The sequence below is a fragment of the Falco peregrinus genome, chromosome 3, assembly GCF_023634155.1.
Source record: "Falco peregrinus isolate bFalPer1 chromosome 3, bFalPer1.pri, whole genome shotgun sequence".
Classification (NCBI taxonomy): Eukaryota; Metazoa; Chordata; class Aves; order Falconiformes; family Falconidae; genus Falco; species Falco peregrinus.
The window spans coordinates 46,999,268-47,143,446 of record NC_073723.1 but is presented as its reverse complement, the minus strand read 5'-3'; the positions used below and the strand labels follow the sequence as shown (position 1 = coordinate 47,143,446).

At 40.3% G+C, this 144,179-nt stretch overlaps 4 protein-coding genes and 1 long non-coding RNA gene across 7 annotated transcripts in view; 2 read left to right on the top strand and 3 right to left on the bottom strand.

Moving 5' to 3' along the window:
- Positions 1 to 293, top strand: part of UBXN2B (UBX domain protein 2B) — a 16,360-nt gene extending 16,067 nt beyond the window's left edge. For both annotated transcript variants that reach the window (XM_055799726.1, XM_027787901.2), the window contains exon 9: positions 1 to 293. This exon is cut by the window's left edge and continues 1,343 nt beyond it. The gene's annotated coding sequence lies outside the window, so the exon portion shown is untranslated.
- Positions 294 to 21,072: 20,779 nt separating this feature from the next.
- Positions 21,073 to 28,241, bottom strand: LOC101912511 (cytochrome P450 7A1). The gene is made up of 6 exons (XM_005238225.3): positions 28,079 to 28,241; positions 26,543 to 26,783; positions 25,267 to 25,880; positions 23,759 to 23,889; positions 22,640 to 22,815; positions 21,073 to 22,023 (listed from the first exon to the last, which is right to left on the bottom strand). The coding sequence occupies exons 1-6, from the start codon at positions 28,156 to 28,158 to the stop codon at positions 21,724 to 21,726; spliced, it is 1,542 nt and encodes a 513-aa protein (XP_005238282.2). The 5' UTR covers positions 28,159 to 28,241; the 3' UTR covers positions 21,073 to 21,723.
- On the bottom strand, positions 24,006 to 25,260 carry LOC114012389 (uncharacterized). Its single transcript, XR_003554794.2, has 2 exons — positions 24,741 to 25,260; positions 24,006 to 24,695 (listed from the first exon to the last, which is right to left on the bottom strand). It is a non-coding gene; the product is annotated as an uncharacterized LOC114012389 (long non-coding RNA).
- Positions 28,242 to 43,551: 15,310 nt separating the features above from the next.
- On the top strand, positions 43,552 to 60,697 carry SDCBP (syndecan binding protein). The gene is made up of 9 exons (XM_055800091.1): positions 43,552 to 43,685; positions 48,202 to 48,267; positions 51,173 to 51,251; positions 54,929 to 55,038; positions 55,356 to 55,514; positions 56,936 to 57,111; positions 58,347 to 58,518; positions 59,082 to 59,173; positions 59,982 to 60,697. The coding sequence occupies exons 2-9, from the start codon at positions 48,217 to 48,219 to the stop codon at positions 60,034 to 60,036; spliced, it is 894 nt and encodes a 297-aa protein (XP_055656066.1). The 5' UTR covers positions 43,552 to 43,685; positions 48,202 to 48,216; the 3' UTR covers positions 60,037 to 60,697.
- A 4,193-nt stretch (positions 60,698 to 64,890) lies between these two features.
- NSMAF (neutral sphingomyelinase activation associated factor) lies at positions 64,891 to 104,540 on the bottom strand. Of its 2 annotated transcripts, XM_055799465.1 has the most exons (31): positions 104,376 to 104,536; positions 93,864 to 93,953; positions 93,688 to 93,766; positions 93,532 to 93,599; positions 93,397 to 93,433; positions 90,592 to 90,642; positions 88,043 to 88,114; positions 87,602 to 87,649; positions 87,452 to 87,504; positions 86,816 to 86,945; positions 85,785 to 85,856; positions 84,808 to 84,916; positions 82,161 to 82,337; positions 81,157 to 81,236; positions 79,656 to 79,746; positions 79,497 to 79,560; positions 79,328 to 79,379; positions 78,209 to 78,329; positions 77,772 to 77,903; positions 75,936 to 75,978; positions 75,316 to 75,479; positions 74,198 to 74,306; positions 72,714 to 72,772; positions 71,937 to 72,004; positions 70,201 to 70,268; positions 69,842 to 69,965; positions 69,032 to 69,115; positions 67,856 to 68,006; positions 67,351 to 67,453; positions 66,236 to 66,345; positions 64,891 to 65,249 (listed from the first exon to the last, which is right to left on the bottom strand). In XM_055799465.1, exons 1-31 carry the CDS (start codon positions 104,426 to 104,428, stop codon positions 65,155 to 65,157), a joined length of 2,757 nt encoding a protein of 918 aa, XP_055655440.1. In that variant the 5' UTR covers positions 104,429 to 104,536; the 3' UTR covers positions 64,891 to 65,154. The 2 variants fall into 2 exon arrangements, 1 of the variants encoding a protein (XP_055655440.1); XR_008746440.1 differs by lacking the exons at positions 64,891 to 65,249; positions 67,856 to 68,006 and having other exon boundaries at positions 104,376 to 104,540.
- Positions 104,541 to 144,179: the final 39,639 nt, after the last annotated feature.

Here is a 144,179-nt window from a genome sequence, read left to right as displayed (position 1 = left end):
TGGATCATGCTCTGAGGGAGGCTAAATGGGCTGTGTCTCTTGTACTGATGTATGTGTTAAAAATGCTGTTTTCACTAATTATTCTGAAAATATCAATATTTATTTATGCTAAGCTTATAATTGCTCAGTATATTTGATTAATCTTACATTTTTCCTTAAAGTAGATATTTGACTGAGTAAATTTTAAACATGCAGTTGTATTTGAAGTGTTTTGTTTTGTAATCTGAATATCTGCATGGTTTTAGTCATAATTCATTTCATGTGCGAGTAATTAAAGTTTTAAACTAAAAAGATCATGGGCAACACTTATCGTCTTTCCAGTTTATGTTGTGATGAAGCAGTGATTGTGTGGCACAACAAATATTTAAGCTTAAATGGAAAGGAACGGACACTGACTATGCATATATTCTATATACTAACACTTCTCTATATAAATGCAAGGCCAAAGTCAATATTGTGATATCTGTCTTGGGCAATCTGTGATTTAGGCATTTTGAGTTCAGAATATAGGTAGAGTTACATTGCTTATTGCTTCTGAAGACCATTATTAATTAAGTGCTGATGTACGAAGGACAGTGGTTAACTAAGTTGTGGGGGTTTTCCCTCTTGCTATGTCAAAAAACACAACTGCATATTATCACAATCTCTTTGTTTCAAGTAGCTGGTAAATTTTAGTGTTCAGTAGCAGCTGAGAGTAACTGGGGGTGCCAGTAGGTGACATTATTTTGTCAAGCACTAAGAAAATGTAGTGCTTATGTTTAAATATTCCACTGTTTCTCTGTACTTTAAAACCTCTAGAATCATCCATCTCATAATTTTATGTCATATCTTTTATTAACATTAAATTCTGACTTGTATAGCTAACATCTTGGCATTTTTGGCACAAAACAGTTGAGTACAGACCTATGTGGGTACACAGTTAAGACTGGCTGTGAGAGAGAAGGGAGACTGAGACAAGGATGAAGGAACTTGGCAAAGAATGGTGATCTTTCCTCACAGCAAGGCCACTGAGCTTCTTGGGAATTCCTCATAGCTTTCACGAAGTACAGGTAATAATCCTGTCACTTGCTCTTGTATTTAGCTTATGGAAGGCTCAGACTTCATCTATGCTGTCTTTACCAGAAATCCTTTATCACATGAAAGCCAAATAGTTCAACGCTGAATGTTTTCTCTTAAGAAAATCTCTGGACCTGAATGCTTGTGGGATTTTTTTTTTGGTTGTTTTTTTTTGGGGGGGGGGTGGTGGAGCGGGGGATACTACTCTCATCTTTGTAATCATTTATTCTGGATAAACACAATCAGGCTTGTTAGGTTTTGGGTTTTCTTTTTTTTCCAGCAACACATTGAGATGTTTGTAAACATTCTGCTTTAATCAGACTACTGGACACACTTGTACAATTAGCATATATTAACGGCTGTCTCATGCTGTTCTCTCTCTGCTGAAAATCTGTGCAATATTAAATGAACCAAGGAAGAGCACTCAGAGGTGCTATTACTAGCTTCCTACTTAGTTGCTTGCACTAAGCTAAAGCTCTCATGATCTTTAAATTTTATTATTCTGTGCAGGGAGAACAGAGATGCACCTTCCCCTTGCTCATGCTGATTAAGCCTGACAGGCCTCAGTGTAGGCATGTGCTGTTCTATGGGCAGAGGAGACAGCAGCAAGAGTCTGGAATAATGAATAGTGACTTCATGGCTTGTGTTTCTGTGGGATGGATATAGTTGGAGCGGGTTCCTGAAGAGATTGAAAGTAGGACTGGTACTATTTAGCTGCTTATCAATTATTGGAAAATAAACTCTGAAAACCCAAAGATTAGTGCAATAATAAACAACAGTAGGCAGAAACGAGGACGAACATTTAGAGACCTGTAGTAATCAGAGAAATTGATAAATTGCATCCTTAATACAGCAAAATGTCAAGTTACAAATCTGGAACTAACTGTGAAAGACGCCAATAGCGTGGAGAGCACTGGCCCTGGAAGAGAGCTGGGTGACAGTAGTAAAACAGTGCAGCAGAACTATTTACACCCCTTCAAGGTTTACAGAGTTGACTTTGTGACTGGGAGATTATTTTAATCCATGTGTTTTTACTGGTGAGTTTGATACTGTTTACAGTCCTGCTTCTTAAGAACTTTAGAGATGGGACCAAAAAAGTCAATGGAAATACTGAATTAAATACCTTCAAAGAGCTCAAAACAGGTAGCTTATCAGGAAGAAAACAGAGATGAGGTGATTTACAGCAGGCAGTTACCTCATAGAGGGGCAAAAATTATAGGACTGTTTGGTAGAGAAAAGCATTACAGGAATTAGAAGCTTGTACAAAGCTGGAAACTCAGTTTAGGTATTTTCAAAGTGAAATTAAAATGCATTTTTAAATAGTTGAACTACTGAAATGAACCAACCTTGAAAATCAGCTTCTCTATCTTCTGTTGTTTTAACTCTGATGGTTGTGTTGACTTTCTGTAAGATTTGTTTTAATTAAAACAAATTTGGGGTTTGCTACTGAGACAAGGTAGGTAAGAAGCCTTAGTTGTCAGAAAGCAATTTACTTTGCCTTTGTCCAGTCATAATTACAATTAATAAATTCTGCTGTGTGTTTCATATTTGAAGGCTGGAAATGTTAGGTACCTCACTGTAAATCTTCAATATTTTCAGACATCACAGACAGTCTAAAAAAAGTCTGCTGAACTTCAAAGAGATGATTAACAGAACTCAGATTACAGGCCAGAAGTCACCTTCTTACAGTCCTTACTTGCAACTTTCCTCCTTCAGTAATGGTCTTGTTCTGTCTGTAATTGAAGAGCTCTCTGGCAGCACATCTGAATGGTAATGGAAAGAAGCCACGTTTTAAAAGTTTATCATCTAAAACAGAAGTGGGGAGGATGTCCGGTTCTTTTCTGTTTGCTGGGAGCTATCTGCTCTTGCGTTAAATATGTAATCTATAAGCTACATATGTGGGCTCTTTTTCTGGGGTGTGAGAAGGCAGATGGATTATTCCAAACTGCATTAAGGTAAACTGAGCAAGACGTTCTTAACTGTGGAATTAAAAAAAAATCCTTTAGGGAGTTATTCTGAAAAAGCTACTATTTTACTCTATAAAGCCTACCTCAATCAAAATTAATATGGTGAACTCTTAGACCATTTAAATAATAAGGAGCAGGTACTCCCAAATGGAAATACCCAGGAGTGATTTTTCCTATATGATGCTTTGAGCTGAAGTTTGAATAGGAGGGATTACTTATGCAGGGCTGTGAAGCTGGTATTTATTTCATGGAATTTTTAAGTGTCTTACTAGGTGCTGATATAAAAATTTTAATTGTCTATTCTAGTAAAAGAAAAAGAATTCATAGTGTTTACTAGCTCTATCCTAAAAATTACCAAATAATTACACTTTGAGGAAAAAACAGATTTTCTGATTTCCAAATTAAATTTTAATTAACTTTTTTGTGTTAATACCTGTCTGCACTGTTTTGGACCAATGGAAGCCTCAGAACTTTCGTGCTGGCGTTGTGCAAACCTGAGACAAATGTTCCATTTTAGTAAACAGAATTCATTTCTGCATATCTTGCAGCTATTCATAATCAAGTTAAATTAAATCATACCTTAATCTGGTGTTCACAATGTAAATGTCCTTACAGTCTTTTGTGCCGATTTCGTTAATCCATTTTAAATTAGATTTTACAATAAAGATCTGCCTGAATGTCAAAATCTAAGTGCTATTTTTTTGGAAAGTCTGCAGTTAATAGAGAAGAACTTAGATAAGGTATTTATTTCTACTTGCAATTTGGATAATTCTTTTAGCAAGCTGGTTCTTGTTAAAAGAATTTGAGAAATATTCAAAAGAGAAGACTTTGGCTCTGAATACAGAATAGCGCTACCACTTCGTGTCCATGAATGAGTACCTTGATACATATGAATGCTTGTTTCCACTTTTTTATCTTTTTTCTTTTTCTTCTTTTGTTTTTAATGTCGTGTATGCTTTCAACTTTTAACTATAAAATTATATTCCTGCCTATTTTTATTAATGCAGTGCTATTTCCCGTAGCAGTGCCTAAATCCTCTAGTCTAAAAGGAATAATTAAAAGCAGGCAGAAGAGGGAGCGTAAGTGGATATAGGCAGATGATTATGTTAAAATGTGTTTCACTGTTTACGTCTGTTCTTTATAGCCTAATAATTCTTTTGGTTTTCTAAGGAGTATTCCCAAATGCTGTTTTTCCTGGAAACAGACACAGATCTTAGACCCACTTGGAACTGCTTGGTAACCTTGGCCATCACTCAAAATATTATAAGCCAGAATTTGGACTGCGTGAAAGGAGTGAATGCTTCATTTGGAGAGATCAGATGATTAAACCTTAAAAGGATTTGTTCAGAGGGAAAAAAAAAAAAAAAGTGAACCTAAATCATATCTTAAATCCCAACGCTGGGAAAGTTCAGATGTACCACTGAGTTGTATATGCATATTTAAGTTTTGTCTTTTCATCCACAAAAAGGGAAAGTGGCCGTTCTAATTTGATTGTGACTATTTTGAAGGTGGTCTTCCCTCTGCTCTTTGTGAAATGGTAAAAATAAACTGTGCAGTTGGTTTGCAAGGGCAGAGCTAACTGTTCCTGACCTCACTGTACTCAAAGTTGGTTTTCAGATAGACGCTAACGATCCACCATGGCAGAACCAAAAATAAAACACAAAGGCCTGGAAACATTCTAGGTTTCACCTAGACTTAACAGATAGGTCTGGCATCAGTCCTAACCACCGTTACTGGAAGGCTAAGCCCTATTATTGGGGATATGCCTGAGGGAGATTCCCCTAACGTTTCTATCCTGCCCACTGTACATTAAACATGTCTGTCAGTTGGACAAGGGAAAATCGGAAACGAAAGATTCTTTGCATTATGGTTATTTAAGGTGTTGATTTTAGCAGAGTAATCTTTCAAAGGGTATGGTTGGGTTTTTTTCTTTCAAATGTAGTGCAACTCAGCTTCCAGGTTTCTGTCTGGATCTCCATCATCCATAATTTCCCCTCTCTAAAGCAATTACTTAAATGAACGGAGCAAAATAAACAAAGGAGAGGGGACAGATGGATGTGTCAGTCTGGCAAACCTCAAGGCAATTTGGGCTTAGGAGGCAGAACAGCCACTCTCAGCAAACGTAGGCAGGAGAGGATGCTTGTTTAGTCGGGACTTTTAACACATCCCAGCCGAAATAGTCGCTGCTCTGTGAGAGGCCGTTAGCAGGATCAACGGTGGCACTCCGGGCTGCTGGGCTTCTGACACCTGCTTTCCTTCATTCCTGTCTGCTAGTTATTGTCTCTGATGGTCAGTTCAGGAGAATAGTGCCTGCATTATGTCAGGTTTTGCAGACAATTATTGTGGTTTGCAAGAGCCTGTTACAAAAGGCAAACAAAGTCTTCCGCTTTCCTTCAATACCTCTCTTCGTTCAGTGTCTTCAGCATAAGGCCCCAAGATACACAGAACTAACACTTAACCTGGGTATGTTAAGCAAGTTTGGATTGTCTTGTCTTCTCACCATGTCATTTACATATATTGTGTTTGCCCTGCTTCTATTTCATATGGTTTAATACATGTGCCACAAACAAAACAAATTAGACAATCAATGTTTTGGTGTATTCCCTGTATCCCTTCTGGGAAGCTTATGGTGTTGGCAGATAATTTCTAGCCAAGGATTCCAGCCCTGTGGAGTTCTCCTGAGGGCAGCTTTCCTTCCTTAGGTCAAAACGTCACTATGGCAAGAATTTTACTTGTTTAATTATTATTATTTGCTTAGTTTATTAGCAAATAAAGTGTGGTTAGTCATTGTGTGTTCCAGGCTGCACAGAGTTCTCCAGTGTTTTGATGTTTTACATCTAAATCTGACAATTCTTTTGACAACCCCCCAAGGGACTTCCAATAATATATGAGGTTTACTTTGCTTGTGCTTTTTGTAATCCTGTTGTTACAGAGCTCAGCCTTCAGAATATAGTTCTGTCTGAGTTTTGTGGATTTTTATAGTATCTCATGGCCCAAATTAAGAAATAAAACTTAGGTTGCACATGTGGTAAAAGATGTAGAGTAGGTCAGGTGAGAAAACTAGAACCTTGAAATTATTTTGGAACAACTTTGATTCTCCATGTGTCTCCTCTAATCTGCACTGACCTCTTCCACACAGAAGTTTTTACTTGTTATTTGCTCAGATAAACATGATCTCATATGTGTACAGAAAATCTCTTTAAGTTCTGTGTCAGAGGCTTGAGCCTGCAATACTTAATACCTGCCTTCTTCCGAAGCAACTCCCTGGAGGAGACTTGGCCTGCCTGTAGGTACACATGAGAATAATTAACTTTTAATGCTCAAATCCTAAGCTTTTTGTGGCTGGTTCCATGTCTCAATGTGTCTGCAACCCCTAAAAATATGGCTGCCTAGTTCTAGTTGCAATCTTCAGGCCGTACTGCAGTAAAACTTCGAAGCTACATTATTGGTTTCTCCAATTCTAGCTCCTAGTACCCGAACAAATCTTAGTTCCTAGTTCCTTGGATGATATTGTAGTATCATTCCCATGGATCTCCAAGTTGATGCACTGATGGATATAATGTGTAGCTTTGGTGTAGAGAAACTGTACGGAAGAAAAATTATTTGTTTTCTCTTTCTTTCTCTTTTGAAGTAGCAGTTTAGCTGAACCCATAAAAAGTCAGAACATGTCAACCTGGCAAGGTCTGTTTGCCTTAGTTGTCTGTATAGGTTTTATTACCCAATCGACTGCGCAAGCAGAGAAGGTAGAGGTGACCTGGAGCTGGTGATTTCCAAATAGCCTTTAGTCATGGCCAAGGCCACCAACAAACACGCATTTGATTTTATGAATTTTCTTAGAATAGTAGCATATGCAAGCTCAGATAGCACTGCTGTCTTGTTACAAGCACAGTAACTAATGTTAAATGCTGTTACAATAGTGAGATATCTTTATTATAGAGAAAAGCTACATTCTGCTAATAGACTTAAGTCTACTCTTCTATGAACAGGTCAGTCTCTTTTCCATAGAGTAACGATATGATAGTCGATAATACAGATTTTTGTAATATATTCAGAAGAACTTGAAATTTTGTGTAGTAGCAGTAGCATTGTTATAGAGAACTTGTCTACAGTTATAAGGATATTTTAATTCTTGCAAGACAAGATAAAAAAACCAAACAACCTGTAACTATACTATCAGATAGGAAAAATTTATTTGGATTAAGATTTTATAGATAAAACAAAGCAGGGGTTGCCAGAGCTGATGGTCTGATGAAATCGGACCAATCTTCAAGAACGAACTATAGTATGGTTTGTTCAGGATGTGGTGTTTTGTCTAAATTCCTGGAGTGAAAAATGGATGTAGATTCTGCCAATAAATGTATAACAAAAGGAAAGTGTTAGGCTTCAAAAAGTAGCCTGAGTACACTGGAGGTTTGAAGGACAGGTTTGAATGCTTGTTAAGCAATTGAGAAGCAGCTGCTAATACCACTAGAGCCCAGTTCTCCCTTCTGGTTTGCCTTTACGTAGAGCAGTGGATTACAAACTGTGTAAGTTGGTCACAGCAAATGATTAGGGGGAGATTTTTTCTCCTTTATCATGTTATTCTGAGGGAGGAACAGATTGTAATCTGTATCAAGTGTTTCTGCTAGAAAAGCTTCAATAGATGTGACAAAAGAAGACACTGCCGCCTTACTCCAGCTATCGTAGCACTTGCAGAGCTTGCATCTACAGTTCCCATGCCAGTGGGTGCCCGTCTTTCATAAATGCCACGCTTTTTTTTGTATTCTTGCCTACTTGAGTATGTCACTGAAGCCAAGCGAGTCTTCTAACAACATATTTTCATTCTGTACTCTCAGGTTCTCATCTATTATGTTGTACCTCATCCATTTTATTTGGTCTTCTGCAGCTAATGATTCTGCTTGAGTAGGGAGTTTCTTGGGTGGCTAATTATGCTGATCATGTAGCAGTTTCTTTTCTGCTGAAAAATTACTTTCTTGAGGATAGATCATAATAGTTTGTATCCCAACGATTCACCTTCTTTCTGAGACCCAGATTTTTGTGCATCTTCAGGAAATTGTTTGGAAGATGTATAAAAGTGGAAGAAAGAAAAACCACTCTTTTTCAACTCAGTGGAATATTGTCACGTTTGATGCAAACGTCACTAATGAGTTCTTCTTTCTACACACTCTTTGCACTTCCTCTTTTTGCCATAGCTAAGCTTGATTTTTCATATTAAAGACCTTGAATCTCTTTTGTGTTGCTTCTCTGTTGCTGCTACTCTGAAGGTATTGGTGTCTGGATGTTTCTCTGCCCTGCTCTGCTCAGAGTGAAGTCCTTTAATCCATAGATAGAGGAAAAAGGCAAGATTTGCACTGGAAGCATGCACCTATTCCCTTACTCAGTGAGCTAAAAAACTGAACACAGTGTAGTGGACATAAGAAGTGAATGGTAACAACAGAGGACCTTGGTTAGCATGAGAGGCATGGTGGCTGCTTCTTACAGCAATATGTTATTATGGACTTCTTTTTTCCCCATTGCTCTTCTGTCTTTTGCATGCTAGAATGTGCCTCTCTCCTCAACATTTTTTACTAAGTGGATGATTACCACCTTCAACCTAAGTTCTAAAGCACTTTAGCAGTATCGTCAGCTCCCATAGTTTCGTCCCAGTAATGGGATTTTAGCTGTCATTGCAGCAAATCTATCAACCCGTGACATGCCAAAGACTGAGCATGTTGCAACGTAGCTGTGGGAGAACTTCCCCTTTCCATTGCTGCTTCTATTTTTTTCATGTTTTTCTGTTTCCTAAAGCAGAACAGACGATTGCTGCAGAAGTCAGCAGGAGTTTGTTCTCATTCTGTGAGCCGATAGCATTTTCCAGATGAGGAAGTTAAAAGGAAAACAATCAAAAATAAGCTCCAGCAGCAAGAAGTGACTCTGCTTATGAACCTCTTCCTATGAGCACTGCACCAGTCCCTTGAAGCTCTCACTTCCCTGCTGCAGTACCAAGACTGGGATAAAAGAGGAGGGATGAATTGTGGCATAATTTAGGTTGAAAGCTACATCTGTAGGGTTCATCTGTACCCTGGGGTTCTTTTGCCCTGCTCTCCAGACTTAGTAAGGGATAAATGGATCAGTTTGCATTTAAACCCATGGCAGTACAGGAAATCTGTGGAGTTGCAGGTGGGAAACATGGAGTATGAGGTAACGAATTCAGCTTCACTAAGGGCAAGTCTTGCCTGACCAACCCAATGTTGGAATGTGTTGGAATGACTACATCAGTGGACAAGGGAAGAGCTACAGATGTCATCTATCTAGACTTCTGTGAGGCCTTTGACACAGTCCCCCATATTGTTTTCTTTAAATTGGAGACATACGGATTTCATGAGTGGACTTTAGGTTCATAAGGTATTGGCTGGATTTTCTCATCCAGAAAGCAGTGGACAGCAGCTCAATGTGCAGATGGGTATCAGTGCCAAGTGGTGTCCCTCAGGGGTCCATACTGGGACCAGCATTGTTTAATATCTTCATCAATGACATAGTGGGATCGAGTGCACCCTCAGCAAGTTTGCAGATGACACCAAGCTGAGTGGTGCAGTTGACATGCCTGAGGGACAGGATGCCATCCGGAGGGACCTGGACAAGCTCAGGAAGTGGGCCCATGTGAACCTCCTGAAGTTCAGCAAGGCCAAGTGCAAGGTCCTGCACCTGGGTCAGGGCAGCCCCTGGTATCAGCAGAGGCTGTGGGATGAAGGGGTTGAGAGCAGCCCTGAGGAGAAGGACTTGGGGTACTGGTGGGTGCAAAGCTGGACGTGAGCCGCGAATGTGCGCTCACAGCCCGGAAGGCCAAACGGTGTGAACAAGAAGGTATTTCACAAGAAGCATGGCCAGCAGGTTGAGGGAGGTGATTGTCCCCCTCTGCTCAGCTCTGGTGAGACCCCACCTGGAGTGCTGCATCCAGCTCTGGAGCCCTCAGCACAGGAAAGATATGGACTTGTGGGAGCGGGTCCAGGGGAGAGCTACAAAAATGATCAGAGGGCTGGAACACCTCTCCTGTGAGGACAGGCTGAGAGAGCTGGGGTTGTTTAGCCTGGAGAAGAGAAGGTATTTGTGTATATAGCAATAGATAAAAAATAATTCTTGGAATCTGCCCTGATATGTCTCCTCTGTGATTTCAAGTTAATAGAAATATACAAAGCCACTTTCTGTCCATATAGTACAAGTTATAGAGGAGACTTTCAAGAGCAGTACACGTTGGTTTCTCTGCTTATGGTGGAAGTTTTAGATTAAGTTCCTACTGATGTTAACAAAACGGGAAGCAAACCAATGCCAAGTGTCTTGGGGAATTTTCACTACGTAAGAATTCCAGAGTAGTGGCTGGTAAATGTTTTCAGAAGAAAATGCTATATAATTCTACATAGATTTCAATATATTAATGCATGGTAGGAGAAAGTTAACAGTTCTATATTTAAAATGGGAAAAACAGAAGTTTTAGTTAGTAGGGAAGCTATGAAAATAATTCAGAAAGAGTTGGATAGCCATTTAGCAGATCTGGCCTAAGTTAAATATATCAGAATCTTCAGCAAACCAAAACATTTTGACAGCCAGTATAGATCAAATGAAGCAAAGTGCTATGCTTTCCATCTTTTGAGCCTTTAACTTGAAGTAATTTTGAAATGAAAGAATTTTTTAAATGGGAAGAAAACCAGGAATGTGTCATTTTGAATACAATGAAAGGAAAGAATTCATTTGCTTATTTCCAATCCAAGCAATTCAGGAAATACAAACCCTATATAATTGTTGTGATTGACTACAGTTCGTGGTTTTTTCCACAAAACTTGTTGGCCAAAGTGTTTTTCCAGATCTGTGCAGTCTTGACTCCCTTGGCTTATCCATAAATTACATGATACAGTGCCTAAACCAAGACATTGTCTGTCCAGGATCTCCTTTCAGAAGGTAATTGAGAGCAAAAGTCTCTATGATGGGTTTATTATTTTATATGATTGATAGCTGTCTGGTTCTGGTAGAACTCAAAATCTGCTCTAAAAGCCAATAACCAAAACTGAATCCAACGCCTGCATTTCTTTGGCAGTCATCAAATCCCTGATAATGGGATTCAGTTCAAAGATTAGGACACTTAGATGTTAGTACCTACCTGTACAGATTTACATGTGAGCAAGATGCCCAGCTCCCGTGCAGTCTGGTGGAGGTTTAGGGTGTGATCAGGCTATTCTACAGTCACATCCCAGAAGCTTTTCAATTTCTGCAGACTCCATGAAGTCGAGAGATTTGACACTTGATTTATGGGATCCACATGCCTGTGTGAAGGGAGCCTAGAGATTACATAGGATACCACAGGGCATCTCAAATGGCTCTAGACACCTGTGTGGGGACAAATGAGTCAAACCACTTCTTCATGCCATCATTTCAATTTAGAAATTTATTTGGTTTACCCTAAAGTAGTCATGCATGCTTTGGCAGCTGCTGGTGTTCTGCTGTCGACACATGCTGACCAGATCTCCACTGGCTATATGAGGATTTTTGAAACCTAGTTCACCTATCGACACCTACAGATAGGCTTCTAAATCTGTGAACTGACTTTCACTCTGGCTCTCTGTCACTCTTAAAATAGGACTTTAAACTTTTTTTAAATTTTGTTTTCATATAGTCTTTGGTGGTACAATTTAATATTTTATTTTTCAGACTGTGACATGAATTATTTTCATCTATATATGTGGCACCCAATTTTTCCTTTCTTTTTTGTATGCTTACCATATATTCATTACAAAACAATCTGGTTTACACTGAAGCTAGGAACTTGAAGAAAAGGCTGTTAACTTGTGAAAAACACCTGCTTCAAAAATATTGCAATTATCCCCCAGATAAGCATAACAAGGAGTGAAAATTCTATATTTCCTCAGCTACTACTTCTTGCCCAGCATGTTTTGACAATACATATATTGTAATAATGGTTCTAAGGTGCTGGTGATAGTTGCACACGTGTTTTATTTGCCATGCTCCAGATACATTATTTTCTGTATGTTCTTACCGGTAGTCCTCTGCGCAAAGGTTCAAGGTTGATTGCCAGCGCAGTTTGGTGTACTGGTCTTTAGCAATAGCTGTAGTAGTGGAACACCTTAATAAATGCTGTTCAAGGCCAGTTCGCATGGCCGAACATTATCACCTAATAACTTTGATCAGAGTGGTAGCAAATATTTGCATAAGTACATGCATGTGGATCCAGTCTGCTGTATTTTATTTACAGCAGTAACTGTCTGGAATAGGGTCTGTCTGAGGTCTACTCTGGAAATTGAGGTTCGTGGTTTCCACGAAATCAGCACTCTTACTGGGCTGTACTTTTCTTCTGACTCCATCCTGTCGTATCTCCTGAGAGTCACCTTGTCTGTCACTCCTCCCCTTAACATTTTGTTCTCCCTCACTCTTTTGTTACCTAATACAAGCTTACTTCAGTGGCGATGGTGCTGTGTTCCTTTCTTGCTTCATAGCTTGCTGAATGCACCATTTAAAATCATGTTATGGAGTACTGCTTTTAAATGGTGTTCTGGCTTTCCATCAACTGAATTTATACCTGCTTCACTCAAGTGACGCTACTTCCCGATGTCTTTCATCAGGTTAAGTCTCAAAAATGGTACCTTATCCTTGCCCTTGGTTACCCATCAGTGGTCTCAGCGGTACTCCTCTACTTAAAATATTATGTCTTGGCTTCTGCGTAACTGCTGATAAGATACAGCCTTTCCTAGCCATTCTCCTAACAAAGCATTCATCCAAGTGCTCCCTTCTTGCACTGTAGCAATTTTCCAGTGCTTTTCTGTCCTACTACATCCACTCATATTTTTACGGTAAAGGTCATTTATCTACACTGTGATTCCTCCTCCCTTGCTGCCTTCTCTGCATCTTTTATAGCACCAAAGCTAAGCCACTCTGGTTTTACTTTCAAGGAGCTTCAAAGCTTAATACTAACCTATCTGTTGTATGGTATTAACTGTCTTATTCTTATGTTTTCGATCTGACCAGATCAAGATGCTTTAGTGTCAGTGATAACCTTGACATTAACCAACCTGTTGGTCTCTTCAGCTGGCGTGCTGGCAACGCTGCCTTGTTGTTTCCTCGCCCTCCTCTAGATGGATGGCTTTCGCCTTGTCTTTTCCTTAGACTGTGACATCCTTGGGAGAAGCATGGTGCTGTTTTTTTCTGTGTTTGTATAATTCTTATAACAAAATCCTGATCTGTATGGAAATAATACCGATAATAAGTAACAATAGTAAAAATGTTCTTAGCAGGGAGGCCAAGGAATAAGCATGTAGCTTATGCCATCATTTAGCTTTAAAAACCACTTGTGGGGCAAGATGGGGCTGGTCCTTCAGCTCTCATCTCTGCCCTGCCTGCACCAGGAGCCTGAGCAGTTAGCTTAGGTCTTCTGAATTGCAACCGGGTGTCTACCTTCAGGCATTGCAATGCCTCCACTAGAAGCCTAATGTCAGCCATCTGCAGATAGGTCTGCAGTGTAGCTTATCTCTGTGGCTGTATCCAGCACCCATAGCACCTGGCTATGGTTTCTGTAGATTCTGCACAATTCGTAATGCTTTATCATATCACCAGATTTCAGGAAAAGTCCTTTGGCTGTAGTCTCTTTACAAACGTAGGAAAATCTCTTCTAACTCCAGACATGCAACTTCAATGGACAGCAACTCTTTCAGTCTGTTTACGTAGGTTTGCTGTGTCTACGTAATACCTATAAGGAACTCATGTACCAAGACTATGAGGCACAGTTAGCAGAACTCATAGAATCAGCAGTTGCTTCTGTCATTGATGGTTTCCCCTGTCATTTTTAACAACATCTTCAAATGCTTATGTGTATATTAATCCTTGTTCCAAGTTCTTACGTCTAGGAAATAAAACAGCCATGAAATGACTCAGTTCAATGTGGAGGATGTATTTTTAGAAAGCCTCTCCTTGCTTGCCTTTCCTGAGGCTTCGCTTACTTGGGCAGAGCAGTCGAGCTGAAATGCCGCATAAAGCAGAGAAGAAGTCTTTCCCTCAGCGTAGGGAGCACTTATCGTTAGAGGAGGGAGCAGAGCTGAGGTCACCATAGGGCAGCAAGGCCCAGTTCTCCTCTTGCCCACTGATTTAACCCTTCAGGCAGCATTCCCCACCCTGTGCTTCAGCTGTGCAAGCTCACCGTGGTGAATGAGAAAACTTTTTGCAGGCACCGAGTGCTTGTATCAGTCCACGTTTCTCTTGCAGTCTCAGATTTACCTTCTGAGGTGCTCTGTGCAATATAGGCCAGATATCCATATGGAGCACGGTCTGACGAGAGCCAGGGGGGCTGGCACTGCTCTCTTTATAAACTGAATCTACTGGAAGGTGGGACTGGCCATGGCACAGCTGGGTCAAGTGTGTCCCAGGGGTGGCAAGGACTAGCCCCACACGCCTGCCCGCCAGTACTTCACGCAGGGCTTTTGCCAGCAGCTAGCAAAAGGACAGAGGCCTCCCAAAGCCCTCCAGAACCTGACAGAAAACCAGTTTTTTCTTGGAAAGAGCTGAGCACTTGTAGGTTGAGCATCTCTGAGAGCAAGTTCATTATGTAGGAGCCTTATACAGATCCTGAGGAAGCTCCACTCACGCTTGCCATACTCTTGGGCAAAGCAAACCTCTTGCCACACCTAGGGTGAAGTGGACCTCCAACCTGACCTTTTCCAGCTTATGGTCTTTAATGATGTTCTTGTGGATGTTTGTATGTCTGCCGTTACTGGCGACCATGAGTCATCTAATCCCCTTCCAATCAACTGTTACACAAATGTTACCAAGAAATAATGACATGGCTCCTCACACTGAAGAGATCTCAACACAAGTGTGATTCAGTCAGCCAAGGTGTTTTAATCTTTCAAAATCTCTATGGGATCCTTCTATCTGATAAGGTGAATTTCAGAAATTACTTGTTATTCTTAAAATGATCAGTGGGATCTGCAGGATCTTATTTATTGGTGAATTATGTAAAATGAGCTTTCCATTTTAAAAATCTGTGGCTCTCCAGTGAATTGCTCTGAAGTGACCTCTCTCTCCTTTCATGACACGTGGACCACTGAAGATCGTTTGATTTGAAGTCTGTCCCACAGAGTTGTCTGTCTTGGCAGAAAACAAAGTCAACAACAGTTAGCAAGCTGGGTATTTGCACTGACAGCAGTCCATTTAATAGTATGTAACCTTTTTATTGTTTAATTCTAAGGTTATTATGAGGCAATGACTGCTTTTACCACCAAAGCTCCTGTATGCAGCTAACTAAAGAGGGACAGGTTGTAGGCAGAATTATGATCAAGCCCCCTGTGTGTGCTGTTTAACTGTGTTGACCTTATGGTGGTGTAAATGAGAGCAGATCTTGGCCCTATCTTCAGGCTGCTGACATGCCACCTTAGCACTGTGCAGTTCATAAATGGCAGATACCAATTTATGCTTCTACAGTTACCCATTTACACTAAGACCATGAACAGTATCTTTTGAAGCACCCTATTGGCAACCAAGCTATAGTTATCACTAAAATTTATTTTATGCTTTCAGAAAAAATATCTCATGACTTTTCCTCCTTTTGCTTCCTCATTTGTTATTCGTCAGAAACTTGCATGAGAAGTCATATAAACAACAGTTTATCCTGATATTTCAACAGTAAAATACAAAATAAATTTAAGACCTTTAGGTAGGGTCTGAAAGTCTTTGTTCAAAACCACAGTGACCAAAACCACTGTTGACAAGTTGAAGAGTGGCTGCCTGAACTTATTGGCAGCTCTGTTGCTAGGTGCCTACAGTTCTGCTTCTCTTTAAGCAGGGAAGTGCTGTAATTTTGACTGAGAAGAGCAGCACTTTGCACACAGCTTTGACCTTCAGTCCATCAGGACCCACAGAGCAGAAGGTCTTCTCCCTCTGCTGTTGGGGAGCCCCTAAAAGCAAGCCTCACACAATGTGTCCCTACACAATGCAGTGGCAGCTTCTTCCTTTCAAAATTTGGCTAGGATGCTTTTAGCTTCATCCTGTAAAGCAGTTCCAGGCTGAACCTTAACCTTGAGAAAATCACCAGTGTGCTGCAGCTCACAAGGGCCAGGTCCCAACCACTGAGAGCTCCCTCCATGCTGCACCTTACTGCATCCCAATACATCCCTGCATACTGCATCCCAAGCCTGCCACTGCTGCCACCGAGTGTGGCTGCTGCTGCTTCATGCTCACATTGCCGGGAAGGAGCTGGTTCAGCCTGCTGGAGACAGATGACTGCGCAGGGTGGGTTTACATTACCCTTTACAGACAGCAAAGGCTTATCCGGGGTAGTTTCTCCATGGATGAATCCCAGCTGGTGAACAGCTATGGCCAGCATGGTTTTAGAAATGTAAAACTGTCTTGTTTTCTGATAAGGTGTCTTATTTTATTAGTAAGGTCATTGTGTCACCTCCAAGAACTCCGTGATGAGGTAAAGTTTTCTTTTATCCTGAAAAGTGTAGATTTTCACTGCCTAGATTCCATCTGCTTAGCTGAAATGCCTCCTTCTGCTGGGTTATGAGCCACCGGCTCTGACCCAGCTGCCTGTGTCATGCTCCTAATTTCAAGATCACTGTGCAGGGGCACCTGGTTAGCCTGATGCAGAGCTTGTCTGGGTCCAAAAAAAGCTCGAGTGCTTAAACTCCTGACTAATCTATAATATGCTTGTGCCTCCTTCAGAAGGTACCTCTCACTCTTACTCACCCTTAACAGGACAGCCGCAAGGTTAGCGTCATCCTGTGAGGTGTGGGAGAGACTGGACTGGGTACCCTCCTCTACCTCAGGGACTTCAATCCCGTGTTGAAATTGAATCTTTTCTCAGCCAAGAGAGCACTTTAGCTGTAAGGGTACCATCAGGGGGTCATGCAAATCATCCTGTTGAAACCATTCAGTTTTTCAGAGAAAACAGGCCACAGATTACCTGAGAAATGGAATGAATGCCTGAGCTAACCTAATGGTTAGGTTCCTCACCTGAGGGATGGGGTCTTTACCACACTTTTGCCCTTATCTCTTTACGTATTTTACCTAGTAAGTATGTAATGTGATATACATACACAACCCATGGCAGAGGTTGCCTCCTTCTCACCAGCCTGGATTTGCCCAGTATTTTTCTAATTGCTCTTATGGTCTTTAGCCTTCCTTTTTTTGGTCTCCTTATGTTAAGAAAAGTACTGCTGTTAGGAGAGATAGCAAAGAGGATTGCCCTGTTATAACCTCGTGGTGTCCATGACTCTGGCAAGGCAGATGACTATCGATTGCTGAAGTATTTGATTTCATTAGCTGAGGCATAGCTGCCACAGACTTTGTACTCTTTTCTGCCCTCACTTGCATCTGTGTGACCACAGTAACGGGGGTTTAACTGAGGTTAGAAAACTAGCAGCCATGGCAGCAAACCAAAATACTTGTATATAGCCTGATATAAAAAAAAGAAATCCCTATCAAAACTGTTCAAACTGTTCATCTGTATGTCTTTTGTCACAAAGTGGAAGCGTACTGGGGGGGTTATACTGGATCTTTTCAGCTGCATATCATCAGGTCAACATTAAAAAGTGGCATTGCTTTGCACAGTCCCCTGAAGACATGCTGATATACTCCTCGCGTTCCTGTTCAGAACCGGGCAGAAAGCACTGGTCATCTCTGTTGTTTCATACACTGAATACCAATCCACAGGCTGTGGGTCCAGCTGCCAATGGAGAATTTCTACACCAGCGACAGGCAAGTGATGGGAGGCCTGGGTGGTGAGGGCCGCGCCGCTGCAGGAGTGTCAGCAGGAGCACCTGAGCCACCCCGGCAGGACCCTGTGTATGGTCTGGCAACAGTGCTGCGTTCTGCCAATTCATGATGGCTCTGCAGTTAAGACATTGGACTTTGGTGGGATAGATCCGGACCCTCATGCCTGCCTCTGCTGTGTTTTGTGACCTGGGAATGGTCTCACTGCCCTGGTTAGGAAATCTTTGAATTCGCTCTCTAGGAGAGCAATGTGAGGGGTACTAAAGCTGGCCATTTTAAAGTTAAGCAGATCTGTATTACTACTATAAGATAGTTGTAATGCATAAACATTTGGGTGTTCTGGCCATTCGTTAGTCATATCTGCCCTAGCAGAAGTATATCTCTTTTCCATTGGACTTGAATTTCTTAAGTTTTCTTTGAAAACAAAGCTTTGTACTTTCCATATTGGAGTAAATAATTTTTAAAGCAAAGTTGTTTATCATGTGCATAAATACGTATCACAAAATAAAAAAAAATATTATAGTTATTTTAATTGCAAATAGACCTTTAAGACCATCAGTTTAGATTATTTCCATTAGAAATCCGTAGGGATTTATGCAAGTTGCAATGAGGCACTTTTTGTTTTAGAATGTCAACAATTTTAGAACTGACTTCAAACATAAATTTGTAAATAGCAGTCCAGCCTGACAGAACTTCACAGTTTTTATTTGCTTGCTCTTCATCTTCTTGGTGCAAAATTGGCTGAAGGCTGTAGGCAGAACCTAACATATTTGTAGCATTTATCTGGTACATTCTGAACATTAAAGACTGAGCTAATCCTCACTGAAAAAAACAATATGAAAAGTAAAACTCTAACAGAAACAGAAGCTTCTCCCTATATGTCTGCTGCAATGAAAAATGTGGCATGGTTCTCCCTAGCTGAACCTCTGGTTAAAATGCTGAAGTCCCTATGAAGGGTTAGAGAGATCACACCAATATCTTTTGTAATACCCTCTATAGATCAGCCCACGTAGCAAGTATCCAGAAGGAATGAAAAAGTTATATAAAAAGGGGAGGAATATAGTAGCTGAGGGGAGAATGGGTTTCAGAGTCCTGGGAAAGAAAACAGGCATCTGACCTAATGTAGACACTGTCAGCATAGTGGGGAAGACTAGCTAACGAGATCAGGTCAGTCAAGCAAAGCCCTGAGAGCATAATTCCAGTGGATCAGGATTAACACACGGCAGAGGAAGGAGAAAGTGCCAAGAAGACCATGCAAACATGGAGATGCTGGCTTTTGTATCTCCGGTGCCATCTCCGAAAGCATTGGCACTTGGCAATGAAGTCAGTAACCTCCCCACAATGTTCAGGACTTGGCTTTACCCTGCAGAGTGAATCCTGTGGTGGTTTTGCCTTCCCCCCAGTTTTCTACTGTTGGTAGCACAGGCAGGACATAGGAAACCACAAAACCACAGATGAAATGCAGAGAGTAAATTTACTTTCATTACCAGGGGATCCCTGAAGTAGCACCCAGGCAGAGGCAGACAAGTGGGGATGCAGGCACCTTGGAGCTCTGTCCACGCCACAGGATCACCAAAGCTGCTGTTTTCCCCTGTACTCATTCGTGCGGGTGTAGTTTACCGCTGTGCTTTGATCATTCCCACAGCAGGGCAGGAATCTCAAGCATTTTCAATAGGGTGCCTCTAAGTCTATCATAGGCCTATGTTATCTAAACACAGATGTCTTACTTGTCCAACACAGAAGGCTAAACAATTATTAGTTTGATATATGTGGTTTTTGACACCCTAGCTGAAAGTCACTTGAGCATGTTTGCAATCCTCCTCTCCAGTCTTCCATTATTTTCCCACACTTGGGTAGCTGGAGGTCGTATCAGCTCTAGGAGCTACTGAATACTTCAGTTTCTCATAGACCAAAAGAAACAGAATACTTCAGTTTCTTATAGAGCAAGGGAGCTGAGAGAAAACATTAAAGCCCAGTCAGATCAGTTTGGAACAGCCAGTTTGAAGGAGGCAAAGGATGTAAAGGAAGGCTTAATTTTCCAGGGAACCTAGAGTTGCTTTAGCAGTTGTCTTCTTATCTTTTATTATCTGCTGTTGGAATTCTATGTTGAATTCCTGTTCATAAAGGAAGAGTATATTGCTTAAAGCATTGCATAGCTTTGCTACCCTCAGAAGCTGTTGTTTTAAGTAGGATTTCTCTAAGAAAGGGGGAGTAGATACTCTAATGGTAATAGTATGTGCCAGGGCACATGTAGTGATAATGTCAGACTTTCATGTATTCTCTGAGTCAATGCTAGCTTACCTTGAATGTGCTGTAATTTATATAAATCATACCAAAATTTAATTGACAGAAGTATGAAAACAAGCTGTACATAAAGACTGGATACTTCCCTTACCAAAAGAATCAAAGTAATAATTGAAACCCATTTGCATTACACATAATAGTTGAATATTACATGTATCGCAAATGGCAACAAATCGGTGTTCTCTATTCTCCTTTAAGAAGGAAAAGAGATTAAATAAAATTACAAAGACAACACACAGCTAATAAATAATCACACACTACAGAATCTTTTTATTTACCTTTGAATATTTAGCACAGTGGATAGTGAGAAAAGAAATGGATACATAATTTAAAGCAGTTCTAGGACTCAATCCAAAATTCAGTGTTTAGGAAGAGCTCTATCAGCTAGACTGGATGTCTTGCCAGAATGTGAAATTTGAAAATATCTAATAGTCCTGTACCTCGTCTTCTGTGATGAGGCTTACTTTTGAGTCAAGGACAAAAGGTCTGACCATAAGTCCTTCAGAAACATGCAAACCCAGGATAAAAACAGTATTTTAAATCCATTTGTTCTTTTCATTGGCAGATGATAAGAAAACTATCTCTTTCAGCCTGAAGATGTTTCATTAAAAAATGGGCTTTTGTGACATCCATCCATCCATCAATCATATGCAGCAGGAAAGGATAGGGATGTTAGAGAACCAAATTTTATTTTCTCTAGAACAATTGCTCTTATGGAAATGCCACCACTAAAAATGAAATATGGGGGCATACTACCCATGATAACTTTAATTGAATTAGACTAGGAAGACCTAAGGAGTATGACCAGTGGAATTATGGAGTTCAGGCAACTGTGCAAAATCCAGCTAGAATACTGGTGAATATAGGGTAGCTATTTATTTATCTCCATATTGGCATTGGAGCTGGCTAGTTTAAAGCTGGCTTAGGTGGCTTTGGATAAGTGCATAAATCTTTGATAGCATTAAGACATTAAAATGACAAGCAGTCTGGAGATGCATTTGGTTCAGCCAATATCGTTTATTTTAATACAGTTACAACTTTCTGAAAATAAGTATATTACAATGAATATCATACAAGTTTTGTAGTTTCACTAGAACGTGAACATTTCTGTAGGTTTTCTTCAAGTCTTTTTCTAGTTTTTCATAAAACCATAAAGGTACTTCCCCAGGAAACTGTCCCCTCCTCACTGTGAATCTGTCTTTATACAACAAAAATTTTATTTTGTCTGTGGGGAGAACCACCACCCCCAACATTTCACTTATAAAAAAGAATAAGTTTTAACTGTAGTTGAATTTTGACAATCATTTTGAAGTAGCAGATTAAATTCTAACTAACTCTGGGAAAGTATTTGCTGACAGAAAAAAAAAAAAGAACTATTGTACTCACACAATTCAAAATCTTAACTTGCATTTCAAAATGGTTGGTAAAAGGGGAGTCATTTGCATCAACACAGTGCATTAAACCCACTGCATGCTGGTACCATAATGGTATACATTATGCATTTTCCATTAGACTGATGAATTAGCATCTTCATACAGATTTCCCCCCAAGTCTTGCAATGCTTCATTTGTATACATGCATAAAACATATATAAAGCATATGTTATATAGTACATAGTTTATATGTATAATATAACATATGTATATATTCATAGGCATTTCAGTCTATACCTGAAATCAATGTCATTGACTGGTTGCAAAATACCCAGTCCTGCACGGGATTGGTCTAAAGAAGGGCATTGCACGTTATTGTCCACCAGCTCTATCTCAAAATATGAAAAAACCAAAACCAAAAATTGTTTAATTTCATGGACAGCAAATAACCTGCCAGGGCATTTTGCTATGCCTGTCCCAAATGGCATATAGTAATACTTCAACTTGCGACCGTTGCGGTAGAAGTCCGTCTTTTCTTCTCCGTTCTCATTGAGAAAGCGATCATATTTGAATGTCTGTAAATAAACCCACAAAACAGTTACTTGGTATTTTAATGTCTCCAAAGACTAGAAAATGCCATTAAGACATGAAATGCAGGCTGAGGAAGAAAAGCCTCTAGCAGTAAGTGTTGTACGGTAGCACCAGGCCCCATGGGGCTGTTTTAGAGAGGGTGGCATCTCAGTTCTGGTATGTGCGGCATGATCCCAGGTTCTTTGCTGGTAACTCTCCTTTTCTGACCTCTGAAAACAAGGTTTATAACCTGCGTTCTTGGTCATGCAGTAGAACTGAAATATTTCTCATTCTGTGCCTTTGGGAAAATACTATCCTTACCCTTGACCTCCCTCAACCCCCCCATAATGGTGATCTTTCCTCACGGAGGAAGGCAGTAAGTAGAAGGCTGTCTTGGGCTGGCAGCACACTTTTTGGTTAGACTGAAACATGTTTTGGAGCTAGTGCTTGCACTGACTTTATTCTTTTTCTTGCCTACCATTACGTCTCCAGGCGTAAGAGCAGACTGCCCGGAGTACAACAGAAAACCAGTCGCGGGGGCACCCCTGATACATGCTCTATTTAAAGGCATGTCAGCTTCTGCTAGAACTCAGAGTTTAATGCACTTTGCTAAATACTTACCAAGGGATCAGCATAGATTTCTGGATCAAAATGCAACAGTTGAGGATAAAGAGCTACGATATCGTCACTGCGAATGTTGTAAAACTGATTCTCCAAGTGCAAAGTGAAATCCTCCTTGGCAACTCGGAATGTCATGGATGCACTTGATAGCCTCATTGCCTCCTTGATGATGCTGTCTATTAGGAGAGGAAAAGGAACGATTACCATGGAAATGGTATGTGTGTGTCCTTGAGGGAGATCATGTATTTTGAACTATTTCAGACCCATTACCAAACCCTGCATTTATTAGAAGAAATATTTTAAAATATTTTGACAAAAACTTTCTAAATGCCTAAGAAAGTATCTTTCTCATTTCTTTTTAGCACTATTATCTCTTCTGCAGATAATACTGAAAACATAATCTGCTTTCCCCTAGAAAAATACTTCTAGTTGATGCAACAGAATATTTGAAAGTGAGACACATTTTCACTCTGAGATAAAGAACGAACCAGTCGTAACTGGAAACATAACAAGAAAAGAAACAGTGCAGTGATCAGGATTTTCTGAAACTTTAAGAGTGGTGCATAGAAACCAGTATTCAGAAAAAGTAACTTGGGGTTTTTTTTGTTTCAACATAAGCTGATTTTTTTTTTAAGGCCACAGTAGTTAAAGGATGACATTTTCAAAACTCTCCATAACTTTGACACTTTTGAAAATGTGCCCATAATTTGAATAATATTAAGAAGAAATAAACCTAGTGGTGTTAGAAGATACTGTTTCACTTTGTAAGAATTGGGATATAAAATTTGGCAATGCTGTTTTATTTGATCTAAAGTCATTACTAAACAAAAGACTGTTCTGAATTATCCATAGGTCTCCCATACTATGTTATGTAGCTTTGTAGCCGTATCGAGACATGCCATTACCCATGAAAAAGTGCTATACACGTGAATTTTTATACTCAGTACCACCTGGGACATTGGGAAGACTGATTGTGTTGCTCAGAAACATATAGGGTTTTGTTCTAGCATTTGTTGGCTAATTCCATAGTAATTCTGAGCAAGCATTTATCTGGTAACAAATAGAACACTGTGAATAATGTGGGGTGATTTCTGGTACTCCTGCATAAAGTAATCCTACCTAGTACTGGCATATTATCCAGCTGTTTTCGGTTCAAGGAAATATGTTTGCCATCTAAGCTGATCTTCTCTCCGGCACTTTCCAAAATACTTTGCACTTCTTTGGTAGCAGCTCTCATTGCTTCCGGATTCCTAAGATCAAAAGAGCAGAAGTATAACATAATTTTACACTTAAGAATGTTTTAAAAGGGGTTTTGTCATTAATTTTCTTCCTGACTAAAATTTAGTTTGATAGCTGACAAGTTCAGCCTTTTAAAATGAAAATGTTGCAGGAAAATGCTGCAATTACACTTTTTCAGGTATTGGCAAAGGTACCACAGCTTCAAAAAAAGGAAAAGAACCACAAGTATTTGAGTCCGTCTCCAAAGACAAGCAGGACAGAACTGGTTTGCATAACTCAGGTAATAAACAGTAACTAAAAAGGAATGCCAGGAACAAGAAATAAAACAATTAGATTAGGGAATATCCCCACTGCGGGTAGAAAGTTTGGGAACAGGATTATATATCAGTTTTATAACATCACTTATCCTGGATGATGTCCCATTACGTAGCAATATTCTGCCTCGCTGAAAAGAATCTTCCTAATACTAAAAGTCCACATAGTATCCTTTGCTGTCTAGACTTTCTTACAGACACGGAATGTATGAGCTATGGTGAAATTTGTATACATAACAATACAGGATGCAATAGTGTCTTGATGAAGGTACAATCAGGGTGTTAAAAGACTAAAGCCAGAAGACCTAATGCCAATGCATTCTTGGAGTGAAAAGCACTAAGGAACCTCAGTTTTTAGCGTTGGCAGGTAGATATGAGGGTGCAAGCCACTGACAATAAAAACGTCAGCAATTGAGATACATACTTAAGAGTCAGTCATGTTGAGGTAGATTATACTCCACAGAGACCCACTCTAAAATGGACATTTAATAGTCTTATCTGAACTTGTGCACTGCTCTAAAATGGACATTTAATAGTCTTATCTGAACTTGTGCACTGCTCTCATGAGTAACAAGTTCAGCAGCTGCAGTCTGCACCGCAGCCTCAGTAGGTTCTATCAATATATAAACTATTCTCTATTATCTATCTGTGAGAACAGTAATGAAGTTAAAGCTCATTTTGCCTGCTCTAGTGAGACAGTCTAAAAATGTCTGATTATATTGGGAGCCTTCAATACAATTAATGTTCCGACTGCAACCAACAACTTTAATGTCATATCATATAGATTTACTTCAAAACTGTCTTGACAAAGAGTAGCATTGCCCCAGTGTGCTTTTCTTTAAAAAAAAAACCCCAAACTTCTGCAGAATTGCTCTGTGGTATTACTACTTGGTCTCAGGTGAGTGAAGAGTGTTTCTGTGGAAGTCCAGAACAACATGCCACTTCTGTTGTAATCAGTAAGCTTTTTGACACTGATGAAGTATCAAGCAGTGGAATTTGCCTGTATTAATGAACTGGTTTCTGAAAGATATGAAACTTTTTTCCTGTTTGGAAATAAGAAGCATTGGGACTTACTTAAGAAGATAGAACAAGCTCCAAAACGTGGCAGGAATGGTGTTGGCTTGTGAGGCCCAGAGCACTGCCACATGGGTCTTCGCTTTTTCCATGTCATCGAAGGTTGACAGAGTGTCATTCAGGAACATACGGAGAGTGACAAGCTCAGAGAGGTTGTCTCTCTTCAGGAGGTTCTTGTGGAGGAGTGCCTCTCCCAGCTTCTCACGTGCGCTGTGGGCACTCTTGAAGAGGTGGATAGGCAGCCCCGCCACGAGGGCTGGAAAGATCCTATCAAATTCCTTAAAGTTTTCAAGGGCATTTAGGATACGAGCTCTCTCAGTTTCCTGCTTTGATGATAGATTCTTGTCATTATTTGAATTAAATTCTTTACCAAAAAGTGTTAAAAAGCCAGACTCGAACATCACCTGGCAACAGAATGTATAGAGTCCTTCTGTCACCCAGATATTAGACTGAAGTTTAGATGTTCTTGACTGCAGCATGACGTACTGTAAGTTTTCCATCATTGCTTCAATGAGGGCATCTAGGGCATTACCTTGAAGCGTTCTAATGAAAGTCTGATGAAAATTTTCAGTGGTGTTTCCCTCTGCTGGGTCAATGCTACCATGCCCAAAAGCCTGTCACAAAATAAATTGTATACATGATCAATAAGGCCTGTCATAACCTTGATGATAAATGTTAATAGAAATTAAATCCAAAGTATAACTTCATAGCTTACTAGAGAAAATAAAGGTTATCAGTACTAGCACTGATGCTTTCTCGGTGAGCCATAACAGTGAAGTGGGCAAATGAAATAGATTCAAATACATGCTCACAATTAAATGGACATGGTTACCTAGACCTTCATTCAGCTCCCGTTGACTTTAACAGGAGCCTTTTTGCTTACTTCAGTAAGAGTTTGACTGAGCTCCTACAGTGTTGCATCATTTTTTAAGGCATTAGGACCAAAACTTCCATAGCAGTGAGAACCTCCTGAAGAAGGTTTCAGCAAGCTACATTATCATTTTGCGGATGGTGTTAATTGTATTCCTGCTTTAGCAAGTTGGGATACTATGTGGCTAAACAATGTCATTCTTGGATAATTCAAACCATTGCAAATTTCCTTTCCATTAAGGAAATGGAAAAAAAGACCCCAATGTTTTAAACCAATAAAAGTGCAGAAATATGAAACCAATTCTATCTCAAAGGCACAGTTATGATATAGGGATTAACTGGGTACAACTGTCCTGCCAGCAGATACTTTGCATGTTAAATATTAAAACCATTTTTAAAGTAGTACCTTGGCAGAAGTAGCAAAATGGAACTTCTTCCAGTCCAAGTGTTTTCCTTGGCGTATCAATGCATGGTATGAAAAAGGGTCAGTGAGGAAATGAATGTATTTCCCCGCTACTCGGCAAGTGAAAATGTGGCCATGCTTCTTCTGCTTTTCTCTGAGAAATTCAAGAGGGTTGGCACTAAACTGCAAGGCACAGCCCAGGTATGGAAGGAACCCATTTTCAAGTGGTGGCTCACCTTGTCGCCTACAAAACACAAACAGAAACTGAATTTGTAAGTATGTATAAGGATCTCTTCCCCAGGACTACCAGGTAAGTAAAATACTGATGCTACATTTTTGTAATGTGAAAAAATACAAAAAAAACCCCAACCCAAACCACCAAAAAAATAGTATATTGACAAATATTATTCTCCCCTTTTAGGACTGAGCCTATTGTGAGGTTTATGGTGTGTAAGAAAGAATAACTTTAACAGCCTGTATTATAATAAACATAATAAAACACAGTTCAATTATGTCATCTTTCTTTTCCCTAGATCAGGAATATACTTTTCACCTGTTTAAATGCAGAGTTGTTGTCGTTAGCTAACATACGTAGTTATGTAATTGCCCCATAAATTAATAATCCATCCCATCAGTATCATCTGATAAATTTTTGGGCAACAGTATCCACAATTCAATTTGAATACCAAGGGGAATAGCCTTTTAGCGTAGAAAGTTTGTTAGTATTGGCATATCCCATTTGGACCAGATCCTGCTGAAAGCAGTGGGAATTTTGCTATGACCTTCAGTAAGCTTAAGAGTTAGCCTTTCAAGCAAACACATGCTGTAAGTTAGGCATATACTTAAATGATTTTTTTTTTATTCTGAGTCAGAAAATGACTTTCCTGAATAAGGACACCGTGGCTGCTAAAATAATGAATACTTTAGCTTTTCCAATAAATTCATAATGGTTATTATCTGAAGATAACTATTTTCACCCTTTTTGTTAAGAGTTTAAAGTAAAACAAGTAATGACTGCTAAAAATACAAAGTTACAACAGGTAAGCAAATTATTTGCTCCTTAAGTAAATATGCCAGTAGGACAAATGCTTTTAAGGAATTAGACATAATAAGGTACATAAATATCTGTATTAAACTGTGTTACTATGTATGATAGACTGATATTATGAAAATGGTTGTAAATAGGTATTACACTATAATTAGATATAAGAAGGTATTAGCTGTGATTACAATGCGGGTGAAACTATAGCCCAGGACTTTAGGAAACCAGAACATGCATATTTTTGTTTCAGTTACTTCCTTTATTCATAGATCTGTGTCTACAGCTATGTCTAGGAATTACCTCACTATTAAAAAGCCCATACACAAACATGCTATTGTAACATAAATCTCTCAAAAGACCAAACTACAGTGTTGCCCATGCCACCCTGCACCTGTCCATCTGACAGTCTTCAGATGACACTTCTTTTAGTTATGTACACAGTATATTTGATAGAAATAAAAGCTAGGTACACTGAGGTACAATTGTAGATTCCTTACCTTCTCCTCCTCCCTTGAAGAAACCAAAACCCACAACAGAGTATTATCAATGTTCCCCAGATCCATGATGTTATGAACATTTCTGGTGATGCCCAAAAACTTCCAAGTGGAAAAATGGTAACTACCAGTATGGCAGGAGAGGTGACTGAGAATGATACAGAAGACAGGTCACAATTTATATCCAGTGGGTGCCCCACTGTATCTAATGGCATTCAGCCAACCTAGCAAGCTATTGATTAACCATTTCTGGAGAGACCCTGTATTGTCTCTCTTCTGACATTTTTCTTCAGAGAGCTTTGCTGGATTGATGTAGGCAGTTGCAGACATGGCCTTGAGCTGATGTCACACATCAGTAGCAGTTCCAAAGTAATCAAACAGCTGTAATAGCTGATAATTTGAAGGTCTGTCAGGTGTGGTTTGATCTATCCTGCAGATTTACCGATTACAGTTTATAGTTCAAGTTTAGCAATATATGAAATGGCTACCAACAGGTGTCCAAAGGATTCAAGCTAAGTGGTGGCTGCAGCTCATCTTGTCCTTTAGCTGCCAACCTGCTCACCCCCTCCCTTCTCCTTCTCGTGGCCTGCCCTGGTTCCATGTACCGCTGTGAGAGGGGATGGTGAGGGTTCAGCTGTGGGCAAAGGGATGGTTGTGGAGATGAGCTTGCTCCCTCTAACTACGTTTCTCTGGTAGAAAGGGGAAAATGGGCTTTTATAATGCAGCTTGAGAGAAAAGAAAGCAGGATTAGACAACCATACTGGTTTGGGGTTTTTTCATTGTCTTTGGATCACCCTTTATTTTCCCATTAAATTGTTTTCCCTTTCTGTCGCTGGAGAGCTCAGACTCTAGCTTTGTAGCAACTGGCATCAAGCTGTTGAGGAGGCAGCTCAGGTAGCATATAGTGATGACTCATTAGTCATTCAGGGCCTAATATGTTTCTAAGAGAGAAACATGGGTTTAAGTCACTTCTTCAGGCTCACTTTTGTACCAGTTTTTGTTAGTGTCCCTACAGCTGTGTGATAAAACAATAAAGATTTGGAACTTTTGCTGTCCAAATCGAACACTGCACTGAAGGTGTTGAGCTGCAAACCTGGCAGATGGGAACATTATCCTGGCTTCAAACCAAGGAAGGCAGTGAGGCATGGGGATGCACATCTGAGGCAATTTTTAAGCTGCTATACTGAAGAAATAAATTCTTTTTTTAGCATTGAGGTTTTCCCCCACTTAAAAAGCCAACTCCTTTTGAGTGTCAGCTCAAGATCCAGTCCCTCACCCCACTTCCATTTAAGCACAGGCGTACAGGCATTTCTTTCATTTTCCTGCTTTTTCATTAGCTGAATTTAGTCCGTTATAACAGAATGTATAGAATTTATAAAAGCCATGCTTTCCCATTTTCTGCTTATTTCCATTATGGGAAATTTCAGTTCTGGGTGTCATCTTTGACTACAGCCTATCATTCCTCATCCTTAACAAGTATGATAATTTGTGTCTAATTCTTATTGCATGTGTAGGTCTCAGCCTTTTTATGTCCAAATGACAACGAACAACAAAGTTGGAAGCTTCTGTCAGTCAGGAACAATGTTTAACCAGCAACAGATACCTGTGGCTCCTCAAACTATCATGCACCAGGTAGAGCTGCCAGTCACACTTTTTCCTTGCATGGTTTGGGTAGTTGTACTGCAGTGTGATGATAACATCATTTATAAAAGGTATCCCGCTGCCAGAACAGGAGTAACTTCTCTAACGCTGCCCGCCTTCTTTCTCTTTTTGATTTGTGCATATATAATACCACTAAAAGTGTAACCAGGTGCAGGCAGAGAAGAGAAGCTGCTTGGCAGCCTACCTTAAATAATTTCTCTTTCTCTCAGGAAAACCAGATGTGCCCTGTCTTTTCCATTTAAAAGACCCTTGTGTGGCATCCCCCTTGATAAATAAGTATTATGATAGAACAGAGTCACTTTTTCCCAGTTTCAGGTGCCTTCTAGTTCCAGATCATCTCCCACCTAGTTTCTTCAATAGGCAAATCTACAGCCCCAAAGCCAGCCAGTACTATAGTAGGGTGCAGCCTGTGACATATGTCCTTGTGATAAATGTAAGCGGGAGCGCTGTTTGCCATAGATACTCTCCCACATTCAGCAGATGAGAAATGTCAATCTCCTTTCCTTTAGACCAGCGGGCATTAGGCTTTGCTGATTTTTCAGCAGTACCAGTAGAGTGCCCCGACATTCTGGATATGGTATTTTGGCATTCTTCAATTTCAGACAGAGCCACAACATCTGGCTGGACATTGGGTCCCATTTCCCACTGCCAAAGCTCATGTTGTCCCACTGGTTGACAGATACTACATTTTCTGCAGCACACTGCATGTTGTGTATGAGGTTGGTTCTCTTGCCCCAGTCCAAAAAGGCAACACGTAGGAGTTATGGATGCAGTTGGAAAAAACATACTGACTCATTTTGCCTTGGCTTTGTGAAGCAAATTTGTCGTGTAAATGGTAAGAAGAATATTAGTGCAAAGAACTGACATGACCCGGGCTCAAGACTCACCTCAGGCCAATGTCACCAGCAGCAATAAAGCACCCCATATCCTTGAATGTATAAGGCTTTGTCATTGCAGGTTTGAATGTGGGTGTTCATCCCTTAAGAACAGTGGAGAAACACAGTGATGCATTGGATGGTAGTTAGAAAATACAATAACTTTTAACAACTGTCATTTGACTTTTCAGTTAAGCCCTTGTACATAGTGAACTAGAACCAGTCCAAAAAGAGCAACTAAAGAGGACGTGGATGCAGACAAAGCAGTACCCTGACATTTTACCTACTATGATGTGTTTAGCACAGACTGTCTGGCTACCCACACCGGCTGCAAGGTCAGCAGAGACATGGTTCTGCTTGCGCCTTCAGGACCACGGCTTTGTCAAGAATGATGCATGTTAAGAAAGATTGCACCACTTTCGCCAAAAGGGCATCAAGACATTTTTTACCTAGCTATGCCCGCTGACTGTGGGCAGAGGCTGCCAGGAGCACTCTTGTCTATCACCTCTGCTCCAGCCAGTGAAATACGTTTGGTTGTGGTCTTCATGGAGCCAACACTGTTTCCATAAATCAAACAGGCCCAGCTCACTTCTGTGGTAACTCGTGAAGCCTGAAAGCAGCCTTCTGGCTTGCTTTGTACAGCTGCTTGGAAACAACTCACTACTCATCCAGGTCCTCCCCCCCCCCCCCCCCCCAGCTTCATGTCCTATGTTGTAGCTATATGGCTTTTGTTAGTCATGACCCACTCATGGTGTTTAAATAGACAATAATAAATAGGTCAAGCTAAGGCGAATCGTTTTTTTTCCAGGGTTACTGATGGCTTCATAACTCAGGAGCACTGGTACACAGAAAGATGTGTTGGAGTTATGAGAGGCTGCTGATTACATTTGGCAGCAAAAAGCAAATTTGCACACAGCTAACCAGAAAACCTGCTTGTTCACTGGAAGTAAATAAGAGGAACAGCTTATAAAGAAATAATGTACTTTTTTCTCTTGTGTGTGTTGCAACAACTGGGTTAATAACTTTGGCCAACAGATGAGAAACACTGAAACCAAATGAAAAAAACAGGTCATCTGTGTGAAGGCAGCCCTGCAGTTCACAGAGCAGGAACAGTCTGACAGGCTACAACCGCCAGGAGATGGAATTGCAGCTATGAAACATTTCTGCAGCTGTGAAACAGTGGAAAAAGTGGAGCCATATTAAAGGAAAACCTTAAACAAAAAGTTGCAGAGCTGAGCTGTTTGTAGCTCAGAACCTTCTGCAGCCAGAAAACTGCTAATAAATAATTCTGTGTCACCACCTACTGGTAAAAGTCTTCTAATGGGACTTGAGTGTTCTACAGCATTGAACTATGCTAGTCAATTACATTTCTTGTTTCTAGAAAAGAAAAATGGTATTTATTCTACATGCCTATGTATTTTTCTTTGTATTTACATACAAGTATAGCTTTTTTGAAAGTTATCATGCTACTAGTTTCTGGGGAAGAGTGACTTTGCCTTGTTCTGACAGTGGGGTATTTAGGAGCCGTTGATTGCTGTCTGTTCTGATATGCTGGGTAAGACCGCTGAGGTTCCTGAGGGCCAAGCTGAAAACCTGGCTTTTCTGAGGTCACTGTGAATGTTGCCATATTGATTTCAACGGAATCAGGTTTTACTCTTCTCCAGCCATGAGAAGCAGCTACTTTTAGAGAGGAATGACAGCTGTCATCACAAAGGATCCTGTACCAGCATCAGTGCTGGCTTGACAGACCCAACAAAGTCTAGAAACTGGAAAGCATCAGCAGTGCTCCAGGCATGGAGGGGAGAACGCTGGCTGCCGTGTTCACTAGTAACAACAGGCCTGACCTCCAGCCTCGGCATGCCATAGCCCAGCCTGCCTTCAGTGCCATTTCCAGACATCAGCACTGGTTCTCAGTGCCATTTCCAGACATCAGCACTGGTTCTCAGCTGTGTGTTGGCAAAGACCTGCCCTCACAGGGAGCAGTTAACAGCAGACAAGCCATTAAGTCCTGTGCCTCATCTCCATTGCACTCTGTTATTTCTGCGTTTGCCCTCAAATTAAAATTACTACTAGGAAATGGAACTACAGCACTTCTTGATTGTTGCCTGTTCTGACCCCATCTTATTTTCTCTGCCATTTTAGGGCTCTGTTGAAAGAGCATAAACTAGCTGCTGTTACCAAGTGATCGTGCCAGAAATGTAGTATCTCCCCCACCGAGACTGTAATCTCAAAACTAAATACAACAGATCTCTAGCTGGATTCGCCTTTTCCCTGGTTTGGGTTGGGTCAATGGAAAAGGTGGAAATCTTGTATACCTGAATAAGAATAGAGCATCTAAAACAACTTGAGTAAAATGATATGAAATACACTGTAGAGAATAATGCCAATCAGTTTAATTATATAATGAGCTACACAATCTACAATAAATTCATGCTACTGCAGTATCACTTTACAGGTCTATTTTAGCATCTGTCATGGTTGTTCAGAGAGCAGATTTTGTCTACATTGTACTCTGCCTTCTGCAAAATTTGTGAGTCATCTGGCTCCAAGAAAATAGTGTGCTCATATTTATTTTATTATTAATAATAATTTTTCTGTAATTTTTTTGAATGTAGTATGGTAGAGATACAAGTCTTTTGTAATCTGACATCTTTGTGATAACTTTAACCCTATCATTTTTTTTTATTATGAAGCACTCTGCATACACAATGTCTTGTATTTGCATTATGGTAAGGCAATCAACTTTGGTGTGCTATGAAGTTGGACAGGCTTGGGAACCGGGTTTCTTTGCATCTTGTTTCAGGACCATTGCCCCTGAGCATTTAAATAATACTATGGACAGATGTTTCCTCTAATGACCAAGTTAATATTTACATGTTTATCTGAGAGTATCCTCTCAATGTGCCCATATATCAAATAGTGAAATTTGCTTGCTTACACCATATCAGTTCATTTTGTCTCTGAGATTTTCTTTGTTTTTTTGGAATGTCAATTCAAATACTAGTAACCTTTCCATCAAAACCTGGAACTTACAATGCCACTATCTTCCCTTTAATATCCAGCATTATAAATTAAATCTCCCTAACAAATAACATCCTTTCATTTGAATGAGAGTACTTTAATAATACGTTGCATTCTGGCATAACAGGTTTCCTTAAAATTGTAGAAAAGGGAATTAGGAAACCTATGGTTGCTGGTAACAATTGAGAATAATAAGATTTAAGTAAGTTACTTTTTTCTAGGTATCACAGAGAAGAAACTGTAAAGAAAGAGAGCAATTATGGAAGTGGAGAACAAAGAGAACTGAGATGGGAACACAAGCAGGATGCAAAATAAACCATGAGCCGTTATTACCATGAGGCATTATTGAATGAGTACTCAGTGCAGCAAACTGCATCTTCTTAAAGCATTTTTTTTTAAACTCTGGAGTTGAATGGTATAATTTGATAACAAAACAGTGGCTTCTATATTATCCCATTACACCTAAAAGCCTAATTTCAGGTACTCAGAATGCTGAATAAGGAGAAATCAAAGCTTAGATGTGATTACAGAAATGATGCACCTCACTACTACCAAATAATTATTTGGAGAAAGGTAGTTAGGTAACAAGCCAGTAGAAGATTACTACACAATTGTCTGGATGAACATGACAAGCTATTCTGGGCTGCCCCAGCAGATGGAGTAGGGAATGTAACAGCACCTTCTGCCTCCTTTTGCTTCCCTTTCGTTTTCTTGCACTGCTGCAGTTCCTTTTTTGGTTTGGTTTTTTTCTCCTCCCTCCTCCTTTTTTTTTTTAAAAAAAGGGCACCATCCTGCCTCCCACATATCATTGTAGCTTACTAGTTGCTCTTTTTCAACTTGTGGCGTGGATTCATCTGCCTGAGTTAGACATCCATTAAGTGTAGCTCTTAATTTATGTCCCCAACTTCATCATACTCACTCACAACTCCCTTTATATCTCCATTTAGAAGCCACTGAGATTGAGATGTTGGAAGGTCCCTATACATGCAAGTTGATATCAGCAGTAGCAAGTGGTGTGAGAAAATAGGAGTGGATATGTAGAGTGAAATGGTGCTGAAGACCTGATGTCCACTCTATCCACAATTTTTTTGTTGTTGTTTTTTTCTTCTGACTTCAAACTAGCTCTCTGGCTCAATGGACTGAATACTCACCAGCAGAACAGACTATATGTCCTCCTGTATTGCAAAGGTTACTTTCATCTAAAATGCAAAAATGCACTTTGTGAAGTCCAAACCTGCCTCACCTCAATGCAAAGCAAAACATTGTAAGGGGACATCTGGAAGGTTTGTTTTGCACTCCTACTCCAAACTAAAATGCTAAAATAGGCATGCCCAAGTGTATTTCTACAAACATATGTAAGACCTTCACCCTTTTTACATACACATCCAAGAAAGATACTATTGCATATGTCTTGATGGATGCCCAAATCTCATGTTTGTCAGGGAAAAGATAAAAAGCTGGCCAAGCAAGTAAAAAAAAAAAAAGCTCCAAATCAGCAAAAAGGCTCAATCACCAACAAGAAAGCACCAAACCCTTTCACAGATACCTTGGCTGTTGGTATGTCAGACACCTTAAATGAAGAACGAAGGAGAGTAAGAGAGAAGGGTTATTTTGCTGTTCTCCTCTCCAAAACAGCCATTTAGATGAAATCAATCTGGTTTGAGCTTTAACAGAGTGGAAGATAGCTTCAAGGCTTTGGCAACATCATAGGAAAATAGGAGAAAGCAGAGACTGGCTGGCCAGTTTGTAAAGGACTGGGTGAGTATTTAAGAAAATATTAAGAATAACCAGTGACACTGGTACTTACTCTGTGAGAAGGATGGCATCTTCAGAAGCACTCTTGTTCACAGCTATTTCCATGTTCTCTGGGCAGGTGCTGATATCCCTCCGGTGCTGCTGCTTGGGTTTGTGCCAGTTCAACAAACTTCACATCAGGTTGCTAAGAGGTTGGCTACACACTCCTTTTGCACCTGAACTGATCATCTTGTACAGTGCCAACCTCCATCACTGCAGTATGAAGGAAATCAAAAGCTCTACCACCATATTGGTAGGTTTGGCTAGGAGCCAGCCTGGGACCTGTAGCCACAGTGCAGACTCTCCTTTCAGGCTGTGGCCACTGCAGATCTGAGGGGAGATAGAGGCCAACAGGGAACCAGCAGCTGGAAACCATCCCTGAGTTCCCCTTCCTGGTGATTTCAGTTGCTCTTGTGACCACTTTGGGATTGGAGAAGTCTCCAGAAATTTGGGGGAAACGGCGAAGCTGGATTAACAATGCCAGTTGGAAAGGATCTGCAGCCTGGAAATGATGGTGGCTGCCTAGTGGGCAAAGAGCAGTTGTCATCACAACTTTCCTAGGACAGTTTTTCTCTTGTTTCAGGATCCTCTATCACTTTTCCCTTGGATCTATATACTAACACAGGGATCGTTCTCTGAGAGCATCCTCGGCAGGTTGTTGCTAGCCTATTGGCTGTTTTGGGAAATATTGCCTAAAACAGTTGTATATAAATGTGTCTTTTAATGTCAATCTGAGCTTCATTGGACTGTACAAAATGTGAAGAACTGGGTGAAGAGTGGGAAACACAGCTGTGTGACCGAGCTACATTTTACTCTTCCAAGGGAAAATACACATGTCCTTCTACTACTAGAATACTTGGATATTACATTTTCTCAATCTCTCTGTGCTACTTTCTATATTACAGTATTTATTGGAGGATACAAGTGAAAAGTTAAAGAATGAGTGCCTTTCTGTATTGCAGGAGAAATCTGCCAGTCGTAGCTTCAATCTTTTTCTGTCATATATTCGTCTTCACGATCATATTTCTATGCAGCCAAAGCTTTTTTCCTCTCTTCCCCTGCCCCCCCCCCTTATTTTTTTCTTTCTTTTTTTTGCCCTAAAGGGAACTGTGGCAGTGAACAATGCCTTCATTGTGCAGAAGAAAGGAAAAATAAGGCATGGTGTTGCAATAGACATAACATGAAAGCAAGTTCAAAGTGTGAGGCAGCTCAGCTGCCCAGATTAGATTAAAGAGATGAATATGGGACCATATAAACAAGCTGTCCAAAGCACAGCCCACTAGTTTTACATGTGAATCAGCCTTCTGGCCTAAGACAATTTAATTACGACTGCAGACAGATGGCTAATTTGAAAAACTATCTATCTGTGCTGATGTTTAAGAAGGAATTCTGATTTTCTACTATCATAATTGCTGTAATATTGCATTTGACCCATTTCTTTCTATACGTTTTTATATTATTTTTTAACTTCAATAAGCAAAGACTAGAGATTTACCTCTTATGGTTTTGCTTTGCAGATGAAAAGACTTAAACCACAAACAGAAAGACAAAAATGGAAAAAAAAAACCCCAACACTAAACACGAAAACTGACAGATGAGGGATGACAGGTAGATGTTACAGAGAACAGGACCTGAGGGAGACAAAGACAAAACACAAAGTAAGACATAAGCATTGAAACAGTTGGAAAGTTTACAAATGGAAACAAATTATCGCTTTTCTTCACCAATTGACAAGCCATATAGCTCAAGACTGATCTCATAAATTAAACAGATTTGGTGTGGTCAGAAATGCTGTGGCAGCCTTCCAAAAACCACTCCTGAGCCATGGAAAGCATTCGGGTTGCTGAGTCAGTGCAGAGACAGATCCCCAAAAAAGCAAGGGCGCCGTGCCAACAGCAATACATGCCTTTGGGTGAGCCGCCTTCTGATCGCTCGTGGCAATTCAAGTTCCCATGACAGTCTCCCCCAGAATTTTCTGACTGGTCTTCAGATTTCCAGTGGTGACAGATGTAAAAGGGAAATTCTAATTATAACTGTTCAGCAGTGGTAATTTGTGACCAGGGAATGATCTGGCATGAAGGGCAAGGAGGCTCAGCTGCAGGAACGGGTTAAACTGGCTGGAAGCGGGAATGCCAGAGACAAAACAGATTCCTTGCAAAGGAGTAAAGTTTCCCTTGGTGATGAGATATCAAACAGCCTCAGCATTGTCTTGTAGCCATCCTGAAATGGGAGTGCGCAGTGACCCAAGCTCAGGGGCCACCTTTGGGAGGCAGAGCTGGGCTGGGGGATGGACCCACAGCCCGGCTGAGGTGCCCGGTGTGACCACTCTTGGGACTGGTGCTGGTGCAAGTGTATATAAGAAATCTGCTTGTGACGCATCTTTGCAGATTCCATGGAGAACTGCATATTGCAGTGGGACTCTGCCCAATGCATTGTTCATTAGATTTTTCTTAAATACTTAAGCACAATTGCATGTTTAATTCGCCTCCAGGGATATACCATCAAAATTCTCCAACAGATGCCACTAGTGAGCCTTGCTGAAGCGGTTGACGTTGCTGTCAGCCCCAGCTCTGCTCCATCTCTTTTTCCAGAGGTTACAGCATTGGCAGCCAGAGCCACACAAAAGGAGTGCCCACCTCTGTTCCACCACCCCAGCCCAGAGGCCAGCGCCTGTTCAGATCTATCCTCGCTGATGTTTTAAGGCAAAGTGCCAGGCTCCCATTGAGGCATTACAGCTTAGGTTTCCTCATGCTGTGCTTGCTGCAAGCACTTGTGCCCTGTGTTCATGAAGTGCGAAGGTGAGGTGGCCAGGGTGTCCTCCCCGTGCATACCAGCAGCCACCATGACATTTGCTGAGTGATTTCAGTGGAGCTTCTCGGGCAGTGGCACTCAAGCCTGACCAAATTCCTGCTGCACTTTCAGCTGATTCCAGTGCATCACTGTGACCCAGTAAATGCAGAACACGGATGTATGCTCTGCCAGGCTATTTTATTTACGTGTTTTGAGGGCAAAGGGATCTGTTTGTAGTCCTCTAGTCCAGCCTCATGCTTCATCTAGACCACAGAATGTCACCTAAATCAGAGACCATAACCTCAGCCTGAACCAGACTGTATCTAACATGAATGTATAAAATGTTGATTTAGAGACACTAGGAGAAAGGAAAAAATATTGAATCCCTGGGGAAGCAGTTAAACAGTAAAAATTGCCATTACTGTGAAATATACGCCTTACTTCTCCTATGTCTATCTGGTCTTTACAACACAAAAACAAAAAATACAGATTTTTAAACACTGAAATATACACCAGAAATAGGAGAGAGCTGTTTGGGCTATTTAAAGTCCCTCCCAGCGAAGTCCCACTTGCGCATTAGGCACAGGAAGAGCACAGTCACCCCTCCCGTCTGACCACACAGAGCTCAAATCCACCCCTTCCTTGGCTCTCTTTCCTGTCTTCTGTCTCCTAGGACTGGCTCAGGGTCATGCATGAAGGTGCCGGTTGTCTGCAGGACCTCTGCTTCATCTCTTGTAAAGATTGGAACATGTCTAATGAACAATGAGGAGAGAGGAACATCTTACTGCTCACGCCCTGGATAGGCAGGCTGCAGAGCTGGATGCTGTTCGCACCTCTGCTGTAGTGAGAAGTCCTCTCGCCAGGCTCTCCACAAGCGGTTCCTGTACTTTCCTTATTTTCCAGTTGCCCCACTGAGGCTCTAGAGTCTAATCTGCAGAAGTGTTGGGTGCACACAACTGTGGATAACTGGCTAGCTGAAAAGGGTCACATAGACATAGTTCAGCTGGCTGGACAAAAATGCACATCGCTCTCAGCTTAGCTGAAGTAAAGCAAAAATACACTGTCTTTGGCTGTTCTTGTTACACAGTAACAGGAAGATTTCGGTGGGAAAAGAATGTTGCAGGTGGGAACAGATAACTACAGAAGAGAAACTAGGGACGGGCTTGATATTTAGGCAACTAACCAATAATGAGCTTAACTTTTGTAATATGTATGAGCTAATTATAACAAGGCATAAAAGGTGACTGTAAGGGACAATAAACGAAGTCTGCTGATCACTCATATTGAGTGACTGTGTCTTCCCTCCGTCGCGACACTCAACCATAAGTGAAGTCAGAAAGGTGATTTAACAAAAACATCTTCTATATTTTCACAAACATGAGACGTGAGTTTGTAGAACTGAGAGCTCAGAATAATGCATTATGAACATATTCAACTTAAGTGCCTGAATCCCCTGTGCGTATCCTGGGAATTACGATAGCAAATAACTGCATGATTGTTTGCACAGCACTCGGACACTAGAGTGTTACTTAGAAAAGACAGTGACATTAGTATTTCCATCTTTAGAGTGGAGTTTGAATAGTGGACAGGAAATCAGGCATGAAACTGCCAAGTGAACAGTGGAAAATCATACACTCGCTGAGCACCATCCACCCTGTGGGCTGGGGAGAGGACAATGAAAGTACTATATTATATTGCCCTTAAAAGAGAGGATCTAACATATATGATCAGGGAATACTTGGAATCTAACATATATGAACATATATAATCATATATGAACAAAAAACCCTCAAAAACTTCTTGTTTACAAAGTCTACAGGTGTAGTGCACAGCTTAGTGCAATGCAGCACAGTTACTTAAGCTGGTTTGGGGCAGGTTTGTTCTAGAAATACAAGCAGGAAACTCCTTGCACCTGGCTTAGAGCAGGCCCTGTTAACTCCCTCATAACTACCCCAGGTACAGGACCACTTCAATACAATTATTCTTTTTCCAGCACTGACAGGGTGCTGTCTTTCACAGTTTGTACATGTTTTGAGCGGCCACTGAAAACGTTTCATTGTTGAATGGGTGGAGAGCTTCCTAGTGAACAAAAGCAAAATTTGTTTCCATCTTCAAAGCAGAAATGTGAATTTTTGGGTAACAACCATGTATTATTTTATTAAGATTTTTACAACAGCTGAGACTGATACCAATCAGTAGGTGGTTTCTGTTATTCTTTGAAAGTTGGCACAAGACTAGTAAAAAGCCAAAACCAGTATATTGACGATGGAAAATTACCACGCTATTGCCCATCGGTGTTCTACTTTCAACAAGAAAAATCCGATAACTTGGCCATTTGTTCCACCTCTCTCAAAGAACAGATAATCTTTTTGCAAATACCTCAGGAGCTGATCAGGAGCCATTTGTTTGGGTGATTCACCTCTGACTCCTTAGAGCTCCCCAGTCTCGGTGGAGTTCTTATAAAGATATGGTCAGGCCCGCCTGCTGCCCCCTCCAGACTCTGGGGCACAGAATTATCTCCCCTGTCCCAGGTCCTCAGTTCATGTCACAGAGTGACTAAGGCATGTGCCAGACCCTTCCAAGCTTTGGTTTCCCCAGGAAGGAAACAAGACTAGAACTGTAGCTGGAATTGCTTTTGGGCTGTGTGTTTGAAGGATATTTGAAGGACCAAGACACGCCAAACTGCACTGGTTGCACAGATTAGCCATTTTCCAGCAATTATCTTTCTGTTTTACTATGTTTTGTTCCTATACTTAAATGAACAATAATTTTGAGAAATCTTTTCAGTACAACAAGGTTCATTTTTCACTGTCTAAAACCTGTTCTTAAGCAAGAAGCAGCAGCCTCACACTGTACTTCAAAATATTTATTGAAATTGCATTTCATGGTACGTTTGGAGATGAGGATGATAAGATTTACTTCTGTTACCAAGGTGGATGTTCCTCAGGTGGATATGGGTGCCAGAGCTACTGCCTGTAACCCGGACTTCACTTGTTCTTAGATTACGTATTAGTAATAGTGCACACACAGTATGCTCAACAAATAATAGACTATATGGAGCCAAGTCTTTGGGCTAAGATATCATCATGAAGAAAACGAACATTCATTATGTGTGTAAAATCAGAAAGTGTGCACTAACAGTGCAGGTATGACATCCACCAACAAAGGCTGCTACCTTAATAGCAGGCTGTCGCAAAAGACCACGACAAGAGATGAAGTAATATAGAAAGTACCAAATAACAACCTACCTTTCTGGAGAAAAGAGAGGTCTTTGCAATGAGACGGGTATTGAGTGCAAACCAAAAGAAAATATTGCAGTTTACTTATCAGCACCAGCACCATCTGGACGACTGTCAACCACAACCTGCAATTCCCATGCTATATGGACACTGCAGTGCTCTTGGTTCGCCAGGATGGGTACAGGGCTTCACAGTGCTGAGCTCATTGCAGGATGAAGAGTTACACACTCCGTCTGACACGCTGTGTCTGTCTGGTGCTTGGTTTTCAGCGGGGGTTAAACCACGGCAGCATACAAAGTTTTAAATCTTTCACTGCACTAATGTTAAAAATCACTTTTGGCTACGCAGAAAATTTAGCACTTCAAAAGTAGTAATCATCTGTCATTATTAAACCAGAGCTAGATTCCCTCCCTCCCTCCTGGCCCCAAAGGCACCTAACACAGGATTTTTGTGAATGCATACCCTATGCCCAAAACTGCACTTCATATATATTTAATGATCTGTAGTTGCATGACTCAGTAGCCAATGGTTCAGGCTCTGGTACACAGGAAGGTGCCAGCCTTGGCTGATTTTTGGGTGGAGAAGCAGAAGCCTTCTGAGCAGCTGGAGAAAGGCTGTTCCTCTGTAATTCAGCATTGCTGAGGCTGCTACCCCAATCCTACGCAGCCCTGCGGTGCTCACCAAGGATGCTGGCAACTGGAGAGGATCAAGAAACAGGAGGATTGGAAGATACACATTGCAACAAAGTATCTGTTTAGCCAAGGTGAGGTTATAATTGTTATAAAGCTCAAGTGATGAAATGGCCTGTTAGTGCTGGAAGAAACAGAATCGACCTTCCCTCTCATTCCCACCTCTCCTTCCTCCTCCTCCTTTCTCTTGTTCCCAGCCATACCGTCCCTTCCCTTGCTCTGGCTGCTGTTGGTGCTTGTGAGATCCTTTTGTTGCTGGTTTGGCTTACTAACCCAGCAGAAAAGCATTCATGTTTTTCGGTGGATTTGATTTCTGCTCGAGCTGTCCCACAGAAGAGCCTGACAGCTGCTGGGACTGGCTGAGGACAGGAGAAAGTGACTGGAGATGGGAGCAGACCTTCCTCGCTGCTGGCAAACTGATGAACTCCTTTACTGAATGCTCTGGTTTCTTAGCTGAAAAGAAGTGTTGGGGCGCTCAGCACATTTCATTATCTGTATGATGAACAAGATTTGACAACAGGCAAAGAAGGAGGCAAAGACTCTTAGCAAAGAAGGATTTTAACGACTGAAAATGGATGCCAGAGGAGTTAATGCTATAAATAAGGCCAATGCGGAACAATTATGGTAATGGAGTATGAAAGCCTCTTTCCGAGTGCGTTCTGGGATTTCCCTGTGGCTGGTGTTCTTTACTATCACAGCTTCTCCAGGGGAGCTTCCCCAGGGGACATGCTCTGCCCCAGGCGTGTCCGTGGGGGCGGCTCGGGCAGGCGCTGCCCCGCCGGCCCGTGAGCTGGCCCTGCGATACCGTGAGCAGGCCCTGCGGCCCCGTGAGCTGGCCCTGCCGGCCCGTGAGCTGGCCCTGCGGCCCCGTGAGCTGGCCCTGCGATACCGTGAGCTGGCCCTGCGATACCGTGAGCTGGGCCTGCGATACCGTGAGCTGGCCCTGCGACACCGTGAGCTGGCCCTGCGACACCGTGAGCTGGGCCCCATCCCCGCCGCCCCGTCCCCGTCCCGTCCCGGCGCACCCACGCCCGGCCGGCAAACACGCAGAGCAGAGCCGGTACAGGGCAGTTAGCAGGGTGCGCTTTATTGCCGGGGAAAAAACCAAGAAATGTTGGAAGATGAACAGAGAACTGTACTTTTTCCTTCACGAAGGTGACAGCTGGGAACCAATGAAGGCAGTGCAAAGGCAGTAAAAAATGAAGAATGCCAGCGGCGAGCCGCCGCCTAGGTAAAGCAAGCAGCCGGTGGGGAGCGTTGCCGGCCGCGGTGGGAGCGGGGGCCGTGTCTAACGGAGCCGGGCCGCCATCCCCCGGCCCCTCGCCGCTCCGCCGCCGGCCCCGACCCCCCGCCCCGCGGCGCCACCTTCCCCGCCCGCCGGGCCCGGCCCCCCTCCCGCCGCCGGCGGAGCATGCGCGGGGCCGCGCCAGTTCCGCCCCCGCTCCCCTCATAGCGGCGCTGCCGGGACCCACGGGAGCCGTCGCTGCCCCTTTCTGTGCTGAAGGGCCCTGACGAACGGCAGCCGCCGCCTCGGACGAAGGTACAGGAAGAGGCCGCGGCCGGCTGGCGGGGCCCGGTGCCCCGTGTCCCTTTGTGCGCGGGCCTGGGGCGGCGGCCAGGCCTCGGCGGCGAGGCGGCGCGGCGGGGAGGGGAGGGGGGGCGGCCGGGCTGCAAGCACGGCGGCCGGGCATGGCGGAGCGGGGAGGGGGCGTGCCGGGGAGGCCGGTGCCGGGCTGGCTTCACTGTGCCGCTGGCGGGGGCAGCGTTTGTCCCCGCTCCGCCGGGGAGCCGTGACGGGCTCCTGCGGGAGGGGGCGGCTTCCCGGGGGCGGCCGCTGCCGGGCGAGGGGCGCTGCCTCCCCGAGGGGCCTCTCCGTCCGCGGCCGGGGAGAGCGGCGGGAGAGCGAACGCCAGTGTGTCCGCGTCCTCCGGCGGTCGTGGGCTTGGGGGTGTCGTCCGACCCCGGTCAGCCCCCGGGGCCGTTGCGTGAGGGCCGTGCTTCTCGGGCAGCGCCTGTGAGGAGCCCGGGACGTTTGTAATAACTTCTTTTCAGACAGGCTAAATATTGCGGGGGGTGGAGTGGATGCGACCGGCCTTTTCGGGTAAGCGGGCCGCGCTTCGGGTCTGAAATGGAGGTAGCAGCTTTCAGAGCTAAATGTGTAACGAGAGCAGTCGCTCAGAGGCTAATTGGGTGTGTGTCAGAAGGGACACGCTGAGTTACGTTAGTGGAGGGCTCGTCTTGCGAAACGGTTGCTCAGTTCCTGATGTCTCAGCCTGACCTTCAGGAGGTTTTGCCCCGGATCTGCTTCAGAGGTGAATTTTGGGGTTCCGAAGTGCCTGACGTCTGGAAGTGGAATCCAGTGTTTCAGTACTGGCGTTGTGGGCTGCCGTAATGTCTCCACGGGCCACTGGCAGAAAACACCTGTGGGTGGTGGGGTTTGTTCTGGTTTGGTTTCTTCCCCCTCCCCCAGTACTGACGGCGGGGGCTTCCAGAGACGGCCGGCGCGGGGGCTCGGCGGGGCCCTGTGCCGTGTCCAGCTCCGCGCTTTGACCCGGGCAGCGTGCCCGGCAGCCCGTCTCCTCCCGGCTGTGCCGCCGAGGGCGGTTCGGGATCGCTCCCCCCCGCAGGGCTTCCTGCCGGCCCCCCCAGCCCGGGCCGGGGCCTGGCGCTGCCCTGGGCGAGCAGGATCTGCTGGGTGGGACGAGCTGGCCGGCAGCGGCAGCCAGGCGTTCCAGCCGGGGGCACTGAGAAGTGGGGGGAGTTCTTAGGCCATCTCTCCTGCTCCACACTCTTCCTTTGGGTTTTACTTTTGCTTTCCTAAACGCTTGCGTCCCTCGCAAGATGCAGGAATATGGAAATGATCAGGGAAAATGATTCTGATGTCACTATAGGCCTTTAACAGAGAAAAGGAGGTTATAGTGACTCCTGTTTTGTGGTAGCTAGCTACTGCCCAGTGCCTCAAGCCACTACAGTGCCTGCTGGAACTCCTGCTTATGCTGTGAATAATGCTGCACAGAAGTTGTGGGGAAGTTCTTCCTGCAATTACTGGTCCCTGACAGTGACAATTGTTAAAAAAAATAATCATATTTTAAACTAGATACAGTATTTTTGTGGGTCTGGCCTTACCTGGCAAGGGGTATTCGTGTTACAACTGCCTGTGCAGAAATTGCAAATACCATATAGAAAGCTATGAGCTCACTGAATGCAGTTACCGGGTGACAGTTATTCTGGCTGGTTAGTTGGAAAACCAAAACCAATAACTAGTAAGATTACAAGGAGGGAGCTAGCCTGGTGGCTCCTTGGTACCATGGTGAATGCTTGGGTTTGTGAGCCTTTGGCTGGGCAGGGGAGGTGGCTGGGGGTTGTAAAATGGCAGGATAAGATGTTGCAGTGTTGTCTGTGATCCAAGAATGAATATATATACTTAGCTTTGCTTGTATCTTTCTACCAAAAGCACTGTGCCTCTCTTTATAAATTAGAGGAAGGTTGAGGTTGCCTGTTGATGACAAATGTCACCACCAGTAATTGTGTACATACTGAGATTGGTCTGTGGAGAAGAACTGAAGCTGGCTGAGGAATAAACATGCTGGGGTTTGCGGCGTGGAAGTGTCACTGGGACAAGGGATGCAGCAGACCCTGTGCTGCGCTCCGCTACTGTGCGGATGTCGGAGATCACAGTCTGCAAAAGGCTGCCCTTGTGCCCCTTGTTGCCCTACAACAGGGTGATTCCTTTGGGGACACACTGTCCTTTTCCTGCCTGCATGCTGCTGGGGGTGGGCTGACTTCAAACATGTACCAGTGCTTGGACCGGCACCTGAATCTACTAGGGCAGCTGTAGTGTAGAATTAGATGGTGAGTCTGATGCTGTGTCTGACTTGACCGCTGTTAGCAGCAGAATGCAGCATCTGGGCACCACTTACCTGAGCTTTGCTGGACTCCAGCTTGCATTTGCTATTACCTGTTTTGGATGAGCAAGAGCACCAGACTGTTTCAGGTCAGTACTGGATTAAAATGGAGCTTTAAACTGGGTTTAAGTATGTATGTTTAATTTATAAAGCTTCTAGGCTTCAACCATGTTTGGTTTAGTTACAACAATTAGTCAAAAATGTCAGTGGCAATTAATTGTTACAACATAACTGGCCGCACGTTCACAGTTTAGGTCTCAATTTAGGGCATGCTTTTTGAAGTTTTATTTGTCGCTTGATATGATACTGGAGCTGTTGAGCGCTCTGCTGAACAAGTAGAAAAGCTGTTGATGAGTTTAGTGTAATACAAAGATGTCTGTTGTGTTACTGCAATATCACATTAGACATTTTTTTTTTTAAATCACTTGGTATCTGCACATACAGAAGCAGTAGCTCAAGGATTTGTGCAGTGGTCACTTTTAATCTGGAATTTTTGCTGAATTGCTACACTAATAAGGACCTCTATTGTTTGGATGAGTAAATGAATCCCCAAACTGGAAGATTTTAATAGAGCTGCCTCACTAAGGGCCTTCTGTAACTTGCAAAGCTGTATCAATCTTGTTGTCTTCTCTTTCTGTTGTCTTGTCCCGCCCCCCCCCCCCCCCCCCCCCCCCCCCCCGAAAATGTTCCCATATGTTGATGTGAAATATTTTATTATGGTTTTGAAGAGTTCAGCTGACCTAGGTAAGAATGTGAGTGAGCTCTGGAAAAATGGGGTTTCCTGAAGCCTCAGGTGCTCAGCCCTAGCACCAGGCGAACTTCCAGCTCCGCCTTAGAGGATCATGTGAAATGTGGTGTGGGTTGGTTTTTTTTTTTTTCTGGTTTTGCTCCCTTCCCCCCTCCTTGGTTTCCTTTTGTTGTATTACTTCCTGATAAGTTGTTACAGGGCTCTCCCAACATCACATGAGAGCCAGCCTGGAGCCTCTGTGTTTTGAAACTCACTACTGACTGAATCTTGCTGGTTTATGGTCTCTTGGTGCAATTAATGTGCTACAGATGGGCATGGAAGGCAGTTCTTTTCAGTGGCTTATTAATTAATGTCATGGTTTAACCCCAGCAGGCAACTAAGCATCACACAGCCGCTCCCCGCCCCCCCTCCCCTGCCACCCTGCAGTGTAGGGGAGAGAACTGGAAGAGTAAAAGTGGGGAAAAAAAAACCCTCATGGGTTGAGATAAAGATAGTTTAATGGGACAGAAAAGGAAGAAAACAATGATAATAAAAGAATTGCAATATACAAAACAAGTAATTTGCGATACAATTGCTCACAACTTGCTGACCGATGCCCATCCACTTCCTGAGCGGCAGCCCCTGGCCAGCTTTCCCCGCAGTTTGTATACTGAGCATGATGTCATATGGTATGGAATATCCCTTCGGCTAGTTTGGGTCAGCTGTCCTGGCTGTGTCCCCTCCCAACTTCTAGTGCCCCTCTCTCACTGGCAGGGCATGAGAAATTGGAAAGTCCTTGACTTGGTATAAACACGACTTGGTATAAACACTACTTGGCAATAACTGAAAACATCAGTATGTTATCAAAATTACTCTTACACCAAATCCAAAGCGCAGCACTGCACCAGCTACTAAGAAGAAAATTAACTGTCATAGACAAAACGAGGACATTAGAATATCAGAACTGATGAAGGTGTTTAGATCCTTTAGATAACAGGGTGAAAGCTTCTGCAGTTGTATATAAAATACTGTCCCAGTTGGGAGGAGGACACTAGGAGGAGATGGTTAGATTTTTTCCTCTTAACCTGCATCATCATTGCATCCTGGCCTCCTAAAGTCTGTCTTTGCAGTGCATCATGTGAAACTGTTTTCTCTGTATAGGCTTTCTTACCATTGAGACTTAAACTTTGACAACGCTAAGTTTATTAGGTAAAGCCTATTACACAAAGGCTATTGCTGATAATGGTTTAAATGGGTAGTCTTAATGGAATTTGTGCTGTGCCGGGTATCTGTAGTACTAAGACTTGCAGGTCACAGATCACTTATTTAACACTCTATGCCTGCTTGCTTTTTCTTAAAGTTGTAATACTAAGTAAATATCTCTAACTGCTAACCCTGTTGTTTGTTTGCCTCCCCATACCCAGTGAGACTGCATCAAAATGTCTCTCTATCCTTCCCTGGAAGATCTGAAGGTTGACAAAGTTATTCAGGTACGATGGGCTCTAATAAGATGAGTTTTGGTGACAATAATATATATCTTGTGATATTTAATCCAGGGAAGGGGAGACTTTTGTTGTAGGTGAGAGTTCGTTTTACCATCACACTCTAAAAGGGAAAAGATAAAAAACCTGTGATGTTAAATATGATTAATGCTTATTTTACCACTGTTGGGTATATTTATTGTTTTATGTATTCATTAATAGTAATTTGTCTTTATGTTGGAATGTCTAGTTTTTTTGAAGTATAGGTACTTTGTCTTAAATAGACAAATGCGGTCAGTCTTTTCTCATACTTCAGCTCTGATGTGATGAATAGGTGTTGACTGCACTAATAGATCTGCTATCTCACTCCTGGTGTTCAAACCTGTGTCAGAAAACTGTCATGGTCAGTTGGGCACAACAAAAGAACACTGGGCTCTCTTAGTATCATCTGGCATCACAACTTGTCCTCTTGCTATTTCATGGTAGTGACCAGTTCTTTTAATATTTCCAAGATGCTCACATTTGTTTAAAACAGTTTATGTATAAGAATATTGGTAGCTTTATTATGAGACAGGATGAGGCTGAAAAAAATACCTGTGCAACAAAACAATGAAAAACATTAATGGATAAAAACTCCATGAGAAATTTGATATGAATGTATTTTACAAGGAGTTTCCTTGATTCCTTCAGCATTTTACCTAGCTCCCGTTCTTATTTCCTAAACTTAAACTGTATTGCCTGCCAGTTCAAACAGTAGCAATGAGTTATACTGCATTTTAATGTAGCTGCTACTGCTGTCCTTGTCCTTCTCACTGGGAAGCAACTAAGCAAACTGCACAGAACAGCTTATTAACTCTCCTGAGCTGTCCCAAAGTGGAGTGCCTCAGCCTCACCTGTGTTTCTGTGTGTGGGGTGTGCCTCTTGAAGTTGTGGGTGTTGTGTTGGGATTTCTCATCGTTGTCTGCCCACCCCACCCCTTTTATCTTATCAAAGTCCTTCATCTACAATCAGGTAATCCTGAACTGGGGGGGGGGGAATAAAAGTACCCTGGAGCCAAGAATATGCTCCTTTGGCCTCTTAATGACCAACTGCTAGAGTTAATCTATTACATTTATTACAATTGTTAATTGTAACAAGTATGCCATTCCACTTTCACTGATATTTTTCATAGAACCGTGGAATGGTTCAGATCAGAAGGGATCTTTAAAGGTCATCTACTCCAAACCCCCTGCAATAAGCACTAACATCTTCAGGTTGGACAGGGCTCTGAGCAACCTGACCCAGCTGATCTTGATGGTTTCCTGGGATGGGGCATCTACCATCTCTCTGGGCAACCTGTTCCAGTGTTTTGCCACCCTCTTTTAGTTGAAAACCCTTGTTCTGTTGCAATGGGACCTGCTAAGAAGTCTGTCTCCATCTTTCTTACAAGCCCCTTTAAGTACTGAAAGACCACTATAAAGTTTCCCTGAGGCCTTCTCTGGGCTAAGCAACCCCAACCTTCTCAGGCTGTCTTCACAGGAGAGGTGTTCTGTCCCTGTAATCATTTTTGTGGCCCTCCTCTGGACCTGCTCCAACAGGTCCATGTCTTTCCTGAAGAGCTGAGCAGACGGGGAGAATCACCTCCCTCAACCTGCTGGCCACAGCACGTAGCAAAGGCTAAATTATTTGCCTCTCCCAAAAGGTACATTACAAAAATGCTGTTTCTTAAAATATGTGTCGGAGAGCAGTATTAGGAGAAAAGGAGGCAGCGTACTGAAAGATGAAGCCTGTATCCAACACAAATGTGTGAGATTAAAATGACTGCTGTTTAAAACAACATACTTGTTACATTAAATATTCTAACCTGTTCTTCTTGTCTAACATTTCAATTGAAGGCTGTTCTTCTAAATACATCTGGTACTGATAAATGATGAGTCATTCTTGCTCTGAAACATTTTTCTAAAAACAACTTCCTGGAGAGTACAGGACTATGAGGTCTTCTATTTTAAGCGTGATTTCCTTAAAAATGTTAAGTAATTTGACTGTCACATTGTGTTAGATGATTTGTGTGTCCTGTTCAGTGTCAGGTTTCACTATGCATTTACCAATTTCACCCCCACCCTCACCTTTGACGTTCAACCTCAGGAGAGCTATTGGTATAGCTGTTTCCATCGCACTTAACAGGCCTTTCTAAGGCAGTTTTTCACTGATACGATTACACAAGGCCAAACATTAGTAGCTGAGGTGTTGAGAAGGAAGGAAGGAAGTTGGCTTTATTTTTAACTTATATTGTATTTATTAAATACATTCTCTTATATTTGTGAGTCAGTAAGCAATACAGAAATTAAGCTTAGTGTGTTTGCTGTAGTGGCAACTTCTGTAAAAAAAAAAATAAAAATTGATAAGTTCCATTTCTTTCAGAAGGTATTAATCTAGTAGTGTTGGGTTTTGTGGAACTTGCAACATTTAAGGGACCGTTGTAGAACTCATGAAGAATGTCTGTAAATGACAAAGAGGTAAAACAGCTGCTATCCAGCTGGAAAAAGTAATTGCAAAACACTCTACCAAAGTTCATACCTTGAAACTTAAAGTTATAAAGCTTTGTCAGCCAAGTTTAATGTGTCTTAAGGCTCTCTAACTTCCTTGATGACAAAAACAGAACAGGTTGACGGAAAAGCCTTTCTGCGTTATTACTGTAGCCTTGTCTCTGAGGGAGATGCAAGTTGATCTACTGAAGTACTTTGATACTACTACAGCATATTGTATTGAAGTTATTTATTTCAAAGAAAAACATGTGACTTCAGAACTTCAAGATGAATAGTAACTAGTGTGTACAAGAAAAAAACACACTTAGTCTTTGGCCTGGGTAATAAAGATGTAATAGACTTTTTTTTTTCTTGTGCAAGATAACTTATGTGAGTGTCTTTGCTTTTAGGCCCAGACAGCCTTTTCTTCAAATCCAGCTAATCCAGCAATCTTGTCTGAAGCGTCTGCTCCTATTCCTCACGATGGAGGTAAGCTCATGTGCTGTATAGTATCCCAATGTTGTGGAATGCAGTTATGAAATACTAAAGTTAACAGTACAGTCAAAAATACCTATATATATGTAACCCTATTTATGAAAGGTGAGACTGTGCCTTCTTGGAAATGCCAGCACCCACCTTGGTGAAGGGTTGTAGGAGTCAGAAAACAGTGTTTGCTTATAAAAGGAAGTTGTGGCAAACACTAACTCTTTCCTTTTCCAAGTAAGCCTAATGTAACAAGGTTTGCTGTTGGTACCATTTGAGCTCTTTTAAACTCTGACTCAAACACTTAGTTTTCCTTATTTATCACATGTATATTTGTAAGCTTTAGAGGGCAGCATGAGACTGTCTTTCTTCTCTGTATGAGGTTGCTTAAGCACAAACACAAATCTCTTTCAACAGAGAAGAGCCCAGTTATAAACGATAACAATTAAAACAATTTTATTTTGGGTTCAATCAATTTAGGTTGAGAAACAATAAGCAAAAACAGCGCTGGGTGCGCGGAGAACTCAATTACTTCCACCACAGGCACACCTGAGTCCTAAAAGCAGCGTCTTTTCTCCCCGGATCCTGACCAATCTCTTCTTGCCGGATGTTCATCCCATCCCGCTCTTTCCCCATTGGGTTGTCAGGGTACGCCTTCTCCTCCTACTGGCTCTCCTTTGGTGCGCTTTTTTCAGATCTCAAGGTCTTTGTCTCCTTTGGCTGTCGTTTTCCTTATCTCCTTTGTCGGGCTTCTCCAAGCAGCGATTGCCTCAGGGGAAGGGGAAGCCATCACGTTGTCTTAAAGGAGAACCACACGTGCCCACTCGCCACAACTGCGATACAGGTCCCATATTTACACAGGGTACAACAATTACACTTATCACAGTACATTCTATTTTTGACATGAATCATGACTGCGTTTATCACACCAGGAAGGTGGAACTTAATCTTACCATGTTATCAACATAAAGCTTCATACCATGTTAACAACGTAAAGCTTTATCAAGATAAAGCATTAGGCGAGATCTAATGCTGAATGACCTGGGAGCCCTGGGGGACAGCAAGGTGGCCATGAGCCAGCAGTGTGCCCTGGTGGCCAAGGAGGCCAGTGGGATCCTGGGGTGCATCAGGAAGAATGTGGCCAGCAGGTCGAGGGAGGTGATCCTCTGCTCTGCCCTGGTGAGGCCACATGTGGAGTGCTGTGTCCAGCACTGGGCTCCCCAGTTCAAGAGAGACAGGGAGCTACTGGAGAGGTTCCAGTGGAGGGATATGAAGGTGGTGAGGGGACTGCAGCATGTCCCTTGTGAGGAAAGGCTGAGAGGGCTGGGCATGTTTAGCCTGGAGAAGAGAAGAAGACCGAGAGGGGTCCTTATTGATGCCTAGAAATATCTCAAGGGCAGGCGTCAGAAGGACGGGGCCAGGCTCTTTTCAGTAGTGACCAGTGGCAGGTCAAGGGGAAATGGGCACAAACTGAAATGAAAGCAGTTCCTGCTGAATATGAGGAAGAACTTCTTTCCTTGAGGGTGACAGAGCCCTGGCACAGGCTGCCCAGAGAGGCTGTGGAGTCTCCTTCCCTGGAGACATTCAAAACCCACCTGGATGCGCTCCCGTGCAACCTGCTTTGGGTGAACCTGCTTTAGCAGGGGCTGGAGTAGATGATCTCCAGAGGTCCCTTCCAAACCTGACTAATCTGTGATTTGTACCTCCTTCTCCTCCTTTTCTCCCACAGACATGTACATCCATGAAGGTGCACAAGTATGTTTGAGGTCAGAACTCTGGGTTAGTGAGTTATACTTGGTCTAAAAAGCCTACAGCCTCTAACCAGTGTGACCAGCAGCAGTGCTGGAACAGCTGTCAACAATGCTGGTGGATCAGATTGTAAAGCTTGGTGGATGTAACTTTGTCCCCTGTTCTCCTGTGGGTGCTGGTGTTTTTAAGATGACTTTTAAGGCAGGGGTTTGTATAGCTGACCAGAGCGCTGCCTCTTGTAGATCCCTTCTGGAATAGATACTTACCTGGCTTAACTTCACCAGACCAGTTTTGAGTTAGCTTCAGCACTCCCTTCTTGGCAGCGTTCTTTCTGGAAAATTCAAACTCTGGACACCAGAAGTTTTTGTGTCTGCCGGCCAAATGACAGAATTTTGATATCGACTTGTGCACTAATTGCTCAAGACCTGTGCGTAGCTAAAGAGTGGTTAATAATTTGGTATATCCCAAATGAAGGGAGGCCTACACCATCTATAGGATGTGCCAAACCCACCAAGAACCCTTCTGTTCTGGGAGAGGCAGGAGGATATACAACATCAAGAGCTTTTGGATGTGTTCTGCTATTTGGAGGTCTCAGTTTTGAATGAGAATGTAATACAGCGAGCAAAGATGCATCTTGTGTTGTGGTCTTTGATGAAGAACAGAAGAGAAAAATGGAGTAGCTGCAGAAGTCTTGTGCAGCGTTAATTGTATATAATCCTAGGGGCTTTAAAACACAAGGAAAAGTAGAAAGAATATTCATTGAAAGCTTGTTAACCAGTATTGGTAAAACTACAAGCTGATAGCTGTCTGATCTTATTTCAGGATTTATCTCTCATGTGAAGCAGTGTGCAAACATGACCACTGAAAGTATTAAGGAGCAAAAAAGTCCCTAGTTTATACTGGAATTCACCTTGCAATGACCTTTGTTCTGTCCCAGAAAAGTTACTTTCCGTTCTGGTCAAATGTAGATTCTTATAATAGCTTTATACTTAATAGTTTTATATATGTACCCATAAACAAACTGTGGAGCCTGCTTGCTTCCACGGCCGGCCGGCCCTTGCACCACCTCGATTTTCAAGTAGCCTGTTCTGTCCCCACCAATTCAGTGAGAACAGCAGGTGGACTCTCAGAAGAGTTCTTCTAGCTGCCACTTGTTAGTAGCACCAGTTAATCTGTGGAATGTCAAGAGCAGTATCAAGCTTATTTCCAGAGTGGTTTGACTCGAGGTCTGACAAGTCTGTCAGTTTAACTTCCTTTCCTCCCACTCCTTTCTGGTGTAGAGGAATCTTCTGCTGGGTATTAGGGGCCGTGTTTGTTTTGTCTTGTTCAGAAGCGTGTCTAAAACCACTTCAAAGCTATGAGGAAATGACAGCTACTTTATGATGACTGATACAGCAGACTGTGCTGCGGACCTTACAGCCGGGAAGCTGTCTTCTGCAGAAACTGCCATGCCTGGGATCTGGAATGTCCTTGGCATGGCCGTCTTTTGAGAGTGCTGTCTTGCACTTGCTGGAAGGTGGCTTTGTGTCTGTGTGCATTCTCCAGCATACCTGGTTTGGGGGTGGGAGGGGGAGTAGTTCCCCACTAATTGCCCAAAAGCTTTGGAGCAAGGGTGTGTCTTTATGGAGGGCAGCACAGTGTTGGTTTTGGAATTTAGCACCATGTGTCTAATGTTTGTGCCCTAAAGGATGAATGGAGTAACTGAACGTTCTCTGTAAGCTCTTCATCTCAGAAGTGCTGCTGGTTACTCAGCTAAACTGGACTAGAATAACAGCCCTGCTCCAAGTGTGTCTTCCATTGTAATTTTCAAATTAATGCGTTACAAAAGCACAAGATCTGTTGAAGTAATTATACATGTGAAAGCAGTAACTGCTCGTTCTGTTAAACCAACAACTGTACTGATGGAGTTTTTTTGTTTTGTTTTTCTCCTATAGGCTTATACCCCAGACTGTATCCAGAACTGTCTCAGTATATGGGCCTGAGCCTCAACGAGGAAGAGGTGCAGAGAAACTTACCGGTGGCAGCAGCTGCTCAGCCACAGGGTGTAAGTACCAGTCAAGCATGTTTCGGCAAAAGTATAAAGACTAAATGTATATCTAGCATTCTAGAGTAGATTACTATTTATTTGTTTTGAGTACCATACTTGACTGATAAATGAATTATTTTGACTAACAATACCTATTTTAATCTGGTCTTAAACCAAGCACTATATTTCCAGTGTTGGGGTAGGGGAGAGAGTGAAGAGAAGCAGGTGTTGTGAATTAATTTGTGTGGGTTTTTTTAAATATCACTTCATATAAACTGACATATACCTACTTTAAAAAAGTTGAAACTGTTGTCTGGTTATTTTGTTTTAATCAGCAACTGGTAACACGACCTTCTACTAATTACATGGTAGCTCCAGTGACTGGAAATGATATTGGAATTCGCAGAGCGGAAATTAAGCAAGGCATCCGTGAAGCAATTTTATGTAAAGACCAAGATGGCAAAATTGGACTTCGCCTTAAGTCTGTTGACAATGTAAGTATAGGAGCTTGCTTTTGCTTATACAGATATTAATGCTGGATTAAACTAGTAGTGAAGTTAGTGTATGGTCACAAAATTGTCTTCTATATAATGCTTGCTTATCCTTTATTGGGATTCTAAAATCCTTCATTAGATCAGTACCTAGATTTCCAGCTATCTGGACTAGGATCTGAATTTACAGTGACAATTTAACTTCCGTGTGTTTTGTAACATCTGAAAAATCCTTGTAAGTTTGGTTGGGGTTTTTTTCCCCCACTTCACAGCATGAAATTGTCCTTGCAGAACTGCTGTGATACTTGTTAGCAGTTCAAGACTTCTTGTCTCTGTGGAAACACTGAGTGGTACTTAAAGCTCAGCAGTATGCAGAGAACTGCCCATGGCTTAAAGTAGTTCCTCTTATAGATTCTTGCAGTGTGTTGCTGGTGAGAAAGTAAGGATAAGGGTGGGTGTCATCTCACCTATATGTAAAGAGTAATTTCAGAGTAGGCTTTTTTTCAAATTTCCTTCAACATGAACATAGGTGCAAGGAGATCCTTAAATCTGCTTAGAAGCTTCTCTGTTTCAGTGGTGTTTGATTCTCAACATGGAAAATGCTACTTTGAGTGTTTGTTTTTCTCCCCTCGGGAAGGCTATTTAATTTGATTGTTTAAGAAAAAAATGTACTCAAGGTTTCATATAAGGTTAAAATGCTTTTTGTAGTTCTCGTAACGCAAGAAATGCTGATGTTTTCTTAGAGTAGATGTTTTTCTTGTTTTGTTTGTGACACCTCCAGCTCAAAGGTATTATCTACAGTTTGCCTTGATATGCTTTACTTGGTTTTCAGGGGTACTTTGACTAGAAATAGTTTTTTAACACCTTGAGTTTTTTAGAGGTGCTAGCAAGTCATAATTGATTAAAAAAAAAAGTTGAAAACAAATGGGGTTGTGAAAGAAGGAAAAATCTGCAACAGAGTTCCTAGCATTGCTGATTTATTCTCCAGCAATATATAGACTTAATGTCTGACAAAGGAATTGTTAGTTAAATGTAGAAGGAGATACGCAAGTTTACAACTGGTCTGTTTTGATCCAGTTCAGATTTCTTGTTAAAGCAGAATAATATTTACCCCTTTGAGTAAGGCTTTAATGTTTGTCTTTTTTTTTAATGTTTAGAGATCTAGCCAGAACAACTTGCCCACTTCTGAATTTTATTCTAGCATTAATTATCTGTCAGTCTCTTAAAGACATCTATAAACAGGCTGAAATTTCAAAAACACCTCTTAAGGTGATATAGTTAGCAAATTCTTCTGTCTTTTTGGTTTGTATTACATAGAGAATGGAAAAGCTTAAAGGGCTGTGTGTTATGTCACTGGTCTTCATCTTTAGGGAAGAACTTCCTCCTTTTTTTTTTTTTTACCCCCTTTTTATCCTCTTTTGTAGGGTATATTTGTCCAGTTAGTTCAGGCAAACTCTCCAGCATCCCTTGCCGGTCTGCGGTTTGGAGACCAAGTTCTGCAGATCAATGGTGAAAACTGTGCAGGATGGAGTTCTGATAAAGCACATAAAGTTCTGAAACAAGCTTCTGGAGAAAGGATTTCGATGATCATTCGGGACAGGTAAAGCCAACTGCAGATGTGGACTGTCATTGTCCATCTCAGAGTAGTAACTCTGTGGGGATTAGGTCTCCCCTTGCTTGAGCAGGACTGTGGGCATAATAGAATCTGTTTGTCCATGTACTTCAACAGTAAAGATACTCAGAAATGATCCCTTTTGTGGGGAACAGTCAAAATGGTTATTAATTTGTTATACCTCATCGTGCCCGGAGTGTGCACGGGATACTTGCATTTTCCAAGGTAAACTAGTGAGTGATAGCACAAATCAAACTTAAAACTCTGAATTCAAGAGTTCTGTGCTTTTTTTTTTTCAGACACAAATTGACCGTTGCTTATACTAACTGAAAAAGCAATGAAAGATGGTAGCAAAATACTTGCTATGTTAATGAATACATTTGCATTTTTATTTAGCATGATACTTTTCTTGTGAACTGTTCCTTACGTGTGGATTAATGTTAGTTTTGCTAGAAGTATGGTTGAACAATACAGATATTTAAATAATGAGCTCGTAGCTATTTGTATGTAGTAATAATAGGTCAGATTCAACAGAAGTCTGTAGGTTATGAGAAAATGGATGGTATGACTAGGTACATGTCCTGAAGCTTTTTCAATGTTCATTTTTAAGAACCAGGTTTGACTCGGTGGAGGGAATGCTGCTTCCATTGGTGCAGCTACTTCTACCCATGTATTGAATCAAACTACTGCAAGCAGTAGATTCCCTGCTCTGTCTACCAGTCCTGTGCCCAACTCCTCGCCCTCTTCCTGGATTTACTAGCTTTTTTTTTTAAGGCACAACTTAAATGTTTATGGTCTGTAAAGCAGTAGAAATGTTGGGGAAGCCTTGTACTCCAGAATCCTGTGGTCTGCCTATAACTGTTAAAACTGCCTGTGCTATTCTATCTACTTTGTAACATTTGTAGAGAACGCTTAATTTTTGGTGGATGTTTGTGTGTGGGGGTGGGTGGGTTGATGTTGTATGCGATTTTTGTGTTACTATTAATCCAGATGGTGAAATGCCTGTAGAACAGGGAAAACATATAAGGTTTATAAACAAGTATATATTAATATCACAATACTAACAAAATCAAGTTAAACCCAACTACTTTTTGTTGTAGTTGATGTGTAAGTCTTTTAGAGTACAATTACCTTTTGTAAGTCAAGGATGCTGAAATACTGTGTGGTTCTTTCTGTGGCTTAGTAGACTGAAAGAATGGTTTTGCATTTTAAATGTCTTCTAGGCCTTTTGAACGAATCATTACTATGCATAAGGACAGCACAGGGCATGTTGGTTTCATATTCAAGAATGGAAAAATAACCTCCATAGTGAAAGACAGTTCTGCTGCAAGAAATGGACTTCTTACAGAGCACAACATCTGTGAAATTAATGGCCAGAATGTGATTGGATTGAAGGTGAGATAAGCAGCATATGGTGGGTGTGGGCAGCTGTGAGTTTGTGTGTGTATAGTAACTGTCTTGGAGATGGCAATGGATTGTAATATATTGTTTGATGTTCATAAAATCAGTCACTCATGAAAGGTAACAACTTGCTTGGAGAGAAATGTGTATTTTGAGGCTTCTTTGCAGTTCTGTATCTGTAGGCAGGGCAACACATTCTCTTCCTCTCTGCCCCTACCTGGCTAGGCTGACCCTTAGTTTTTATCTTTAATCTGACTTTGCTGGCAAAACAAAGAATAGGCTTCTCTTCCTGCCAGCCTGTGTCAAACTCTAGTAGGAATTCTGTGTATAGTGTCTGTATCCCTTCTCTAGGCAGTTTGTACTAGTGATAATGTGATAAGCAAACATCTATGAAGTGGTATTGCAGGTTCAGTGATTTGCCCTGAAGGTTAAATACTCCACGCAAGGAGTTGTGGGTCTCTTTAAGCTGCATGAAATGTCTAGAAAAAGCTCTCGAACAGCTGCTTTATTAGTCAGCTCAAGTAATGTTGCTCATATGACTTGTTGTTTAATAACAGGACCCCCAGATTGCAGACATCTTGGCAACAGCTGGAAATGTAGTGACCATTACTGTCATGCCTTCCAGTATTTATGAGTATATAATAAAGAGGTAGGTAATAAACAAAGCAAAGAAGCCGTGGTGTTAATTATAATCAAGTTGACAGTGACTATTTTTCTGTAGGTTAAATAAAATGTACTCATGCTAAGACTTAATTAGAAACTTAACATGAAGACTGGAGAGGGGGTGGGAGGAATCTGAAAATTTGCTTCATCTGATGTTTTATTCAAACTGGTGTGTTTTGGTTGGTTTTAAACTAGTCATGTGTTAGTAATGCTTGTTTGCCTTCTCTTGAAAATGCCTTTTCTAAATGTAATTTGAATAAGACTTGAGTTTCTGAGAACTTTCAAGTACTTAAGTAACACAAATATTTGTTACCTTGTAACTAAAACACTGCTTCTAGCGCAACTAACTCGGGTGACCTACACGTGACTCTTGGCAGGACGGAGGGTTTTTTCTAATCCTTTGGCAGCAGTGGCTTTCTACATCTAAATCTCTCCTTCAAAAATGTTTTTGAAGCTGCTAGAAATTAATAATGCTTTAGGTATAATTGAGTCTTCCCCCTGCCCTCTTTCTCTCACTTGTGGTGCTACTCTGCTTGCACACATGCCCGCATCCTGAAAGATGGTTGTAACACAACTCTGTTACTAATAAAAACACTGAGTATCGTGGGCTTCCCTTCTGTGTGTGCAGTTTGGTGCAGCTCTCTGTAGCAACATATTTGTCAAAAATAGTGGAATAAAAGGCCAACTTTGAAGTAGTATTGAAGGGCTGGCAATGACAGAGGGACAGTGATCAGAAGCTTTAGTGGTCTTCTGCAGTTGTCTTACAAAACTGAATGCCTTTTCCTTTTCTTTAGGATGGCAACTAGCATTATGAAGAGCCTGATGGATCACTCCGTTCCTGAAGTCTAAACTTGCATCATGTATGTGTGTGTACATATATATAATGATAATTCCACTAAACTTGGGCTATTATACTCAGTGATTTTTTTCTTCTGCACACGAGCCTTTCTGGAGGCTAAGAGAAGATATGCTGCATCAAGCATTTGCATCTATAATGGCTGGGAATGTTACAGTTCAACATATCTTGTTTATTCACAAACTGTAAAACTTGTAGCCTTATATGCTTGACAAATGTGAAATTCCACTTGTTATGACTTCTTTTCATAGGTCTTTTGGTTTACTACTACTATAAGCCATTGCAACTAAAGGAACCAGATATCACTTGCGAAGTCCCATGTTGTTACCTAGGACAATGCTGCGCTTTGTATGTCTAAGACGAATGAGTATTTTTACTGCTTTCTGTTCGCAAGAGTAGATCTGAAATAGTGTATTAGAAGTATGGCTAGTACTAGTTAATTTTTTGTTCTAGTAAATACTGTTTACACAGGAATGCCAGTTAAGCTGAATATAGCTAAAGGCATCATTCAGTAAGCGTATTAAATAAAAGTAGTGTACAGATACTCATATCTTTTTATTACTTGTTATACAAATTGTAACTAAAATGCTTATCTCTTGCCTTAACCATGTTCTTAAGGATTCAGAAGTAACCAAATAAATGACTGAAACTTTAGATCCTCTGTGTGTGCATACTTAAGATGAGCTAAGACGGGCTTGTTGAGGCCAGTTTCAGCCAACAACAAAGACATGATAGGAAATACAATTTAAAGTAGTCTTCTAAATAAGCTTGCTGCCTACAACGCTGAAATGTTTTAAAAGGGTAGATCTGGGATAATTTAAACAAGATCTGTGTAACTCTTCTCATACCTTCAGCTTAACACATGGCATGGCAGCCTAGCTCTTCTACAAGATGTACTGACTGTATAGATGCAACTTTATTTTAAAACTGTTTGCAGCTGACTGGGTGTACTGGGTCTGGTTGGGATGGAGCTAACTTTCTTTGTAGCAGTGGGTATGTGCTGTATTTGAGACTTGTGACTAAACCAGTGTTGATAACAGCCATGTGTTTGCCACTGCTGAGCAGTGCTTGCATGGTGTCAGGGCCTCTTCTGCTTCTTGCTCTGTCCCCTGCCCCCGGGGGGTAGACTGGGGGTGACCAAAAGGCTGAGAGGGAACATAGCTGGGACTGCCGACCCAAACTGACCAAAGAAAGAGAAATGCCATGTGGCTTGACACCATGCTCAGCAATAATCTGGGGGGAGTCTTTTCAAAGTAGTTGTTGCTTGGAGACTGGGCATCAGTCTGCTGGTGGGATGCGGTAAGTGATTGCCTCTACATCACCTTTTTTTTCCTCTCTCCCCCCTTTTACTTAGTTGAACTATCTTTATTGTAACCCACAAATTTTCCTAGCTTTTGCCCTTCTACTACTCATACTGTCCTGCTGTGGGGTGGGTGAGTGAGAAACTCGGTGGGGGCTCACCTGCTGGTTGGGGTCAACCCACCGCAACTGCTCATAGGCATGTTCAGCTGAGACTCTGATCTAAGTTAAACACTAGTTTTGGGGAACAATTTCCTCAGCTATGAAATCTAGGAATACTGAACTTCAGTCTCCCTTATAGTGGGCATTAGCCTAAAGTCAAAGCAACTTGCTTTAGTATAGGTATGAGTTGTTGTAAAAGGGGTGTAAGGAATCAGTTCAGCTATACTTCTAGAACTAACTTGGATCCAGAATTGGTCTGGGGGTGGGGTATCTTAATTATTTACTTGCTTGTCCATCTAAGTAAAATAAAAGATGACTACAGGAGCTCCCACCAAGAGGAAAAGTAAACAGTTCATAGCTTGGCATTACAGTATAGTCTCGTGTACTGTCAACTTTATCGGCCTGGGTAGCTAGTTGCAGGTTTCTTCAGTTTGTAGGAGAAGCAGCAAAGGTGGTAGGGTTGAGAACTTTTGTTGTGGGTCTGCACCACAGCTTCTGTTCTTCCTGGGAGTGCTCAGAGTTAAGCTCAGCTCTACCTGTGAAGAAGAGTCTGTCTTGTACCTTCCTTTTTCTCAAATTAATTTTTCAGTTATGGTAACTGAGAGGAAAAATTGTTATACTACTTCAGGCTGAAGTGGTGATCAAATTCATCCTGGGAGCCATTTTAATTGGAATATTTGGTTACTAAATGCTGTGCCTCTGGAACCATGGTGGCAAGCACTTAGTGGCAGTCATTGGTGACTTCATGTGGTGCTGGTAGGATTCAGCCTTATGGGCATAGGGCCTGTAGCAGTCATCTTTTAAGTTCCTTGGCAAGCTAGGTCACTTTGGTATGAATCCCTGGAGCCTAGAACAATGTATTATTGAAATTCTGATCTCTGCCTCTAACCAGTTTTTACTTAGGAGCAGATGATTCAGCAGGGAGGGGCCAGTTCTGTACCTGTTCAAGCTTTAAAACTCCTTATTTAAGTGAACCTGTTACCACATTACAGCTTGACCGATGGGGTTTAGGCCACCTGAACCTTGTGACTCCCCAAGTGCAAGTCTGGCTAAAACGTAAATAGATAGAGACAAAACCAGGTTGGAGGAATATACCCCCAGAGGAAGAATACACTTCTAGTTATCAACCAGGTAGCTGTAACAGCAGGGGCCATCCCTTGGAAATAGGAGGGGTAGAACTTCAGTAGAAGTACTTAGTATACTTCCAGCTCTGCCATACAGCAACCAAAGTGAAAGAACTGATCCAAACCCTCTCCTTTCCATGCAGGAACAAGCTTGGACAGAAGAGTAAGGTATAGTTAAATGTACGTACACCAATAAACTTGGAGTTAAGCTGCAAGAATGTATCAAGAATCATGTATCAAGAATCAAGAATATGTAATTCCTTGCACGCATCTGATCAAAAAAAAACCCCAAAGATACTGATGATAACCCTGTTACTAGGTTGTAACTTGATTCCCCTCCTTCCCTCCCTTAAAAAGCTGCTTCATCACCCAAAGCAGCCTTAGCTGACTGAGCATTGTTTCATGAGTGTGCTTTACAGCAGAAAACAAACCTCAGCTGCACTTGAAGAGCTATGTGTGGTATGTATCCATATTTAACTAAAAGTTAAGGGTATCTTTTCTCTGAGGCAGAGAAATTTCAGATGTCACAAACTTCAGAGTCGTTTTTCCTCTGGTTGACATGAGTGGGAGGCCCCCTAATGACAAAAGAGTCTAGTGTGCCCAAAATTGGGGTAAGGCAGCATCAAGGAAACAAGTGTGAAGGTGCATAGCATATTGTTGCTCAGGTAGTTCTTTTGTGGTTTTCAAGCACACTGGCATATAACTTGAGTTGCAAAATTGCACATTAGCAGGTACAGAATACAAAAATAGGATGTGCTGAAAGGAAAAAGGAGTTACAGTGCACCTCTTAAACTCAGGCTTGTACTGTAATGCAGAAAACCAAAGCCTTGGGGGCCAGGGACAAAATACAATAGGGTGGAGGTAAACAAGCAATATGACAGGCACGCTTGAAGCACCACATAAAAAGCTTTTAACACAATCCAGAAATGACCCAAGACATTTCCAGGCAAGCATAGAATGTGATTTTCTATCTCTTCTTTGCCTACACAGAGATTTATTTGGGAAATATAAATACAATGAAAGGTGAAGGATCAGGGCTCATGCTAAATATTCTGCAGCAAGACTGGTAACAGCAGGCACAGATGATATGGCTTAATACTTTGTCACATGTGCCTTCACCACACATACTCATTGATTACATAAAGATTCAGTTATTTGCTAAGCCAAGTGAGTAAAGCAGCTGAAATACCAGTTTGCTTTGACATCATGCTACTACCTTACTGAAAGGTAAGTTCAAACTCCAGCATAATAAAAAAAAATTGGGAGACTGAAAAAACAGCACCTAACCATAAAACAATTGTTTTACAATGCCAGAGAAACACCTGTGCCCTGAAACAGGTGTTTTGGTATCAAAACCAAGGCAGGATATCTATAGACAAAGGGCCAGCTGAACATAGTTTAGAAGAATGCTTGGACTGGACACATTGACAGGCCACCTTAATACCAGCAGTAAAGAATACCATCAGAGAAATAAATATTGATCTTGGGTCATACTGGGGCAACATCACAACTACTTGTTGCTGTAATAAGCCACTTAAAGACTATTTCAAGTCTAGTTTCAGAACAGCTTATTGCAGGAAATCGTATCTTAAGTCCTACAGAGTGTAAGCCTAGTACAACACTGCTTCGTCACTGGGTTAAGACAAGAAGGGACTGGATAAACACAGGAGCTGTAGCTCTGTTTAAAGGCTCTATTTAAATTCCATCTCAAAGATTGTATGAGTTGAAAGAAGTTGAGAACACCAAACAGAACAGGACAATGCTTAAGATTAAATATTTAGAGAAGGACAGCACCATAAATGATAAAAGGCAGTAACAGCAGATCCTAAAACTAATTTCAGGTCCATTATTAGGGGAAGATTGATATCAACACATTACATGTGTTCTCTGTTAAGAGGATCACTTCCTTTCAGGCTAATATATTAATACTGTTTCTCAACAGGAAAAAACAATACAGAGTATGTTCTTATTCTCTATGCCTTTGCAAATAGCCACCTTTAGACGAGATAGTAGACTAGACTGACCACTGCTCAGGACGGCACCTCCTTGAGTGTTTGAAGTAGTATTTACCACTGTATGCATCGTCACTAGGAAGAAAGGTTGCCTACACAAGAGGTACATACATTATGTCATGAGACATGGCACTAAGCTGCAAGCATTCTTAAAGACTTAAGTTATTGCGAGTGTTTCCTCTTTGAAATCTGTTCAAACAGCAAGGTGTGATTCATTCTATGTAAATTAAACAATGACTGCAAAGACCTCTTTAATTATGAAAAATAGGTCTTTAATTTCATCTCAGATACCATTTTAGACAAGCATTTTCAGTACAATAGTTGATGAAAAACAAATGCATACACTATGGAAGTTAAGAGCTCTCAGTGAAGTTACCATGACATAGAAAGTCATAGCTGAACAAAGCTTCCTATCTGGTTGAACTTCAGCAGCCATCATTGCACAGAGTTAAGTTCCTTTAAAAGATTTGGTTTAAAATAAAGAGTTCATTTAAATGTCTGGAGGGAAAGGCACTTAGTATTGCAGTTTCCAGAACATGATTTGTTTGTCTTCCCCTCCTGTAATAACACTGTTGCACTGTTCATTCATCCACATGGACATTACAGCACCTGAGGAAAAAAAACCCCAAAACCAAACAAAAAAGTAAACCCAAATGCAAATAAAAGTGGTAGTTGAGAGGATGGAACAGATCTTTTTAAGAGCGTTTAGGATCGTATGATCGTTAGTTTGGATTACATCAACACCACATATACTAAGAACAGTTTTAGTAGGCTTCCAGCTGGCTGCTTATATTCACACTAACAATCTCACCCTACATTGCCTCAGCTGCCCTGGGGTACTTGAGGGACAATGTCAATTGCCGTGTAGAATGCAGAACGGCACACTGGCAAAAGGATTCATAGGGATAAGGGGAGGAGGTTTCTTCAGAAAGTGAGATTTTCACTCCGCCATTTGGACTTCTCGTATTAAAAGTGTATTCACATCTTCCAGCATATGCTTAGAAGCTCACTTCTAAAGCTTCCCCTAGGTACAGAACGATCTCTACACACATCGAGTTCCAGAGTACAAGCTCATAGTAGGGAAGTTTGAAATAACCATTCAGGAAGGCAGCCATAAAACCGAAGCTGAATAAAACTTGAGGTTTTTTTTCCTTCACACATCCTGATTGCTAATGTACTGGAGACTGTACAGATACCTTTAAGAAGGCTATAAATCCCCATCCAAAACAATTTATCTAGCGAACTTCACTTAATTTGTTGTTAGACTTACAGTCTGGATAGACTAACAAAGTATACGATGCAGCCTGTACTACACTTTATTAGGGTTATGAGGTAGAAAAACGGTGACTTCTGTGATATTGTGTGAATTAGAAAAATGCCAAGTCATTTACCTTTGGTCAGTCTTGTAAACAGCAATATTCCTTCACTGTTAGGTTCATGTGGACCTACTTTTAGTTCTGGTGTTCCAGATAACGCTATCATCATGAAGAACTGCCCACTGACTGAGCAGATGACTCTCAAACTTTTCAGTACTAGCAGGGCTGGAAAACAGGAATCTTCCATGCAATTTGAGAATAGGAATAGCTCAGGCATACCTGTATGTCCTTTGATTCTTTCAGTAACTTTTCCTCCAAGAAGGTCCCAAATCAATAATTCACCGGATTGACCTCCCGATAAGATGGTATTTCCATCCCATTTGAAGCACCTGCAAATAAGTCTGTAATTAGTTCACTTCAAGCTTTTGTATAATGAGTCCAACACTTCCAAACTGACTAGGCCAAAAAGAACTGAAAATGGAGGTACAAAACTGAAAGAAATTCTACCCTTTAACAGTCTTTCCAGAAAGGTTATTGCCAAATTATTTTAGAGGGTTGTGTCCCAAACTTGCTTCTCTGTCTGCCCTAGACCCAGCCAGACCTTCCCCTGGCAGAAGGATGAAACTAATTCCTGTAACAGAAGAGGACCCAGTCAGCTGTACGCGTGTATAGTACCCGAGCGCTCACATGAACTACCACTTTTACTTCTGTCACTTTGTGTTCCTGAAACTGTCACCTAAAGTGCAAAGATGAGTTTCAGGGAAATAACTGAGCAAAACAAATAATATATGCATCTATCTATCTATCTATCTATATTTACGTATACGCACACACAAGAAACCAACAAGGATACTCCATGTACGGCTGCTATATTTTTACTCCAGTAACTGAGTTAGCATTCTGCGGTTTGTCAGGTAAACAGATAAAGAACTGCATTTTGGTTTGGAAAAAAAAAAAGACTAATTATGATAGCCAATCTTCTTAAAATTGTCAAAACAAAAAGGAAGCATTGGAACTAAAAAAAAAACCAACCAAGATTATTAACAGAGACGATTCAAGAAGAATCCTTGTTAGAAATTTCAGTGGCTCAACTGCTGGAACTGCTAGTTAGCTACAGTTCCCATAGTCTTTTACGGATGTTACAGTTGCTGTTGGAAAAAAACCCATGAGGCGATTTACTTAGATACTTGTTTGTTTTTGTCCCAGCTTGGAAAGCTTGACCATAATGCACACAACATGCTAGAACGTCAGCCTTTGCACTTTAAAAAGTGATTCAATAAAACAGAGTTGCCAGTATTACTGCCCCTTCCATTCTGCTGTCACCAGCCAACTATCATCTCCACAGTCAACTAGTGGGCCACACAGCTTCATAACCTGAATGGTGTCAGAATTACCTCTGTGGCTCATCAGTAGTTACAGAAGATATAAGCATTCCAGTTTGTACATCTATTACTTTAAAACAATTGTCCTCTCCTGCGCTAAGTAGATGTCTGCTGTCTGTACAAGAGAAAAAAGCAAACAAAAGAAACAATAACAACAAAAAAGCGCATGTTTAGACATTCAGTTATAGTTACCAAAGCAATCTGGGATACAGCGTGTTGGATGTGACACTGCCTGACCTACTTATTTATAGATAATTTACTGTAAATTAAGTCTCTAAGCAAGCAATGATAAACAAAACCGGTTAAGAGTCTAGACCACTGGTCTACAGTCTAGTATGGCCTTGTGTACAATTAATAATTTTTTTATAAAGGAGATGTGTGCCAATCCAAAACATCTCACCATCCCCCTTGAAGTAGTAATTCCAATTAAAAAAGAAAGGTATATTACATGACACCAGGAATAAGATTCCCTTTGGAACTCCCAAGGATGCGTATTAAAAACTGAAATCCAACGTACCAGGACTAAAAGCAGCATCAAACACAGTCCCAGAATGACATGGCAACTGGTGCAACACTGTTGCTGTAGTAACATCCCAAACACTAATGGTACCCTCTTTGGTTCCAGATGCTAGTATAGTGTTTGCAGCATTAAGGTTGATTGTATTTACCTAGAAGTTAAACATCCCATGATTTTCCTATTCTTTCATGTCAGCCATCTTGAGACAGGTTTTAAACATACACAAAACAAGGGCATTATCTATGAGATGATATTTTATTTACAAAAAGCTTTTCCATTTAATTCTGCAACATCCTTAATTAAGTACAATTATTAAAAATCCTGCCTGTAAAAAGTAAGAGATAGCTCCCTTTGATGATATTTGAAAATGCTTTTTATTTGCAGAATCAGAAATGCAAATTGACATTTCCGACTACTCTGAATACCCATACTCTCCATCTAAATACAAGAATTTACCCTTAAGAGTAAAATTCTTTACTTTTAAGTCTTCCTAGCTGTCAGCTGTTTCCAATTCTCTTGGGCAGAGTTCCTAAATGTTATCAGAACTGGTTTAGTAGTTGCCTGTGTTGTGACCTGTTAAAACTATTATGAAGGTTTAAAACACAGTAATTCTAAATATCCTACTAGAGTGATATTAGAAGCTTAACAAGTGTGCAGTTACATATTTATGATTCACTGCACACAATATATAGTTATAGTGAAATTCACTGATATGTTTTATAGCATGGTAAACAACTCAGAGGAATTCTTTTCCATTTGCTTGCCATTGGCAAACATTAAGAAGTTGTTGTAGTAATAAAAATACTTGAAAAACATTAGTCTTATTTCAAAAGCAAAGCAGCAAACACCACGCCCCGCAGTCTTTCCTGTCCCAGCTGGAACTTTGTACGTACAAGCCAAGCAAGGCAAATTAGGCACCTCTGTTTCCACTGTTGCTTCAGTCCCCAGGACAAGGCCATTCGAGCAGGGGAGCAGGGGACACTGGCGCAGCACGCATCAGACAAAAACCCCCAAAACGAAACAAAACACCCCTACACACACACACTTCCCAAAACAACACCCCCACTTTAGCCCCCTAACCTAATCCTTGTGCTTTAGCACTACAGGTTGACTTTGATTTTAATAAGTAATTCATTTTCATATTCTGACATACTCTATCTCTACCCACATACTTACACTAACATCGTGTTCTAGCTCTGCAAGCAGTTCGAAGTGGTGTTTCTTATTGCTCAAGGTCTTTCCAGGAACACAGTGCCACACCTACAACACAGATATTTAGGTTTGCTCAAGGAAGCATTAATATAACCCTGGATGAGTTTCCTCAGTACTGAATTCTCACGTTCCCAGGAGGGCTGCTTGTGTTAACTGTGGGCCTTGCCTACATGGCAGAATACAGCAACAAGAAACGGCACCTGAACTCATTTACCCTAAACAGAACCACATATGCTGATTCCAGATAGCTTACAGAAGCCTACTCAAGTACAGGTATATCACTGCACTGAACATATACTTACCAAAAAGCTGTACAAGGAAGGCTTTGGGAAATTCTTTCCTGTCCCTTATTTCCAAATTATCTTTCTACCTAACTGTAGGCATGCTTTTTCGCTTAGCAAGTTCCTGGTCCACCTAGCTGAAGAACATAAGCTACAAAACTATTAAACATTTTAGAAGCCTATTCCACTCAGCAAACAGAATCACCGGTCAAGGTCTCAGAACATTCTAGCTCCTCCAACAAATACAGACTGCCTCCAAAACTCCCATGTTCAGTTACAATGAATTAAATTTCTTTCAAGATAACACTTCAGCTTTGAAACAACTGAGATAAAGTTAAATGAAGAAGATATTCTACAAACAAACTTACTATGATACTAGCTAAGTTATTATTCTAGTACAACAGGTACGGTACATCCACTCCAAAGCATTTGGCTGGCTGACCATTACAAAGTACTAAATAGTTATTGAAGTATAACAACCCCACATACAAACCTTCACAGTGGAATCCCAAGATGCAGAATATAAACGCCCATCACGCCAACAGATCTTACTGACTGCATCATCATGTCCCATTAAGATGTCCTGCTGTCTTCCAAATGCAATTGAATAAAAATAGCTAATAGGAAAAGGTTAAAAAAGCATTACGTCTTCAGAAAATAAACCCCTTTTTTCCAAATAGATGAAAGTAGCTTTGCTTTTACAGTTTCTAGCAGAAATCTACTGAAACAAAAAGTAGAAACATAGACATTGCATTTTAACAATGAATTGCTGTATCATTATCTGAACCCGTAAACATAATGACCAAGGCACTTGATGTAATTCAGTAAAGTCAACAGGAAGTAAATACATACATATGATTGTCCCATGAAGAACTTATGACAGTGGTATCTCCTGGTAAAATTAGACAAGATGACAAAGCCTGCAAGAAAAAATAAATAAAAATAATGTAGTGCTCGATTTCTTACCCCAATTCAAACAGATGTACATTAACATGCTTCTGGAGAACAAGCAGCATTTTTATTCACACAACATAAAAGTGTTTTATGAACACTAACTATGAAAAACATTATGGGTTGGACACTGTACAGCAAAAACACTTAATCCCTCATAAATATACAGGTAGCACTGAAGTTCAAAAATACATACAGAACTGACAGATCTCTGTTCTTTAAATGCTGGTATTTCAAAGTTTGCATACATGGTATGCAATTTCTCATTCTGGAGAAATTGTGTCAGCTCTTCATCTTGTAAGCTACTGCCGATTTTACATGCAAACAGCTAACAGAAACTAAAAATGAAGGTTTCCTTTGATGTTTGTTCTCCATGACAGCTACTTACCATCTCAACTCTTCCAAACAAATGTAACCAATTCCTACTATTCTCAACAAGAAATATTCTTTACAGACAGCAGCTCAGCTACATTACCATCATGGGAAGCAGCAAAAAAAAAAAACCAACAAAACAACAAACCCAAAATAAAAAAAAACCAGTCCATTGCCTCTACTAGCATCATTACTTGTCACGTTTTAAGACTGTTCTAAAAAACAGTAAGCTGCTGGACTGTAAAAAGGTTACTGCCTCTTGCATTGCTGCAACAGATCAGCACTAAAACTACAGAGAGAAGAGGTGTTTTTTTAAAAAAAAAGTCCTCCTCAAGCAAAAATAACCTTTGGCCTAGGAGTCAGCAAAAAGCTTCCTTTTTACAGTGCCAAGAAACAACATTCCTAACTTTGCTTGGCTAAAGCATTAGGAATTACTGTATCTCAACTCACCTGCTAGCATGTGCCATGGCAGGCCATGGGGTCTTGACCCTGCAACTTAATTGGGTACCTGTTAGAGCATGCTATGGCTTCTGTCTGGGTGACACGTTTGCCTTTTTTGTTCCCTCTAGAGATGAGGGTACAGAGATGGCTGCTACATCTTAGTATCTTGCCTCAATAAAGGATTCCAAACACGACAATTGGGAGTGAATCTCTATGACCTAGGTCAGGCCACAGTGTTCAAGCACAGAAAAATTAAATACAGAATCTCTTTTCAATTGCTGTTTTAGAAGCAAGGGAAAAATGTTGTTAGAGGTTGCCATGACCATGGCTCATTGAGAAAGGGCGGCTCAAATTCACCCAGCATAGATTCCACCCCGTGCTTGATTTTCCTCTGCCAGCTGACTCGCAGCCTTCAAACACTTGGGAGCAGTAAGGCAATGCTGGATGTGAGCACATGGGTGGAATTTAAGCTTTGTGATTCTGGTCCCAGTGGCAGTTCAAGGTTGTTCAGGAAGACTCCACTGCACATGCCAGACTATCTTTGTCTTCTGCAAGCCCTTCCTTGGAGAGCAGGGCAACTCAGAACAGAGCTAGCACAGAAGTGAAGTGCAACCATTTAATGCTTCCTTGCCATGTTTGCAGAATGTGCTTTGTCTCCCTGGAGGCCTGAGTGACTATCAGTTCACTCCACTAAATTATTCACACACAATACAGTTGAGTAGGCAGCGGAAGAAAAGAGGCATTGATGCATGCTAAGAACCATTTCTCCGAGTAGCTTTCAGAAGATACCCAATGATCTTGTTTCTATTTTGACAGCAACTTACCATGTTTGAAAAGGACACACTTCTCTGGATTTTTTTTGACTCTTTAGAAAACATCTTCAAAGTTGAATCTGTCAATGTACAAAATTGAAGACAAAATGACTGGTTTATATTATAGAAGCTAGTAATTTTGCTCCTGTTTGAATATTCAAGTATCTTACTATGAAAAGCAGGTATAGCTTTCTCATAGTCTTTGAGAAACTCTTTATAAAGCTTGTGATTTGAGCCTGGAACTGGCCTGTTTTGTACCAGTTACAGACAGACTGCCCCATGCCTATCAAACTCTAAAAGAACTCTGGTGTCTAAAGGGAGAAATTACCACCTTCCCAAGCCTAGATAGAGATAACATTGAAACCCTTGAGTCGAAGTGATCTGAAACTTAACAAATTTATATACTTCAGCTATTTAATTACAGGAAATATTTAACTTAATTTCTATAATAGGTGACTTGCAAAGGTGACAATCCAAAAGCCAAAGAGAAGTAGCTTTCACATATGAATACTGAAATCCTCTCAAACAGTAAGGAAGAATTGAACGTGAAGCAAAGACAAAATTCCTGCATTTGGCACAAGATAGGGCCACTTTCATGACTGTAAAAAAAACAGATCTCAGTGATTCCAGAAATATCCCATTTAATGTTATCTTTTTTTTGCTCTCAGTGAAGATATTAATGGGATTCAATCTTAACTACATTTCAGAGTTTCATGCTGTTTTGTTCACAAAACAGTAATCTGCATTTATGCTACAGGTTCTAGTAAATACCTCTGAAGTAATACTTACCCTGGGATGTAGTGAAAACAGAAGACCCATTGCAAGTGACTGCTATTCCAGTAATTGCCCTGTTTAATACAAATAAGTTTATAGGTGATTTCATAGGTTTTGAAACTTAACCATCATACTGTAAATTGACTGCAGGTAAAATCTGTTATTTGATCTAAGAGCTAAAACACTGAAGGAGATTAAAAGCACCACAGTGGTATCTTATATACCTAGAAACAATAATATACCTTCATATAACATGTGAAATGCCAGTACAGGTTTCCCATATTGTTCTGCATGAACTTCATCCTCATCAGAAAGGACATTGCCATGTGAGAGGATAAATAGTTGCATAGTCCACCTTTCCAATTTGGGATTAGGCAAAAAAAACCCCAAACCCAAACAACAAACAACCAACCCCCGCCCCCCAAGAAAAAAAAAAAAAACACACCAAAACCAGAAAGCCAGCCAGGAACCTGCCTACAAGCAGATACCGAATACCTCAAGTGTCAGGAAATCAGAACTTGCATGTCTTTTCTACTCAAATTTGACACTGGCAAAGTCACTATAGTCTAGAAATTCAGACATATAGCTTATGTCAGGGAGTTGGTTAGGAAGGACAAAGCACTCTGCACAGCTAAAATCCTGTTATACAGACCTGTTTATTATTTTTCTCAGCAGTCCTCAGGAAAATAAAAAATAAAAAAAAAAACCAGAAGCTGAAATTCAAGTCTGCTTTCAGGATCAAGATTTCCCTAACCCTAACAATCTGGTAACAGAGGCACTTTCTCACTACAAATATAATCTTGTTTTCTGGACAACAGAATGCTTCTTTTCTAGATTGGGTTACAGTCACCAAGAAAGTAGTTGCACTCAGGGTAGTAAGAAATCCTCCTACTAGTCCAGCCACTAGGACAAGGGATGGCACCAAAGCAAAATCTGTTCTTTAAAATATAGCTGATGTTGTTCATTGTTAGGTACTTTCAAAGTTCACCTGAAGTGCCCCTGCTGACCCATGGCTTCCTAGGAATCCATCAGAACAATAGTTTCGTACCTGGATTAACAGAAAACCTATAGCTGGAGACTTGGCAGACTGCTCATACAGCAGCAGCTCAAGGTGTACAGTAGCTGAACTTAAGTGGGTTAACCTTTCAAATTAAATGAGATTAAGTAGTTAAGTCTTTCTGGGGTTATAAATAAATAAATGGAAGTCTTTGTGTAGCTGCTGCTACCATAGTTTTAGAGATGGGTAAGCAATATCTGCTTCAGGTACTAAAATGATAATGAACTTAGCTCTAGATCTGTATAAGAAACAAACGAACAAGCAAGCAAAAGATAATCAAGCTGACATATACTCATCTTGTGTAATCAAATCAATGAGCTGTCTCACAAAGAAAAGTATTTACCTTAAACCCTAAGACATCATTCAGATGGAGATGCAGATACCCCTACCCCACAATTAAATTGAGCAATTTTGACTGTAAAAACAAAAGAATAGTACCTACTCTTTGTGAATTTTATATTGCTCATCTAATTTTAGTTTGGCAATATTATTCCAAGCAAGGGTTATACTTTCTTCTGTCAAATCTTCAAATGATTCCTCATTTGGAGAAACTGCAATAAAATGCCACAATAAAGTTTCATCACAAATAGAAAATAGATTTCAAACAATGGAGGTAGCTGAAGTTGCAAACATAAATATGAAAGTACAGAAATCATGCAGAGCTCCAGAAATAAGAATTTTTGGCTAATGCAGGGAGTGACAATATCACAAATTGTTTTTCCAAATTTCTTCCCGGATGCATTATCTTACACAGTCAAAAATATTATTTTTCTCCCAAAACTGGAGCTTTTAAACTGGAGACTTTAAAGAATACATTTCCAAAATGGAAAAAACCCCAAAACCAAACAACAAACCAAAAATGTTTCTGCAAAGATGTTCTGGTGTTCCATTGAGATGTCAAGAGCTTTCCAAATGGAAAAGTACCAGGGAAGTCACCTACTGTTACAATACAGCACATGCTTTTATTATTCTGTTAGGAATGTCACAATTTCTTCACACTGCACTGTTGCGCAAGGAAGTTATTCAGTCAACATTGTCCCTACAGTATGTAGGGAAAACAAAGTAATTTCTATACAGATTTTCATTCAAGTCTTGGAAAAGAAAACAAATTTGGACATTTAATTTAAATTCTATGGGTTTATTTGCAACAAGCCAACGGATCTCTCCAAAGACATGCCTGTTCAAAAACTGAACAAATCTTCACATCATTTAGAATGCCTGGGGATACAGTCATTGAAGGTGTTATCATATTAGCTTGATTTTGAAGCGTCATGAAAGGTCAAGGATGACAGTCCTCCCACAGCTTCAAAAGCAGAGGTTGAACAGTCCCAGAGAAGACCATTCAAACAGAAGACAAACCATCGGACAACACCTGTATTTTCAAATTTGAAACTGGTCTTGCCCATTTTTCTTTAATAGTTAGTTAATGGATTTATTTTGAGTTGGCCTACAGGAGAAGTGGCCAAGAGAGCTGTATAATGAGATGCTTTGGGAGAAAGATGCAGTACTTCTCAAAATTACAAATCTGCTACATTGTCAGTTTATTTATTAAACATTTACCTGGAGACTCAGTTATGGAAACACTGTGACTAGATGTTCCAGACAAGCTTTTCAACTTCGGTATTATCCTTCGAGGATGAGGAATTGTAAACAACTGTTTTGGCGTCTGTCCAAACTCCAAGATTTGTGTCAGCAGAGCTACCTTTTCATTGGGGTCCATAATACTTTACAAAAACAAGATATTTAATTAAGCCAAGTAGGCAAGTATTTTTTTTTCTTGTCCTCTCCCCTGAAAGCATGGGCCTGCACATGCAGTTACTACTGCACTATAGGCCATCACAAATTCTTACAGAACTGATTTACCACAGATGTGATGGACAGTCATATGACAGCTTCCTTATTTTGTTTATGTACGATGACAATATGCTCATAAATTTAAAAAATAAAGCAATTTCAGAAAAGCCGGACTGACAAAGTGTTCACATAACAATCAGTCAATGCATGCTGAAACTGAGAAACCTGATGCTGGTTCTCTGTGTATTTGGGAGTATAAAATGGAAGAGCTACACCATTCACATACAGAGCACTTCTACAACCAGCAAAGAACCTGGAGGGATACTGAGAAATTTGGCTAACTGCTTTAACAAACAAACAAAAAAAAGTGGATTCCTGTTAATTACCTGTTTAAATCCACTCCTCCTTCATAAGTTAATGGGTGAAACACTAGAAAATAAAAAGTTTATTTGTACAATGTAGATAGATATACAAGGCTTATTTTCTTTGTTTTTATAGTAGTTATGCAAGATGAAGTTGTGATTCTTACTCAACTTGGTTATACCTAAGCAACCAAGCTATTTCAGCAAACTATAGAGTTTGAGATCTTGTGTTTTAATCCTGGGTTTCTTACCTGAAAAAAAGTTAGGATTTCTAAGAAACTCAAAGAAAGTTTCAGAAGAAATCAGTCCTTTCATAAATGAAGACTTATTTAAGCTTCATTAAATAACTCCCCACACATATACACAATAAAGGGAAAAAAAAGCACAGTTGCATAACTGGATCTCTGGTTATCTTCTCAACAGGTAACAAAATGTAGTAAAGAATGATCATAAAGGTCCGCCTATTCACCTGTTAATTTGCTATGAGGATAGCAGTTATACAGTGAACTACTTTGGGGTCTCTGCATAAGAACATGTACTTTATCTTTTGACACAGGTTCATTCATAAACAGATAAATTCTGTCTCTCTTTTCTAAAGTATCTGCAACTCGTTATGCTAATAACAATCCATGCTGCAGCAGAAATAGCATGTTGTGCATAAAACGTGCTCTTATTTGAGAGATAAAAATATAGGTGCCGTAATTTAAATGCTGATTTACCATATTCAAAGCCTCTGCCACATTATAATTGACACTTACGGTCACTGTACGGTTGGATGCCAACCCCTGCAAACCTAAAATATAGCCAATCATGATTTAAGGACATGTGGGTAAGCATATTAAAAAAAACCCCCAACAACAAAAAACCCACCACAAAACAAATCCCATTATCTTACCCTGGAAGTAGTAAGCACGGGCTACTAAAATGAAGAGTTGCTTATTCCTTCCCTCCCCACTGTTGTAGGCAGGTTCTCTTTTGAAAGTTATTCTAGTTTGCACTTAACAAGGTATCTCAATATTGTCTGTTACTTGCAATCCTTCAAAAGCATCAGGGGTTCTGGAATAAACACCTTAAAAATCTAAACTGCTAGTGTTCCTTTGCCAAGGAGACATTTCCTTACTGGGTAGCAAAATACAGCAGTTTGATATTTAGCTGTAAGTTAATAATTGCTATTACTGTTAGATTTAGATAAATTAAACACATCATCATAGCAATTACATAACAACAGCCCCTTTTGTGAGCATTTACAATGGCTACATACATGCTCTGAATAAGCTTGCAAATAGTGAAACTTTCCACATGTACAGTAAAAAGTATATACACTACTGCAGTAGTATATATGTGCATAAGGACAAACCTAGTCACTTGCACATTTCTTCCTTCATTCTTGCTCCTGAACAGTTATAGCCCATTAGCCCCTTCTTTCCCTTGCCACTTCTCTCAGGTGGAGTTTGGAAAATTGTATGGATATTCTCACACTGCAATCACGGTGTAGGGAAGTTAAATACATGTTCATGTGGAGATCCTACAGATTCCTACTTTTAATCGGCAGACACTAATTCCATACTACATTGCCACACAACGCTGTGCGAGAAAGTAACAGCAACGCTATAGAATCTTCTTGCCTACTATCTTAGGTACATCTTCAAAGATGCAAATTACGATGAAGGCAATAGACTTTACTAGATAAGACATCAATTCCAGTAACAAAGAACTGCATTTCCTTTAAGGACCAAGCATTCAAAGCAGTTTTGAACGCTCAAAACAAGTCAGACACAGATATGCTGTTATTTACAATTCCTGTCTAAGTAAAGCATCCCTTTTTTTTATTTTTGCAATTTCTATAAAGTGTGTAATTACCATTGTGAGCTGCAACTGCTTCACTTCCTTTCTGCTTGCAGCCAAATATTAGGTCAATCCATTCATGAAGATGTTCTGATACATACTGACTTTCTAAAGCTTCTTGACTCTTCCGCAGAAAGTCATCAGGACCTGGCAAGAGAAAGGTTAATTGCAGGAGAAGATACCCCATTCAGTATTGGTATCCATCTCTGTTCATCTTCCTTCTTGAAAAAGAAACCAAACAAAAAACAAAGCCCAACCAACCTCAACAGCCCACACCAAACCTCGAGTTTGCTACAAAAGTTAAATGCGACTATTAATTATCTCAATGGTTTAAAGCAAAAAATCCTTCCTAAGAAAACAGAACGGGTATTTTTGAGAGAACCACCACCATATCCCAGGAATCTAGATAATCTTGAATTAATTCATAATACAAGAAGTTTGACTATTATTACCTGATGCCCAAGGGGGAAGCTCTACATCTTCAACTATCTTTCCACCTTGCCTTTTTCCCAAGTCCAACTTCAAACTGTTTACTAGAAAACTAGAATCATTTTCATAAAATTCTGGAATCAACTGGAAGAAGAAAAAAAAAGGAAATTTTGAGATTAGCCTAGCTTTGATCATTTATGTCAAATACAGTCAGTAAAAACTAAAAGTCGAAGTTTGTATGTCAAGTCCTAAAGCTGGGTAGTAATTTTTCCAGGCTTTCTTCTTTGTCAATAAAGTAGTACTGGAAACTTCCTCCCATTACATCCTTCCAACTACTTCTAGGCTTTTTGAGTACCCACAAGGCAATTCTTTGAGATAAATTCAGAGTGGCATAAATATTTTTAACACGTAATGTGTGGCATACAAATCCGTAACATCTAAGAGTATCTTCAGAACTGTCATTGTATAGCTACCTTCTTATTTTTAAGATATCAGGTAAGAGTCAAGACAAAAGTCTAGACTAAAACGAGAATGATAACAGAAGTTTCAGAGGTTAAGCCAATTATTTAAGAACCACCATAGCTAACCATTAACTATAGATATTTTTTTTAAAGTATCACTATTTTAGACTCCTTTATCAAAGAAGCATTAACACCCACTATCTGACAGTTAATCATTCTCAACATATTCTACAAGTTATGGTTTCTCTAAGGCTCAAAAACCTAAGATAAAACTACAGTTTAACCTCACCAGATGTACTGTTGTAACACAGCCAAATCCTTACAAGATTCCAGCAGACAATGCATAAAATTGCATCTTTTCAGCCCTATTCCACTCTGGTAATTCCCACTTATTCCAATAACATTCACAATAACACTTCTATTAAATTAAAAGCAGACACAGACAAGCAATCATGGAATTACAGAGAAAGAAGAAGTTAAAAACGTTAAAGGATTCATAAATTGCAGTCAACAGCCCCAACAACCCCCCCCACACAACTACAATCCACAAACAAACCCTCTAAAAAATCCAACCAAACACACCCCAGCCCCACCTCAAAACTCTCAAATCAACAGGAGACATCTATGAACAGAAAGCTTAGCACAGATACCAAGGACTTCAATCATTTTCCATCCAATTACCTCTTTGAAATCTGTTGCGCCATCCAAACAGTTCTTCCATGTTTCTGCAAGACTAGATAACATGTATCAGTCACACATTTGTTAAAAAGCTATTTTTTAAGGCTTTGCACTCCCTTGATGCATATCTGAAAACAAAACCAATTCAGGTATAGACAAAATGTAAACAAACCTGTTGAACATTCTGTCAGCATGATCAAACTTTCCATTCTGCAGACACAGCATGTATTCTGGGGCTAAGGAGAAATAAAAAAAAAACATCAGCTTGCTCCAAACTTTGTCCACTTTGGAGGTAACGGTCTGCTCAGAGAGCATGTAAAAGCTGTCTTACCAACTCTAACAAGGTAAAACAAAACATAACCCGGAGATGAATAATGGCTCCCATACATGAACTTGGGCTCTGGCATTTCCTGATAACGTGTCTGCAACATATGAAGAAGAAAGAGAGGTCTGTTTAAAATCAGCACTCCTGCTTTCCTTCAATATTAAACACATACACACTTTTTATTTTTTTAAGACACAGACTAGGACCACCCTTATTTATTTTTTTTTTTGTAACAATAAAACAAAGCTCTAATAACCATAATCAGTAAATCAAGAAAGTAAAAAGTTGTTTTAAGTTATATTAGATATATATATATGATATACATATATGTAATTTGTGTGTGTGTATATATATATCATCCAGAATTACCAGGGTTTTTTCCTCTCTCACTTTCACATGTAACTGCAGCGACTCAGCTTCAAAGGAGTCCAAACAAATACTTCCTTTTTGTCTTTCATGTGAAGTTTAATAAGTATGGAAGAACATACTGACTTAATTCAACCTGGAAGACTCTCTCCTGTTTGAAGCACCTAGGTGTTACCCCTAAAACCTATCATAATCTAAATAAAGTTACTTTTACTGTAGGCATGAGACAGCTAATTTAAGGACACAGTCAGATCTTAGAAAGAAAACTGTGTACTGTTATTGAAAACATAACATTTATCATGTTCCTACCTTCAACAACCTTAGGAAGCTTTACAATTTTGAAATATTTAATCTTTTTTGACAATATAATGCAGTTAGTCTGGCAATATTTTTTTGCTATGCTTCATTAAGAACTAATGAATGTTCTAAACCAATATGGTTATGTTCTGTAAATTTCAGAATAATTAACTTACCATAGAAGACAATGCTTCTATACAAAGAATTAAAAGCTAAGAAAGGGAGGATCTTCTAAGCTTGTAATTATGTGTTTGCTTACGTAAAGGAAGTCTGCCTACTTTGAGAAATAGAAAAAGTTTGTGCACTATTATCTGCATGTGCAAATTTTAGATTGGTGCTCTGATCTCTACGGATCCAGGTTTCCTCCCTTTGAAGTACTCTCCCTCGAATTCAGCATTTTTCTTAAATGGAAGTACTTAAGTTTTCTACCACTTTGTCTTGTATAATTGATACATGTATTTTACATTATGCATTTAAATCCATTGGTCTTGAAGTTTTATATTTCCGTGTATGTTTATAGCATCCCAGTACCTGCCATACAAACACACTCACAATAGTTGAATGGATTTGGGGATTTTATTTTAAAAGTGAGGTAAAACATTTTAAAGCATATCCATATGAAATGGCAGTAAGAGCAAGGAAACAGGTTCAAATGCTTTTAAAATCAGTACCAATGAAATCAAGCTGAAAGGAAATGTGCTATGTTTACAGGTAAGTTTGCTTCTGATAAGGTTTATAGTTTGGTATCTACGTAATTCCCAAAACCTGCTTGACAAAGCTCCTTTTACTGCCAATATGTACAAGGCCCACAATGCACAACACGTAAAAGCCAAGATATACATACCAATAGCCTATCCAGCCTTTCCTTATTCAGGGCACCAATTGGTTTGCTAAGGTCACGGAACGTTTCAGGCTTGGTCAGATCTAAAAAGATATAGTTAGACTCTAGGCATTCTACTAGACGGGAATGTACTCTGATCAATACTTGAAACCAGAAGACACCCCACCCCACCCCAAACAGCAATAAAACAAACAAAAAACAATGCAGAACCCCTCCAGTAACTTCTGCTCCCTAACTGCAAAAGAATAAAGTCTTACTGTAAATGACTACTCATCATCTTCCTTCCAAGCAGATGTAATCTCATAGCTCTTGCTTCATTCAGAACTAGTACATGTACATGACATCACCTACTTAGCACAGGTCCTGCTACCTGAGGCACAAAATCAGCTGGTATTGTCTTCCTCCTACTCATTAACTATTCTGTCAGGCTACAGTTAAATACCACCAAACAATTGGATCGAGGTGTTTCAGTGGGTGCTGATGAAAACAGAAATAGATTCCCCTACTCTCCTCCTTGTAGAGGGACACAATCCTCAAGAGGACAAGCTTCCAACACAAACTGCACTAAGACCCTTAATCAAGTAACCAATTTTGGCACAGGCCATTAGTCTCTTCCTTTCAACTTACTATGCTAAGAACTATAAAAGAACAACTGGATCCTACACATTTCAATTAATCCAACTTGTTCCATAAAAACCAATTTTACCGGTTCCTTTGCATTTATTAGTCACAGACAGTCTTTGAACGCTCAGTACTGCCAATTTTCAAAGTGACCAAGCAGATGCTTGGTGCATACTCTGGATGTGAAGAGTGAAGTTTTTAACAGAAAAAGGTGAGGTATTTTATCCACTAAACTTCAGAGGAGGGGTAAGTGCACAATAAAACTTCCAAGATCACTAATGCCAGGTTCACTCTGATGTAACGTTAACTTTATGCAGTGTAAAAGCTGCCCTGAGACACTGCAGTTGGACATGATGCACTAACATGCCTTTTTTGTATACACATACCTAATACTGAACTAGAGTAGTCTGCTATGATCCAGGGAAATACAGGATACTGGGAGAGATCGTTGCAGCTTCTATCAGCCAGATTGTTTAGATGAAGAAGATACTGGTAATTTGATATATGTCCTCGCTGCCATTGCAACATGTAACTTTCAGCTGTATGCTCTGTAATATGATTTTCTAAAATAAAAGAAAACATTAAGAGTTTTGTGGTTTGGACTTCCATCCCCAAATTATACTGTGATTAACATGCAAGGTACTGTAACATTAAGGGCACAGTTGTTTAAAAGAACAAGCCAAAATTAAGTGGTAACTTCATGCTTCAATAGCTACCATATTGTATACGTTTTTTTAAGGATCTGTTCAAACAGGCCTGAATGGCATTCAACAACAACAACCATGCAGAAGGAGTGCTGAAAACATGGAAACAATGGATGGGAAAGAATTTTAACTTTTATGGAGGCATAGAAAAGTATTTGCAGACCATGAACAGCCCTCTTGGCAATCAGGCAATCTTTAGGGTTTCAAATTTCTAGAAGTAGTTCTGCTGGAGTCAAGAAAAAAAAAAATTAAATATATTTTCCTACTGGACAACTAAGGATGCCCACTAACAATGACTTGTGGAAAGAAGTTATGTTCGTATGTGAACAGGATTCAGTTTCAGAACCACCAAAACAAAGAGACTTGGGGAAGATAAAACTTGACCACCACTCAAGAAAGTAGAAATTACGGACCTGGAGTTTCCATTTGAAGCATTAGGCAGGGGCTCAAGATATTCAATATTGCACTACCCCTCTAGTCAATGGCAAGAATACAAAGTTATGCTGCTGGACAACAAAATGACCTGGGAATGTTGATTGCATTCTGTCCCTCCACCTTAAAATGAAATTAAAGGCCTTTCTTTGTTATCTTCTCTGGCAGGTTTATCAGGAGAAATTGTGGGGTGGGGGAGAGATAGCTTTGCACAGGGTTTTTTTTTCGGGTTTTTCTCTGTTTTTTCAATTGTTCCTTCCATCGATTCAGAGTACAGCACCTTGGCAAATGCCTGAAATAGAACTGAAGGACTGCAACCATGGCATGATGGCAAGAACAGTCCAATCATCAAGTAATCACAGTGAAACCACATCCTAGCTACAGAAAGCATTATACGGCACATTTCTGGATGATTATTTTACCACAACTGTGTTATAGGCTGCTCTTCCCCATACTTAGAAGTCTTTACCTTTTACCATCATTTGCTGCTGAAGCTATAACACAAAGCTATAGAATTTCTATGGAACATCAAATTACTCTAATATTATCACTGAAAATATTAACTAGAAGAAAAGGAATTCAGATTAGGACATGATCGGCCTCTATTTTAGACTAGCATAGGCTGGAAAAACATATTCCAATCCTCCCTTCACCTTAGCACCTTAAATTCTACATGTAAAAAGCATTAGCACCTTCAAAGAGAGGATTTTCTGCTGTCAGACAGCTATTGAGGTGCTACAAACACCTTTAGAGAAAGGGCTCACCCTTTTTTGATTTCTAAGCTCCAACAACATCATCTTCATCTGCATCTTGAAATTTCATCTTTGAAAGTTATCCAGAAAAAAAAGTCTGAAGCAGGGTAACAGCAGCAGTTATTTCAGTAACAGGGAAAACCATATCAGAACTTACTTCCTTTTCAAAAGGAAAATCTAAAAGACTAAAACAATTCTTAGGGGAAGTGATTGTTCCTGTGTGGCCTTTCTACTTTGCTTAGTGATGTGGGGAAAACGTCAACTGATACTTAGGCAAATTCATTACAAAACAGAACTAGACCTCTGGTACAATAACAGAACAGTACAAACTTTGCATAAACACTTTCAATATTGGCAGTAAATGTGAGTTTCAATGTTTCAGTTGTAGTAGCATTACAGAAAAACTATTAGGTTTTTTTCTGCTTGTTTTTCCTGCACACACTAGTCTATTTAGAAAGTTTTATAAAGTTTCAGTTCATGATCTGCAAAAGACAGGTATCACTTCCTAGAAATTAATGCAATTAAGATTTAATAGAAAGGAGAATTTAACTGTTTCAGAATGGTAATTTTCATCAATCACTGCTACGAGTGAGGAAAGCTCACATACTTAAGTGTACACTGGAAATCCATCCATTACGGGAACTTTCTCAACAGGATTTTCACTTGGACATAACTGGTGGCCGGGGGATCCACCCACAATTCAGTCAGCCTTTCAGCAAAACACAGTTTAGCTGAGTGGATCTTATTTACCCCTTGCTTTGAAGATAAAGTGTTTGTGGGGCTTTTGTTGGTTTGCTTTGTTGTTTTTGGTGGTTTTTGTTTGTTGGTGGGGGTTTTTTTGGGGTTTTTTTTGGTTGTTTTTTTTTTTGGTGGGGGTTATGTCAAACAACAGTGTGTATCAAGTTGCAAATCAAATTTCACCTTAATAATGCTATCTCAGCTTCCACACTCAGCTCTTCAAATGAAGAAAATACATGCAACTTTGCAACATTCATTCTGAACTTCGCTTACTTCCATCAAAAATTTTTAGGGCCAATATATCTGTTTATTCTTCTCATTTTTCCCACAAATCAACAGAGCAAAGCCCAGACAAATTTACGTTCACAAAGTACTACAGACTACATTAATAAATAAATACTTCAAACCTATATATGTTGCAATAAGGAAATAGAGCTCATCTCGATCTTGATAGTTGTAGAATTTCAAGTAGATGTCAGAACATAGATCATTTTCTGTGCAAAATACTTCAAGTCCCTTAGAAGTTAAGGGGGGGGGGGGGGGGGAGAGGAGAAAAGTAAATGACAGCATTACTGACAAGCTGCAATATTAACATTTTTTAAACAGAATATTCCAGTTACTAATATCTAAAACTTAGGACTGTAAATTGGGTAGCAGTTTCGCCCACATATTCTGACATTTTTATAATTTCTATTTCCAATCATAAAAGCATTCAGGTCACACCCAGCTGAACAAATAGCTTTATAGCTAGCCATACACTGGCTCTGTCTAGATTGATTAAGCACAAGTAATACACTTTTTTTGTCCTAAGTGAATGGGGTGAGGCAGAATTAAATGTCTATTTAGTTCAAATGTGTTTTGAGACAAAAAAAATTCGTTCGAGACTGAAGTTTCAGTGTGAACACTGAAAGCATAAGTTCAGAGGTTCTACTGAAGCACTCTCATCGTCTCTTAGCCATGTACAGCAGAACTCATCACTCCGCATTAGTCTCAATCTGAACCAGTGATCAAACTCCCTCCATGAATCAATCCAGAGAGAAAACACACCATGAGAGAGCAATTCATTCTATCCCAAGATAAGTGTTAGAGATAAATGGAATTAATTGCTCCCTGGAGGTACTCCCTTCTCCCTTCCCCTACACTGACTGCTTACAAAAGAAATTTTTCATCCTTGACAAGAGTTCAGCCTTCCTGTTTTTATCTTTTTCACAACACTGGGAACGAGAACACTTAAAAACCAGAAAGGATCTGTGAGCGCAGTGCGCTACTTAATTCAGAGTTTTTAAAAACATTTAGCTTTTACCTAATGACATACAGTTTCAGCTGCTCATTTTAAGAGACAATATATACCGAAAGACATAAAAAAATATATATTTGAGCTTACCAGTGGCATTAGCCCATGTCTTCTTTTATAGATGCGACGTACATTTTGCAGTGTTATTTGTACTACTGGCTTCTGTGGGGGGCAAGAAGGGGGAAGAAAAAAATAGAGATATTCTAGAAAGTATTTTCTTCTACATTAACTTCTCCAGTCAGTCTGGAATACCAGCAACACGAAAACAATATCCATCCATGTCATTTTAGCAGTAGAACAGAGGTGTTAAGCAATTATGTTAAAAAGAAGCAGCTTGTCTTTGCTGTTGGTTCTTGTCTGAGTAGCAAAGCAGTTTAAGAATAACGAAAGAATAGCGTATTATCACCCAAGTCGGTTGCCAGTTATAATAATCATGCAAGAGAGGAGCAGAACACAATAAGCTATACGAAAAAATAAGGAAGCCATTGGGCTGCTGGGCAAACTGTTTGCCAATGGTGCCAGCTGGTGGACAGAAATGGAATAGCACGTTGTCATCAGCTGTGAAACGCGTTTTCCTTGCCTGGACATAAGTCTCAGCAGGCCACTAATACTCTAAAAGTATCACTGCTATTTCTCTGACAAAAGTTCCAAAGCTGTAACCTGTCTGCCACATGCACTCAGGTTTCCTCTAGAGAAAAGAGATTATTAGTTTAATAGAAAACGTACCTAAGATCTTCCAATATAAAGTAAATGCACATAAAACTCGCACTAGGTAGGAACAGCATCACAGAGTAAGATTAAGAAATTTATCTTAAATGCAATGTCAAAAAAAGTGATGTTTAAATATTAAGAGTATGAAGAAAGGATATTTTGTGCTTTGTCAGTAGGAGGTCAGCTTTAAGCAAGTTGGCACAGAATAAAGCCTCAGAAGCAGATATACACTGAATGCAACAGAGCAGCACAGATAAAGGAAAACTAAAGAGCTTCTGATTCTAACTGAAAATAGAGCCTTGGAGATGTGCGCCATGTCCATTTAAGAGGAATCATACAGAAAATGAAAACTGTCCACTAGAGGGGCAGCGTGCTCACACCATATGCAAGATTGTCTACGAGGCACTTACAGGATATCCATTAAGAGGTTGGAAGTACAAGTTAGCATCAGTAACACACACATGCCCTGGATTAGTCACCAGTGGTGTCACCATTTCTGCTTTACATTCCATATGCAGCGTTTCAGAAATGCTTTGAAATCTACAAGTGAAGAAAAGGAGTAAGTTTACCTCCAGTTCTTTCTTAGGTAGAGCTACCCTTAAATTCTTTAGAAAGGTTTTAAGTTAGTTTATAACCTTGGGACTCTACTAAGCCTATTTTAGGCATGAATAAAGTTCTTTGTTGAGAACTCTACTTAAACAGGCACTCCAGAAAGGAAAGTTGCTACCTTCTGCATCAGTCTCAGAGCAGTAAGCCAGCTGATTTTTCCACACAGAGCTTTATTTGGCATATACTGATGCCAAATTTGCAACAAATTCACAGATAAATGAACAGTGTGGAGAGAGAAAAAAGTATCACATTCATCTTCATAACACAGAATTTCCCATTTCCATTCCAGATGGTTCAGAATACAAAGATGATAACTGCCTGAATTGGAGAATTTATGCTGCCCCAAACAAGCACCTTGTTTGTTAAGTACTCTCGCAGTAGACTCATCAACCAAAAAGCTGAAAATAATTTCCAGTAGAAAGTGATTAGAAGGATACCTGTTTTTATCAAATGATGTTCTAGCCAAGCGTGACTGCAATATAGCAGTTATCTAACGTGGAAGAAAAAAAAGTTAATATGGTCTATGATTCAAATGCAATTAAAATTTTATTATTAAAACAGTGATAAAGAGCTAATCAGTTACTTACCATGGCAGCTTGATCTCCCATCTTATCTAGACAAGAAGCCCTGTAAAGCTGAAGAACAGGGAACTTTAAGTGAAATAGCATAGAGAACTCCCACACAGCTCAGAAGTCAATACAAACTGGAGGGGCCTTTAGCATTCTTAATGACAAGAGTACTAAAAGAGATATTATTTTTTTCTTTTTAAAGTAGGACATGTTTGTTCGTTGCTACTGTCATGTTATTACTTTGCCTGTATACTATACCCGTGCACAGTAAAAGCCAATATGGGTAGCTTACGACAGGTGTCAGAACTAGATGCTGTGTTCAACTGCTACATTTTAAAAATAGATACTACAAAAATTTCACCTTCAAATTAAGTATTTAAATACAGCTCTCCATTAAATATATATATATAAAAAATAATGCTGTGATTAAGTGTGTAGCGATACCAAATAACCACATACCTGATGCAGAGTTTGCACAACATCTCCTAGTTTCCCAGCAACATCCAGTTGGAATAAGTGCTCTGTTCTACCCTAAAACCAAAAGTACATTTACTACAAATGAGTTTAAAATAAAGCTCAGTGAAAAAAAATCAAAACTAAAAGCACTCTAAAACCTGGTCAAAGTATGCTATCAAAGGTTGCAGCATACCTGAAACATTCCCAAGGCAGATGTTAAACACTATTTTTTTTTCTTTACAAATGTATCCTTCCTGTGGTAAGCTCTTTGTGCAGTATTTAGTCCATTATTTATGCAATGGAACATAGTAACTTTGAAGTGAACAAACCAATACAGCTTAAACATCAGTAAATATAAAAGAGCTACATATATAGCTAAATATATATATATTTATATTAGGTACTATATACCTTTTTTTATATATATATGTATTTATAAAAGGTACTAGCTAAATATAGAACTAGTACCTGCTCTGTGTACTTCAATATCAGCTGAACACAAGTAAATGTAGAATTAGTAAATGACATATCAAACAGCTACTGTGTATCTTTTAGACAAACAATACCAGCCCGTCAAATCTTTAAATACTAGTCTATAAAAGTTACCTTTCTCCTCTACATAAATAGTTTTGAGCTGAAAAGATCCTAAAGCCAACCACAACCTGTTTTGACCAGTTACTTATAAAAACCTCGCTAACATACCACCCAGCATGTCCAGCACACTCATTTTTCCCCTTCAGAGTTTTCCCAGCTTTCTTAAGTGTCGTTTCATAGTACATAGTTCAGGGTTTGACTTAAGCATATTCAAAGTATGTGCATAGATCGACTGGCAATACTTTTACACATAACTCATATTTAGCAAAGGTTGTGGGATCCCTTGATGACCCCTAATGTAGTATAAAATGTATCAACACGTTTCTGTAAGGTTTTGTAATTTCTCAGGCTAGTCTTTACAGAAGAAAAAAAAAAGTGAGTAGTAAGATGACATCAAGGCATTGATCAGTGGGTACAACCGGATTGATCTGAAACTGAAGGAAAGAAGACAAAGAAGCCTAGATGATCTTCAGTGAAATGTACATGATCTGAGCTGAACTGACAGCAATCCAAGAGGAAAGCATGCTTCAGGAAGCAACTGGAGCTTGAGTAAAGGGAGACAAGAAATCCAGTAACATTTAGATAAAAGCCTTGTAACATTTCACCCAGAGCACCATCTTCCTTCAACAGCGAAAGCACGGGTCTCATAAATCCTAGTGGATGATCCAACAAGGATTGCTCACAGACAGCAACGTAAAAGCTTTTGTAAGCAGTTCTCTCTGTAGCTCTCCAGCCGTATACAAAGACAATACCTCAGTATTTTGTAATTAAACTGAAACAATCAGTGCAGGACATGGAAGATAATATGTACTACCAAATTCCAGCACTCAATGACATGCCAATGATTCAAGTAGAAGATATTCAGCAACAACAGAAAAAAATCTGCAATGATTGAAGACAAACTAGATTTCTTGTTTTAATATGCAGAAACATAGCTGCACTTTGGTGAAGTAAATTATAATGGTTAACTGTCAGGAACATTTTAGGTATGAATGAATCTTGACTTAGGAGAAAATAAAGTGAAAAGCCTTCCAAACAGCCCTTTTGATTGTTTTATTTTCACTGTGTTGGTAATGTGGTAAGGTATTTGTATGATGCTTAATAAATTTTGCACATGGAGGCTAAACAGAAAATAGAAGGACTAGAAAAAAACAGGTTCAATATATAAAGAATGCACAAAGCAAACAAAGAAAATGTAAAAATCCCTGTTTAGAGACAGATCTAATCACAAAACCAACCTAAAGCAGCTGTTGAGAGAACAGAGATCAACTCTTGCCTCTTCCCTGCTCATTACAGTAACACAAATTTATGTCTCTATAATTCTTGAAATGTCTTACTTGAACAAATATGTTGAGAAATATCATTATGTCTGTTTCAATTCCAGGGCAAATACGGTGTTTAATGACTCTGAATTTTCATTTTGTGGTTTTGTTTTAACCCGTCCTGCATTCCAGGTGAAAAACTCTTACCTTGAGGCCTCCAGGCTCAGAATCAGAGGAGACCCACTCCATCAAGAGAAATCAACCAGAATTAAGCTCTGATTTATGCTGTAAGCAGTCTTATCTGCCATTTCTTTGAACTGTGAAACACTCAGCTGGGAACTATCAATTAGCAATCTTATCTCAGGTGTGAGCAGAACTGATGAGAAGCCATTTAGCCAGGAAGAAGTGTCCACTGGATACTAGCAGTCAGCTGACAGCTCTGACTGTTGAGCCCCCAGAGCCGCACATCAAGCTAAATAGCAAGTGTCAAGTCTGCAGTATGTCCTCCAAAAAATATCACAAGCCAGTTATGGAAGAATTCAGACACTTGTTTTATCAATATGCACAATTATTAATTTTTTAAGCTTTATTGTCATATTCCTCAAATGATAATTATCTTACCCTTTCAGAAATGGGAACATAAATCCTTGCAAAACATTAATTTTCTAAGATTAGCAAAAAAAGAAAAATACTTACTCTTACTGTTTTATAGGGTGCAATAATGTTTCTTTCTTTAATGAGAAAAACCTGAAAGAGTAAGAGATGTTACTGCTTCAGTCCTTAAAAATAATAAATAAATAAATCAGAAGTACTGATAAAGACAAAGCTGAGAACACTGTTTAAGCAAGCAAAACACTGTTGCAATATCCTGCTTTAGCTACCCCAGACCTACACTGCAGAAAAACAATTGCCTTTTATAGCAGCTGTGTCCTATTTAGTTCAGAGGCTTACTTATCTAAATAGTTTATTAGTGGGTTTTTATTCTAATCATATGACCTTCAAGGAGATACAACATTAAAGGCAATATGCACTGCCATCTCATTCAGTGGAAGGATCGTCTCCCTCTTTCTTCTGGTGGCCCATGCCCTTAGGGCTCTGTCCTGATGGGCATTACCCCATACAGCAATTCACAATATAAACTACTGTGTAAACCTTCTCAAATGAACCTTCTTCCACTTTCAAACATTTTGCTTCCAGTTCCAGCCACCATGAACACCAGATTTCCTCTCTCATCCATCATTTTGTTTCTATGATCCTATTCTCACACCTGAGAGAATCTTCACACACACACACAAACACACACCCCAAACCCACATGAGTACTCTTCAGAACAGACTTGACTGCTAGCACATTGGTTTGTAGATATTACCTTACTATCAGCTGTCTGAGAGAAGCCAAGCCAGAAGTAAGTTGTGGTTTTGCTCTGTTTGTAGGGAAGGCTCAAACTTGCTCAGTCTCAGGTCTGAGTGTTAAGACTCAGGATTCGTTCTGAACTGCAAAAACCACACTGGACTGCGCTACCAACTGCCTTCTACTCCACGGCCCCAGAGACTTGGCTTGATCAAAGGGCTTTTTCCTGCGCCTTAGTTTGTTTCCTACAGCTAGCACACCTGTGGCTTTACACTCCAAGGCATCATGGCAGCAGTCTCAAACCAAGAGCAAACACTAAACTTGCAAGAACAGATGCTGTACCATTCTCTAGCCAAAAGCCTTCTGGCTGGCACGTGCAACCTTCCCACTTCCCCTTGGCTGGCAACAGAACCAGCCTTCACCACATGACCACTCACAGCACTGTCCAGCTAGAAGAAAGCGAGTGGTGTTCTCAGAAGCTTACAAGCTCAGCATGCCTCCCTAAGTGCTACATTAAAAAATAATGGCAATTACTGCTTTCATCCAACATCAGCATGTACAGATCTCAATCAGGCCATAGGAGAATAGGAATCAGAGACACCTGCTGTACACTCAGATAGCTCTTCTGCAAGAAAATTAAACATTTTTCTACACTGAGAGCCCCAAACTACATTAAAAAGTAGACAATAAGAAAAAAAAAAAGCAGCAAGCAGAGCAAAAACTTTAGGAAATTAAGACATTATGCTATTTTGGAGCATTTTCCTCCAATTTTATCTTGAGAAAAAAATAGTGAAATAATCTCCTCATTCCCATTTGCTGTATTTTATAGCCACTGGTTTCTATGTTGCCTGTTACGTAAATCAGTTTCTTATCCAGCTAAACATTAAGAATTTTTTTGAGCCTGACGTTCCAATTATTCACTACGTGCAGCTTCCTATAAGGCAGAAATTCTTACACTTAGATCATGATTTGTCATATGTACAACTAACAAGTGCTTCACACTTGAAAGTCCCTATGCCTTTCATACAAAATACCAGCATTTATCATGCCAGTCAACTATTTCAGAATGTTTCCCCAAAGACAGAAGGATGACTGGCAAGCTACACATGGGAGAGGCAGGGAGCGGGAGGTACTAACCACTGTTGCCATTTTAAAAGTTAATTCTCCTTTCCTATGAGATGTTTTTATAATCATTTTTTCTTTAGAACATATACTAAAGATGTATGGTGGAACAATGGCATAGAACAATTAGAAACGTATTTTTAAAAAAACACTTAATACACTAAAGAATTCCCAAGACAAGAAACTCTGACTACACAATACTCTTCACAGAAGCAGTTTCAAGATGAAAATAAATATACTGATTACTTTAACACAGTCCACAAGTTTCTCCAGCATAGACAAAATTAAGTGCTTGAGTTCATTTTTGACTGTAGCAGTACTTAACTGAGCAAAGCTATCAATTTCAGGTATTGCTAAAGGCAGATTTTACAAAGGTGTTGGAATGTTTAAAAGGTTATTTCCCACCTCATCCCTGTTTTTTCCTGAAATGAAAACAAACATTTTTTGGAAACTTTTACAGCTTTGGAACACCTATTAGCTGCAATTTATCAAAGCTTGAAGTATATTCCCTTGGTTAACATTAAGTATGAACATATCCAAGTTAATCACAAGTCATGATTGAAACTCGAACTCAATATTTCAGGACAGCTATGGAAAATTATTTGGTGGACATACAGCACAGTACAATGTTTTCACAAAGCTGAACTGCAAGGATCAAGATGGCTTTGCCATTACCACTACACACTGCAGAAAGCAGGAGAAAGCAATACTGGAAGACCAAACCAATTATGATTAATAATCAGTTTAATTTCAGTCTATTCTCCTTTTTCTCAATTCTAAAATTGCTTTAAGCTCCATTATAAAATGCACAGTGCAAAAAGTTTGCTTTAACAAATTAATGACTTAATGAAGTCATTAACAGTTTGAAATCTCCAGTATCAACAGCTTCACATTAATGCGAAGATTTTGACACTAATTAGTTTTGTTCCCAGTTAACCCCCCCACCTTAAGATTCCAGCTTTGAGGAAGACACCATTAAAGAATGTAACCTTGCTCATTTACCAAGAATCTGTTATATGCAGGTCTTACCTGGTTACTTACAACAGAAATCCCTCCAGATGTATCCCTAAAATGTAAATAAGATATTTGAAGAGATGGGTGTTTCAGCCTAAAAGAAGTTACATATATATATATATATATATATAGTAACTCAAATTCACGTACCGTGTGAAAGGGTTATTTGCTTCATTATCTTCCGGGGCTTTTATACTAATGCAGTCTCTCAGTGATATCTGCAGCAAGTTATAGAAATACATACTCCTTAAAAGCTTTTTAAGAAAATCTTAAGTTACCAAGAAATTGTAAGTTGGCACTGCTTACCTTGATAATGGGTCGGATATTGTCATCAGGTTCAAAAATTATTGACTTTGAGCAAATTTTTAGAGAGCCTCTGAATTTTCTAAAAGGAACAGTGAAAAAGAAAGTATTTGTAGATGTGGTAGGAGATACATGAGACTAGAATGATTCCAGTAAATGAAAGTATGCAAGAGTTGTACCTTTCATCTCTGCAACCTTTATTTATAATATGATTAGCTGTGTGCTGCTCAAAATAATACTCCTCCAGGTTAAGAAGAAGCAGGGAAAACCTACAAATAAATAAAACCATTTGGTCAAAAAGAAACCACCATAACAGATAGTATTCCAAATAAAATATACCAGGTGTTTGGGAAGTCTCCACTGATTTCTGTGCCATACCCCACACCCCAAGAATAAATTAAATTATTTTTTTTAAAAGAACAAACCCATATAGAAAATTTGTATACATGTATACACATGAAGATCAATGGATGTTCTTCCAACATATACAAAGTTAGATATTTGATTCTGTTCATATGTCTCAGGTGGGAACTATCCTAACGTAGCCAGGGTTTCCGCCTACTAAACATTAGTTTAGCGCTGATCAGTGTATGCCAGTCAAAACATGCAACAACACAAAAGGAGGGGCGAGAACTAATCACTTGGAACAAAGGAGGTTTCTGAAGCAAAGCCAAATTACATTGGTCTAAAATGTTAAATGAAAACATGGTTTTTACAACACAGCTGAGCCACATGCCGGATACCCTCTGAGGAAGCATTACCTTCCTCTCCGACCACACTTCTGCACTTCCTCTGTACCAATGCCTGTTCAACTCCACAGGATGGCTGTTTGTGAACTAATCCAAGAGACAACAAAACCCAACAACAAAATTTAAGTCTTCTAAATATTTAGTTGCAGGATTGTAGTGATGCCGATGCTGGTACGAGGTAAAATGCAAATAGGCTAGATTAGACACAACATGAAAGTGCATTCTCTACGGACTTAACTTAAAAAAACTGTTATACATGATTAAAACTCAACTTTACTAACAAGGTGAACACATGGTCATCGATGTGTTTCAACTGTGGGGAATGCCAGTGGGTATTGGCACAGCAGGAGGAGCAGAAACACATCACTTCAGCTGGAAGTACAACAGCTTGTTTGTGCGCAGCACTAGTTTGATCTGCAGAAGTACTTAGCATTCATTCACATCCATGCTTTGAGCTTTTTGTACTGTGTTCGCAATGTGCTTCATGAGAAATGCCTGTGACAATGCTAATAAACACCATCTCCCTAGAGCAGTGCTCAAACAGCAGTAAATATGTTGAGAGTTCACAAAATGAACTAAATATACTGAGTAGCATGCTTGTTAAGAAAGCATATATCACAATAGGAAAAACAGTGTTATTGGCAAACACATCTTATTCACATACGATTTGTGTTGTGTCTGTTACATTAAACAGAACATAACAATAAAGGTTTACTGTAACTACAAGTAACAGTGGGTCCATATATTCAAATCTGCTTGTGTGTACAAGACACTTTGTCCTAATGCTCTGCTGCCTTTTCAAAATGGCATTATCTTAAACTATCTGTTTTCAAAAGAGGAGAGGTAATGATGCCATTAAGAAACAAATTATGTTAAAATTTTAGAAAACATGTGAATTAGAACAGTATATGCCATACAAAATTCAATACAAGTCTCCAAAACTCTCTTCAGCCTCTACTGTTGCTGCTACCATATGGTTCTTGAATATCTCTAGTTTCCAACAGGGTTTTAGAGGCTTTGCCTTCCTGTATCTTTCCTCAGAAGACATAACTTCTTGCCTTCTGTTTCTCATTAAGTCTGTTCTTCAAACTTACTGTCACCTATGAAAGCAAGTACTATCAACAGGTGTACACTGAATTTCCAGGTTTCTCAGGCCTTGGTGACTTTGAAGGAGGCAAATCATTTTTTTCATATCTATTTTGATCACTCACCTTCAGGAAGCTGAAATAGAAGGTCTAGCCCTGCATTTTGAGGAAAAAAAAAACTTCACTAGGAACAGTCTACAAGCCAAGGGAAAAGATGAGTATGAAACCATAGCAGCTTCCACACAGTTACCATTAAATTCCATTTTTCAACATATCATCAAGGTGAAATCATCTGGGATGAACTTAAACAGCTTTCAGTCAAAGCGTGATAGGACTTGCTACATCTGAGTTTGCAAAATCCCAGAAATATTAATAGTTACATTAGGATATATAAAGAACAATTCAACATCAGAATGCTTTTCTTTCTAGTTTGTATAAGAACGCACATTCAACTTATATACAAGCCAAAACATTTAAATAAAAAAAGTTCAAAGGTAAAACCCAGATTTGTTTGAAAAAAAAATTAAAAAAATCTTCCTCTACCCTTATCAGGGGACAGACACTACTGACATAGGGAACAACCAGCTTCACAGCAATGACATCCACTGTACCACAACTTTTCTTCCAAGAAAACTGGTAGCACCTGGTTGATAGAATGCATTTCTGAAATTGTTCGTTCTTGGGCTCTTCCCTTTGTCTCCACCTATTCGTTAGACAAACTCCCCATATTTTTTACACTTTCCAAATTCACCTGTTGGCAGCACTGGTAATTACTAAACTTTCCTTTTAGGTCTTTGGTAAATACAGGAGTCCTTCATATGTTCAAGACAACCCCTGTTTTGACATTAGAACATTTGCTCTGTTATTCACAGTAACTACAGCATGTTTACATAAGCCAAAAAAACATGAACCAAGAGAGTACTTTCAAATTTCTCAAGATAACCATCCCCTAGAAACTGCAGTATCTTTATACTCAACACCTTATGCATCAATTCACCTTCCCAAAACCAGAAGCTGTGGGCTACTGGGAAGGATTTGAGGTACATTCTCCCTGGCATAATCCTCACTCCTGCTTAATCAGATGATTACACAACAAAAAATAACACACAAGGTATCCACAAAAACTCAAGATAAACTTTTCATATAGGCTAACTAGGTACTGTGGGAAGGTGTAGGTTTCTTCCTTTTTAAATACAGTATTTAGCAGCAGCATCCAATTTACCCTTCTACTATTAGTCTCTGTGTCTCTTCCACATGACTATTCCCTAACCAGTTTCACAGGGCATTGCTGTAGAGCTCCTTGCTGGATAGCAGTTACCTCCTTTGCCATAACCTCATGCTCAATTTCTGATCTCAGTTTTGCTGTCTTGAGAAAGGGTTATTTACTAGCAGATGTTAGTATGTCATATAGGCCAAGTGCATTTTCCCTGTTTTATCTTTCAGTTCACGCTCTCCACAGAGCCATCCAGGTGGTTCTGCAGTCTCTTCCAAGAATTTTTGCTTGTTACTACTCTCCTACTTGCAAGTCCACTTACTCTGACCACATCTTCCTATATTTTCAGCCTGCTATAAGTCACTTCTGCAGGCAGAGCCAGACATCATCTCCACAAAGATGTTAAATCTCCACAAATACAATCACCAATCTGTACTCTTCTCAAGTACCCATTGCAACTGGAATGAACTTAAAGCCTGTCCAAATATTGTCACAAAAACTGCACCTTTCAAAATTCCACCTTTCTTGGCTATAAATGATCCCTCAAACCACATGATTTCATGGTCTGCTTCTTCACCAGGCCAAAAGAGCATATGATTAAAGACACCACTAGCTAAGAAGAAATATTGTTATCCTTCTTCCTGGAGTTCGGCTGTTTACATACACCTATTGAGTCTATCTTTAACTCTTTTTCATGGTACTGCCAGTGTCTCCAGCTCCCTGGAGCTTTCCATGTCTCCTTTTCTCTTTCTCTTCTCTTTCAATTCCTCATGATAATAGTCCCTCTTACCTTCATTTCTAAAAATATGTTTTCAAGTTCTAGTTATGATACCATAAGTAGAACCAAAATTTTCAGACCTGCATCTCAATTACTGGCTAACAAATCTAGATAAATTCAAGTTACTGCTAATTATGAACTTTGGAGATTATGAAGCATGATCCCTGCAGTAACAATTTCATTTGTCTGTGTTAATGATCCACAGGGTTGTCAAAAAAAAGGAAAAGTCTAGTAGCATCATCAGATGTTCCTAGAGTACAGTCAGAGCTTTTTATCTTCAAAGAACAGACTTCTTCCATGTAAATAAGCAGAGCTACTGATAGTTATTCTATCAACAGGGTTCCTCTTGAGAACAATTACTGCACAGGATGGTACTTCAGGCTTGCCACGAGGTTTAACAAGTATCTACAGAGAGCAAGGGAACAGATCAGTCTCTGGTATGTTGCGTGAGTAGACAAACAACATTGTGAAGGACTGGAAAATTAGGGAATCATTCACAATAGCTATACAGTTAAAGCCATGGGGATCTTTAAGATGCACCTAAGCAGCTGGACCTTAGGTTGACTGTCTTCCAAAGAGCTAAAGAAGGTATTCCAAAGACACTTGTGATATCAAGATGATAGTATATAAATTTTGTATGTCAGTCAACTGCTGTGTAGACCTATGACAGGAATTTGTATGCACACTTAGTATAGATCCAAAATAGTAATTTAATTCTTCTGTGCATGAAAGGAAGAAAAAAATCCAACCCCAAAACAACAAATAACAGTAGGAAGAGAATGCACGATACCCTGCATAAGAAACTGATTAAATCTGTAACAGCTGAGAATTGTATTTTGGTGTTCAGCCACTAAGCAGCTGTACTGTTCCCTGTGACAGCACACACTGTTAGCTTATGACTTACCACAGTGCCCTGGAAGAACAGCCTGGATCACAAAGCCAACGTCAAGTCAAGTAAGACTAACCCAGTTTGTTCCCAGTCTACTCTTGCTTGCCTCCAAGTCTAACTGGAAGGCACAAACACCCCCCCTCAATCTCACCCATTAATCCAGTAAACTGGTCTTCCAGTGAGAAGGACTGGACAACTTCAATAATGCAATTGGCTCTCCCCCCCAAATATAAAGAAACCAATAAAAATAAAATAATCACATGGCCCTTGAAGCAAACCATAAGTATTAAATGGGAAATGTACAAAAATACTGTAATATCTAAAATGAAAAAGTTGGGCTTTTTTTTTTGTACTTTTAAATTGTCAGCAAGAACCAGCATCTTAAAAAACCAGTGCTGGTTCTAACACAAACAGTTGTGGTTTTTAATAAAAAGCAAAAGGATCTTCTACATTTGCCTGCTATTCTCAAACTTTGTATTCTCATAACACAGAAATAATCAAATATCAGTAACTATTCCATTTCAGGCAAATGGAAAAGAGTTAAGTTTGAGATATTTTTCTTATCATCAGCAAGTGGTTCATTTTAATCCATTTTCAAAATGTATAACTCAACTGTTACTTGACACTTCCCAAGTATAAATGATTTAACCAACATTTATTAAAAATCTACTTAGAGAAGTGTAATGCTATATCTTCTTTTGGAAAGCAACTCATGTATCTGTTGATGCAAACCTCTTTGAATTCAAGCAATAAAACTCACAGCTTAAGGTGTATTACAGGATATTTTTATACTGACTTCCTAATAAAGACACATTTCACAGGTTTATGTTCACAGATTTTGTGGTCACCATGCTATTTAATGGCTTGCAACAGACAGATTAAGTTAGTAAGCCACAGTTGTGTCTTCAGAGGTCATTTATCATTTTCTTATCTAAATAAACCTTATATATTCTTTTGAAAACGACAAGGAGAGACAAATTAGACAAGATTTTCAAAGAAAGCTCAAACCTCATGAAAGTATCCGTAAGGGGTGAGAGTTTGAAAGATGTTCAGTGCTTTATATTATGGCTTAAGTCTGGTCTTTATCCTTAAAAATCTTACCAATAGCAAACAAGCTTTCAGAAAACTTCTGAGAAGATGATTTTCTTAATACATGTGATCATTTAAAAATTGGAACTTAAGGGAAAAGAAAAAAAAAAAGCTTCAGTAGCTTCACTGCCTGAACTTGCAATGCCACTTGCACTTCACTCCACCAGCCTGAACTTGCAATGCCACAGAAACTACTTATGGTTGTGGAAACCATCCACTTCCAACTGAAAAAGCTATCACATTAGCAGATAGCTCACAATACAAGCTTCTGTTCACAGCTGTGGAGTTTCCCCAGGGCAGTTTTGCACAGATTTAGTAACCTGAATCAGCCCACGGAAGGGAACATGAAGTACCAGAGACAGTACAATGTGAAGGAGTTAAGGGCAAGAACAACGTGGCCAGGAATGAGACCCTACCCTTTGGAAGGCAGGAAGCCTGCGCAGCAGCTCTGCTGTCAGAGATGCTAAGAAGCAGTTTCACTTTCTAGGATGAAACCAGTCGGTAGCCACCACTGCCACCAGGGCAAAGCCCTAAGCTTTAGGGTGGGTGGAAGGGCACTTAAGCTGTTACAGATCAGGTTCAATGCAAACCGTGTATTTGAAATCAACAGCAGAAACAGCTTGGAGGAGGCAGGGAAAGAACAACATGCTAGGCAAGGGAACATCTTCTATTATGACAACTGACACAGCTGGGGGGAAAAAAAAAGCAACACACAGAAAAAACCAACAACCTTTAAAGAACATAAGGAGTTTCCCAGGTCTGAAAGAGAAGGCAGATTTTCAGTCACGGTTGTGTCTGTCTGTCTGTCTTAAGGGTGGGGGCGCACGAGGGGAGACAGTAGATAATCAGTCGTGCACACCTCCACACACCCCCAGATAACTCTAATGAAGGCTCTAACAGCTTTTGTGTTGGAACATCTTCAGTTTCCACTCAGTGTTGTAAGTATACAGAACCTGGTGGAGTAAAGGTTTTACTTTTTAATAGCATATGACAGAGCTGTTTCAGCTTAAAAAGGTAAGCATCTACACTTAAGGGAAGTATTAGATTAAAGCATGCTAATATAATTTTTCTTGAAGACTCATTTTACATTTCTGTCTTTGTATAGTCCCAGAAGAATTACATTAAGAAAATCTGAAAAATTCCTATGAAGTGATGTGGAAGGTATTTTCTTGTGAAGGGAATTGGTTTGAAAAGCAGCTTGCCAAGAAAAGCAGAACTTAATCTACAGGAGCAGAAAGACAGGGGTGACATAGGTAAAACCAGTAAACGAACAAAGCAGTTAAGAACTGCGGTTGCTTTCTTCTAAACACAAAGTTCAAAGTGACCTGTTTACTTTTTGCCTTTTTCAAAAAGCTGCCATATAATTGACACTCTGAAAGGGCAGATAATGAGTCAAGACACAGGAAAACTAGGTAAACAAGTCGCGAAACTAAGCAGCAGCAAAACTTCGCCTCCTATTATGTCATACCCTATACACAAGGTTTAGGAACCCAAATGGCACCCAAACATTCCTAGCATTGTTCACAGTATGCAACAATGAAGCAAACCACACTTTACAACTACAAGTCCTGACAAGATGCTATAAAATATCCTGCAAATAGAGTGTGTCCTATCAGGCTTAGTCTACATTAGAATTTTACTGTTACTTTGCTTGATGTGCATGTCCCTCTACACTTCACTTTGAAAAGAGCTTGTCTGAGATCCAACAACATGGTAGGAAAAAACCCCAAAACAATAAACCCAACAAACAAACAATTTCTTTTATATGCTAATGTCACCTACCAGCTGAAGCCCTGGACTTGTTCAAATTGGACACAGAAATGAACATGCAGGGCCCAGTGTCTTAGCAAAATCCTGATTACACCACCCAGAGAAGGTACCCCACTGATCCTGCTTTAAATTCTTAATCTGTGGTTGAATTCTTACCATTTCCATCATTTCATCAGGAAAGCACATGCTGGAAATCTACTTGGACACAAGGATTTCAAGTGGCTGATCCAACACACCTTGCACAATCACTTGACCTGATATTGGAAGTACAACCCTGATAATGGAAGGACATTGTCAGGGATGCAAAAGCAGGCCGGCCCAATCAAGCAGCAACCAACAGCTATGTAAAACCGATTCTGAAATTAAACATAATGAAAGCAAGCTGTAGGACTCAATTGCTGATGTTTGAATAAAAGCCTTCATTATGTACATTGTGTCCCAAGAGAGTAAGATAAGACTACAGACCACACAAAATATCCATCCACAGGACCTACATGGTGGCAGTAGGCTGCTCTGCAGGAGTGATGCTCCCAGCAGAAGAGATGAACCTCTCAAATGGGAAGCTGAGCAGTGTGCAAGACAAACCAGCAGAACCATTTCATAAAGAGCCTCTCTATGAAGTGTTTGGTTGCCCGTGTTTGGGCACACTGCCAATAGAACCAAGAACTCAATTTATAAAGAGAACAACACCGTGAGCCAAACACCACACCGTTTAATTTGAAGTTTTGTAACTAAAGCTGTTGAAAAATGGATTCTTGTTCATGAGTGCCAAGTATTTTAGTCATTAAATAAATCAGGTAAGCATGCAAACAACACTAATTTAAAAAGGACATAATATCTTTCTTTACTCTGAACACCTGGGCAAAGTGAAAACAGAGATGTACACAGATGAAATTGAGATAAAATACAGATGAATTTGAATGGAAAATTCCTGCTAGAATGAACCTTCTCAGTAGGGACTAGGATTTGTTCAATCAAATGTAAATTTAAACCCGCTCCTTGTCTCAGTGTGCACACACAGGACACTTCAGTATTTTCTTGTTTTCTTCTAGAGAATTGCATACAGTCAGAGAAGTAGGTTTATGTAACCAGATATTAAAGCAGTCCAACTAATTAGTTAAGAGGAAATAGTTCTTTTCAGATCACTTAAAACCAATCTGATCTTCCCCCCAAAGCAACTGTATAAGAGGATTAACTTTTTACCTACTAAGTTTCACAGTACTCTTAACTAGAACTTCTACAGGTTACATTTTATAGAAAGTGTTGAAAAGAAAAGCTCTCCAAGGCTATCCCTTCAATTAAGTGACAAAAAGCTGGCTTTTTCCTGCTGTTTTAAGGCAGGACTGTAAAGAAAACAGGACACAAAGCTCACTATTTCTCATTTGGTATTTCAGAGCCCAAAATCTTTTAAGTCACTTAGATGTTTTTAAGATTTCCTGATTCAGAAAAGCACAGGAAGAGAGAATGGGAGAAGACCTGATACAGGGTACAAATTATACACAAATTTACTTTTATTTTAGACAAATATAAATTGTTAGGTAAGGGGTACAAACAGAGAAATTAATTTGCAGAGATTTAGATAGGAAAAGCTGCCAGTGCAAATTAGAACAAGTCTCATCTTTCATGAGCTGCTCAAATTACAAACCCAAATAAGATGATCTTAAAATGCCTGAGCAAAGAAAAATATTTCTCATTAGAGAATTTCAGTAACTGCAGATCAGTAATACTGACAGACATTGATATGTTGGGTTTGTTTTCAGGCCTTTTTAGAAGAGATTTAGATGCCACTTGGGTTCTTTGGGACAAGTCTGATGAGTTCTGGCCACCTTCTCAGCTTCTTCAGACAAAGGAGACTATATACAATCCTTAACAGAACTAATACAGTCATTCTTCACACTTTTCCTATACTTCAGGTATTTTACTTCAAAATTAAAAACCCTTCTCTTTCTACACAGGAAATCCGTCCATTCCCCCTGTGATCCCTCACACACAACTGAAACCACAGCAGCCCCCAAAAGCAACAAGGAGAACCGATATACAAGACAACAAAAAGCGAGCCAGAATATGTCTGTACTTAGAAAACACTTTAAAAGTTGCAGTAGCTTCATGGGCTGAATAGCAATGAATCAGAGTTTTTATAGGGACATAGTGAGACCAGCGCTTTGTCATGTGTTTTTCTCACCAACAATAAACAGTGCTGCGTAACAAGCAGAGACCTACATCAGGAATTTGCACGGGATCAGCCTGTCCAGCTCCCGTGCCTGCTGGCTCCCCAGTTCCTGCAGCAGGAGGCAACTGGGGAGCCCTGCTCCCCCCAGAGAAGACACCCGTGTCCCTCCACTACACGACCCATGCTAACCTGGGCTCTCATCTTACAGAGATTTCATACACAGCGATAATGAGATGGCAAATGGTTTTGACACTTTGTGACAAGCCGGATGCTGATAAGCCACATAAAAGAAACAGGACACTACCTAAAAATAAGAGAGTATATTCAGCATGTACTCAAGACGTTCTTGCATGTTCGGTTAGCCACAGGCAAAGAGAATAGATTACAGTCAGAAAGCAGGAATGGGCTAATTGAACTTAACACTTTAAAGCGCCAGCACAGAGTCTGTAATTTAAGGGCTGACAATACACTGATTATAATGTTCATAAAAAAAAATAAACTCTGTCTTATAGCGAAGCAGAGCTGTAACTCCATGCCACTAACACAACTGAGAACAAACAAATACAAAGAAACCTACAGACGCTATTTTCAGGCAGTTTACACACGGCAAGCTGCATTCATATTTTCCCAGGTCTGTTCTACAGCCTTTTCAGCCTTAACTCTCGGGAATCATCAGCCACCTCATTAAAACAGCAACAACAACGAGGGCACAGCCCGGTACAGCGCTGGGCGCAGATCCCGGCGCTCCACCGGGGCCGGCTGCCTCTCTGGAGGCCGCCCCACCGCCCCTCCGCCGCCCCCTCCCCGGCGGAGGGGGCAGGCCGGACTGGCGTGGGGGTAGGCCGGGGCGCCGGGGCACCGCGACACCGGGCCCGTCTCGCCAGCGAGGGAGCGGAGGGCGCCCCTGCCGTGGGGCCCGAAGCCGAGCGGGTGGCCGGGGCCGCTCACCTCTCCTTGGAGTACAGCTCCCGCTCCAGCCGCCGCTTGCGGATGAAAGCCATGGAGCCGCCCGGCCTAGGTGCTGCCGCCACAGCAGGCCAGGCCAGGCCAGGCCGCGCCTCAGGGAGGCGGGGAGAGCGGGCCGGCCCGCGGCCGCAGACAGGCAGCCGGTCTGCCGGGCCCGGGCGGGGGCGCCCGCGCCGTTTATACCACCGGAGAGGCGGGGGAAGCTGGCACAAGCAGCCGGGAAAGCCGGCCTGTCAGCGCCGAGGGCTCTGCGTCCTCGCCCGGGCTGCGGCGTCTCTGCGGCCCCTCAGGGCCTCCGGGAAGAGGGCGCCGGGGCCGCTGGGCTGCCTTGGAGGGGGGGGACCCTCTCCGCGGGAGCGCCGCTGGCCACACCACGCTCCCTCCCGCCATCCCTTGCCTTAAAGCTTCAGCCGCTTTACGTGTATGGTTGCAGGCACGCAAGTGCCACCCGTGCCCGCGGCTCCCGGCAGCGGGGACAGGCTGCGGAAACGCGCCCCTCGGGGCCCGGGGCGACGGTGGGCCCGGCCTCCCGGCCGCGTCCTGGGGCGGCAGGGAGCGTCGTGCTGGGGCCGAGAGCCGCTTTCGTGTCCGCACGGAGGGAAGCGCACCCTTCGTTACCTAGCGAAAAAGCCTGTTTACTTGCATTAAAATAAAAATTGTAAATATAATGCCACTGCAGTGAGACCCCCTCTGCCCATAATGTGTGTGACAGATGCCGTCCCGGCAGGGGGTGAAGTTCTGCCGGGTGTTCAAAGCCCAAAGAAAAACTCTGCAAAAGGGGGAGGTAAATAAAATCCCTCCGTTCATATAAAACACTTCATATAACTGCCATTGTATCTGAACAATTCATAACGTGTTTACTGACATGATCTCTTGTGAGGTAGAAAAATACTGCTACATGCATTTTTATAAGTAAAAAAATCGATTCACAGAGGGAATGTAATTTTTCACATAGGAATAAAAATAATTACAGGTGTGTAGGCCTCAAGAGATTGTCTAATCTAATCGCTGCTCTGAGGCTGAATCCGGTATATATATGTTGATCAGTGTTACTCAAATATTTTCAATTTGTAGACCTATAAGCGTGGGTATGAGAAGTATATATACTGAGGTTTGCTTTTCCCAATTGTCTTTCAAGGACTTCTTAGGCGCAGTTCACAGAATCTAAGGAGGTGACAGATCACAGTTTGAAAACCAGTGATATCAGCTGCAAGAGCTATTTCTCCAATTGATTTGTAAAGGCACCTGTTTGAAGAAAATCTGCAACACTTGCATGTAGCTTGTACAAATGTCTAACAGCATTTATGAATATGTATGTCCAATATCCAATCTGAATTTTCTTTGCTGCATTCCTTGTTGTCATACTCCCCGTGGAAATGGACCATATTTGTTATGTTGTTAAGTTTTAATAAATATGTGTGTGTAAATATATCTATATTTATTTATACAGCTGCTTATATGTGCAGATATGTATACCATCTTCTCATAGACTAAACAGTTTTGTTCAGTTTCCTCAGAGAATGCACTCATAAATGATTTATTCTTACAGTTTTACTCTGGCTTCTTTCCAGTGTGACTTTTGTCTTTATCTTAAGGTATAAGATAGCAGTCCAATTGAGGCATCAACACCAACTAGAGTGCAGTAATTATATCCCATGTATTAAACATGAGAGGAATATCTATAAATACATCCCAGAAAAAAACCTGCTTTTCTTGTGACAGAAACTGCTGCTCAGAACCTTTCCTAACATATTGCCACCTAGTTCTCCCCATTTTATGCTGTGTCTTTAAGTTCTTCTCGGGTATTTTGCCTTAGCCTTAATGATTTAATCAGCTAACTTTAGGCATTTATACAAGTTATGAAACTAGTTTTGAAATCTGATTCTGTCTTCTAGCTCTCAGGCTGGTGAACACCAGTTTTTTTATGTATCTATATTCCATAGCATCTTGCAGATCACTAATGGAAATATTGCATAGAACTGAAGTGACTACAGATCCTTATGGGTTCTCACTGCAAATGCGCTCAAAGTTTGATTTTTGCAAGGAGCATGCCAATTGGTTGGTAGTTTCATGACAATTATGTTTCCTTTGCTTTTTGTTTTAATGAAGTGGTGTCTAAATTGTACTAAACTCAAGATCTATGATACTTACTCTTTTTCTACTGAATCAGTGAAATTGATTGTGAAAAAGAGCATTAGACTAGTGTGAGAGCATCTGACAAACTTATGCTAACTATGTCTTCTTCATCATGGAGTTTCTTCTAGAATATCCCTAAGGATCAAAATTAATCTGGTTGTCTTTGGACCTCCTTTCCTTAGATAGACACATTTTATCCTTTTATAGTTGCCTTGAACCTGTGTGGTCTTTTAGCAACTCAGAGACTGTTCTTGCTGTATTATTAAGTAAATTTCTTCAGGCCCTATTAAATAGAATACATGCAATTAAAATAGTTTTTAATGTGTTCCATTTCTAAATTCTATGGTAAGATAAATTTAACTAAGTATCTGGGCACTTCTAATGCATTTCCAGAACATTTTCTTGTTGCCCTTTATACCGCTTTTCACCTGTCACTCATCTTGTACTGTAGGCTTTCTGATTTTATTATTTTATTCATATTCTTTTATGTTACTTTTCAGTTATGTCCCTTTATTGTGACTTTTTTTTCAAGTCCTTGAAGAGCTCTTAGTGTGATGTTAACACAGTCTACTTAAGCTTCCTCTGGTTTCTTTTGTTTACATCAGGATAGCTTTCTTTTGTATGTTTAATTAAAAATGGATCTATTGTTCTCTGTAGAAAATCTAGGTTAGCTTTTAATGACTGAGCTTAGGCCTAGACCATACAGAAAGGAGGTTAATTAACTCATATAGAATGTCATGCTGTTATGATGAGCCTGCTTTTAGTACCTAGACTAGCTTGATTAAGGTTAGCTTAACTATTTCTACATAACAATGCAATTCATAGTTGGCAGCGTGAGCGTGCTTTTTCTTCCTCTTTTAATTATGGTAGGGAAGCCTATTTTGGTAAAATGTGTCATGATCACTTTCACCCAGTTTACCTTCTGCCTTTAAAATCAAAATGAGTTCCTCCCCAGTTGTCATGCAATTGAAGTTGGTAGTGCCTCATATAACTTCCTCTGCCCTGTGTAGCAAAAAATCATCCCTAAAATATCACAATAATTTGCTGGACATTTTATGTCCTGCCATATTGTTTTCTAACTCATATTCAGGTAATTGAAATCCACTGTTCTCTCCTGTGCAAGCTTTTTGAATACCTTTATTAGTTGTTCAGAGTAAGTCAGAAAAAACATCAGCTTCCTCCTTTTGAATACAGCTATAGCCTCTTATGAAAAATAGGCCCCAATCGTGCCATACTTTTACTTCCTCCTTGCCATTTTCACCAAGAACAGTATCTTTTGTCTCTTCCTGTGTTCAATATGAAATGAGTCATCCTCCCCTGATTTCCTGTGCCCATTTTCCATAGCATTCTTATATACAACTATCACTGATGTGTGACACCATATCTCTGGGATGCTACTAAAACCATATTTTCCCCATAGGTTCACTAGATCCCTGGCATTTGACTTCAAATATGCCAAGATATTTTTCATTATTTTCTTTTCTGTCTTAATACCTACTTCTTTATTTTCTCTTCCTCTCTAAGAGTCCTTATTTCTAGCACTTTTTAACTGACCTTTTTTAAAGTCCCTTCCTAATGTTGTCAAAAGGTCTGTGAATCACTGTCCTAAATGCTTTTCCCTGTCTTTGTTGAATGGACATTATTTCTTCCCAATAGTATTATGGAACAACACCCCATGGTCAAGTAGCTCAGACCCTCTGCCAAACCATCCACAAAACTGTGCCTTTAACCCCAGTATTTGTCACAGAGCAGCCAAAATCCAGTCCTCCCCATAAAAATATTAGTCTTCTGTCAAAGTGCTGTGATAATCCTGTCAGTCTGGCTGGTTTCCTTCATTCTAGATTTGTACCAGCATCTTGCTAGGGATGTCCTTGTCTTTGCTTGTATTTTCCAGGTAAGCATCCCTGCTCGTTTTCCTGAAGAAACTGGTGGAGAGCAAGTAACAGAAAGAATCAGAATGACAACACTTAGAACCATTATATTTTCACACTGGTAGTGCCACCTTAAATAAATAAATGGTTCTAATCAGTCAGTGCCTACGTATCAGCACAAGCTTAAAAATGTACATAGATTATTCTTTCATATATACATATGAATTTATATTGCACAATATGTACCTTAACATCATTGTAAATACAATCTTCATGTCTCAGGTGTAATACTGTGTCAACAGTTTTATTAGGGAAGGTTTTTATAATAGTGGGTTTATGGCAGCAATTCTTTGGGGTATTTATCTAGTAAAGCTTTGTCTTTCAGGTGCCTAAGAAGCCTCAAGTAATACAATGCTCAGTGTTCCATGTCAATCTGTTCTATTGTATTGAGAACTTTTAGACATGTTCAGAATAGGCTTAACCTCAACTATTGAAATCAGTGGTGAAGTTCTTACTGAACTGTTGGGAGCTTAAAAGACTCCTGTGTGTATTCAAGAATTCATCCAGTAATATGTTTATTCTGCAAGGTATGTCAATGGCCAACCCATGACACATTAACCAAAAGCAAAGCTAGTAAAGAATACAATACTTTAGCTTATTGTTATTAGAGTTAGTCAGAAAATGGAAGCACAGTTTTTTCATGGGAAATAGCATAGTCATCGCTCACTGTTTTCAATGACATTTAAACTATTTAAAATAAGTTTGCAGTTTTGTAAAGTTATCATTTTTTAAAGATACAAATGAATAGTTTTGCTTTCAGCAAAAGTTTAGGGCAGGCTAAATTCTGTAAAGCAGATGATAGCTCCAAGTTCTTTGTGGCATATGCTATCTTTTCATTGTGTGTGTACTCAGCCTAGAATAATATATCCTTAACTGGTACGTCTTGTTTCTACCACAGTAACAATAATAGAATCAACATCAGCAACAGGAACAATTAGATGTACCATGGCTTACCTGTTGCCCTGATCTGATTGATGACTTGAGGTACATGCAGAAATTCTCCTAATTTAAAAGTAATCATATAGAGTTTACCTTGATAATACCATTGCAAGCTCTGGTGTGAACACATTTAAATTTATAATCAGTTTTTTCATACTAAATTCTTCTAAGTTTTTTTGAGCTAGTTGTAAATCAGTTTGTATGTGTACACAAAGAAGTTTGTAAATATTTAACAGGTTTAAAATCAATTTTAATTAAACCAATATCTGTCAATAAATAGATGTATAATTTACCATTGTACCTGGAGCAAAACAACCATAAAGGCAGATTTTCAGTGTCAGCATTTAAAGCTGTTCTGTAAGTAATACCATGAAGGCAAGGAAGAGAGACTTTTGTACAATTATTTTACCCAACTGTCACGACGGAGGGAAGACACAGTCACTCAATATGAGTGATCAGCAGACTTCGTTTATTGTCCCTTACAGTCACCTTTTATGCCTTGTTATAATTAGCTCATACATATTACAAAAGTTAAGCTCATTATTGGTTAGTTGCCTAAATACCAAGCCTGCCCCTAGTTTCTCTTCTGTAGTTATCTGTTCCCACTTGTAACATTCTTTTCCCACCGCGATCTTCCTGTTATTGCGTAACAAGAACAGCCAAGGATAGTGTATTTTGCTTTACTTCAGCTAAGCTGAGAGCGATGTGCATTTTTGTCCAGCCAGCTGGACTATGTCTATGTGACCCTTTTCAGCTAGCCAGTTATCCACACCCAACAATTTAAATTCATGATTTTATGTAAAATTAATGTTTCTAGTGACAACCCTCTAAACTACACCCACGATTAAATAGAGTACTTGACTATATATATTTTTTTTTTAATTTTAGTTCTCATTTGAAGAATTAGGTAGTTAATACATCTCCTTTAGATCGCTATACTCCTTCGGTAACATTACTACCAGCTCTTTTTCATAGGTTAAGCCATGTAGAATTTCAGCCTCTGGTTTGGTATACACTGCTCAGAAAGATTGATCCCTGCACTTCATTATGGAGGTGTCCTGAACAGGACTCGTAAAATAGTACAGAGTGTATGGTAATCCAGAAATAATCTAGTACAGTTTATATATATCCATGCTGCTGGGGAATACAACAATACTGATTTAGTCTCTTTAAAGGCATGTAAGATTTAAAGATCAGAGGCAAAATTTTAACAGAAAGGAATACATATACTTTATTAAAACATTCTGACTGTACTGGAAATAAAAGCTGAGTATGTTCATCAAGTAAGATGCCTCTTCACACCTTCAGTGACTCAGCTACTTTATGAAGCTGATGACTTGGCTCCCCTCCAACATTCATACTTCATGTCATTAGATGCATAAGAGTCACTCTGCTTTGCTGTATAGCTACTAAATATGATACCAGAGATGTTGATTTGAAAAGTGGATGAGCAGTTGAGTCATTTCTCTGTATAACGAGTGTTTGAAGGAAAGGCCTTTCTGTAAACTTGTTACATGTAGTCCACAGGACAGTGGAGCTGTATTTCATTTAATAGTAATAAAAGTAAATATGGATAGTAGTGGTGAAAGAAAACCCAACAAGTCTCAGGGAGGGTGGGAGCACCTATTGAGGACAGATACATTATGCCAAAGTAGTATACAAATACAGCCTTACACATTAAATTCTGTTTTCTTTTTTAACCACCTCTAAAATATAATGGAAATTTAAAGAGTAACTTGTAATGTCGCAGGGTTTTCCCCATTTTTGTATGGGCAAATTTGATTTGTTGGCAGAACATTAGTTTCCAGATGAATACATTGTTTTATTTCTTTCCTTGTGAGCAAGTGCATGTGACTATATGTTTAAGAATATGTATGTACAAAACTCTAAGTCAAAGGAAAGTTTAAATCCCACTCTGTAAATTCTAAATCACAAGTCTCCCTTTTTTAGTCAACAGGCTCAGTGTTCTGCTAGGAAGAAAGTGTCCTCCCTGGCAGATGGTGGCTTACCTTGGACGTAGGGGAGGGAAAAGAAAGCAAAAGAACTGAGATGCAGGGCTAGACTGTCATTTGCTTAGATAGGTTGTCTTTAAAACTTTTAAGTTTTCAGCTAAGAATATTTTAAATGGCTATGTTGTTTTCCATAAGTAATAGTCCCAGAGATGCTGGGCCATTTATTAAGTACTTCTGCCCTGTTTCCAACAACATTCCTGCTGCAAAGAAGAGTTGTGACAGAATGATATTCATGCTTCCATTTTAGTTCAGTAAAACAAATGCATCATTTAGACTAATTTTCAGACATACATGCAAGCATGTAATATTTCTTTGATATATATTCTAAATTATTGGTTGACTGTATCCTGCTTTCCACAAATCATAACCTAGTTCAGCAAAGGTAAAGAGCAAACCTATGACAACATAAGTTCCATATAAAAGATAATACTGTGTGATGAACTGGGGAGATACAAGATCAGCTCAGCCAAAGTCTGAATAAACAAATTAGACTGCTTTCCCTATATTGAAGAACACACAACAAATGTATAAAGGCCCTTCTTCATTCCCAACTAGAAAACCTGACACATTTTGTATGATGTGTAATACACGTGTCCTATGAATATATTTCTGAATGCAAGACCAGATTTTTTCTGAACTGGAAAATGCTGTCTCCTCTATCACCAGTCGATAGAGTTATATTTTATTTCAGAGCAGCTGGAGAAGTGACAAATGAATACAAACAACTCTTGTATTCAGAGCGATTGTTTAGAACATAATTTCTTCAGGAAATAATTGTACTTGAGGCACTAAGGATGGATTCTTCTCACTTAAATTTAGCCAAATATGTAAGTTAAGCCTCTAGTCTGAGATAGTCTTCCGTGTTTCTACTATACATCATGGAGACAGGTGGGTGATTCACCGTTCTTATCTCTGACATCACACCTAAGGAGAATAAATTGCTATAGGACCTCCATTCACTATGGAGAGAGTCCAGATGACTGTCTTAAATTAGACATTCAGTTTTAAGGTAACTACAGCTCAACAAAATAGCCATGTGAGAAAAGTCATGGATTATGTTACGTTATTTATTAACAGCAACCCCAAAATTGTCCTAAAGATCAAACTCACCAATTGCCATCTCACACACATGCAGGAGTAACTGCTAGCACATTTTAAGCATGTCAAAATCTCTGTGGCCATGCTGGTCTCATGAGTTATAATGATCAGACATGCCTGGACAGGCTTTCCACCAGGCAGCATTGTGTTCACTGGGAAGTTGAACACTGAAAGTTCGCTGGACATAAAGCACACTGCTCTTATAGCTGCTGTGTAAGTTGTGCTTTTAATTGTGGTGGAAACATAGCTACTATCAGCTGACTGGTTAGAAGGAGAGAAGAAAAGGAGCCTTTTGCATTTTAAGAGGAGCAGAGGTGAAATTCTGGGTTCTTGTGTGCTCTGAAAAATTTCCAAAACCAAGTTAGCGCTTCTGCTCAGTACTCATAAGGATATGGTAATTTTTGCAGTATCACATTTAGATTTCCCACTTGGTATGATATGAAAGAGAAAAATTCAGTATTTGATATTGCTGCCTCATTATAATAGCCTGACTTCAATAGCCTTCTGCTCAAAGAATTGGAACAGAATAGGGTGTGAGAAACTGCTTAGGACTACACTCAGCAATATGCAGAAAATAAATTGAACTGTTCCTCATGCTATATGCCTTCCAATATTTAAACATTTTTTAAAATTTTCTAAAGGAAAAGACTATTAATGGAAGAACCTGTTCAGCTTCAAGGTGGCTGCTCACTTCTTTCAAAAGAATGCTGGAAACATGGTTTAGACATTGAAGCTGTATTTGTCTTGTCATTCTTGGGTGGTAAACATTAAAGAGTTCATATGCTACAATGGCATACTTTAAGTAAATAAGATTTTTTAGAAGTCTAAAGTGAAGGGCACCTATTCTTCTAAAATTTTGAACCTGAAATCCATTTCTTCAAAGCCACCTGTGTGGTCAACATCTCTTAATGGTCAGACGTTAAAGGATGTAGGACTTTGGCTGACAACTTAAGCAATGAGCTGTGGTGGTTTGGGAAAAATGGAACAGAAGGCAAAAAAGCCAAGAGTATGGTTCATCATCACTACATGGATCACCACATCTGTGTCTAATAAGTGGGATGCATTCTTCTAGCCAGTTGTACCTGTGAGTTGGATGTTTTTTACTCTGGTTGTTTTCCTTCCTCTGACTGTAAGGATTTGTAATCTGTTCATGTAAGCAAACTAAATTCTTTGGGAAAAGGAGCATCTTTTGGTTGCATTTGTATAATATGTAGCAGGATATTGTGGTCCATGACACTAAATCAATTACAGCAACAGAGCTACATTAGTTGTTGATGTTGTTGTCAACTGGGCCGTAAGAAAGTCAAGAAAACCAGCAAGACCTCAAAATCTAAATTAAGTTATGAGACCATAAGTGGATGCCATTAGCAAAAGGAAATGTTAGGATGGACAAGGTAAATTTCTGCCTGACAGCATTTGGTTGACATTCAAGTTTTCTTCTACTCTGACCACTGCTCCTCACTCAATCACTACAGCAGTATCCAAACTCTTCCAGAATTTGAAACCTTGTAATTTAGGGGTAATGTTCAAGTGAATTTGTCTCTTCAAAAGTGTTCTTCAGTTTTTGCCAGCAAACACATATCTCTTTGCAACGGGCACAGATATTCCTCTGGCTGGTCTCCACTGCTAGCTGTGCTCTTGTCACTGTCACATCTGTCCAGATATATGACAGCTTTTTTCTCCACAAACTTTTTCTAGATAGATTTAGAAACTGTATTAAGAAGCAAATAGTTTTTAAATTATATGGGTTTATAATGTCATAGGAAAGTGAGAAACAAAGCAGGGGGAAATACAATGAAAAGCCAGGAAGTTATCATATACTTAAATATGCATTTTAAATGTAAATACTGTCTGAATATATAACACTGATTACACATCTCCCAGTGCACTTAGAACACTCCTAGACAACACATGAAACCACTTTAAAAGCCAAGAGGTATGTGCAGAGCTTTCCTGCAGGCTTTTCACAAAATAGATCTAACTGTAAACCACAGGCTCTTGTGAAATAGCGACACCACAAAGGTTGGTTCTTCCTTACATTTCATCAGAAGCTGTAACAATAAATGCTAACTGTCCACACATGATACAGGAATGAATTTGTAAAGGGAGAGATGTGGTGAACTGTTAATAGAAGACTTTTACAAAATCACCTATGATGTTATTTTTGCTTTTGTGACTACTAGGTGACAAACACGATTTGTAGTGATACTCCACTCTGCTCTCGACCACAGCAAGTCCTGGCAGACCGGTATTCTTGAAGCTTGTTTATTACTCACCAAGGCACGACCTGGAATTTTTAAAATGCTTGTATTTATTGTCCTGTCTGTGGACGCTCAGCTCTCCCAACTTCTCCTTTCACTCTCAAGTGTGTTTTATGAGGTGTTAACATTGCTTTTCTGCCCATTCTAGGGCTTACATCTACTTGGCGGCTGATGCACAGCTCCGTCTGATGGTGGAAAATCAGTATGACAGACCCGGGAGAAAGCTCACTCCACCTCAGAGAATGAAACTTTTGGGATTGGTTCCACCCTAACAAATCATAAACTTGCTATGTATTTATCTACTACATTGATGAGCATTTGAAATGAATTTTTATATATTTTAAATAGATAAGAACTGGAAAAATAATTTGTATAAAAGTTTTCTTAGAAGTTTGCATTACCTACGCTTGTTTATGCAATGTTTCATCATATAATAAGTAGACGCACTAAAACCTAAACATTTGCCTTGATGTATCCATTTCAATTAGTTTAGGATGCTTGTTTCTGACAGAGGTAGCTTCTGTATGTCAGGAAACAAAATAAGGATTTATACAACCAGTTTAGGATGTCCTTCATTAAAAAACCCCTTATATCAGAGCTTTAGGATATCACCATATAATAAAAATTGTTATGAATTTTCACCTAGGTGAGACCTCCTTTTGAATTCTAAACAGCAAAGATTTCAGTCACAGAGGGGAGTGTAGTTCTTCAAACCTTATAAACTGAGAAAACAGAGGAAGCCTTGATTTATCAAGGTATGCAAGAAATTCTGAAGCTAACTGGGATTCTTATTAGATATGCCCTAGAAGTAGATCATCAAAAGCCTGTGAAACTATTTCCCTGTACTTCTATCAAAAGGATAACAGGTCAGCTTTCCTTAGTTTAAAAAAGAAAGAAAAAAACCCCCGAAGTAGAAGTGCTGTTTCACATTTTTGGTCACTTGATGGCACTAAACTAACACTATATACATATTAATCACCAATAGAATTAAGACCATTTCCATCCACTGTATTTTTTTATATTTTTTTTTTTAAGACTTGGCCCGGTGAAAGTGTTTTGTTTTATTGAGGGCAGATTTCAGACATAAAAGAGATTAAAATATAAGCAAACATAAAACCAAGAAACAGTTGTGAAATCTGGCTGACTGTATCCCGTCTGTCTTGTTAAAGTTCATGACATACTACAAATACCACGATGTAATGGAATACATAGCATTTCTGAGAAAACCAAAAGTCAGTTTTCTAACATAACACACCAAAGACCAAACCAAGCCTTCCAGCATAAGATCTGAGAGAAATATCTGCAAACTTTGGACAGTGGGGGTTTCCAGCAAAATGTGTGGCCATTAGGTAGATATCTACATGAGGCAGAGCATGTGGCCATCCTGGCCTTTTCCGTGTCTCATTATCTACAGGGAAATTGCCAACATTTCAGAGCTAAATGTTGGGTTCTTTGTGTGAATGCAGAGGTGAAGTAGGGGGAGCTTTGCTTGGATGGTGTCAGTCATGTAATAGGAAGTTCCTGGTGCAATAGATGGCTGAGGAAGGGATTGTAGCCCACTGTGTCTCCCAGTAAAGGTATCTCCTCACGGACTGTACAGCAAAATGTCTGCATTGTCTTTATTTGCACTTAGAAATCTGAGCACTCATAAATGGAGCCTTTTCCAGGAATTTTCAGGAAGTGATTAGAGTGATAAGGGAACCTTTTTATTTGTCGGAAGTTTTGAGCCGTCGAAGTATTTTCCCCTTGTACAAAGGGAAAAATAACATCTTTGAAAATTTTCACAGATGAGCAATCAAAAATACTTTTGTTGGCTCAAATAATGTATTTTTTCACACAATGCCTTTTCTCTGGATGTTTTTAACTTCTTTTTCAACAAGAAGTTACTTAAATTTGAAAACCTCCAGAAGTTTTGAAAGATTTTTTACAACCTGCAAGGGCAACCTCTTATTTTGGAAACCTAAAGCAGGCTATTTCAACAAGCTGAAAAGTCAGGGAGGGATTTTTTTTTTTTTTTTTCTTTTTCAAATGGGGATTACATTCAAGCCTTTCCCATAAATAGGTTTTAATGAATCTGTAAACACAACAATTTTTGGCACAACATTCCCAGGCAGCTCTAGAAAATGATGCTGCAGATTGCAGCCTCTCCTCTTTCTGGCAGCACTCCTGAAAGAGCTGTTGTGACCAACAGAGCAGCGCTTGCACATGGGGACTTTCCTAGAGCCGAGTATGGGAAATCCAGTGACATCACATGTGCCTGTCCTGGCTTAAGGGGAAGGAAATGGGGTCATTGTGTCATGGTATCTTAAGACAATGTGGGGTTTTACAGTTGGAGCCTTTTTTTAAAACCATAGAATCATTTAGGTTGGAAAAGACCTTTTTGAGATCATCAAATCCAGCTGTTAACCCAGGACTGCTAAGCCCACCACTAAACCATGTCCCTAAGCACCGCATCTACATGTCTTTTAAATACCTCCAGGAATGGTGACAACCACTTCCCTGGGCAGCCTGTTCCAATGCTTGAGAGCCCTTCCGGGGAAGACATTTTTCTAATATACAGTCTAACCCCCCCCTGGTGCAACCTGAGACCATTTCCCCTTGTCCTATCACTTGTTACTTGGCAGAAGAACTGACACCCACATTGCTACAACCTCCTTCCAGGCAGCTGTAGAGACCGATAAGGTCCCCCTGAGCCTGCTTTCCTCCAGACTAAACCACCCCAGTTCCCTCAGCGGCTCCTCATAAGCCTTGTGCTCCAGCCCCTCCACCAGCTTCGCTGCCCGTCTCTGGACACGCTCCAGCCCCTCAATGTCCCTCCTGCAGTGAGGGGCCCAAACCTGAACACGGCATTCGAGGGGCGGCCTCACCAGTGCCCAGTGCAGGGGGACGGTCACTGCGCTGGTCCTGCTGGCCACACGGTTTCTGACACAAGCCAGGGGGCTGTTGGCCTTCCTGGCCACCTGGGCACACTGCTGGCTCACGTTCAGCCGGCTGCCGACCAGCACCCCCAGGTCCTTTTCCTCTGGGCAGCTTCCCAGCCGCTCTGCCCCAGCCTGTAGCGCTGCGTGGGGTTGGTGTGACCCAGGTGCAGGACCCGGCACTGAGCCTTGTTGAGCCTCACACACTCGGCCTCGGCCCATCGGTCCAGCCTGTCCAGATCCCTCTGGAGAGCCTTCCTGCCTTCAGGCACATAAACACTCTCCCCCAGCTTGGTGTCATCTGCAAACTTACTGAGGGTGAACTCAGTCCCCTCTTCCACATCGTTGATAAAGATATTAAACAGAACTGGCCCCAACAGCCCTGGGGAACACCACTTATGATCAGCTGCCAGCTGGATGTAACTCCATTCACCACCGCTCTTTAGGCTGTTCAGCCAGCTTTTTACCCAGCGTAAAGTACACCCCTCCAAGCCATGAGCAGCCACTGTCTCCAGGAGAATGCTGTGGGACATGGTGTCAAAGGCTTTATTAAGGTCCAGGTAGACATCATCCACAGCCTTTCCCTTATCCACTAAGTGGGTCACCTTGCCATAGGAGATCAGGTTCATCAAGCAGGACCTGCCTTTCATAACCCCATGCTGGCTGGGCTCCATCATCTGGCTGTTCTGCACATGCTGTGTGATGGCACTCAGGATGATCTGCTCCATAACCTTCCCCAGCACTGACATCAGGCTGAGAGGCCTGAAGTTCTCCAGATCCTCCTTCCTACCCTTCTTGTTGATGGACATCACATTGGCTAACCTGCAGTCAGTTGGGACCTCCCTAGTTAGCCAGGACTGCTGGGAAATGATGGGAAGTGGCTCGGTGAGCACTTCTGCCAGCTCCCTCGGTACCCTTGGGTGGATCCCATTTGTCCCATAGGTGCGTGTGTGTCTGAGTGGTGTAGCTGGTCACTGGCCATTTCCTCTTGGATTATGGGGGCTTCATTCTGCTCCCCATCCCCGTCTCCCAGCTCAGGGGGCTGGGTATCTAGAGAACAGCTGAGCTTACTATTAAAGGCTGAGGCAAAGAAGGCATTAAGCACCTGAGCCTTTTCCTCATCCTTTGTCACTCTGTTTCCCCTCTGCATCCAATAAAGGATGGAAGCTCTCTGTTCAGCCAGGCCAGTCTTCTTCCCCGCTGGCTCGTCTTTTGGCACGTGGGGATGGTCTGCTCCTGTACCTGTAAGGTGTCCTTCTTGAAGAATGCCCAGCCTTCCTGGATGCCTTTTCCCTCCAGGACTGCCTCCCAAGGGACCCTTTCAGCCAGGATCCTGAACAGGCCAAAGTCTGCCCTCCAGAAGTCCAAGGTGGCGGTGGTGCTGACCCCCCTCCTTATTTCTCTGAGCGTCGAAGACTATCATTTCATGATCGCTATGCCCAAGACGGCCTCCAGCCATCACATCCCCCGTAAGTCCTTCTCTGGTCACAAACAGCAGGTCCAGGGGGGCACCTGTCCTGTGTGTCTCACTCACCAGCAGTGCTAGGACATTATCTTTCACACACTCCAGGCATCTCCACGACTGTTTCCTCTCTGCCGTATTGCATTTCCAGTGGACATCTGGTAAGTTTAAATCCCCCACAAGAACAGAGACTAGCAATTGTGAGACTTCTCTCAGCTGCTTAGAGAACATTTTGTCTGCCTCTTCATCCTAGTTGTGTGGTCTACAACAGACTTTCACCATGACTTCTGCCTTGTTGGCGCTCCCCCTGATTTTTACCCGTAAACACTCAACCCTGTCATCTCTATAGTTAAGCTCTAGACAACCAACACATATATTGTGTTTCTATTCTTTTATTACCTATTATGTTATCGTTAACTTGTAGTATGGGAGACCTGGAGAATTCATCCTGAGGGGAAAAGACCTCTTTGACTTCACCAATTATGGAGTGCTGGAGCATTTATATGCAGGTTTTTTTTTCATGTTGTCATTGTCTAACTGCTGCAGAAATGATCATGATGGACTCACTTTCTCATATCCTTATGAAGAAGTATGGTGTTTTCTGGGACTTTTGTGGACTTTACAATGGCTTCAGTTAAGTGGAAGATTTGCAACTTGCCAGCCAGTGAATCCATTGTACCAAAATTTTGGTTGGATTTGTCATCTTGTGTGTCCTTAATCAAGTTAAGCTTGAGGAAAGGATTTGGTCAAAACATTACAGTGATTTCCACTGTATGCAAAGCCAATTTCTGTCCTTCCTACTCATGAATGTTAATAGCTTTCCACAGGAGGTAAATGAGGACAAATTTGGCTTTCTTGGCTTAAAAATACCTTGTTTTCATGGCTATCTGATTATGTACTCACTAAATTTAATCCAACTACAACAAACTGAATCTGTTCATGAGGTTGGATAAATGTGAGCTAACCTAATATAAACCATGTGAAAAATCACACTGTTCTATGCGGTACCAGTCAAACGGTATTTGAAAAATATATGGAAATATAAAAATACATATGAAAATTTTCTCAGAAATAATAGATGCAGGTCTAGTCTTTACATGAAAAATAAAAGCATACGATCTCAAGCCTAAAATCAGACTCACAAACTCACTGCCAGAAAACAAAGAAGAGAAATGGAGAAAAGCTCAAGAAATCCTCCTTCTAATATCACACACTGTCATATAAGATTCCCACTGTTCCATGTCTTAGTCTCTTATGCTTCTCATACATGTGCTGGAACTACATAACACAAAGCCTAATTTTTTATAGGCCTGGTAAAAAATGATCATCATTTTAATTACATGTGAAGGTTTGATTATGGTTGTATGCATGCAGCTCAGAAACTGCCTTCTCCTTATGTTGCTGAACTTTGATGATTTTTAAAATTTTCTTTGTCATACAGCATAAATTGAGTTATTTCTTCTTTTATACATTTACAAAGGGTTTTAAAAACATTGCAAAAGTAATCAGTCTGTAAAGATTTGAATCAAAAACCTGGCATTTACTGAAAAGGCTGCTAGAGGGACTTTCAGGAAGATGGACGCTCAAGGGTCTGCTTGGCTGAGGGGTGAATTTGCTGCCAGAATGACATGGACACAGCTACCTTGCCCCCTCTGTGTCTTCATGGAACCCCATGATCCTTATTCAAACTGATTTGCATTACATTTCTACCTGAATAAAATGTGATAAAATGGAGAGATGACTGTGACTTAACCAGAAACATTCCTGGAGACTCCTAGGGAGACCTCTCATGTCCACTCACTCTACTACTTACCCATTTTAGCTTTGATCAGTCATTAGCTATCTAACAGGGCAGACCCACAGCTCTGCTGTACTCAGTTCTGTCTTATCTCTTATAATTATTTACACTCAGATATGCTAAGATTTATGCATCTGACAGATATTTAGCCTAACTGACTCTTCATTGCAAATAGTTTTGGCTATAGGCCTTCCTAGTTGGAGAATGTGCTTGTCAGATTTTCATAATAAAACTGAAAGATAAAATCTTGGTCTCAGTGGATAGGTTTGTATTTATTCTTGAGGGATAGCCCTAGCAAGGCTCAAGATTGCAGCTTATCCATTTGGCAAACCTGGCCCCAGCAGAATACATAGGACCTTGCATAATAAAGGTTTGGTTGCTTGTTAGATGCAAACGTTAAATACAATTAAATACAAGGGTTTAATTAATCATTAAATTCAAGGAAGTGGATGGCAAAAGGATCAGCAGTGAAAACAATCCATGGCTGTCAACAGTTAGGGAATGGGGAGATCAGAGAGTTTGGTGTGGCCCCAGGCTGCTCTTGCAAGATGTAGACATTGAGACTGATGGGAAAAATCACTTTGTGGTCACCTTCTAATTCTGAACGGACTTGTGCCTGAGTGTAAAACAGGGAAGGAATTCTTTGCATCTTCTTCTGCCTTGCAGAGACCGAAGAGACGCTGTCCATATGATTTCTCTCATTCTCTGTCAACATTTCCACTGACTTCAGTAGAAGTCTAAATTAGGGAAGTCCAGCTTTAATACCTTTTTATGCCTACAACTTTCCCTTACAGAACCTACTCATTTTCACAAATTCACAGACTATATTTTTACTTATAATAAAAATAAAAATCATTCAGTTACAAACTTCAGACAAATGATTAGTGCATGAGTACTGAAAGCTGAATTCAATACGAAGAGAAAAAAAGTTGTGAAGCCAGATACTAGGCTAATGGAGCTTGGCATAGTTCCCTTAACATCAGTGGAGCTCTGCTGATTTATCCAAACTGAGAATCTGGCCCATTAAAATTTAAAAATAAAACTACAAGTACCTACTAAATTTGAACTTTGTACTTTGAAATATAAGGCAGACACTTTATCCACAGGTCTGTGCAGTCTTTGGTTAAAAACCACTGGAATTTAAACATATTATTTTTGGCCACTGGAAAGTGCTGGTATTGTTCCCTGAAAGAAACAGAAACATGTTGTGAATTTAAAAGAAAAATTAATAGAAAAGTTAAAAAAAAAAATAATTAAAGAAGGCTATAGAGTTCACACAAAGTGCATTCCTTCACCCCAAATTAACAGCTGTGTGCATGAAGATCTGCTCAAGAAGTCAGACTTAATTTAGCTGTTTTCCCTCTGCAATTAGTGTGGTAACAGGAGCGAAGACTTTCTTTCCTCTCTTTACTAACAGTTCATTTTCCTTTTAATCTCCTAATTCCAGTGCTGAATAATGTGTGAAATTTTGGAAAGACACTCTTTTAACAAAAGTGCAATTACAGTTGTGTGTGTTGATGGCACAGTACCTTGCCGATAACCATCCTCTCTGCCTTTGCAGCTTCTCTGCCTGCTGTCACCTGCAGCCCAGTGTACCAGTCCCATGGGAGGCTGCAGGGTCCTGGCAGAGACCATGGCTGAAGGTAGACAAGCACGAAGGCTCCCTAAAGTATATATGCCTGGAAATATATAGGTAAGAGGAACTGACCTGTCAGGCCATGGATCACAGATTGGGCATGTCTATGAGGCCGTGAACAGCCCCATAACTCCGAGCTGGAAAAAGGGGTGGTTTTCCTGTTACCGTGGGTTAAGCACAGCAAAATGTGAGTTTTGACTTTTCAGACAGTGGTAGAAATCAGGAATAATTAAAACAAAGTTAATGATCTCAGGTGGAAATTGGAACAGAGGATGTGCATACCCAAATAAACATGCATACCCGAATCCTGTACTCTCCTGCACTCTTCAGCCACTGGAAGCCATGGGAGCGTTTAACACACATCTACCTGGCTATGTAACAGGAGTGATGGAGGAAACCCATACTCTGATCATCCGTGTTGTCTGATTACTCAGTAGTCCACTGGCATGATTTTGCTCTGTGCCAACTAGCGTGTTCTGCCATTATGGCTAGATTCAGATTTGGGGTTTGGAGGCACTGGGGACCATTCCCACAAGGGCAGCATGAACAAGAATGACAAGACTTTGCTGCCTCCACCCTCCACAGTTCTCCAAACTGTACTAGCAGCTTTTGTACCTCAAACATGTCAGCATATCAAACCCAAGGCATGCAACCCTAATTTTATTTTCACGCTGCAAAATCACTGTTTTGGTAAGCTGCAATGCACTTTTGCATTACTGTGAACATTTTGCGCACACACTCGTACAATGATAACCATATGTTAGAGCCTCAGGGGTATGACGCTGGACCTGAAGAAGACCTGAAGGACAGGTGGTACCTAGTGTAGACAGGATCAGGTCAGGCCACTTTGCTTCAGGGCCAGAGAATGGTCCCTGAGCAGGTGTTATTTAGCAGTACAGCCATATTCACAGCAACTGCAGTACCAGGTTCAAATAGTGAATGTTAGTGCTGCAGAATAACTTACTCCTGTGAACTGAAATGCCACCTCACAGAATATAGCAGATACAAGCGTAGCAAAGGCCTTTATCCTAAATGTGCTTTAGGTAAGCATGTTAATGTAAAGATATGAAAATAAACTAAAATATCAAAGTATAGATCAGTCTGGCATCTGTTTTCCATTGCAATAAATATTTTAAATAATGTCCCCTTAAAAAAAGTGTTCTCAATTTTTAGACAAGTGCAACTCATTGATATGCTGTATTATGCCTAACAAACCAGAACACAACAATAATAAAGCCCCATGTTTTATTGGACAGAATGCATAATGCAATCTTTTCCACCTAGAGAGCTTCCTCTTTTCTCACTGGGATGAAGTAAGAATATGAATAATAAACTAAGTGGTAGTTCTAAGAGACTGGTGCTCTTTCTCACCTGTGGAAGTCAGAAAGACGGAAAACAGGAAGTAAGAGATGGGTATTTTTGAAAACATCAGGTATGAGGATGTTTAAGTTCAGGTAGCCATTAACACAGCTACGCTCATGCAACTCCTGTTGCCTTAAATGTGTATTTAGCGCTGATCTGTATGCTAGAACACTTACATATTCCTGTTCAGTTATTGAGAGTAAATATTCTTGAAACAGACTGCTCAAGACTCGCTACAGAAAACCCACTTCAAGCATAGCTGAACAAACTTTATAAATCCTGGGCCAGGAGAGACACAAAACAGCACACCAATGAGAAATATATATTCAGAATGGTCTTAAGATACAATGCAAATTTTAAATTAGTTTCTGTTTTGATGGACATTCTAGTCTATAACGGTCAGATTTTCTTAGGAATTGGGAAACAACCTGAGTCTATGGGACTGCTCCCCATGGTGCAAGTCTGATGAAATCATGTTGACATTAATACAGAGCCAGAATCACATCCTACCAGTGTAAGGACAAAGGCAAAGGCTCACTAGCTGTGCTAAACAAAGGGTTTGAGCAATAACTTGGCTAATTGCTGCATGTATGTGTGGAAATGTGCTTAGAAAATGAGAAATTCTTCTGCCACGTTTCAAGAACAGTGCTCTTAGGTCTGCTGTCTGCCCTCTTCATCTGCAACCCACAAACAGTGTGGGATGTACATTGGAAAATGCATAGGGTAATTAAACTTGCCAGAACACTTTCTCCTCTTAGGGACAAAGAGGTCAATGTTTTCAAATATTGGCTTCTACACTTAGGCACCTCAGTCCTCAGTTCAGCATCTAAGATTCTTGGCCCTGGTTGCCCCAGTGAATTTCAGAAGAATTGGTGTTACTGTCTAAGGATTAGGTGACTGCTCTTCTAATCACCCCGTTTTTAGAAATGCAGACATGCTTCTCTACTGGAAGATGTCTGACTGTTCTGCAGATTATGCATTTGTGGCAGATGGCATTTGGCCTTCAGTTATTGATTACAAAAAGTTGAAAGTATGTGAGTTTACATATAGAAGTTTAGCTAAAGTAACAAAAAAAAAAATCTTTTTTGATACTGTATAAGGCAGTAAATATTAACTTAAAAAAATTCCATTTGCCATATGGTCTTCAGGTGATTTGATATAATTCAAAACAGGCATTCAGTAGCCTAATAGTTTTACCGTATCACAGATGAGTGCATTCCCTTGAAATACATTTTTAGTTTGCTTCTCAGGCCTTGATTCTTCTGCTGGCATTAGAAGCCAAATTATAGAAGCAAAGCAAATTCCAAATTCAGTCCACAAGCCCACATTATCAAAACCCTCTCCACTGGAAAAATATTCATGTCAGGCTTGAAATACCTTAATCATATTTTTCTTCTTCATCCATCAACACAATATATGAGGATATGATGTAGAAGAGCTAGAAGCTACTCAGCAAAAGCTCTTCCCTGTGTTGTCCAAGTCATTTCAGAGAACTGTGATTTGAGTCTGAGCTTAGGCTCATGGGTTCGTATTTTTAACATGATTATGCACATGCATGACTAGCACCCATACTTGAGCGCACATACTGCAGATTTTAAGTCCGTGGTTCCACACACATCTTAGTTTGTTTTGTCACTGTGTCTGAAGCAGCAATGATAGCTCTGCGAGAGGCTTTAGAGAAAAGGTTTTTTTTCTCTGCTGTTGTGATTTCTTAAAATAACAGAAGTATTAATGTGAAAACCTTGAGTTCAGATGGGAAAATATTCAATCTGAATGACTATGTATTTGTAGATTCAGGAAGTTTAAATACCAATGAAATATCTGTCGGAAACCTTAGGTAAGCAAGCCCACTTCACTTGCACAGCCATTTATTAGGGCTGTTGTCTAGCAGTTGATGCATGATCTTTTCCTCTCCAACCTACTTCATGTAGATCCGATATTAAATAAGGAGGGTAGTAATTCTACTGGGCAAACATGTTCTCTAAGTGTGGCCAATGTGAGCCAAGCAGTGTGTAGTTGACAGATACAAATATTTTGTTCTGTTTTAACCATACGAATCAAAGATTAGTGTAACAGACAACGTAGCTGGCAATCGCCTACTAAATCATGTCTTCTCAATCAGTTGCTCACTATTTTTCTCAGCATTATATCCGTTTACATCTAGTTTATACTCCTGGTGATTTTGTTTTAAGCAACTGGATTTTAAATGGGACTGTTTCAAATGGCTAGAAAGATGATGGAGCCACTGGTTCCTTAAAAGATTTTCAGACTCCCCCCAAAACTCTTCACGAATCACCATTAGTGAAGTTGGACTTCACACACACCAGTTCACCAGGGACAGTATATACTAAAAATGCTTATGTTGTTAGCATGGTGAAGGACTAAACATGTGCTTTATGAGAACTAGATACTGCCAGAAGGCTGAGCAGACAGACCTGTGGTGGACTAGCAGCACAGGACAAGTTAGGAGAACAAGGAGACCACACTTCATGAAATATGACATAGACTCTTCCCTGAAATGAGCTCTTGCTTTGCTGAGTTACCTGTGTGGCAAACCATTATAAGATATCACTGCTTTTTTTACCTTAGCCTTTAGTACATTTAAAGCTAATATGGGTAAGCCTAGTCCTATAATCGTCATGTTGCCATGCTGTCACACCACCAGAACCAGCGCAATTTAGACATGTGCAGTGGGCACAACAATTATTTTGGCATAGTGGCCATTCTGTCTTGGAGAGCCTGGCCAGGAAGAAGGTGGTGCCACCACCTTCTGGGGCTTTCTTATTCTCTTTGCAGGTTAGCAAGCACAACCAGGAGCATCTTAACTGCTCAAAGGTGCCAGGACAGCAGTTGTGTTCCTTGTTAGGACCTGAGCACAGAAAAGGGAGAGCCGCCCCACTCTTTCTCACTCATGCGTGTGTATGGGTAGTTATAAGGCTCTTAGTGTGGGAGGGACAAGAATTGTGAATCATCACAAATGCTGCTGCTAGGTATCACACACTCTTTTTTAAGGCTAACACAGGGATACTTACGGGAAACTACAATTAAACTAAACATTATTTCTAACCTTTTATTAATGAGATCACAGTTCCTAGTTCAAAGCAGGTGAAACAATAAATACATAGTTTGAGCAGAGAATGTTAAATGATATATGGAACTTCTTATTAAGTAAAAGTAAAAAATTATGTTGCAGACATTTTTTGCCAAGCTCTTGTTGGTGTTCCAAGAAAAATTAATAAATGACCTACTATAAAAGCTATTCTCTTATTACTTTTTTGAAGCTTTCATCAAAAATAGGTATCTTGAGTGTGTTGGATATTTCTGCTTCTTTTGATGATTTACTGTAACGTTAATCTCCACAATGTGGTTGTGTTAACACCTTCCTGCTGCTAAACCAAATTTCACCTTCAGACACAGAAGGACTAAATTTTTAGACAGGGATAATCCAGGACTCAGCAGCAGTGGATTTTGGAAAAGTGAGTGAAATATAACCCAAGCTGGGCTGACTGGGTTGGCAGGCTGAAGCTGAGACAGCTTAAGAAGAAATGAGTCTTTAAAGATCCTGTGTGTTGATACTTCAGTAGTATGTTACTCTTCTGAAATTTCCAAGGGACTTTATGAGGACTAGAAAGCACTATTTCATGGCTGCTCAAGACCAGGTATTTTGCTTAGGAACAAGAGGAGTCCACCTCAATCCATTCTGGCCTGTCAACTGCTCTGACACCATTGATCACTAGACCTACTAAAATGGCTGCAGATCCCTTTGCTTCAAGTGTACATAGAAATTAGAGTTGAATGTTTTCTCATGTATTACAAAGTTACAGGTACTACAGTGACATGAATTGCATAAGTCTGGTAGACGGCTATGCAGGCAGATAAACTTAGGAATGTTCTCAGAACCTAAACAAGACCCTCAGAAGTTGACGCTATCAGTTATGTGTATGACATCAGTCTGATGTAGGTGAACCTCTTCTTAGGCTGCAGTCTGGGTAAGGGATTGCTTGGACGAGGCTCGACTAACAAAGCTGCAGGGTGTTCACTAGATAAGGGCAACTCCTGAAGGGCACAAAGGAGATGAAATCTGAGCTATGGTTTTCTATAGCCATTGCAAATGAAGTGGGAAATCTTAGCTCTAGTTACAGGAATAAACTACTATGGTGGTCCATTGTCATGCAAATGTAACTTTTCCTTTAAGCACTTTGAACAGTTTTTTATGCCTATACATATATATACATATGTGCATGTATATGCAATGTATAGCAATGTGTTCTGTGTCAGCCTCTGCTTGGAAAAAATCTAAGTAGGAAGTTTGCTAGCGAGTGTTGTAATGATGTGTTTATTTTCTGTACCTTGTTTGTGTAAAAAGGTTCTTTAATTTACTTATTTTTTGAAGTAACTGAGATCGTCTTTTAACTTGAAGAGCTCTTTGGCTATGCCTACATTAGCAAAAGTGCAGGCCAATAGGAGTGGATCTGTAGACTTTCATATTATATGCATTTCAGAAGGTGTTACTTTGGGCTAATCCTATTCTGCTTATATGGATTGAATGCCTGTCAGTGCACTAGGTGTGCTGCTGGAGTTGTTGTTTTTTTTAAAAATAATTTCTGCAAGTGTCCACAGTTCTGAGTGTCTAAGCATTATCCTTTAAACATTTGACAGATGAGTTTCAAGGAGCTTTAAAAATCTTTGCAGTTCCAGAGTGGTTGAAATAAGTGCTGCTATCATTGGTTTACAGTTCACATACTAAAGTATTGCATAACTTGCCAACAAAGAAAGTCTTTGTTTGAACCAGGGATATATGCCATGTATGTATGACTCCCAGCTCACTTTTAAATTTCTCTTCAGTAGTTTAAATACAGTCTTTTTCAGAACCACAGATGTCTAGATTTGTACCTCAACCTGTGCAAAATAATATCACCTAATGGTGATCGTTGCTCATCACCTAATAGACAAAATGGGCAAGAAATACCTAGGCTATATCAGGTTTGTTCTTTGTGACCACATGATGTGAAAGCAAATGCTAAACACAGCCAGAATAGAGTAGTATTTCAGTCAAACCATATTAACTTTGTGGTACTCTAAATATCTGTGCAATATGCAAGATTATATAAATCAGGCATGCGACTTGTAAGCAAAGATATTCACCAGCAAAATGTTGTGACTGATTTATTTAAAATGAATTAATAAATAAGAACCAGACTGTGCAATACACTGACACTGATTTTTGACTTTGTAAACAACAGTGACATAGATCTAATTCAGACTTACTTTTATTTAAAAAAAACCCACTTTTAAATCTTGTCTAGGTTAAAAATATCATACAGCAACTTTTTGTCTTCTGCCAAAAGTCTGCCCTCTATTTGATCAATGACATTTCCTTTGAAAAATATATCTAGCTTCTGAAACTACAGTGTGCATCAATGATATTCCTGGTTGTGAAAGAGCAACAAGAAGTTGATATAGCAGATAAGGTTACCGACATATCTCCAAATAGAATTTCCTCTGTGGCAATTTTGAATAGTCAATTTTGAACACTTATAGTTTCCCAAATAGACAGTGAAACTTTATTATCTCCAACTGGTTAAGGAGATAGGGTATTCTAGAGTAAAATAGATGGCTACCCCATTCAATCTATCCTTCTGCCTACAGATGTGTTCGCTGTCTGATTGGAAAAGTTTTAAAAAAAGTCTGCACAACAAAAACCATAATACACCTGGCCAGTTGTGGAATGCTGATTTCCTAAAACATATTCCTGCCTGACTTCTGTAAGTAATCCATTTATACCAAGAAGCATGAGGTTTCATTATACTTAATTATCTTAGCATAATTATAAATGCTAATGGTCACATAATTATCTAGATCTTTTTAAAATCCAATCACTCAACTCACTATTTCACTCAAAAGGTCTCTTGGGGCTGTAAATCCTGTATTTTGCATGAAATAATATTTCCTTGAATTTGTTCTTCATTTAACTGCCATTAATTACACCATATAACCTCTTCTTATATTTTGGAATAGAGAAAGACTGGGTGCTTGTCATAGTTTTATATTATCATTAAATTTCAGTGCTCATTTTGTAATTTAAAATTGTAAAAGAATACATAAAAACCTAATGAATGAGTTGATGACAATCATAGAAAATAACAAGCTTTATAAGCACTATTACAGCCACTACCTTAAATCATCATGCAAGCAGTCCTACTCAAAAATATGTCAGGTCTGCAATCAATCCAAAGTTGAAGTATGTAGGTGTCTACCAAAGAGATGAATCCAGACTTTAGGATTGTATGATAATACCGTTTTGCAAAAGGCACCGTAAAGAGTTCCTCCATAGTCTGAAACTGTCAGGTAGTTCTCACAGATCCCAGGACCCCAGACCAGTTAAAAGGCTTTGTAATCACAGATGGATGATTAGTACTTTTTTATTCACCCCTTCATTTTAATGTCTTATTTCTGGACAGCCCTTCTTTTGCACCATTGCAGATAACAGGGTGTTGCCATTATTGCTGGAGAGTGCTGGACTTAGATCAGCCCTTCCTCCCACTGCATGGTTCGCTGCTGCTATCATCACTTAATTCCACTCCATGCCCACAGGTCATTAAAATCATTACATTTTTCATTTCAAGAATCTGACTCTTACCATAAAGCCCACTATGGAGTCTCTTTTCTTTAATGGGGAGTAACACACCTGCATCAGGCAGAGCAGGGAATACTGCTTGCTGTCCTGTGATCTTTGTTTTTCCAGCGTACAAGTGCTGCCCCTGATCACCACTCTTAATAACTACCTTAGCTGTCACCTCCTCTTTCATGCCTTCACATGTGTCAGCAAACAGGCTCCTTGTCTTCTCATTCTTCACCATTCTCTGTTCTTATCTCTTTCACAGTGTGAACCGGATCTTCTTGCCAAAATGTGACCTTCAGCATCTTTTGGAGTGTTTGTACTCTTATTCCACCACTCATTGAATGAAGTCAGCAGTGCTCAGGTGTGCTACAAAGCTTTGCTGGTTAGGCAGAGACCTAAGCCCATAAGTTTCACAGGCCCTCCAGTGCTGTTCCTTTTCTTGTCTCACGCTTGCATCTAACCTTGCACCACTGAAGTTAATGAGAGCACCCATTAATATAAATTCAAGCTGTACACCCTAAGCCTGGGCCTAAGTGTCAGTAAAAATGATGTGACAATTAATAAAACTGTAGCCTATAGGTCCTAAAGCTGGATTAATGACAATACTGACAAATGAAACTAAATAACAGTAGTTTAGGTCTCCGATGTGAAAGCAAGCATGCACTGGTCCGGCAGAGAACTGGGAGACAGTCTGCTGTAAATGTGTGGTTCAAACACATCAGCAATTAGCGGTGTGATGCAAAATATCAGCAGTACTTTGAGTATAAAGGAAAGTGGGTAGTGCTTTGCAGATTTCAGGTGCAGAGAAAATGGGCTCTACTCTGTTGCCCATTTTGATTTTAGGCTAACATGGCAGTATTGTGCAATTTTGCTATATTGCCTGAACAAAGCAAATACAATGATTTTATCATCAAGGCTAGTTCTTGGCAAAAATAGGTCAAGGATCTTTAGCTGTTTAGGAAAGCATATCTCAGAGGATAAATCAAGGTTTATAAGGCTCAGGACTTCTGCAACTAGCTAAAGTTTGTAGAATAGAATCATGGAATCATTTAGGTTTGAAAAGACCTTTAAGATACGTTACATTTCAAGAACATCCCAAGTTTTTAATCTTGTATTTTCTCCCTTGTTGTCTGCCCTTCTCGTGTTTAATAATTGGAGCCACAGTTATATTTTTAGAAAATGTAATACACCACAGTCTTTCTCATTCTCTGACTCACTTCTGGACCTTCACCCACTCAGTGCTGTTCTGTCTCATCCCTTCTGGTGTCTTGCTGGAGCCCGAGACTGATAGAAATCCCCTAAAACTTGGCTAAGAAATGTGGGGGTTTCTTCTCAGGAAATAAAGGATGATGCTTCACAGAACCACAAGTTTAGATGAGTTTGGAAGGCACCTCTGGAGACTGTCTAGTCCAAACCCCCCTGCTCAAGCAGGGTCAACTAGAACAGGTCACCCAAGACTATGCCCATCTGGTTTTATGTATCTTCTCTCTGTGCTGCTCTCCTGTCTTCTAGAAAGAGAAATCACATTTTCAAGTTCCTAGCCCATGAGCCATCTGGGTGCAAAATCTTAACTTAAATGCAGCAGACAAAATATTTCATCACAGATTTCATTTATGATTGTTTATCACTGGTTTTAATATGATAACAGTGTTTGCACATGCTTGTGGAATCCATAGTGCCAGCTATAGACCCCAACACACCTATTTGAAGAAGAACCTGCTTGTTATTTTGTTTGTTGTCATGTAACACATGAAAAAGGATTGTGTGTGTGTATGCACATATATACACACATGCATATATATAAATACATATGCATATTTATGTGTATGCACATATATATACATACACGCATGTATAAAAGGTGTTTCCTTTGTGTACATGTGAAAAGTATTGGCAAAGCCAATTTCACTGCTTTCTTCCTTTCATCACAAAAAAAGGCGTTCCCCTGTACACGAAAGCACAGGAAAACTCATATCTGCCCAGCTGCAAATGTGGAACCAAATAAATATTGACAACAGTAACAAGTAATAGAAAAAAATTCATTTCTGTGCTTTGAGTAGCACAAATTAAAAAACAGTCTTTCTTCTCATGTCAAAAAGATTCTTCTCAGATCTAAAAAGACATTATTGGCTTATAGGCATCATTCCACTATGAAAACTGTGAGTTAAGTGATTAAAATTGGACTAAGGAAAGCCAAATAAACAACACCCAGAAGAGCTATAAAACATGTCATTGATGAACAATGTCATTATTATCATGCTCATGAGTACTTCCATTTGCAGAGACAATGGGTCAGATCCCCAGCTAAGTGAAAGAATATACATTCAATTGAAATCAATAGACCTACTTTGGTTGCATATAAACTGCTGGTTGTTCATTCCCCTACTGCTTCTACACTTCTTGATGCGGTTACTAATATAGCTTGGCAACTATCATGGCTGATGTAGCTGACTGAGTGAAGCAGGGAACAATGGTAAAGTGTAACTGAAAATGCTAGTATAACTGTAAATCTTGACAAACTTTGTGGTCAAAAACTGCCATTTTGAGTACTCAGAAAAAGACAGAATTTCTAAGAATTCTTTCAGATAGTCTTTCCTTGGCCAGCATATGACATTTAGGAATATCTAGAAACAGGTGTCCGTGACCCAGCAGGGTTTACAGCACAAAGAAATTGTAATCCCTTTAAAATCTGTGTATCCCGTGGGTTGATCACCACAAATGGGGGTGAGATAACCATAATGCCTTCTCTACAGTGAGCAAATCTTCTACACTAATAGCATGATCACGTAATGACTAGATGATCTCTTCCCACAGGCACTCTCAGTAGTGAGTTGGGAGTTATTTTGGCAAGTTTTACTGAAGATCATTTTCGGTTCAGAAGAGGCATTCAGCTTCATTCAGAAGTACTGTCTCTGAAGCTACTTCTGATCAATAATATCTAGTCAGAGTGCAAAAATTGCTTTGTTGATACAGCTTTTTGGATACACGCATCTCTTGCACAGCACTGGCTCCACTTTTTTTATTTATTACATTGAACAGGAGACACCTCTATTTGCCTTCATGACTCCCTCCAAATTCTTTTAATTTTAAAGCCATCAATAAACTGATTGCAATCCAAATAATTTGTTACATTGCAACAGTTTCAGGACACCAGAAATATGGAAATAAGTAATTTCCAAAAATTTGTAAAAAAAAGTTGTAGTAAGTAATTGATGTGAATTATTAATTGCAAATGTCTATGAACATTGTATGAAATAGCCCAGAAGCTACATTTCCCAAGTGAAAAGAAAAGCCTAACTAACTCAAACTTGCTTGAAGAAAAGAATTAAAATTGTCCCTCTTTTTATTGGGAGAAAGAAGAAATTGATAGCAATAAACATTAATCATAACTAAGAATTTTTCAAACAACCAAATGTGAAAAAATAATATGATTTTTTTTTCTGGGTTTTGTTAATGCAAATATGGTAAGGTCTGTCGGTCCAATAGTACTGTAAAAAAAGGGAGACATTTCTATTTGTATGTATGTACAGCGTACAGTGTAGAATATGTCAACATCAGATACGTACTTTCCAGTTGTAACTGAAGAGTATGTTAGAGAACAGCTGTGGAAGAAGATATTTTCAAATCAGCAATCTGGTCATCCCATACCCATGAGTTTTAAAAGAGCTGGCAAAGGAACTCAATGAACATTAATGCTGAAATTTAGTCAGTCTTGGAGCACTAAAAAAATTCCATTAGACATTTTTTAAAGTTACCATTGTATTTTAATAGGTAAGAGGAATAGTCTAGGCAATTACAGGCCTATCAGCCTCTTCCTGTTCAAATAATAAACAGCTGACATAGGATAAGCAAACCAAAATGCTAATATAGTTCTGTGCTACAGTTCCTTTTAAGTGCTAATCTAGTGCTAATCTAGTTAACAGCAATTCACATGCACAGATGGAAAACAGATCCTGTCTGATCAACCTGATAGGGTTTTTTTCAGTGAAGTTGGGTGATAAACATAATGATGCTTGACTTCTGGAAGTTTTTGACAGGGTTCAGCACAACCTTCAGGGCGAAAGCTGGAATGATAAAAAGTAATGTGGCAAAAATAACCGATAGGAAACTTTATAACCAGTCCTTGCAAATGGGGGGAATGTGTTGGGCAGAGTTACTTCTTCCCACTGGGAGCAGATCTGGAACCATTTCATATCTCTGTTGTTGCTGACTGGGTTTGCAGATGATAGGGAAACTGTGGGAAAGGCAAGTGATGAAAAGGAAGGGGTGAGCTGCTCAGTGGAAGCAAGTTTTCAGACAGTCACATGTAATGTCACTCAAGTCAGCTCTCTGTGCAGAGGGAGTCACCAAGCTGTGAAAAAACAGCTCAGATCGGTACAAGTGCGTATTGTGTGGCAGTGGGCTGCAGTGCTGATGTGATCCTTGGACTTACGTAGACAAAGTGATCTTAAGAGCTGAAAAATTATATTCCCCCTTCAAGTGGCATGAATCCGACACTTACTACAATCCCGTGTTACTGTTTTCTCTGCAGCCCAAGGAAAATGTTTTTAGAATTTGGAGAGCACTCAGGGAAGAGTCATGACAAATACAAAAGGACAAGTAAACATACCTTGGAGGGAGATGGGGACTGCAAGAGCTCTATCTGTTCAGCTCAACAGGGAGCAGATAGGAGTATGCCTTTGGTCACAGTCCACAGCCAACTGCAGGGGGAAAACAGGACAGAATAGATGGTTCTTCGGTCTGGATGTGAATGTGTAGATCTTTATCCAGTGCCGAGAAGTTGAGGACACACACACAGTCTGTGGTAGTTAAACACAACTAAATTGTTTACCAAAATCCGTGGTGAAGTCATCTGGAAAAATCTCAGTTAAGATCACATGTTCTTTAAAGTGTTTTTCATTATGGGCAGGAACCAACACAGTGAAGTCCTGTGGCTGATCGCTGAGTCAAATCTTACCCACAACTTTCTTCCCTCCAGTCCAGCATATTTATTTCACTGTCTGGCAGGAGATGAAAACCCACCATTTTTGTACCTTCTGCACACAGGGAGCCTCTTAGAGCCAGGAGCTGTTCTATTTGCTTGGGATAAGCAATTAGTACCGGAGTCATCTCTCCTATGCCATCTGCTCATGGCTCAGCATTTAGGACTGTGCCTGCACCTGCAGCAGAGCGTGAATCAGATAGGCTTGTACAGTACAGGCAGGAAGGCAGGTTAAGTGATCACAGTGGTATCTTCTCTCTAGATAATCTTTGATTCTAGTTAAACTAAACCGAGTGGCTTTATTTAGTACCATTCTTTAGCGGGACTGGATGGCACGCCAAGATCTATTTACTTAGTAGCACCAGAGGCAGCCTTATTGAGACAGCCTAAGAGCAGAACAACCTTACACATAATAAAACAATTCGTATTGATGGGTGTGCACTCTGAGTGCACCAATGGGCCTTATGTGCCTTTACCAGACTTAGTGCCCCGACAACATTTTTTCCTGATAACTTTTCCTTAACTGTAGCTTGGAGATGATTTAGATTCAGTGGAGCGACGCTTTCTGGGAAAAAAAAACTACTTTTAAATCTCCTTTACTTTTATCTTTATACTTCTGTTGTATTTTTCTTTATTTACTAGTTCCGGAAAGTGGTTTATGATAATTTTTTTCCCCTCTCTCAGGGTCTGTGTGTGGTTATCACCACATATAATCTTTGCATAGCACAAGCATAACAGCATTTTAGGCAGTTACATTAAGGACTGGCTGCTAGTTATCTAGTCCTATCAAATATGAATTTCAGCTAAACACTTAGCTGTTGGAATAAAATAAGGATCTTTCATAATTTCTGTTTTCTAAATATTGTGTTCATAGTATTATAAAAGCCTGTATTCTCCTCAGCTATTTGTCTGTACTGTTGTAAAGCCCAGCTGTTCAAAAGACAGCTGGACAATGACATAGTGTCACTTCTGTAAATCACTGGGATACAGGCACAAAGGAGGGCACACACACCACATTGCATTAGTAAATGCTTTAATCTCAGAAGGGTGGGAAAGGATCTCTTGAAAAATTCTGCTCTTTGGCCAAAACTGGGAAATGCGTTCAGACTGAAAACTGAAAAGGAAGATTACACTGAATTCTACACAGTCTGGGAAGGGAGGATTAGATATAGGTAGAAAATTGGGTTAGATTCCCAGTCTAGCCTAATTTCCAAGTTAAACGCAACAGTCAAATACTGTGGTAATGCTGCCTAATCCCAAGGGCATCTGCACATTTTACACAAATGGTTGTTCATAGCTAGAGCTTCACTTCAAGAATATCATCTCCACTACTTCTACTGAGGGAAATCCTTTAGTCCTGTGGTGGGGACATTGTAACTTGGGGTGGGACAATGGATTGGTGTCCTTTTTGGAAATGGCAGAAAATGGACTCAGGTTTTCTGCTTTCTGGCCAAAGACTACTGGGGCTGCTGTCATCTGCGAAGAGGGATTGGTCCCTCCTGAGTGCTTTTAGAAAGCAGTTTGGAGAAAACCCAGTGTCTGACAGTGTCTCTTGGCAGCACAGAACCACGTGCTAAAAGGGAGGAGATGAGCAGGACTTCAGACCTACTTCTGTCCTCAGGTTCTCCTAGTAACTACCCAAACTCTCTCAGGCTGCTGAAAGCCACTGTGAAAGCTGTTCCGAGACACCTACCTTGCCCTGAGATTGCACTGAGTGCTTATCTGCCTAACTCCACGTGAAGGCTTTCATTTCAGGAGTCTAGATACATAAAAAGCAGGAATCTGCTTCAGCAAACTGCTGAGCTTTGTAGCCTCAGTCTTCCTCTACACCTCATTAAAAGCCTGCAGCAGAAATTGTGCTTGCTTGATATATAAGCATGTAGGTTTTGTACCGTTCAGGTGAATAAAGTAAAGCCTATAATATGGACAACATTTGTTAACATTCTGTGAGGGACTGCCATATTGACCATGGCCCTGAAGTAAATGGCCATGACATTTCCTCAAATATACAGAAGGGCTTGAAATCCTTAGAGCTCTTACAGAACACAAACTAGCAAACCTAATCCATTACATGGAAAAAAATTCAGGCCTGCCCTTTCCCCATTGTTTTTTGGCTGGGTAGATCCTTTTCTCCAATTTTGCTTTTTGTTCTCACAGTTTTCTGAGGCTTCCCAAGCTCCCACAGCTCCATACACTCTTTCGTTTTATGGACAAAACATGGTTGTCCGTATGACGTCTCACCTACTGATCATGTTGCTTCTTTCTCATGTTGCTATCAGATCGCCACACCATGGAACAAATATGTAACAAAATCTGTTTTGTGTGATTTTTTTTCTACACTGTGGGATACTCAGGGTGAGAAATTTCCTCACCAGAACCTTTCTGAGATATATGGATGTCCTTCAAGAAGGCCAGGAATTAGAGGATGACCACCTTCATCAACCCACCTTTTGTACCGTCTACATCCTGGGGTTAGGTTTTATGTCCTATGATGACCAATGCCTCACAAATACATATATTCTTTGCCCTTGCTGCAACGCCGATCCATGTGCTGTTTAACAGACCCTTGAGCACAGACTCGATGCAGCACTGTCTCTGTAACAGTGCCGTTAGTGCATGTGGCAATGTCTCCACTGCACAGCCAGGGAGTTAATTTTTCATTGAAAACTACAAAACTCTTTATTTGGATCAGACTTGGATTAATTTGTCAAACCAGACTCACAGGGCTGGCTATTATCCTTTCCAGGGGATGGTGATTAGATCTGTACATAGGTTGGGGGTCTAATCTCTGTCTTATACAGTAATAATAAATATTATAGCCTTCTTTGCTTTATGTTTTTCTAGCTGTGCAATCTGTCAACCAGTTTATCTTCTTTGCTAATTAGGCTAGGGGCTTTGGGGGAATTATACTGCAACTCCTAAATCTCTTCCTGATTAGCTTCATGTTTACCTTCATCATTTGATTTGATAGTTTTTACTATTATTTTAATACAGAAGAATACAATTATTAATACCCTTGGAGGGGGCATTGGTGCCTTGACTGTATAACAATGGTGTCAGCTGCTACCCCCTTGCTGTGCATTCCCAATGCTGAAAGTGGCTTTAAATACCAGTTGGAGAACTGCTTCTCTGTGCTTCCAGTTAGTGTTTGTAAGTAGCTGTCGGGAGGGCTGCTTTCTCACTTGCATTACATTCTGGAAAAGCGTAAAGAAACAGATTTGTGTGGTAGATGTGGGGATTTATCCCCTGTCGGAGCACTAGCAATGGGGAGTGAAAGGCTTCTTTATTCTGCCAGGAGAGAAGTTTTCAGCTGGAGTGGAGGCACCGCCTGCCACACTGCATGATCGCTGAAGTAAATGAGATGCGTCATTTGGATAACCATCAGTTGGTGACCATTGGATTTTGCCTTTTGATGGGAAGTAAAGACAAAGTTTCCCAAGAAAAACTTTTGCCTTCTTTCTTTGGGAACTGAGGACTGTAAGCAAGGGACTACGTAAATACTCTTCAAGGAACTGTAGAAAATATAAAAAAGACTCTGAAAAATGTTTTCTAAGTTTAAATTCTGAGGTTATGAAAGAAAATGGCAAACTACACGTAAAGAATCTTGGAAGAAAATATTTTCTATTTAGCTGATAATAGCTAAGGGCAGTGTTTAGATGAGTCAAGGAAAGGGTGCTCTGGAAAATGGACATCATAAAAATGCCCCTTAGGGGTTCATGTCAAAAGAATCAATAACTTTCTCAAATCAACCCAAAACAGGAAATGAAATGCAAACCCACAAAATCTGCATTGGAAAAACAAAAATTCAAAGGAAGTGAAAATTACATTTCCTACAGAAACAGTGCCCTGGCTGCAGGGAACATTTACAAACTCTTCTGTGTTCTCTTTTTCTGGTTAAATGAGTATCTTGATATGCTGTATTGTTTTTGCATGGTCAACAGCTATAGGAAAACATACTTACATTGCAGGCAACTAAAAGCATCTATTGAAAACTTCATTTTTATATTTCCTGACTTATTTTTTTTTTATTTGAACTGTGAAAACATAGCATAATATTACTACAGCTGCTTGGATTTAATAAAGAACTGAAATGACACAGAATCAAGTGAGTTGTGACAAAGCCCTGTAAGTGATGCTGGTCTGGTTTACAGGCAAAAGGAATGTGAAGAAGTGGGGAAGCACAGGATCATAAAATCCTAGTTTGGGGACGTGAGCTTAAAAGTACCACTGGGGCCAGGGCCATCAGGCGAATGAAGAGTTTGCTCTGCCCTGAAGGATACTCATCTCTGATAGTTCCAGCAGCAAGAAATTATGGTTGGTGGGAGCAGGGTGGGGGAGATGAGGAGGCACAGCCAGGGTCATGAAGCTCTATGTTAGACCAGTGTCAGCATATGCAGGACACTCTATCCTGTGGTACTTGGAGGACAGAGGAAACAGGAAAATTAAGCTAATATCTTAACAACAAAATGTTGAGTACAGTGGGTACTCCAGGTCATTTTAGTGTATTTCCTCCTCGAGTCCAAAATCTAATGGATTTGCAGTAACTTCAGTCAAGACAGCTTAAAAATTGATGAAGGCAAGCTTGGGGTGTACTAATCCTGGAGATGAAAAAGGGGAGAAAAGTTCCCCAGACCAGCTTGTACGTACTCTGCGCAGCTCAGTGCCTGCAGCAGGGGCTGAAAGGAAGATGGGGAGCCAGGGACAGTGTCTTCCTGCAGGACACCAAACCAGTGTCTCTGGGACCTGACAGGAGCAACCAGACTGTGAGCACAGGAAGGGTTGCCAGAGGGGTCCATGCCAAAAGGAGATAAATGTTCAAAACTCTCCATCTTGCTGCCTTGACCACAGCCAGGCAAATTTGGGTGTTTCCATTTATTTAAAAAAAAAAAAAAAGGAGTGACCTAGCCACCTAATTCTCAATGTCTGTGATAATGAGGGTTTTGGGTAAACACTTTTTGGAACTTAAGCTTCTTAGAGCATTAGGGAGAGGAAATCCTCAGATGTCACTTGTACTGTGCCTGCTTACTTATTTTAACGCAATGTGTCATGGAAGTGCAGTGGATGGCTACTCCTGAGTGTAGCGCAATAGCACACTGCGATGGCCATATGTGGGGAAATAAACATCTTAGTAAACTCCTTATCATGTGACCAGTATTGAGTACAAATCTACAGAACAAGAAAAAGCAGCCCTTTGTGCCATGAGATTATTTTTAACTTGAGTTTTCAAGTAGCTATCAGAGATTACCTCTCATCTTTCACAGCATGAATTTCATGTCCATATTGTTAGGAAATACAGAACAATATGGAGAGCGCAAAGGAAGAAAGGAGGAATTAATGTACCTAAATCAGCTGAGTCATGACTGAAATACAAAAAGGAATTCTGAAGGGTTGACATTGAAACAGTAATGGAAAAAATCCCTCAACTATAGCTACAGGGTTACTTACTACAGTGTTTTTGATGGGAATTATGACAGGGTTCCTGGGGACTCTCTTGCTTCAATTAATTAAACTCACACTGAAAGGACTACTTCAGCCCTTCAATGATTTTTTTTTTCCATGGGAAAGTAGGAAAAGTGATTTGAAAATAATTTAGTGAGCTTTTTTTTTTCTTTTTCTGAAGTTGAAGGCTTTGAGTGGAAACCAGAGCTCAAGCCACAGACCTGAGTCTGGGAGCAGAGCATGAGGTGAGGTGAAAGGCATGGAGGGGAGGGCAGTCCTGCAAGTAAGAATCAACAAAATCTCTCAAATGTCATCACCTCTCATATAAATTTGTTCTCCTTTCTTTTTTTCTGTATTCCTACTGATTTTTGCCTCTCACCCTTAATTCACTTTTGTTTCTGAGCTGCAATATGCTTTTTCAAGAGAAATTTGAAATTGTTTTGTTATGTTTTGCTTGCTTATTTTATTTGTAATTGAGACAAAAGGCTAAGTGTTCCTTTCCAGGGAAAAATCACAGAATCACAGAACAGTCAGGGTTGGAAGGGACCTCTGGAGGTCATCCAGTCCAGCCCCTGCTAAAGCAGGTTGCTGAGAGTTGTGTCTGGGTGGGTTTTGAATGTCTTCAGAGAAGGAGACTCCACAGCCTCTGGGCAGCCTGTGCCAGGGCTCTGTCACCCTCAAGGAAAGAATTTCTTCCCCATATTCAGAAGGAACTGCTTTCATTTCAGTTTGTACCCCATTGTCCCTTGTCCTGTCACTGGGCACCACTGAAAAGAGCCTGGCCCCATCCTCCTGACACTTGCCCTCCAGATATTTGTATGCATTGATAAGGTCCCCTCTCAGTCTTCTCTCCTCCAGGCTAAACAGGCCCAGCTCTCTCAGCCTTTCCCCATGAGGAAGATGCTCCTGTCCCCTCGTCATCTATGTAGCCCCCCACTGGATCCTCTCCAGTAGTTCCCTGTCTCTCTTGAACTGGGGAGCCCAGAACTGGACACAGCACTCCAGATGCAGCCTCACCAGGGCAGAGAAGAGGCGGAGGATCACCTCCCTCGACCTGCTGACCACACTCCTCCTAATACCCTCCAAGATCCCACTGGCCTTCTTGGCCACCAGGGCACCCTGCTGGCTCATGGCCAGATTGCTGTCCACCAGGGCTCCCAGGTCCTACTCCACAGAGCTGCCTTCCAGCGGGTCTGCCCCCAGCCTGTGCTGGTGCGTGGGGTTGTTTCTCCCCAGGTACAGGACCTCACACTCGCCTTTGTTGAACTTCATGAGGTTCCTCTCTGCCCAGCTCTCCAGCCTGTCCAGGTCCTGCTGAATGGCAGTGCAGCCTTCTGGTGTGTCAGCCACTCCTCCCTGTTTTGTATGACCAATATGAATCATGCTAACTCCTGTGAGCACTCGGAAGGGTGATAACTAACTCGTTGGAGCTGTATGGTCTTTCAAAACAGTCTGTGATTCTCCAAGACATCCGTCTAACTCCTAAAGGAGATACCACTCCCCAGATTTTGCCCCATTCCATTTTCTCACAAGAAAGACAGTTATTTGAAACTATCTTCCTTTTTGAAACAAGTCACTTAGCAGTGCATTATTTTTTTCTTTCTGAAGTTGGACATACGGTAGTGCATGTGGTAAGTATGAAAAGAACATTGGGTGATAAGAAACATACAATTAAGCCCATGAGTGATAATGAACAGATGCTTCTCTCCCACAAATGCTTTCTCATATCAAATGAAATCTGGCTGCAAGATTTTATCAGTTCTAGGAGTTTACTCAACTTTAGAGAAAAAACGTGACCTACCTTGATAATATCCCATATGGTTATCTCTTGCCCCAGGGCTTTTACCTTTGTGGGCAGGTTCTTGTTGTTTCTGTTAAACTGATTTTGCCGATGTTGGCAAAATTAAAAACACAACCGCATGTTACTTCTTGTGAGTTTACAATTGACAAAGCCAGTGCACACATGCTAACTGATGGTGGATGTTTCTCTGTACTCTTACTAACTACTGAGAGATTTTTCCTCTAATGGGAGTGGGCAAAGAGAAACCCAACCAGTTTGTATCAGCAACATAAGCAAGGAAATGCTGGCGAAAGTAGTTTGCTATCATATTTGATCCAGGGCAGCCAGGATAGGATGGTTTCCAGCAACAATCTGTCTTTAACATGTTGAAACTTCACTGATATTACTGCACTAGTATTTATTACTGCACAGCAGAAGTGCCTGAGCAGAGATATGGACTTTCACACGGGGACCTACACAGGTCTCAAGCAGGCTGGATAGCTGTGAGCCCTTGGAGCTGTGGGGTGGTCAGTGTGGCTGGTTGGGCAACGTGGCAGCAGGGCTAGCCTGGTGCCTGCACCCACCTGCTCTCCAGCTCTGCCACTGCTCTGCTGTAGAGCCACCAATCAACTATGAAGTTCTCTGTGTGCCTGTTTGGTCCTTCCTTTTTACTTGTCCTGATGTTTTAGATTGAAACCTCTGTAGGTGAAGGATGCATTTTATCATGTGTCTGTCAAGTGCCAGTCTTGGCTGGGAAATCTCAGCACTCCTGTGTTATGAATAATAATTCCAATAATAAAGGCAAAGCCTGACCATCTGGCTGCTATTATGGTAATGTCTTGCTCCGTGACAGTAGGTCACTGTGCAGCTGCTTCTCTGGCTCATTCTGTATTGGAAAAGACTACTCTCTGGCTTTGGGCTATGTCTCCATGGCTTGAAGATAGAAAAGTCCTGTGGTAGTGCCACCTGTCCTAGGTACGGATAAGAAGCCCACTGTAAGGAGAATATCACTCAGGGTTGTATACTGTGATACTCAGCTGCAAACAACAATTAAGCCACTGGTTTCATCCCCAAAGTGAGAAACAGTCACTGCTTCCAAGTGAACATCTTCTCAGATCACTCCATTCATGCCTGTCTGGTGTCTGGACAACATGGTCCATCCCCAAAGAGTATGAACTTTCCGCTTTTATTCAAGCATCTATGGGTAATGACAGGATTATGACTTAGTAGCAAACCTCTTCACCTTCCAGTCAGCTCCATCTCTGGCTCCTGTGACATGAGCTAGCTGACAGTAAGGTGTTGGTGTGTCCTCCCTGCCCACCTAACTCCATTTGCTTCTTGCAGATTGCTGCATTCCTGGTTGGCATACAGCAGACCCTTCCGTGCTTTGAGATCAAGATACCACTATAGC

What these genes read in the sequence shown, in the direction of transcription:
- LOC101912511 (XM_005238225.3), bottom strand. Translation starts at nt 28,158, where the DNA reads ATGTTCATAACATCATGGATCTGGGGAACATTGATAATACTCTGTTGT. An exon ending in ATTTTGCTACTTCTGCCAAG is followed by an intron (nt 25,881 to 26,542) that starts GTACTACTTTAA and finishes ATTTTGTGACAG; the next exon opens with GCTTTTGGGCATGGTAGCAT. An exon ending in AGCTTGTTCTATCTTCTTAA is followed by an intron (nt 23,890 to 25,266) that starts GTAAGTCCCAAT and finishes TTTTGATCTTAG; the next exon opens with GAATCCGGAAGCAATGAGAG.
- NSMAF (XM_055799465.1), bottom strand. Translation starts at nt 104,428, where the DNA reads ATGGCTTTCATCCGCAAGCGGCGGCTGGAGCGGGAGCTGTACTCCAAG. An exon ending in GCTGACAGAATGTTCAACAG is followed by an intron (nt 79,380 to 79,496) that starts GTTTGTTTACAT and finishes CATGTTATCTAG; the next exon opens with TCTTGCAGAAACATGGAAGA. An exon ending in AAGAATCAAAGGACATACAG is followed by an intron (nt 65,250 to 66,235) that starts GTATGCCTGAGC and finishes TTTTTTCCTCAG; the next exon opens with GTGCTGTAATGTCCATGTGG.
- SDCBP (XM_055800091.1), top strand. Translation starts at nt 48,217, where the DNA reads ATGTCTCTCTATCCTTCCCTGGAAGATCTGAAGGTTGACAAAGTTATT. An exon ending in AGGTTGACAAAGTTATTCAG is followed by an intron (nt 48,268 to 51,172) that starts GTACGATGGGCT and finishes CTTTGCTTTTAG; the next exon opens with GCCCAGACAGCCTTTTCTTC. An exon ending in TCCTATTCCTCACGATGGAG is followed by an intron (nt 51,252 to 54,928) that starts GTAAGCTCATGT and finishes TTTCTCCTATAG; the next exon opens with GCTTATACCCCAGACTGTAT.